The sequence below is a fragment of the Populus alba genome, chromosome 5, assembly GCF_005239225.2.
Source record: "Populus alba chromosome 5, ASM523922v2, whole genome shotgun sequence".
Lineage (NCBI taxonomy): Eukaryota > Viridiplantae > Streptophyta > Magnoliopsida > Malpighiales > Salicaceae > Populus > Populus alba.
The window spans coordinates 19,311,076-19,453,483 of NC_133288.1; the positions used below are offsets into that span (position 1 = coordinate 19,311,076).

Below are 142,408 nucleotides of genomic sequence, written 5' to 3' on the forward strand. Positions count from 1 at the left end.
ACTAATTTTCATTGTAGGTAAAATTTATAATTATAAAAATGAATGGCAATACCAAAATAATTCATTATAGTAACAAATATCAATTCAATAACATTTTAATTAAATTACATAGTTAAATAGCTAACAAATTAGCATGTTGATGGACTTGCACCCTCATAATCACGGGCATGTCATCATCGTGCATAATAAACACTATCATCCTTTTTTATTGTACTGTTCAAATACTAAGTCTCCTTAACCTCGTCAAGTGAAGAACAACTCAATGAGAATCAAGTATTGAAAGCATCGAACACAATATCATCAGTAGCATCATGAACTGTGGTAAATGAGGTTGCCTGAGTTGAGAGCGGCGAAGGAGGATGGAGAAGCAGTGGAAGATAGAAAGAAAGAACTAGGGAAAGAAGAAAAGAAAAGGAAAGGAACTGCAGAACTAATTAACCAAAAGATCACACTAATATTAAATGCGCCTTGCGCCACCAATAAATCATGCATATAGTATTAGCATGACCAGTGGTTGCGCATTTAGTATATGTGCAACCAAGTGCTTGCACATGTAATATTAGTGCGACTTATATATTATGCATATATTACATGTACAATCATTATTTATATATTAATGTGAGAATTATTTTTTTAATTGTATTAGTTTGAAAAATAAATTTTTCCACTAGGCTAATAAATTTTTAATGGTCACAGACGTGCACGGTAAAGGTTTGAACCCAAAATGTAAAAGAAAGGAACAAATTCCTTCAACCGCTAGGCCAAGACCTCAAGTCTCAGGATAGTATTTTGTTGGACCACAGGATACGTTTTTCTCTTTTGCATGTGACTTTTCACTGTCCTAAACGTTTATCAAAATTTATATTGGTCTTTCGTGTGTTTGTGTGTTTGCTGTTGGTCCAAAATTTATAGTGGTTTTTTTTACTGTTTTTAAAATGTGTTTGAAAATATAATTGTTATTGTTTTTAAAAAAAATTTAAAAATAATATATATCAAAATTATATATTTTTTTATTTTTAAAAATTATTTTTAACATCAAAGCATTAAAATAAATTTAAAAAATCAAAAAAATACTAATTTAAAATAAATAAAAAATAAAAAATATATTTAAAAAAAAAACACGTTTTAAAAGTTTATCAAAATATATGGTGGTCACACATGTGTGTGTGTGTTGGTCCCTGTTGTGATGTCGACGACTAACGTATTCTAATTACAAGAATCAAGAAACCAATCACAGTAAAAACCTAACATATCCATGTGTACATTGCTTTTATTATTATCCGTGGTCCTTCCCGTATAAGCCAAACATTTTTCCTTCCCTTTACCATCTTCATATGGGATTTTTTTTATTTTTTTTTGGTTGTTAGCAACTTTTTTTAAAACATAGATGAAATAATATAGTTTTAAAAAAACAAAATAGTATAATTTGTACATATCATAATTGTAAAATATGATATTTTTGCTTGTTATTATTTTAAAATCACAACATTTTTTAAAAATATAAAATGAGTTGCATATAAAAAACAAGAGAAAGAGAAAAATCAAAGACTCCTAAAGTATACTGAAAACTCGGATAACAATACTATTTATTCCATCAAAAAGTTTGTTGTAATCCATTTTAGAACCTCCACATAAATATACAAAAAATTCATAAAGGAGAAAAAAACAACCCAAAAAATCAAAAAAATAAAATACAAAAAAATTGAAAAAGATGGAAAAAAAATATATAAGTGGAGAGAACACGAAGAACGCTTAGAAAATTGTTAAAGACTGGTTGGGAATAATCAAAATATGCAAGGTTGGAAAAACTAACGGAATAAGAGAAAATTGAATTTCAAAAAGAAAATTCAAAACTTGATGTTTAAGCACTCAATTGAAATTTTTTTAGGGTTTAATTGAATTTATTGAGGGCTTAATTGCAAGAAAAAAATATTTTTGAGTTCAATTTAGGCTTTTACCAGAAGAAATTAAAGTCTGAGGGTTAAAATGAATTTTTAAAAAGTTAATTTGGTAAAATCAGCAGTTTAATTGCATAGAGATTGAAGTTTGATCAGCAATTAGAAACTTGATTGAAGAAATTCAAATCTAAAGACCAATTTGTAAGAGGCACGAGACATTAGGTATTGATATTGGTTTAATCAGGGGTCAAATTGAAAAAAAAATAAAGTTTATTAATCAATTAGGGGTCAAACTGCACAAATTAATAACCAATGATTGAATTGAAAAAGCCGATGTACTTTAGGGATGACAATTGGGTTTGACAAAGGCAAAATTGCATAAAATTAGAAGTTAAATGGTAATTATGGATATAATCAAGAAGATTTGATAGTTTAGGGACTAAATTGAATTTTGATCAAATCTCAAATTAAAAGCCCTAATTTCTCGGTGGCTAAGCTAGATGACATGGCGTCTATTTCATGTTCAAAATGCACCGTTTGGAATGGGGGGTAGACAACATGTCGTCTACTAACTTCATCTTTTTCTTTAAGCAATTTTGAATTGATTAAGTGGCATCTTTAAACAATTAAACGTGAAGCTATAAACCTCCAAATCAAGCAATGTTGGATCAAAACAAAAGGTGTGCACCTTTTCTACCATCTTTAAGTAGTCTCAATGATGTTTATGTCGAAGTTGCTTCGGCAAAGCCTCGAAAGTGGTCAACTTAGTCAATCACTTTTTTGATACCTATTTTATAAAACCACTTTTTTTTTTTCATATGTTCACACTTCAAGCAATCTCAATGAATTCTTATCAAGGGTTGAACATGTTTCTCTCAATATCAAAGGCTAAAAATAGTTCATTGATCTCCAAGTTTAGCAAAACCAACAAAATCTCATAAACCAAGTTTATTGCAAAACCTAAAATTATGTTCAAATAGAGCTTTCAACTGTTAAAATATACCAAAATCCTCTCATTTGGACCAAAGGGTGAAGCATTAATCAATCATGATCAAACCTTGATTAAAAAAACCCTAGTAAAATTCAATAAATACCCTTTGAAAAACCAAAGAAAGAAAAGGAAAAAAAAAAGAAGGAAAAAAACTTATTCTTTGAGTTCATTAGTAATTAAGTTTATTTCTTGGGATCTAAGAGCTAAAAGAATAAGTTAAGATTGAACAAAAGATTGAATTTTTAAAGGAAGAAGCGCAATAACTACTCTAAGCTTGGAAGGTATGAAACTTTCATTTAGTCTAGTAAATGATGTTCATAACACACACTTTCTTTAAGTTTGTTGTTGATATTCCTGAGTAGTTAGATGATGTTTGTTAGATTGATTTTGATGAAATAAAATGGTTTTGAAATCTGCCAAATTTGGCAGTAAAGTATGTGATGTTTTCCTATGTTGGCTATACATGTTCTTACCTTCTAGTTTGTTCGAGGCCTATTAGATGTTAAAATGTCAATTTTAAGCTCTAAATAATTGAATATTCTTGCTATTTTAATTTGGTAGTTTTAGAAAGTGGAATCTCATGCATGATTATGATGATTTGCTTTTTTTATTAGCTTTTTTAATTCAAATATTCTTGGTATTGATAATGTGATTTGTTAGGATTAAAAGAGATGGGTTTAAAGGTCAAAAGTGCATTTTATAGGGATAGGCAGTAGTTGAGTTTTTTGGGTTTGTGTTCTTCATTGTCTTGGCTTCATGACTTGGACTCGTTTTGGTCCCATTATTTACACCAATAACTTTGTGAAACTTGATTAATCAATAATTTAGGGTTAGTTTGAATAAATAACTATTTTTTAGTTTTAATCATATGATTTTTTTTTTATATTGAAACCTATTTTGATCAAATCGTGATTATTAGTTGATAATCGTTGATGTTTGTTTATTGTTTAATGATTGATTTCCAACATGCATGTGCTTTTGATTTCATTGTATCTGGTCCGATTTTAGAGTCATATGATTGGGTTTGCTATGAATGTTCTTTGTATTCTTGAGTTTTTTGCATTTGATCCGTTGTGGTAAAAACAATTGTGTTTTTATGTTTTTATTGCAAGTATGATTTGTTTTAAGTTATGATCTTGGTTTTAGTTTGTTTTTCGGGTCAAACCAGTGCCTTTTAGTTTGGTTAATGATCGGACCAAAGATTTTAGGTGAACTCAACTAGGGTGAAATTCAAGTCAATTGGGTAAGGCCTTGTTTGGTTTTCAATCTTTTTTTATAAATGACTTTTTGACTTAAGGGTGTGTTTAGTAAACATACTCTTAAGCCTATTTTGGTAATTTTATTTAAATAAAATGGTTTTTTGTCAATCAAAGCCTTAAAAAAAATATAAAGAAAAATATAAAAAATAATAATTTTTTTTTACATATGGCTGAAAATCCTAAAAAAATATTGGAGCATGCCTTAAAAATTAAGAAAAACATTTCAAAAAATATTATTGGATGTTTAAAAATACAAAAAATATTGCACGGATTTTACAACCAGTTTGTAAAATTCCAAAATATTTTGACCTATATTTGAAAAATATTAAAAACTTATTTTTGAAAAGAAATATGGTGTTCACTTTTAATATAAGGATAAAAGAATTTACAAAAGAATTAATATCCAAAATATTAGTAAGGATAATGATTTATTATTATTCATTTTTTAATATAAGGATAAAAAAACTATATAAGGGTTAATATCCAAAATATTATTAGAAGTAATACAACTCATTCACTTCTAATATAAGGATAAAAACTATTAGGAGTTTTATTTGAAATATTATTTGGAATGACGTATTAGCTAAAAATTCAAAATTTATCCTAAAAGAAGCCTCAACAATAATTAGACTTGTTTCCTTTAGACATCTTTTAAACCAAGTTTTTAACCTTAGAAGATCAAGGTTCATTCATTATGGCAATCTTATCATGGGTACACTAATAGAAGCTTAAATATCATCAGACCATAGCAATAAAAAAACAAAGAAAAACAATACAGGCTACTTTAGATAGGACATATTAAAGGTGCTAATACCTTTTTTTTATACAACCAGTCTTTTTTCTAGAATATCTAAAGACCAATTAGAGTTATTAGCAATTATAATACTAGGTGGAAACTTCTTATCCAACCAAATACCTCCTGCACTTGCCCGAGAAGAGTCATTGTGATGTCACGCTCTTAAGAAAGATACATCAAAGTTATCAACAAAACAAATCTAACGACTCTTAGTTAGAAATAGTGTGGTGTTTAGTTATGAATGAATGATTTGTGTTGTGTAATTAAGTTGGTTATTGAAAGACTTGTGTAAATGATGCTAAAATATGTATTGAATGAAAATGATTGTCTTGAATGGTGAAGAAATGCATGAAAAGTATTTAGTTATGAATCAAACATACAAACTAAAAATCTAGATAGTTTTATCACCCAACTCTTAGTTGAAATTAAAATTAATAAATGAAGGAATTTGAAATATGTTTTTTTTTCTATAAAAGTTGAAGCTAGGGATATTAATTGTTAAACAAAACTAACTTTGCTTAATTTAGAGTAATAATACTCTAGATATGGATAGAAAACAAAAGGAAGGTCAAACTGAATCTTGTTGAACAAATTGCATATGCTACAATAATAAGTTATTTTGAGTGTATGGATGGCAAAACTAGGTTTTTTTTCCTGCATTAAAGTTTTAGTTTTGTGTTTTAGCTTTCCATACAAATAAACTAAACTTAAAACCGAGTTCCATAACTCTATTTATGATTACAACACTAAAAAAATATATAGAGTCAGGTAAACAAAACAGGCTAGGACTAATCAATTTCAAATCGTTGCTTAGAATTGCTATTGATTGAAGGTCTAATATTTTAATTGATAAGAATATACATGAACATAAAAAAAAAATGTGTGCATGTGTGGGTCGTGATGACAATTATGAATATCTATGAATGTGAGTTGTTATGACTGAAAGAATGCAAGCATGTGTTTTAAATGTTAAATCAATTTTCAAAACATGATTGAATTAAGTTATAATATATAAATGTTTGCTAATGTGATTAAGGAGGATGAATATGTTAAATATTTATGAAATAGATAGATTGGATTGATGTTTATCATGTGTGAGAAAATGCTAGACACCGGAAATTGTTGACAAAAAGACTAGGATATTAAATTTGATTATAGAGTGAATATATATATATATATATATGATAAAATGAGTATTTGTATGAATTAACAAAACTAGTTGGTCGAAAATGACATAGTAAGTACCAGATATGAATGAGTGTGATTAAAGAACAAAATAGTTTATTTCAATCATAGACGATGATGTGAGTGACTATGTGTGTTTTATCATTAATATGAGATACCTCATTGAAATTCAGAGGGACTTTGAAATGGTCAAACTTGGTGTCAAAAGATTCCATTAAAAAAAAAAGAGTTTGATTATGGTGGTTTTCGACCTTCATCTCCTTTGAAAAAATTAGATTAGACTAGAGAGAGAGAAAAAAAAAATTCTATTTAATTTTGTATTCCTGTTTTTATCATTTTTGAGTTGAGAGATTAATTTATACATGTTTATTAGGTGTTTTATGGAATATTTTAAAAAATAAAATCTTGAACATAAAAACACACCAACTCGATTTTCCAATTACCTGGTTGAGATACAGGATAGCATACAATGTCTTGTCTATATATTTTCTAAAAAAATAATAATAATTGATGACATGTTGCTTGTTTTTTTTTTTTTTTTTTTTTAAGAAGGCTAGATGTTTAGGCCTAGCATCAAACACGTCTATCCCTTTTTTATTTGGGCTAATTGTTTGGCTTGACCCATTCTTGCTTCTTCTTTTTTTAATCTAAAAAAAGTTTTTTATAATGATAATTCATCTACCTTTTAATTTTGACATGATTCATAAATAATATTATAGGTTTTCATTGGAATGATTATAGTTCTTTTTCCAATTATTATTATGTATATAATATGCAAACAATTAATAGCAATAATAAATTTCTCAGAATATTTGTTTGAATTTATTTTTTATTTCTCAAAATTTTAATATATTCTTGACATGATTTAATTATATTTATTATTTTGTTTGTTTTCAATCACATATAAAATATGAACATGTTATTTTGATATTTTTTAACTTGCATTGACAGTAATAAGATATTTGTTTTTAATAATAATTCTAGTTAAAAAAATACTTTCACTAAAAAAATAATAATTTCTCCCGTGATACGTAGTGCAGGGATCAAACTAGTATCAACAAAGCTACATAGCTTGCCCACGATTCTCTCGCGTGTCGCGTAGCTGTGCTCTAAAGTAGTCTAAAACTAACTCCTTGGATATATTCCTTTCCGGTTGTTTTTTCAACAACTTCAAAAGCAAGTGTGCCCTTAGCTTAATTTTGTTGAAAGCTTCATCCATCTCATTCTGGGTAGCCGGTGAGCTGGCAGGGAAAAAAAAAAAAGAAAACTCCGCTACTTTAGTATCTCCACTTGTTAAAAGCCCAAACCACCTCGGCACCGACTCTTTATTCTTCTTTTTTTTAAAAAAATAAAAAATAAAAAAAAAAAATAAAAAATAAAAATAAAACTAGCTTTGTAATTGTACCAGCATCTATATTTTTCTTCTCTTCTTTTGAGCACTAGCCGTTGAAGGGCTTTGACCAAATGATGGAAACCAGTCCACAGCTTGAAAACGTCCAAACACCAACGGGCATGATTCAATTGAACTCTGAGGTACAACATGGAAATGTGAAACAACACGTATTTTTAAAAAAATTTAATTTTTTTTTATTAAAAATTAATATTTTTATATTTTTAAATTGTTTTAATGTGTTGATTTTAAAAAAATAAAAAATTCCTTTAAATTGCAACCGAAATTTAAAAGAGGCTTTTATTAGGTAGCTATACCGTTAGAGACTAATTGGAGTCCAGCATTTCCATGGATGTCAACGTCTGTCTCTTCCTCTTTATGACAAGCATGTTGAATTAAAATCCCAATAGCCACCAACTTTCGGTAAAAGAGAGATGAATATTACGATTTATTTTTTATAAAAAAAAGAGGTATCAAAGTTGAGGTCCTAACTAGAAGGAGGTGTGAATTCTATTATTTTTCCAGATACATTAAATCTTTTCGATTCCTTGTTAGACAAAACCGCGTATGAAGTATAGGATACTACTGTCTTTGGCTAGCTGGAAATACCAAAAACACCCTTTCCCACTAGAAGATTCTTCACCATAATCAGTTTATTCCCCAGACTACCCTCCTCGTTCTATCCTCGGCCAGCAGAATCCTGCCTTTTTCGTTGTGCTTTTCTTTTTCTTTTTCTTTTTTTTGCCTCTCGAACACAACAGACCAAAGCAACCACATTATATAAACACAACAGGAAAGAGACAAACATGTGGCGCATCAAAACCAAGAGAGAGAGAGAGAGAAGGGCAAGAGTATTGTATTTTCTATTCTCGTAATGGCGAAGAAGACATGGTCGTTGAAGAAGGTTATGATGAAGAAGGATCAGCTGTGGCCATGGAAAATCTCTGGCATCAAATGGAAACGTGGTCTTGATTTTCAGTTGAACATAATAGACAACTTGGTCTTCAAGGTTCTCTATGTAGCTGAAGCTGTTGTTCTTGTTTCCACTCTCTGCTTCTTCTACCTCTGCTGTGGCTGCCACATATGAATACTTAATTACCGGCTGCCTGGTTTTTCTACTCGTCTATTCTTTCTTTGATCTGGTTCTGTATTCAACTTTTTGAGTCTGGGGTTTCCAGATTTGAGGGTTTGTATTGGAATTTAGAGGAAAACTGATGTAATATCTAATTTGATTATTTGATTTTGTAGAGAAAATAAATGTGAACAGCTATCCCTTATTGATTTTCATGGTGAAGTCGTCAAAATCTCTGCTTCTAATAGAATCGCAGGGCGTTTGTTGTCTCGTGTTAGCCATGGTTTATTTCATCTGAGATGCCCTTCGACTTCCAATGTTACTGTGTAGCTCCTCGGAATGTTACGAGGGCATCTCCGCAGATGAACTGAGGAAGAAAAATGTATCAGATCAAAAAGGATGAAAACTGTATTTTAGTCCATAAGGTTTTCATGCCCGGTAAATTCAATGTTTCGTGTCTTTACAATCCGAAAATTTCATCTTTCGCATTTTTTGTGGAATTGAATTTCAGTGTTTCCTTTCTCAAAGCAACATTATGATATGCGGAAACAATCTTAAAGCTAATGGACAATATATAAAAGATGATTAAAAAAAATACAACTGACATTTATGTGGTTCAATAATTTAGATCTACTTTGAGGGTGATATCATATGAGAAATTAACGGTAAAAAAATAACAAAAATTATAAGGTGTCATGTCAAATTATTCTCTCATTCAAAATCTTAAAATAACCCAAAACTCTTTTTAGCTATTAAAGTGTAGAAAATAAAAATATTTATAAATAAATTTTATCCTAAAATTTAGCAACTTTAGGTTTTTATATGAACTAAGTAAATGAATTTTTTTTTTTTCCGGTTAGACTCACAAATTAAAACAAAATCAACAAATCTCCGCATTGACTTAAATAGAACCAACTAATGTTATCACACTAATAATGCTTTCAAGTACACTACTATATAAAAACACTTGGCATGTGCTCCTTCTCCTCCTCGATATCTAGTGACAAGCTAACGATAACCTAAAATGGGATGTAAGTGGAGCGCTCACTAGCTTGCATTCTTATATACCAAAACGTTTATGTACCTTCAAAATACTTTTTATGTAACAAGTATAACTTACCAATACTTTGATCTTTATGTATCTCTATACCCAAAATAAGTCATTTGAGAGCTTTCTTAAACATACATAATTGTCATAGTCAATCATAAAGTAACCATGTCCAAGGATAAAAAAAATTTATACCACTGCATTGATGACAGTTTTAAGCCATACAATGACTTCTTCTATAAATACATATGATATTCCTTACCTTAACTAATGACTTCTTATTTAATTCATTGTATAGGAAAACTATTTTGACATTCAACTACTCAAGCTTTAAGTCAACAAAGTAACAATAATAGGCATTATATGGGTGTAACTATACTTAACAATTAGAGAGAACACTTAATTGAACTCAACACATTCTTTTTATGTAAAGCCCTTAACAACCAAGTGTGCTTTACGCTTTGCATCCTCAACCCTTATGATTCCATCTTTTCTCCTGTAAACCCACACTTGTTACCAATAATCTTATAGTTTTATGGCGGTTTAACAAACTCTCATGCTTAGTTTTTATAAAGTAACTTGATCTTTTTATTTATAACAAATACCCACTAAGAAGACTCTTTGTAATGAATTACCTCTTTATAAGAATAAGATTCATGATAATCAAGATTCTTTGCAAAATTCAAAGCAAAATCAACCGAATCATCATAACCAAAATTTTGATTAGAGGGTTAAATTGAAAAGAAAAATAATTCAAACAAAAAGAAAAAAAAATAAAAAGAATAAGAACCAAATTGAAAATAATAACACGCTATAGACTTAGATTGAAGGATGAAATTGAAAACTAGTAAGACTTTTATTAAAAGAGACAAGAAAAAAAAAAACAAGAAATCAAAAGAAAAGGGCAAAATTTTAAAATATAATATATATAGATTGAAATTAAAGGACTAAATTAAAAATACATAAAATTTTTACAAAAAAATCCAAGAACAAAAACTAGAAAAAAAAAAAAAACACCAAAGTAGAAATATAAAAAACAAAGAAGACCAACATGCAATATATGGTAAATAAAAGAGTAGGTTCTACCATCATTTTTGCCCCACATGTTGATCGAATTGCGCAAACATCTCGCATGTGTTAATATCTTTTTGAAATATAGTATTATTTAATTTGAGTTAAAAAACTACAATGCCCTCAACAAAATAGTAAATAAAAAAAAAACTTAGGAAGCCCTTAACTGAAGGTTTTTTTTTTTTTTTAAAGGCATTTAAATAATCTATCTGTGCATTCAAAATTGAAAAATCAAAACCATCCCTAGACACCATGTCTTAAAGGCATTTTAGCATTTTTATTATTCATAAAAAAATTAGAAGACATTATTACCTTCATCAACTACCCCGAATGTTATTTGATTAAGAGGAAAAATAATCATTTTATTGGTGCAATTCATAGTAAATGAGTTTGGTATTGTAGTAAAAACACTGATTAAACCCCTTGCTCTTTCAATATATTTATTATAATTCCATCAAAAAATAAAAACTTTTTTTTTTGTTGCTGCTTTTGTTTTTCCTCTCATAATAGAAAATGAAAGTTTTCATTTACACACGAAGATCTCATCATCCAACTAGTGTATGCTCGGTTTTGTGATGAATTTTGTGATTGCAATGATTTTTTTTTAAATAGCTTATGAAACAAAATTGAATTAAAAATGGTATTTGATTACATGTATAATTAAATTAAGGTTGTCAATTTTATTTTATTTAACATCTTTTTTTATTTTTATAAAAACAATAAATTTTGATTTCAAATCATTTTATTCTTTCATTCTAAAAATCCTATATATACATATATAAAATTTTAAAATATTAATTTAACACGAGTACCTGCTATTTTATTCCATAAAATTTGTGGAGAACATGAAGCATTAATTGCCTGCACCAGCAAACAGCCCTAGGATCATCATAATCAATATATTGACTAAGCATATATAATTCTGTAACTGTTGCCAACTATTTTTTTTTTTTTTTTAATAATAATGAAGTTTTATTAAAAACATGTTGGTTTTTTATACTCTGTTTACTAACACGGATCACATCGTGTTGTTCTAAAATTTATTTATTTATATTTAAAATTATTATTTTTAATTTTCATCACTTTATATGTTAATATAAAAATATTTTTTAAAAAATAAAAAAAATATTATTTTCATATATTTTTAAGTATTAAACTATTTTATACTGCAACTATTATTATATTTTCAAACACTTATTCAGACCATGATCACCGTGAAAAGATAAAGTTTTTTTTTTTTAAAAAAAAAACCTTAAAATTAAAAAACAGAAAAGGAACTAGAAAAAAAAAAACTTTAAATTTGTTATTTAAAGATCATCAATTTGAGTTTTACAAATTTCAAGGTCTATAAAATTAATTGAGTTGCGCTTAAACTGGTAAAACATCTACATTAATAAAAAAAAAATTATTTCTTTTACTATTTTTCCAGCTTAAAAAAAAAAAAAAACATTACCCGTATAAGAAAAATTAACCTCACAATTCCCTAACTAAGCCAATAACGAACTGAGTGTTAGAGAAAAGCACGAGGCCAAATGCGGTTTGCCATCATTGAAAACCAACTATTTATCTTTTTCTTAAGTTACAACAGTAAAACTGCTGCAACTCGAATTCGGGACAAAAGTAAACTTGGCATGTAGTTCAAAAGGATTTCCTCCTCATTTTATTATGGACATTTAGGAATCTTCATTTCATTCATGTAAGCTCTCCAATAAACACTCTAGAATAGACTACGTACGGAAACTTATTCGCAAACACGAGTCTTGTAATACTATCCCATTTATTTTTATATTTTAAAAATATTTTTAAAAAAAATTAATTTTTTAAATATTTTTATTTCATTTTCATGTATTAATATTTGAAAATTTTAATATATTTCTTTTTTTTTTAAAAGTAATGGCTACTATATTTTTTTAAAGTGCTTTTTAATTGTTTATTCTTGATAAAATGAGGATGCTCCCCATTTAATCAATTATATTTTATTTTATTTTTAAAAAGGAATACGGGATGAGATATATTAGATATAACAAAATTGAAAACCTTGTATTAAATAAAAGAACTATTTGCATGATGTTAAGAAAATAATCTAAAGGACATATATTGAAAAAAGTTGAATTAAAAAGTCGTCTTCGAAGGTTATTTTTGTAACTTTCAACAAGACAATAAAAAACAATTTTCTCTCTCCCTCTCTCTTAAATGCAGTAAAAGCGTGCATTTGTTTCTTATACAAAACTTATAGTTTGACCATGAAGTCTAATAGATCCTACATATAAATTTATACGTCGCAAAAGCAAATGGGCTTGTAAGAGTACGTTTGTTTGCGTGGTTGCTTCTGCGTTTGAAGCAACCACAACAAACAATATGTTTGGTAATATTAAAAACGCAATAAAACTTTGGTGGGGCTCATGAAAATTCGCGTTTTACACGTGAATTTTGAGAAGCAGCTCCTGGCTGCTTCTCAAAATTAATTTACGTGCACAATGCAATTCACTTGCACTGTGCACGCCTCGGTGCAATTTATTTGCACTGTTCACGCGAACAGTGCAAATGAGTTGCACTGTTCACGTGAACTTCTTCTTCTTTTTTTTTTTATTTTTTTTAGTGTGTTTTGTTTTTTATATATATATTTTTAAAAAAATTAGTTTAAAGTGAATTAAATTCACTTGCACTGTAATATCAAATCAATTTTATTCCTAATAATATTTTATCTAATTTTATATAAAATAGTATTTATTTTATGAAGTAATAGCAATAGTTAAATCCATAACATTTAAATTAAAAACCATCAGTATTAATATATATTTTTAAAATTATTTGATAACCTTAATTTTAAAAACACTCTTAACCAAACATATTAAACTATTTTTTATTCAACCTCAATTTCAACCACAGTTTTAACCAAACACCTATTTTTTTCAAACCAACCTCAACTAAAAATACTTTTTATAAAACAACTTTTTTTAAACCACAACCACAACAGCTACAGCAATACCAAACACACTCTAAGTCATTAACACTATAATCTAAGATAATACCTCTTTTTTCATACACTTAAGATAATTTATTCATAAGTTAGTACAAAAATAAATAATTAAATCATTAACAATTATTTCGATTCAATCATACTTTTAAAAATTCTTGAATATTTTTAATTTTAAATTACTTATTTTCATATACTAATTTCAAAAATTAATTTTAAAAAATAAAAAGATATTTTTAAACGCATTTTCATGTACATTTTGCAGAGTTACCCTTACCACTTTATGTATTTTTGGTAGAAGTACGATAATCATACGACCAAACTTAAAACTTACATAGGACTCGATTAAGAAACGGGTAATAATTGAGGGACCAGATTGTACTCTTGTCTATTTTTCAGTTTTTTCGGATGAAGCGAGCTCAAGAGTCAAGTCTCCGACGGCAGCAACATCAAAATGTATAAACCCAGGAGAAATGCTCTCCATCCCCTAAATCGATTCTAAACCTTAAAACAATTTTTTTTTTTTTTTTAAAGAAAAATGGCAACAGCAGCAGCAGCAGTCCAGAGATCTCAACTCCCCTCGATAAGCACCAACGCCTCTCCCTCTCCCTCCTCCTCTTCTCCTCTCCAACGCCTCTCCACTTTCAAAACCCCTTCTGCTTCTTCTCCTCCACCATCTTCAACCACCGCAACCTCTTCTGCTTCACCTCTAGACTCTTTCTCCAAAGACCCATTCCTCTCCCCATTCCTCTCTCCCTCCTTCTCTTCCACTTCCTTCTCCTCCGCCGCCCTCTCCTCTGGTTCCCCTGCCTCCACCGCCGAACACCTCCACCATGCCATTCGCCTCCTCGAATCCCAACTCCGTTCCGAAGTCCTTTCCCGCCATCCCCACCTCTTCCACCAACTCTCCTCCATTAAAGACGCTGAACTCTCCCTCTCCACCCTCCGATCGGCCATCTCTTCTATGCAGTCCTCCATTCGCCGCGTCAGATCCGAGCTTTCTGATCCCCATAACGCTATTAAATCAAAAACTATCCAGCTCTCCAACTTGCATCGTACCAACCAAGCATTACAACACACTATTCGCGCTCTGAGGTTGTCGAAAAAGCTTCGAGATTTAATTTCTGCATCAGAATCAGAGCCTGAAAAATTGGATCTTGCCAAGGCAGCGCAATTACATTACGAGATCTTGACAATGTGTAATGAGTATGATTTGAGAGGAATTGATGTGGTTGACGAAGAGTTGAATTGGGTTAAAGAAATTGGGGAAAAACTGCGAAGCCAAGCCATGAAAGTGTTAGAGAGAGGAATGGAAGGATTGAATCAGGCAGAAGTAGGAACTGGGTTGCAAGTTTTCTATAATTTAGGAGAGCTGAAGGTGACTGTGGAGCAATTGGTGAATAAGTATAAGGGAATGGGAGTGAAGAGTGTGGGCTTGGCATTGGATATGAAGGCGATTTCTGCGAGTGGTGGTGGGTATGGGCCAGGAGGGATAAGAGGGAGTGGGACTCCACAGATTGGAGGAGGGGCAAAAGCAAGGGAGGCACTTTGGCAGAGAATGGGGAATTGTATGGATCGGTTGCATTCTATTGTTGTTGCTGTTTGGCATTTGCAGAGAGTGTTGTCCAAGAAGAGGGATCCATTTACGCATGTTTTGTTGCTTGATGAGGTTATTAAGGTGAGAGGGATTTATGATTTTGGTTTCAGAATGTTTCTGTTTGTTTGCTGGTTTTATATGAATGCTTCTATATTGGTTATGGATCGTGGTGCCTTTTGCCGTGTGAACTGCTAAGCAGGGTTTTAATTGGCTTGTAGTGTTATTCTTCTGTTTTGGGTTGATCCTGTACTAGAAGTTGATAGCGCTAGTTTGTAATGTAATAACCTCTGCATATCTCTGTACCACAAAACGAAGTTTTTGATCCCCTGTTGTTGAATATAGTTGAATCTATGTATCCTTAAATAGCAAATTCGACCACTCTGATGTCTAGATAGAAATATCATTAGGAGTAGGCAGCAGGCCTATTATGGACTCATGTAAAGCGATGCACTGTCCCACTTGATCCAGCAATCCAGTGGATTAGCGAAATATAGTCTAAACTCGTTTATTTCTTGGTGTTTTTCATTTCCAATAATCAGATATAGTAATTTTGTGTACCTTGTTCTCTAGATTATGCCATATAAAAGCTTCCTAAGTAGTTCAGGTTGTATTGAAGGTTTCCTGTTTTTTGATTGATTTTATGGGTCATAAACAAATCCAACAAAGAAAAACTCTGATGCTTGCGCATTTTTGTGGAGAGAGGGAGATTTCTTCTGGCCTTTACCTTGATTGCTGCTTGATTTTCTGCCACATTTCTGTCCATCTCTTTCATCCTTACAATAAGCTGGTATTCTTGTAGGATGGTGATCCCATGCTAACAGACCGGGTTTGGGAGGCACTTGTGAAGGCTTTTGCTAGCCAAATGAAATCTGCTTTCACTGCATCAAGTTTTGTTAAGGAGATATTTGCTATGGGCTATCCTAAACTCTTCTCCTTGACAGAGAATCTACTTGAAAGAATCTCACGTGACACAGATGTCAAAGGGGTTTTACCAGCTATTACTTTGGACGGAAAGGAACAGATGGTTACTGCCATTGAAATATTCCAGACAGCTTTCTTGGCTATGTGCTTAAGTCGCCTTTCAGATCTTGTGAACACTGTTTTCCCAGTGTCCAGCCGTGGGAGTGTTCCTTCCAAAGAACAAATCTCAAGAATTATCTCCCGTATCCAGGAAGAGGTAGAAGCAGTCCAATTGGATGGGCATTTGACTCTTCTTGTATTTCGTGAAATAGGCAAGGTTTTGCTCCTGCTTTCAGAACGAGTCGAATACCAGGTAATTTGGTAAAACAAATAGTATTTTTTTTATTAGTTCAGGTTTCTCCGTTATGAGTTCGTATTTTCTGGCATATCATGTGTTATATTTGTGGAGTTGTTATCTCTATGACACATAAAAATAATCCACTTGCATATCCTACTTGAGCGTCACCTTGATCCTGGGCTTGATGTGTTTTTTTTTTTCCCGTTATTTTTTTGCAAATAAATTTTTTTGGGTGATATGTCCATGTAAAATTAGCGCAATTCTAAACAACATAAACCAAACTACACTGAGCACAAGTAGAAGAAATGCAAACCATCATATCATGGTGTCCGCAGTGGGTTCCCATCATGCTCCCCGCAATCTAATGGTTGACAAATTTTTCATGTCTTGTTTGTGTAGTTTGGTTGTGTGATAAAGACTTCCTCGTAAAATTATTTTCCTGTTATTGGTTGTATTATATTGTTATTTGTAATTGCAATTCTTGTTTTATTCAAAGGGTCACACGTGGCTAATTTCTTGTACCATCATGTTAACTAGCTTTGCACGCTTAAAAATCTTGGTTCAGGCAAAGCAACTGTCATCATAGTTTTATTAAGTGTGCTATCTAAATCTGGTGATTTAATGCTAGTGGTGTCTTCATATCTCATGGTGTTTTCAGTTTGATTTCTGATAAATTCCCAAATGCTGGAACTTAAGGATAGAGTAGGTTTTATGCCGTAAACTTTTTTCGCCCTTGTTTTCATTTGATCTTCTTGCTGTACTGTGCTGTGTATTACTTATGTGGCTGTGCACTTTAAAATAATATAAAGCAATGAAGAATTTTCAAAGTGAATGTAATTGGATTCTTTAAGGGGCAGTTTTCTCATTATTTTTATGGTGGAGAAGTCCTTTCATATATATAAAAAATTGCTTTGGAATTTCAGATATCTGCAGGTCACGAGGCACGCCAAATTACAGGTCCTGCAACTGCAGCACAAATCAGGAACTTTGCTTTGTGCCAGCATTTACAAGAAATTCATACACGTATATCATCTATGATTGCTGGGCTGCCTGCTATCGCAGTGGATGTGTTGTCTCCTGCACTGGGTGCAATATATGGGGTAGCTCGTGACTCAGTGACTCCCCTGTTCAAAGCAATGAATGACCGTCTTGAGTCATGCATCCTGCAAATTCACGACCAGAACTTTGGTTCTCATGGTATGGATGCTGCAATGGACAACAATGCTTCACCTTACATGGAGGAGTTGCAGAAGTGCATTCTTCACTTTCGTACTGAGTTCTTGTCTAGGCTCTTACCTTCAGCAAGTGCTACGACAGCTGGGACAGAAACTATATGCACCCAGCTTGTGAGAAGTATGGCATCACGGGTTTTGATATTCTTTATCAGACATGCCTCTCTTGTACGACCTCTTTCAGAATCAGGGAAACTGAGGATGGCTAGAGACATGGCTGAGCTGGAGTTAACTGTAGGCCAGTATTTGTTTCCTGTACAGCAACTTGGACCACCATACCGGGCACTCCGAGCATTCCGGCCGCTTATTTTCCTGGAGACATCTCAGTTGGGAGCATCTCCTCTACTTCAAGATCTGCCACCAAGTGTCATACTCCACCACCTTTACACCCGAGGCCCTGATGAATTGGAATCACCACTGCAAAGGAACAGGCTTACACCTCTGCAGTATTCACTGTGGCTGGATTCTCAAGCGGAGGATCAGATTTGGAAAGGTATCAAAGCAACTTTAGATGATTATGCTGCAAAGGTTAGATCAAGAGGAGACAAGGAATTTAGCCCTGTATATCCTCTTATGCATCAATTAGGGTCATTGTTGACAGAGAATGCCCCCGTGTCCCAAAAGCATTAATAACAAGTAAACACCATGTAAATCAGCAAATTTTAGACCTCTAACTTCATGTGAAGGTTTTCCATAAATCTTTAATGTATGTGTTAGTCGAGGAAGCTTCCTACAGAGTGGTGCTAGTTTTGCGCCACTGGTACAGTTTTCTCGTCATATAATTTTCTTCGCTTGAAATATAGTCATTTTTGTTGAGTGCTAAGTGCATGTAACTACGGAATTCAATGAATAAATCAATTCTCCAGGAAAAATGTCAAAACTCCAAGCTACTTGTTCCTGAAAATGTCTAATTGTTTTTACTATCAGGGCAGAAATTTCACATTTGCTTCTTGAACAACTTGGTCATTTTTCACCTTTACCTTCTGATATAGGAATTTTGAAGTTATTTGATTCTTTTACAATTCTAACTCAACTCTCATCCCGAACAGCATACCAGCATCTAATCTCACAAGTTTTTTGAACACTTGCGTTCTTATTACACAGTCTGGGATTCTAGGAACAATGAAGCCAGTGGTTTATGTATTAATATCAGTCTTATATTCCATGGCTTGATGATTCTTTCAGAGCTTTTAGAATCTCCACGCTTATCAACTTGAATATTGAGTTCTCAAGGCCCAAGGGAACTGGATAGCTCACTTGCAGCCTGCTGTCTCTGTCCTGCTTTCATGTGCATTTACTCTCTAAAGCTATGTTAGGTTATTGCGATGAAACCGAGGATAGAAAGGGAGAAAGAGAAATCAAAAGAGGAGTCGGAATCAGGTTTGAATTCCCTTTTATCTTAGTGTTGGATAAGCAAAGGAGAGGAAAATATGGAATCCAAATCTGCCTCGTTTGGTTGGAAGGAGAAATGAGAGAAGAAACAAGAGAAAGGTAAAAACAAATACGAACAATACCTTCCCCTTTGCAAATCTCTCCATCTGGAAAGAAGAAAATGACAACCTAATCCTTGGGCTTCTCTTGTTTTCCGTCCCTTCTTGGTCCACCATCTCCTAGTTCAACAAGAACAAGCGTGGTGTAAACACACCACCACCCCTTGTTTTGCTGGAATCCACACCATCACGTACGCAAATTTTTGACCTTACCCACTACCACCTCGATGGTAAGTTGGAATATTAATCCGTCCAAGCACAGGCATACATACTTGTACCAAGCTCAGCGGTACAGTTCCTCTTGACGATGCTGGTAAAAGAAAGCCATTTTTCATTTTTTGCTAAAAATTTAACAACAAACGATTACTTGCCACCTTAGTCAGAAAATAGATAGGCAGGAAATGCAATGGCTGGAGGCTTTGAACACAGATGGAAATTCTGACTGGTTAAATTAACCATCTACAAATCTAGGTCAGTCGTGTTGCTGGGTTTTGGCAATAGGTTATCCAAATCCAAGATTTAACACAGACGGAACCTTTGCTTCACCAGATTTCAGTGCCGTGTGTTCAGTTCTCCTGCGTTGATCTAACATTGGTTAAAAGTCATCAAAATCAGCTTAACATGGTTAGCTTTTAGTTGTTTGGAATCTAATGCAAGCTTTTATTTGATCCAAGCCCAGAAAACACACGATGGTTTCTTTCCAGACTGCGAGTCTTGACCATTGACCAATTGATTATAATTTATGTACGAACTTAAAAGGGCATATCCGAAATCTAAAATTATTCAATTAATCGGCAGGGGATGTTTTGTCATACTGTGCTTCTACTTAGCAGGTTCATGCATGTGTGGTGCTGATCGGATTTGTTTTTTGTTCCCAAGGTGGATTTTACTTGAAGTAATCTGTAAAAACATCCCTTGTAATGTAGACTAGTAATGCTAATTTATCCAGGAATGGGTGGACTCCATAAATCAAATGATTGAAGTTTTCTGAGATCAGTAGCATGGAAACATCCTTCGATGCGTCAGTCGATTCATTTGAGTATTGCAATCAGTTAGTCGATCCCTTTTATTGAAGAACTGAATCAACCTTACAACCAGTTACATTTCGATGACGTTACATCAAATCATCTATCAATATACCAACAGATAGATATGTTAACAGGTCAAGATTTCGAGTCCTTGCTTCTGGATATCGAGCAGTATCCTTTCTCTAGCAGTTATTCTCAGGCTCAAATGCTGGAGGAGGTCAGCATGTAAGACTATGAATTATATGGCTTACGGTGAAGGGCCGCGTTGTTCTTTTCACCAGAACAACAGGAGGCAAAACCTGTGCATGGTTTTACCTTGTGATATGTCTTTTTGTTCATATTTCTTGGTGTATATATATATATATATATATATATAGAGAGAGAGAGAGAGAGAGAGAGAGAGGGAGGGAGGGAGGGAGGGAGGGAGATAATTAATACACAGGGAAACATTTGTGCACCATCAACTCCCTGTGTATTCTTTGTATATATAGAGAGCCAAATATTATGTTCTTAAATTTCTTTGCTTTGTATATCATATGGCCTTCATGCTGTTGTATCAATTATTCCGGTGGACAGAGTAATATATATCAATTTAATTTACTCATTGCTGTGTATATAAATTTAGGATTTAATTTGATTCCGTGAGTTGTTGAGATAATAAACCATTCCTTACCTCTTACAATTGCCCGTGCTATTTCAGACCAATTAATTTTCCTACCGACCCACAAAAAATAATTTATTTTCATTCTCAGATGCCTTATTCTAATGGGAAAGGGGTATTTATAGGCTAAGCATGAATAGGTTTAACTCACATACATGCATGAACTCCTTATAATTCATTATATAAATAATTGAGAATACTCTTCTGAAATAAATAAGATAAATGCATTACAGATTAAATCAATAATTCATGAATCTTTTTAAGATGCAAGTTTAGATTCGGCGTCAGGTTTTTGGATCATGCAACATGGCAGTTATCGAACCGGAAGAGGAATCAGCAGGGCTAAAGCCATTCTAAGAGGACTCCATGTTGTATGGTTATTGTTGCCAAGGAATTGGCTTGCTGCCAAGGTATTGGCTGCTCGCATGGCTGATTTTTTGGATTCGAGTAAAATTTACTTTTGAAAAGCATATTTTGTGAGCCAGGTAAGTAAGTAAAACCCTAATTGTCCTAGATTCTTATAAAAAATACATATCTTAACTTGAACTCGAAACCTACTATATAAATTTCAAGACTTTTACAATCACGCTACACCCCTTGGACCTAGCTATGATACGAGCTTACAACAACGACTGATCATTGCACAGCTAGGATCGGTGCTGTAAGCATGCCATGCATCCTTTTCTGACACTCTTCCTTGTTCAATATCGATCTCTACTGGGAAGCATAATAGCTGTTTCCTTCCACTGAGGGCTCCCTCATTATCATCAAAAGGCTAAGACTCCTAACCTTGAGAAGTTTGGATGGCTGCACTCTCAAGGAAAATTATATCAGCAGAATGATCTTTCTCATTTTCTTTTCAAGTAAATGTTTCAAGTAGCCTCGCCTCTCATGAATTTAATAACACCACCTCAAAAAATTGCACTATCTTTGAAGATCTACGTGCTAGAAAATAGACTCGATTTTCTCTCTTCGACATAAGAACCCAAAGTTAGAACAAGACTATAGATAGGGAAGAAAAGAAACTAGAAAACAGGAGACGAAGATAGAAGAAAAGAACAGGTAGAAGAAGACTTTTGCTCAGTTTTCATATACTGCACAATCCCCCATCCCCTATTTTTATAAGGGACTCATCAGCCCGTTTTAGGGAAGGGAGGTCCGACAATTCTTTTTTCTTTCCGGAAAAAAAAAAAAGCAAAAATGAGAAAACTCAACCTTGCTTCAAAAATTCCCGGGTTTTCGTTCAAACTAGCTGTGGTCCGGAAAATGGAGTCCCCGATAAATCGTGAAAAAATCCCGACCAAAAGAATTTTTCCCAAATAGATTCACAGTCAGGGACAAGAGGAAAGCATCTTCAGCACTATCAATCTCACCTTCCCCGGCATCTCCTTGTTCCAGCGGCAACGGCTGGATCGGAGCATGTGGCTACATAAATTAAATTTGTTAATTCTCTTCATTTTAATCCTCTACTACTCATCATTTATAAGATTTTAATTCCATATTTCTTTTCACGTTTAAATACAAAAAAAGTTATTTAAGTAGAATGATCTTTCTCATTTTCTTTTTAAGCAAAGTGTTGCTGTAAGAAATAAAATTGTAACGGTTAGAGTAAAATAAAAAATGCAAATAGTTTGCACAAAATACAATTACATGTATAACCTTTGATGGTACATTAAAAAAATCCAGATCGTTAATGCCAGACCTGAATAGCTTGCCACCTTCAGGCCATTTTGACTACGCCTGAATGACCTACCCTTTTATACCATTCAGGCCATGCTCGCACGCACATTAAGATTTTGTTTGGCAGTATAGTTATGGATATTTTTTAAATAATTTTTTGTATCAAAATACATGTTAATAATATTTTTTTATTTTTAAAAACTTATTTTTGACATCAAATATATCAAAATGATTTGAAAACACTAAAAACATATTAATTTAAAATTAATAAAAAAATAAAAAAATTTTTAAAACACAAAAACAAATAGGTTTTAAGATGTACTAGTACACCAGTGTATTTTTTTAAGTTCATCTTTCTTTTTATATTTTAAAAAAAAAATTAAAAAAATTTTAAAAAATTTAAATTTTATTTTTTTCTTTATTTTAAATTAATATTTTTTTAGTATTTTTAGATTGTTTTAATATATTTATATCAAAAATAATTTTTTAAAAAATAAAAACTTATTATTTTAATATATTTCTGATTAAAAAATATTTTAAAAAATAATTATAACAACACTTCCCAACAAATTTTCCAAATAGATTATTCATCTCCGCAACACTCTAAGCCTTTCGACCACCATTATTTAGACCTTGACCTAACACCTTATAGATTCATATGCACACACTTCAAGGAAAAATCTAAAGCTCTGAAAGAGTCTTTATGATGACACACTCACATCAACTTCCTCGTAAGCTATCAGTACATGCCCATCCTTTTTTACCAATAACAATCTCTTGCCTACACGTCATATTAGATGGCACCCATCAACCACCAACCACGTCACCAATATCATAATAAGGCACTATTCTCAAATCCGAGCACAACCTTTTCATCAATGATATAATGATTAACAACTCTTTTTTCTTCACTCACCCACGATATAATTTTCCATAATTTCTCCTCTCTTCGTAAGGTAAACTTATGTAACTGAGATATATAAATATTTTAATTCACCATGTAAATTAACAACACAACATAAAATAAAAAAACTCTATTGTGAGTGATAGAGCAGGCCACAAAATACCATAAAGCCACATTGCTCTTCCACTACTACTCTCCTACTCCTTTCTCCGTATATTTTTCTCTTACTTTCCATATTATTCTCCTAATCAGCATGCTTTTTTCCTCCTACATTTCTAACTTGAAAGTCCCTTGTACTGATAGAGGAATTGTTTTACAAGTAAGCGAGGAAATCACCTCGTCAACCCAGTAAACCAATGGTGAAGTGTAGTCACTCCAAGTAGTTTCCAATTCATTCATCCTATCAGATCATTAACTAGGTCAAGCTTAGTTATTAAACCAGTCCAAGATCGCAGTCGTGAAAAGCCCAATCTAGCATGAAGTCTTAATGACTTAATTAGTGGCATCATCCATAGAAACTAAATAAAAGAGTTCTTTCTTGTTTTACTCATCAACACTAACAGTTCTTCTATGAATGACAACTTGAGAACTCCAAGACATGTAAGAGGTAACTATACTCCTCATCGCAGGTGCTTAATGATGAGGCTTTAGCTATATAACATCGATTTTGCACTCTTCCACTCTCTTAACAAGAAATACAAAATACAACATATAACTACATTGCATTCACCACTGAATGCTCAAAGATGACTCTAATTCCCTGAAAGAACAAGGTAGAATGATGTGCAAGCAAGTTGGGGTGAAAAAACTCGTAATTTAACTCTTAAAGAAGCCATTCTTATAATAAAGAATGCTCCTCATCAAGTCCTAACCACAAAAGTGGTTACTGCCATCAATCTATCTGCCTCTAAACTTCACTCACACGTTTCTCATAAAAAAAAAAAGACTAAAATGTGAGACAATACTAGTAACTGCATGAGCTTTTGAGAATGAAGATCATCCCCATCAAATGGGATATTCTCTATTGTGTTATCGAGTGCCAAAGGACAAGCCAGATCCTCAATCATCATTAATTCTCGAACGCAAGGATCCTGGGGCAGATCCTCTTCAGTTAGAAATTGCCCCATTTACTGTGAACACGTCCTTTATGACCTTCATCCATTGCAATCAAAGAGCTCAAGTAGGGATTTTTGGCTATGATACTATATGTCACAGCCGAAAACTAATTAAATTGAGATTAGAAGGAAAATCAGAAAGGAGTTGTACAAAAAGGGCTTGAGATAAACCCTAGACATTTTAAATAATCTCTTACAAGAGAAAAGAGAACAATATATTTATTAAGATTATCAGAATACCAAAGTCTTGTTGAAAAAATACTAAACAATCCTATTTATAATTTTCCTAGGCCTAAACTCTCATTCTTAAAGAGGATAAAAAAATCCTAATAAATAATTATTGAGTTAATAAGGAATCCATTTAACATTAGAATTCCTTAACAACTCCTACATCAATTATTGAAGAAAAAAAAAAGCAGAATATATAATGAAATGCAGGTAGCATTTAACTTTCCATGTTTGGATTAGATGATATGCATTTCCAGAAACAAAGTATAACAGGCCATGACTAGCAAGAAGTGTTGAGCAATAAAGAAATGAAAAAAAGAAAAAAGATTAACAACAGATTGAAGAATGAATTAACAATCTGCCAGCAAGACAATCTGGGAATACAGCTTTGCCCTTTTTCTTTTTTCCTCAATCTGTTTACTATCAGATACAGAATACAAACACAGAATTGGTAGTTTGAAAGAAACAGGATCGAAAACGAGTTATTTAGCAAACAATGAAAAGCAACGACCTTATGTCATTGTGGGGTTCGCTGTGTTGGCTGTGAAGCTGGGAAAGTATACAGCGATTTCAGCTGCCTGCTCATGAGCTTGCTGTTATGCAGAGCCTGTTGAAGCTGCACATCATCAGACCACCATTGCTCCAATCCATGAGCCTCAAGAAACTTCTGTTTTCCTTTGGACATCACAAACAGTTTCGCTGCAACTTGCCCATTTCCAGGACCTGCATTCTCCTTGTCAGCTTGTTTGTTTTCAGTTACATCTGGGTCGGTGTAGGAGCAACAGATATAGTCACTATTGTTCACATACAAATTAGGCACCCAATTTTTTAATCCCATAGAAGTTTTATAACCTGAAAGAGGTATCCAGCTCCTCAATCCTACAGTATTAGCCGTCTCTCCCTCCTCACTGATGGCCTCAGTTTCACTACTAGAAGGAAGCATGGACTTAAATCTATTCCAAGCAAACCCTGCCCTTTCTCCTATGTTTCTTAAGCTCATTGGCATAGAAACAGAAGGCGGGTTAAATAAATGGGCCTCCACATACATACCTTCTTTAGCTAATGCTTTTCCCACCTGGAGAGCAAAACCAGCCCCCAAGGAATGACCAGTAACACATACGTTTCTGCTTCCATACATTTCAGCTACTGATCTTAATGCCTCCAGTGCTACTTTGAATCTGACAGAACCTTTCAAACTTTCCCAGGCTAGAAAACGGAGGTCATCTTCAATATCCCTCAGGATTGTGGGGCCTTTGAGTAATGTTCCTCGAAGTGCTAAAACAGCCTTTGGTGCTCCACTAGGTCTAATAAGAACCATGTCAGCTAATGCTGCAGCTCGATCCCATTCTAGTACTGCACCAAATATAGATCCATCTCTTTCATCAATTAAGGTTTGGGTCAATTTGTATTTGAAGCTTCGCCACCAATTTGGAGCAAGTGCATTTTCCTCAGTTCTGTTCTCTTGTCTGTCAGTTTCAAGCAAGTAAACTGCTTGAATGAAGCAGGAGAATACTGTTCGCTTGTGGTTCTCATTCTTCCTGTATACACAAATCATCTGTGAGAATCAATACACCAAGGATATTGCTGAAAATTCAGATATTCTAACATTATATTGCAGGCAAATTTCTGTAGTTAAGTATGTCCCCACTGATTGAAAACCACTAATATGTACCTAAATAAGTTGTATGTCAATGATGAGTTTTAACCATAAGTCAAGAAGAAAAATAAAATGAAAAGAGGCAAATGAGATGCAATAAAATGATGATCCGGTCATAACAAATAGGAAATTTAAACCATTTACCAATCTTCTTCGCAACAAAGAAAAATTTGGCACTTTTGGATAAGCAGATCAGTGCATAATACTGCCTCACAAAACCAGAAATCACTGATTGATCACAAAATCATCATTGATATGAAATACAATGATCACATGGTACAAATAGCTAGGGTCGTGCTCCTTTTCTAATGTACTCTATCACTCAAAAAGGGCTAGGAATCCAAGATTGAACAAGCTCTCAGAAATCCTAGTCTTTCACTTGCTCGCCGCTCTGCCTTATACTATTGTTCAAAGAAATTACAAAAAACAATTGTTTAGTTCACTGTTAAATAAACACCATAAGAACAAAGCTAAATATCTGCGAAGTTTAGTAGCCCATCAATGATCTCCGGAAGAAATTAATCAACCAATTAGTCTCTAGAAGTCCAAGATGCAATGACCTCTACTATTAGAAAACTTATTCTGTCCCAGACAACTACATTCTCAGGTAAAGGAAACTCTGAAAGCAATTAAAATAAAATACCCCAACTAAATAGCTACAATCTCCTCATTCAAAAACATAACCCAAATCCCAAATTCCAGCTAAAATTAAAGAATCCAGGTAATTAGGTCACAAATAAATGATTATCAATTTTTTGGGTATTGATGTAGAATCTCAGAGATGGTGAAGTCTCAACATTCATTATGTGATTGAAGAATTCACAATCTCCGATTAAAAAGAAAAGAATTCACAATCTATACCCCCAGTTAAATGAAACAAAAAAAATCAACAAAAAGATTCCAGGCCCTTAAATCCAGTAAATTAAATGCAACCAACGATCCACCTGGTTGACAAAACTTGCCAAAAATATCCAGAATGAATTATCATCCATGACAACTAGGACACAGACATCACGTCCAAACCTTGAACTTATAATCAGGCAGCATAAATAAGGAAGTTACCACTAAAAATAAGGAAGTCACCACATCAGTAACTTAAACCCAGTTGCCAATTTATGTCATGTTCTCTGTTTCTGACTATTCAAATCTAAAACTGATCAAGACCCACTTACTATTGATTGATACCCAAAAGAAAAAAGAAACCATTGATATAAAACAAATAAAGAAAAGATGAAATGGGAAGCGGTAGTGATAATAATAAATAATACTGACCAACTAGAATTGATAAGGTCTCTCCAATTAGGAGAGGCCACATTTCGAGGCCCGGAAACATGAAATGCATACGGGTGCGCTTCTTCTTCTTGAACCACCACTGTCTGCCCCTCTTGTACTTCACCACTACTGTTCGCCATTTTCGCTTTTTATCTTCTCTTCTTCTTTGTAATGTTTGGTTTCTCGAGTCACAGACAGAGTTTGAGAGAGAAGAGAACTGTTTGTGGTTGTTGCCGAGGTTGAAAAGGAGATGCTTGAGCTGCTGTGGCTTTCTTTCTCATCTTTTTAACTAGTTAGCTTTGCTTACATGGTATCTGATTCTCCCTCTCCATCCGTCCTCTCTTCGATTCAATTTCTATCGCTACTGATCCTATATAATTCAAATTCTTCTAATCGAAAGAATAACGCCTGTTTTTCTCCGGACTCGCCATCTCCAACGGTCACATCGCCCTTTGCTAAATGACTGCTTTGTCCCTGGAGAATGGAGAGAGAGAGCTCCTCTCACCCCTTGTCACATTTGGACATTTGGTACATTCCGTTTACACTATGGACTGTTTGGTATTGGTTTGTTTTTTTCTTTGAAATTTAATTTATATTTAAATTATATTTTTATTTTAGTATTTTTAATAGTTTTAATTTGTTAATGTTAAAAATAAATATTAAAAAATAAAATAAATATTATTTTGATATATTAAAAAAAATACTTTAAAAAATAATCTTTATTACACTCTCAAACATGTTATAAAATATATTTGTTTTTGCAATAAAAATCACATTTTATAAAATTTTAATTTTTTTATTTAAAATATATTTTTAATTTTTTAAAATTATTTTAATATGCAGATATTAAAAATAAATTTTAAAAAATAAAAAATATATATTATTTTTATATATTTCAAAATAAAAAATATTTTAAAAAGTTATTATTATTATAATATCAGATATCATCTCAATTTTATATTATATTTAAAAATATATTAAAATAGTTATTTTTTATTTTTTATATTAATATATTAAAATTATAAAAATATTTAAAATTTAATTTAATAATATTTGAAATAAAAATAATTTGAAAAATATTTAAAAAAAATAAGTTGATAGATGTTGCTCGGCTTTTTAGATCGAACGTCTCTGTGCTTTGACTAGACCTTGAGGCGTCACATGAACAGTTTGTTTGAGAGTGATTAAGGAGGAAAGAAAAGAAAGGGGAAAACAAAAGTCAAAACCAACCAATTATGTTTGTGTGAACTGAAAGTGGGAGGAATGATTATGAGAGAATACTTGCGACTGATTTTTAAAATATTTTTTTATTTAAAAATATATTAAAATAATATTTTTTATTTTTAAAATTTTATTTTTAATAATAATCTGAAAATATTAAAAAAATTAATTTAAAGTAAAAAAAATTAATTTTTTTTTAAATTTATTTTTAAACACATACTTATAAATATATCTTTTGACAAATTAAAAAGAAAAGGGAAAGAAAAAGCCATAATAAAATTATAAAGCTATGTCTTTTTCCATCAAGGTGTCGATTCCGTTGGACTTTTCACGTAAAAGACGAAAGTGTAATTAATTATATGTCAAATCATTTTTAGTATTATCCTTCATTTCAATATAAATAACTAAAGTGAATTATAATTAAGGGTATAATGAGAAATTAACAATAATCAATGATTTGATTCTTTAACAACAGACAATATTTTTGAGGCATTGATGAACAAGATTTTTACGACGGGAGAGTACTTTTTTAACATTTTTATTTTATTTTAGATGGGATTTATTATTATTGTATTATAATGATTGTTTTTTTAAATATTTTTTTTTTTAAAAAAATATTTCTTAATAAATAACCATTATCTTACTTATAACCATTATACGTAATGTTTTCTAATTTTTAATTTCCATGAGGTGTTTTTGTTTTTTATATTGAATGGCAAAAATTGAAAAATTAATTATAGAAATTAAAAGTGCAAGGATTATTTCAAAGTTATGCGGATTGCTTGTGCAATTTTCACTGATTTTAAAGACGAATATGAGAAAAAAGAATGTAATCTCGATAAGGAAGCCATTTTCTTATTTGAGAAAATGGGACAAATGTCTTTGTATAAATTAGTTAATTACCCATGCTACAACTGTTAGGATTCCAAGTTAATTTCTTAAGCCAAAGAAAATAAACAGACATTCTGAATGCGTTTTTTTTATCTATGAAAAAATTTAATTAAGAATTAAAAAATTAATAATTATGTTTTATTAAATTGAATTGAGAAATATATGAACTGATAAATTATAAAAATAGTTGTAAATATTATTAAAAAATGAAATAGGAAGCTAATCTCCCATGTAAACAACAAATAATAGATATACATACATATATATTTTTATCTTGTAACGTGACATGCTCTTTGAATTTTTTATTTAGTAATACATAATAAATAAATAAAAATTGTAATGAAAGTAATGATTTAAATTCTGTAAGGAGAACGTAATTACTTGCCTAAAATCTTATTTTCTTATTACTGTTTTTTTAATAAAAACATTTTTTTTAGGAATGTGGTTTACCGCATAAGAACTGAAAGCAATTAGAATAAATATCTAAAAATATTTAAGTGATTTTAAATAAAAAGAAAATAAATGTATCTTTTTAATCAAAACCTTTATCCTTTATGCAAAGAGGATCTTATAATAAAAAGCAAAAGCAAAAACGTGAAGGGTCATCATAAAAAGAAGGGTAAGGCGTGCATGGGTTGGAATAACGGGCATGTGCGTCTGGCCCATGGTAAAAAAACCCAAGTGCATCTAATTTTTTTCTTAAAAGGCCGTCCACCCCAATTTGTTTCCAAATTGAAAGGATAATGCGCCACCAGTCTGGGAATACAATGTGCCATCCGTTTATATTAGGAGCAAAAATAACAAAAAATCAATTAAATTAAAAAAACTAAAAAAACATAACCAAATAAACCAATTAAAAAGCCTAAAAAAAAATTGATTCGGTTTCAATATTTGAAATATTAAACCGATTGAATCAGACCAGACTCAACCGGTTTAACCAATATTTAAACCTACTATAAAAAAAAAACCCTAAAACTACACTTTACAATCCTTAAACTTTCAAGTGTCCCCTCTCCCAAATGTCTTTGAAGTTGTCCCTCTCTCACCACTCTTCTTTTCTAATTCTCTCATTATTCTTTGATTCTCTTATCAGGTTGTTATGTTCTTTAGCAATCAATCTCTATATATGTTCCCATTCCTTCTGGCTCGGGAACTTCTATTTTGAATTTGGGTTTCTACCTTTCCCTGTTTTTGTGTAAACTATTTCATGTGATGTTTTTCATAAAAATATAGGGATTTAATAATCGATAGAGTTGGTAAATTTTTTCATCCTCGTAGGAACTTAGTCTCTCTAATACATCAATCAATATAGTAAATAGATTAGGTAGAAGATCAGTTGCTACTTTCATTGTCTTTGATCGACTTCAAAGCTTCTACACTTTTTGTGCTTAGTACTTCAACCAGATAGTATCGTTTTTTCAATTTTTTTTCTCAACTAACCAAACCAAACTGAAAATGGTTGATTTGAATTGATTTCGATCTAGTTTCGGTTCTAAATTAAAAAAAAAATAAAGATTTGGTTTGGTTGGTTTTTTAAGTAAAAATCGAATCGAACTTTGCTCACCTATAGTTTGTAGCTTTTTCAACCATGAGAGGTGGCTTCAATTGAAAAATTAGATTCAAGATTTTGAATCTTAAAAACTTAGTTTCAATCATTTTTCATTTAATAACATGAAAAAATATCTTATGGATCCTTAAAATTTATATTTTAAACAACACAACACATATTTTAATCAGTTTAAAAATTTAAAATTAAATTAAAATTTTAAAAAACTTTGACTACAATCTATTTTTCTCAACATTATTAAATGTAAAAATCATCTCCTTGTAGTTCCTCTCTCAAAATCAAATGCACCAAAATCAAAATTATTGATAATTAAAATTTAATAACAAGAGAGTTTTCTCTTTTCTCAAAATTTTTAGGGATTTTCTCTTTTTTTTTTCAAAGTTGTAAGAAATATAATTTTCACATTACATAAAAAATATAATATAAATTCAGATTGTAAAAATAAATTATAAAATCATAAGTAAATATTTTTTCAACAAATTTCATAACTTAGTCACATGAAAAAAAAAAAAACTCTCTTACAACTTTGTATTAACAACTTGAATTGAACCCATAATCCCAGTTGAACAATGACCTAATATTATCAATTATGGTTTCCTCTGTATTTGAATTGAACTCGTAATCTCAATTGGACCAAACTGGAAAACCTTTCCAACTCAGTTGCACTTCAACACTCCACAAAAAACTTGATGCCTGGCGGGATTATGCAAACCAAACAACCTCGTAGCTACAAGTTGGGCTCCTTAGGTGCCTAAAACAACATCTCTTTATTCCAATGCTTCACCAAATCCGACAACCTTCCATAGGAGCTACAGTAGAAGTATTTCCTCTGATCAATCAACTAAAACCAAACCCAACCTAGCCTTGAACTCCACAGCTTTAAAGTTTAGTGCTCCATTTTAGTGTTTTTTTTTTTTTTATGGGAAATACAAGATTAGTTCTTGATTAAGAAGTTGATCTAAATAAAAGTAGATGTACTAATATAAAATGATTTTTTTTAACGTGATTTTCCGAGTTAGCTTGCGTGTATATCTACTAATTCTACGGGTTCTGAAATTAACGATCATATAAGTTTTTAGTGACCCTAAGATATGTGTGACCAGAACTTATGATCTATAAGGAACAAATTTAAAAACCTGACTAATTAAATTATATTTTTTTATAATTATATAACATGATTTTTATAATTTGAAGTCATGCGCCCTCTATATATGCTTTACAGAAACCACTTTCAATGGGCAGGAATTTTTCTCCTTTCTAGCCCCACTCCCTCCATTTCCATCTCTTAGTCCTGATCAAGGGAGTCACATCCTTCCAGACATATCCCCAATCTATTATGGAATTTTTAAGTGTCTGTGAATTATCTAAACTATCGATTTGTTATATATGACAACAATGTTGTGCAGTTTATAATGTCTTTACTAAAAATATTTGAATATACATAATTTTATTTCAAAGCAATACTTTAAATATAAATGGTGGTTTGTTCAACTTGTTCGGTGCTTGTTTTTCTTCACCATTTTGAGTTCGAGTCTTATGAGTGAAATATATTATTATTAAAAGAGTTTTATCTTTAATGGGGGCTCAACCAAATTAGTCGGTCCAATGACCTTCCAAATATTAGAATTTAAAAAGAAAAAAAACTATTTTAAAGTATATTTTTTTACTTAATTTACTAACATTACATAAAGACAAACTACAGATCTTGATAATTACTGTGAAGACCTAGTTTTCCTTTCTTTTCCCGTGGCCTTTATGGAAACAGAACAGCAACGGCTTTCATCTGAAACAAATTACCATTTACCAGATCAGATTCGTCCTCTGGACAAACACAGAGTTACAATTTCTGTTCCACAGTCAAATATCAGAAATCTTTATTCATAATCCATGAAAGAGCCCGAGTTCACTTGACCATGTATGCAACACTAAAATCACAAAATGGTCAAGAAATTTATGTTCAAAATTACAACTCTTTGAACACCAGTAATTCATCAAAAATTAAAAAAACAAAAACAAAAATAGAAGGAAGTCCATAAAAAAATGCACAATCCATTTTATAATACTTGCTAGCAGTCTCTGATCCAATGTTAAATGCTTCCAGATACCAGTCCTTGGTAGTGTAGAATATCCAATGATGGGGGAAGTTAGGGTGAAAATGAGTCTCTGATAGTAATATCTCCAAGTTCTCCCTACCAAAACTCTATTATAGTCGGACCATAATTGTTTTCAACGGCATTTTATCCATATTTTCAACAAGACTCGGTTGCTGATTCCTTTTTCTTTTCACATGGAGAAATTACTTGATGAGTGGGCCTCACTGGTTCATCACCCAAAATGACTCCTTGCTTTTGTATATAAACCCACTTGTCCTGGAACAGGTAAAAGAAGATAATGAACGAGACCTCAGTGGTGAAAACTATAGTCCAGAGATGTATACTTCTTGATGTCTTCTGATGGTAAGCTTGTAATCCTGTGTATATGCTGATGATTCCCAGCAGAGATACTGCAGTTCCAGTTATCCAGTGCACAAAAAACCACAAACTTCTTCCTTTAGATCCTCTGTAGATAAAGACATTACATATAAACTCAGATTCTTAGCTAATCGAGGTTGGTAGATTCTATTTAACTTCCCATTACTACTCTTCAATATGTTCTTTCGGCACTTTCTATCACTAAGAATCAATATGAGATACTTAATAGTAAATATAGCGTGCCCTTTATACTATATGGGAAACTGATAGGTCTAGCCTCAGGTGATTTCAACTAGAAAGCCTGGAAATGGCCGAGAGTGGTTGAATATCAGTTGGAATACCCTCAAATCTCAATATCAAAATACAATGAATTTTGACAGCTTACCGCCGCGGTCGTAGAAGCCCGGTGAGGGCTTGTAGCCATACTATACCATATAGGCCTACGCCTATTCGTTGATGGTGATTGTCGAATGAGTTGTTGAAGTTTTTTATAGACATTACTGCTCCTGCTGTGGAGAGAAGTACAGAAAGCATCTGCAGAAAACAAAATACTCGTTCAATCCAGAAATTCAACAGAATTGCCATGTGGTAAAAAGAATTAAAGCTGTTATCCTCTCACTTGCATGTAAAGATGGGTTTACCTATTCATTTTTTATTGGCCTAGTGACACCTAATGTCATAATTCTGTACCTTTACTATGCTAAATTAAGACCGTAAAGCTATGAACTGCTAATCAAGCTAGTAATTTCTTATTGATGTCTTTACTTCCCTCTCAAGTAATAATGAGATTAACAACAAACTATGGGCTATGGATAATACTTGCAAATCAGGAAACTGTTCTGCTTTATTTCTCTTTCACCATCATTAAAAGCTAAAAAGTGGGGTATCTACCTTAAATAAACAAAGCTCAAAGCTTTATTAATGATATCTTTTTGTAACTCTGTAGAGATATTGTTAGGCATATGAAATTAACGTAAAGGAGACTAAAAGGAAAAAATTAACCTTAATTGTGGGAAAATTATTGGAATGTGTGACCATAGTTGCAAAAAAGAAAAAGAAAAGGAACCTGCCTGTGAAATAGAATGAACATAGAAAAGAATCTTAAGCCTTCTTCCGCATGCCTCTCTGTGTGACATTCTGATAGCGAGAATCCCAACAGGCATTAGGAATCCCATTGAGGCCCACAGGAGAAATCCATGGAGTGTAATCTCAAACAGTAGTTTAGGACTTAACTGTTATTGTTACAGGATATCAGTCAGTTCATTGGAATCACAAGACGAAAACTGGTTAACTTGTAAGAACTGAATTGAACATGGCAGAAAATGATACACTTCAATCCTCAAACTTGAGCAGTTAGATAAGAACTTTACGTAAAAACAACTAAAAGAAAAAATCGAATACCTTGTCCATGATTTTCTCGTTGTTAGCACGAGTGCCTGTGGTTTTCAACTGTTCTTGAGTTGAGTTGACAAATGGTAGAAGAATAAGAATAACAAGATACGCACAGGTGGTGAAAGAAACCAGTTTCTGCAGAAGTTGCATTGTTCTTCAGAAGCACCGCCAAGATTTTTCTGCTATTCCTTTTCTTCTATCGACACCTTGAACTTCAGTTGGAGACTGAGAGGTCTAGCTAGTGCATTAAAACAATGTAAAGACACAGAAAAAACAGTGCAGTGGCGCGCGTTCTTGATTTAACTATTACAAGAAAGCCAAGCTGATCAGCCTCATGACTTCTCTCCAAAAACAGCAGTACTCGTTTGCCTCGGAGAATTATCAGTAACTTCACCTTTCTCTGCCTGCCGCATACCCACCAGACCAGCTTCTAGAATGTTATTTCAAGAAATAACAATGCTCATATGTTGAGTTTAAGCATTCCAGATGAAAGTTAGCTTTAAACAAGACAAAGGAGGATGTTTTAAATAAAGTATTGCATGGAGGTTGATGCTTTTAGGTGGGTGGATTCGAGTAAGAAAAGGGTGAGTGGGGAATGGGCATGGATTGCAATTTCAACCAGGTGGGGTTCACTTTGACAGACCTTTTGATTTAATGGAAGGTAATGTAGAAATACGGGAGCAAAAGGAAGGTCAGATTTCCATGGAGGACAAAAGTTTGAATCTGTAAAGTGAGTGTTGGCAGGTTACAGTACTGGCTAGCAGACACTATCTTCTGCTTCCCACTACATACATAGCATAGCATAATGGCATGCTTGAAATAACCAGGACACCAACCCACAAAAAGGAAAATAATTTGATTAAAGATAAGATGATTTTGGATTGCATTTTCTGTAAACTTTAGTGCTAGATAATGGGTTTTAGGCATTTAAATAAACAACCTAGCTGGCTTTTACTGAAACAGATGATATCATAGATCACCATCATTTCTTCCCCTAGCTATTTTGGTAGCCTTTTTCTCTTAATTATCATCCCACAGGCCAACCCAACCTGTTATCTAGATACAGTTTAATAAATCCTGATGAGTTTCTGTGGGTATTTTACGAACACGAACACTCGACTAAACAAAGGTATCAGCTCTCAAATCAAGAAAAGATTGACCAAGGCAAGTTAGCCTATCTATACGACTTTTTAGCTGTGACATATCTAGCAGTGATTGCACGTTGCTGAAGGTGGACCTTCCCTTATCACTGCAACTCATTTTCTCCATGTTCATAATGAAGCTTTGGATTTTACATGGTTGATTCCGAGAAAGAGAAACAGACGGTAGCCTCTACCCTGTTTTGCATGTGATCCATTCCACCCACCCCTCGCCACCGTTTCTGGGTGTATGCACCCTCTCTCGCTAGCTAAGATCCGAACCATCGCCATTCAAGTGGTTACTTTATAGATTAGCTTGTATTACACCATCAAACTCGGATCAAGATACGACAGACAAGACTTGTGAAACATACATATTTTAAGGAGTGTTTTTAACATTAACCTATCATAAACTAAAAATATAAAATAAATTAAATTTTAAATAAAAAATCAAAATTTTAAAAAAACATGATTTTAATAAGATTTTCAACCCTGCTTACACCCTAAACATTACACAACTGGAAGTACAATAATCATGTGGATCACATACCTATATAAAGTAATAATATTATGAGCTTGCTGCGATAATAAGGATACAATCAAAATCTCCAGCTACAATAATCATCATTATAAATATAATAGGCTAATATTTATTAGCATTGAAACTGGTTTTGGTTCATGGAATCGCTAGTTAGAATAATTAGTGTCGTTAATTAAATAGTTAGCGTTACGATTTTGCTGTTGCTGTTAATCTTTGCTAATTATATGGAAGCATGAGAGTCCCAAAAGTTCCATTTTATTACAGGATATCAAGTGGGTCCATGAGATTTAAACTCAACACATGAGTCAATCATACCATTTTGGGGCACAGTTTGGCATGTCACATGCGATCCAACAGCAATGTCCACCCGAATAATCATGGAGTTGAAAGGAATCATAAAGTCTTTTTTTTTTTTTTTCAACTTAATTGTATGAGCTCATTCTAGTTGAAAATGGTGAAAGCCATTCACTTGCTTTAATTCTATATATTCGGATTTTGAAATGTAGAGACTAGAGGATATCTGAAACCCTAGGTCTTGTGAGTGGAATATTTCTTTGACAAAGTAGCTTCGAAGAATAACCAAGTGATTTTCTCAAGAAAAAGTTTATGAGCCCGTTTGATTTTCCATCTTGAGAGTATATATTTAAAAAAATTGAATTTTTTTTAAATTAATTTTTTTGATATTTTTATATTATTTTAATGTAATGATATCAAAAATAAATTTTAAAAAATAAAAATATATATTATTTTAATATATTATTAAATATAAAAAATACTTTTAAAAATCCTAATGTGAACATCTAGCTTTAGCGTTTCATGTAACGAGACTGCAAAGATGCTATAACGGCTAGAACTTCATGGGCTTTGAACAGAATTGGGTAGCTAATAATGACAATGGCAAGGGTGACAAGGCCATGTAACCAGTGAGAATAATTTCATTTTGTTCTCTCATAACTAATGATTTTGATTCGAATGTTTATTAGAAAAACAAACAATCAAATACTGATTTACTAGTATTTAGTTCGATTTTGATTTACTAATGATAATAGTTTTGCCTGATCAAACCCATTTTAGGATTTCCAAAACCGACCAAAAGTCACTAAACCACCAACATTATCAAATAACTAGTTTGTTAATCAAACTATATTTCTCCCAATCAAGTTATTATAGACATGTATTGACAAAAATAAATTGCTAGTCCAAGTTCTAGTTAGAAGTCTCATGTTTGAGGGCTAGGAATTAAGAATTTTCACTCTTTTTTGCATAGATGATATGGCTGGTTTAACCAATCTGGTTTAATATAGTTGGTTTAATAACTATAAGACCAACTCAAGGTCATCCTGCTCAAGGTTAGGGTTATGATATGGCTAGTTTAACCAATTCGGTTTAATATAGTTGGTTTAATAACTATAAGACCAACTCAAGGTTATCCTACTCAAGGTTATGATTCAGTGGTTAAATCGGGTTAACTCAACCTTTGATTTTTAATATATATATAATCAACGTTGTTTTGGTAAAACAAAAAAAAAAAGAAAATTTTCACCAATCTAGACCTGATTAAACCTCATATTAGCATGTTACTAAATTGATATGTTAGATTGCTTTAGGTCTTTTAACTATAGTTGGTTATCGTTATTTTGGATAATTTTTCTTTATTTTGAGTGGTTTACTCCTATCCCACACTAATCTAATACCTTGTTTTATTGATTCTTAATGACAAAAGGAATAAATTAAGCTCATATTTCTTTAATGTATATATATAAAAAATATGATCCAGTTATAAGTTGGAATCAACTAAAGATTTGAACATGACATAATTAAAGCATTTCTTTTGTTATTTTTAAAGATTAGGGAATTTAGGGTTTTTTAATGAAGGAGATAAAATTATTAAAAATACTAAAGGGACTTGGTAAAATACTTTGGACCAAGACTTATTATACTATAAATTGTTGTAATGTAATGATGTTTTTATCCTCCACAGTACAAGCTATAGAAATGGGCAAAATAGTTTTTCATGAGGTTCATTTGATATTATTAAATTGATTGAGGTTAAATTGATCTTTTTATTTTTTCAGCACAATAAGAATTATTAATTACCCTTAAAAAGAAAAAAAAAACTAGCATGTAGGGGCCTCTTGGTCTTTTTCCTTATCAAAAATAGTTAAAAAAATAAATTAATATTAAAAGACAAAAAACAAAATTTATTGTCAGGGACATTTTGGTTTTTTCATTATTATCAAGTAGGCTAGAGACAATATGATCACTTAATAAATGAGAAAGAGAAAAGTTATTGGTATGTGCAAAGTATATACCAAGAAGTTGGAAAAGCCCACGCCCTCTAGATAGCGCATCTAGGCTCCTCCGCAACCAAACAACCATTTTCGTGATGGCATTGGAAGTGTCTCACTGAGACCTTTATAATAGCGAGGGGTTTGTTGACATTTGACTAGTGATGTGGCTCTGGTGAACTTTTTTATTCTCTTTACCCTTTTCTCTCTCTTCTCATTGGAAAAACAAAAGTGTATTCTCATTTGTTTTATACATTAAAATTGGTCCTCATTCTTTTTATTGCTCTTTATTTGATTCATTTTTTTCTTTTATTTAGTCCTCAATCATTTAAATGCTATTTATTTTTTTTATTTTCCTTTTCTAATTGAATTTTGTTTTCAATATCACCTCTTAGCATTTGATTTCAATTTATTTTTATGTCAAATTTGGCCTCTATTCTTTTTATTGTTATTTGTTTTGTTTTAAATTTTTTATATTACCTTTTTTTTTGCAATTTCATCCTTGAGCATTTTGTGGTCGAGAATTTAACTTAATTATTTTTTGAGGGTTTGGCTTCTAGGACATTAGTCTTGGACTCATGACAAATTCAAATATTAACATGAGTTGACTTAGGTCTTTTTGTTAGGTTATTTAAAAAAAAAATATTCTAATATCACCCTTCAATGTTTTATTTAGAGGGAATTGGTCTTTGCGTTTTTTTTTTTTTTGCTTTTTTGTCTACAAGGTTATCCTAATCTTATACTTATGATCACAGGATTAACTTTGGTTAACTCATGTCTTTTTTTTCTATTGCTTTTTTTTTAATTAATTTTTATCAATTACACTTTTCAACATTTAATTGTTTATTAATTGAATTTCATCGTTTTACTCAATTTACTTTCGATAAGGTTACCCCAATATCATAATTGGATCGTGGATTTGGCATGCTAACCCATATTAGATTGAGTTAAGTTTTTTATTTTTATTTCATTGTCAATTTTTTTGCTGTTTTTTTTTTAATTTCTTAGAATTTTTTTTTTTGTATTATTTAAAGTACATGGGTTTATTAAACTTAGTAAAGTTAATGACCCGAATTTCAATTACTACTTTTTAAAAAATACTTGCATTGTCTTAACATCTTTATTTATAATAGATAAAATTTAAGTTAACCTATGGGATAACTCGAGACACTTATCTAAATCTAGTTATAACCACAATTTATGATCATTCTTGAGATTTGTGAGAAGACCGTGGTATCATTTTTTTAAAGTTTTACTGTAATGATTTCTTATGATTAAATTTCCCACCCAATTGAATATTAATAATTTAATAATATATTATCAACAAATTTTGTGTAATTAATTCCCCAATCTTATATTTTTGTTATTTTGTTTTTAAAATCTCACTTGATTTAACAAGTCAACTCATTAGCTACCAAGTTAATGGAAAAATTCAGATTTTTTGTATTTCTCATTTCAGTTTTGTTTTTTAAAAAAGCTTGGATTGAAATTAGTTGGTTTGAAGTTGGGCTGATTATAGGAAATCTAATAACTATGTTTAAGCGGGGTTAATTCCTCAATAACTATGGTATCAATCTCATGATCGAGCATGGGCATGTTCGAATACCCGAACTCGACTAAATGTCAAGGAGCCCGATACCCAAGCATGAGCCCATTAAAATCTTTGAAGTGTGAACCTCGTAAACAAGTAAAATTAAAATATCTGAAAGAAAATAAATCCGGGTTGGGTTTGTTCTCGCAGAGCGAAACGTAACCCATTTCCATCCGAAGCTACAAATTATTGGGAGAGAATAGTTGTAGCAGATCATGATCAGCACTACATGCTTTTGAAAAAAAGAAAGAAATGATCAGATCATCCTAGCAGCACAAAACAGCATCGAGACCTCTCTAAAAAGCCCTAATTTTCCCAAACTCTCCTTCTGCAATGGCAAACGTCTCCGTCGCGGCGGAATGGCAACTACTAATTAACCGATACTACCGAAAACCTGAACTCTACCCGATGCGATGGAAACACATAGACTTAAGCCGCAACAAGGTAGCCTGCGCTCCCTTCGGCGGTCCAATCGCTATAATACGCGACGATTCCAAAATCGTCCAGCTCTATGCCGAATCCGCCCTTCGAAAACTCCGAATTTATAACTCCGCCGGTATCCTCCTCTCCGAAACCGTCTGGAAACACCCCGGAGGTCGATTGATCGGCATGTCATGGACCGAAGACCAAACCCTAATTTGCATAGTTCAGGACGGCACGATCTACCGTTACAACGTCCACTGCGAGGTTCTGGAACCTAATTTCTCTATGGGGAAGGAATGCTTTGAACAGAATGTCGTGGATTGCGTGTTTTGGGGGAACGGTGTCGTGTGCTTGACGGAAGCTGGGAAGTTGTTCTGTATTCCTGATTTTAAGCAGATTAAGCCCTGTAAGCTTGCAGAAGTAGGGATTGGAGCTGAGGAATTGCCACATTGTATGGCGGTTATTGAACCGCAGTATACTGTTTCGGGTAATGTGGAGGTCTTGTTAGGAGTAGGAAGTGGAATTGTGATTGTTGATGAGGATGAGGTGAAGTTTATTGACGAGGAAAAAATTGGTGGTGTTGTGCTGAAAATTGCTGTTTCCCACAACGGGAGATTTTTAGCTTGTTTTATGCATGATGGAAGACTTGTTGTTATGAATACAGAGTTTAGGGATTTTTTTCAGTATCAATGTGAGGTAATTTATGTTGTATTTGGTTTAATTGTAAGGAGTAATTTATGTTGTGTTTGGTTTTTATTATTTTGTTTTGATATGTGCAGTCTGCTCTTCCACCAGAGCAGATGGCTTGGTGTGGATTAGATAGCGTGTTGCTTTACTGGGATGATGTGCTTTTGATGGTGGGACCTTCTGAGGATTCTGTATCATATATTTACGATGAACCTGTGATTTTTATCCCTGAGTGTGATGGAGTGAGGATATTGTCAAATACGAGTATGGAGTTTGTACAAAGGGTGCCTGATTCTACTGTGTCTATATTTAAGATAGGAAGCACGTCACCTGCATCATTGTTGTTTGATGCCTTGGATCATTTTGACAGGCGAAGCGCGAAGGTACTTATCTCATTGCCTTGCAAACATAGATACTTTACTGTCTTATTTAAACTTGCAAATTGGTGGATCACTTGCTTGTAATGTTTGCATATATATATATTTTAGAGTTCCCGCGTACATTTTTGGTCTAGGTAGCCCACACAAACCATATGGGTTATGAGTTTCATTAATTTCTTATGTGAAACTTCCATCTTCTGTTGTTTTCACCAGGCTGATGAGAATTTGAGATTGATACGTGCATCCTTGCCTGAGGCTGTTGAAGCATGTATTGATGCTGCAGGTCATGAATTTGATGTTTCCCGGCAGCGGATGCTGCTAAGAGCTGCAAGTTATGGACAAGCCTTTTGCAGGTGATTTTGATTAAAAAAAAAAAGATTATGAGCTTATCATATACTCAATACTTCTTTATAGCTGTCGTGATGACGTGGAATTATATTGTTTGTGTAATTCTTGCAATTTGCAAAATTTAGCAAATTCTCACCAAGTCATGCAAACAAATTATGGTTTCCTTTCTGTCTTGCCCAGATTGATTTCGAATCCAAATTGCATTTTTGTTTACCTATACTCGGCTAATGACAAAATATGGAAAGAGATGGTTTTGGGAGCCTGGCTAACCAAATTGCTGCCTATGGCTATTGTGTTAGAAATTTCCATTTGGAAGAGTTGCCTCTTGATGTGAGCCATAGTGGACTTGACTTTTAGCATGACTATCTTGTATTTTTGAAATGGCAACCTACACCATTACTTTGTGGTCATTTACTTGATTATAATTTGTAGCATATATAAGCTTAAAATAGCTTATTTTTTTTTTCCTCTAATTTATGTTATCGGCATTGATGTCCAGTTGGCTTTGGCAGCAATTTTCAACGTGACCACATTCAAGAGATGTGCAAAACTTTGCGGGTCTTAAACGCTGTTCGCGATCCTGAGATTGGCATCCCTCTAAGTATTGAGCAGTATAAGGTTTCTAATGCTTCATGACTTAAATTTCCAATTGCAAATCCGAACTTGCTCATAGCTTGTCAATCTGATACTTAATAAACTTTTTTGTGGTCAGTTGCTTTCGGCACCCATTCTGATTGGTCGTTTGATTAATGCTCACCAACATCTTCTTGCACTGCGGATATCAGAATATGTTGGAATGAATCAAGTAAGTTTGAATCATAAATTATCACTTCATTGTTGTATTCTCTAGGATTCTCGCAACTATGTTCCTCTTCCACAAATGAAACCTTAAGACTGAACCTTAACCTAATTTCTTTGACGAAAAGATGTTAAGTGTTTTAATTATCAGTAACATTCTATCGTGTAAATTTTGATATATCATGGATGCTTCAACCCTTGTTCAACTGATGTAGGAAAGCTTAGGTTTGGTGATCTACATAAGAGTCATGGTGACCCAAACTTGGAGAATTAGGGATTTTAGGTAGGAATTAGGGTTAGGGTTTGATGTATGTGGAATTAGGAGGATTTGGGATTGTTACTGTAGCAGTAGAAACTAGAAAGTAATTTCGAGATTCCTGTACTAATAAGAAATAGTAGAGAAGATACTTAGAGAAGAGGAGGAAAGAACACAAGGCCACAACCCTCAAACTAATTCAAATTATACTCATCATTCCATTGTTGAAGTCCTACATCACATAGAACAGGTCCTCTTTTATAGGCACCAAAATCCTAGTAGCCCTATACTAGGAAACGCCCATTTAATAATCCAGTTCCTAATAAGCAAGGTTTCCATAGTAGTATTAATATTCATAAATAAATAAAATCCTAAATAGATTGAGTTTACAAGAAATCTGAAAATAAAAATTAAATTAAAATATTTCATTAATTTCTCTTTCCTTGGTTGCATCATCAGGAAACGTTAGAGGCATTTATTGGTGATTGTTTATATGACTGAGTGCTCGTTGCCCCTAGTGTTTGCATGCATTTAATGACTACCGCCAATGCTTATACTTCCACAATGCTATTAAATATATGCATTCTATTCTCTAACATATTATCAACTTGGTTATTGTATGCAGGAACTAAAACTGCACTGTCCTTCATATAATTGGGATTTTTCTTTTAATAGCTTATTTACATATTATTTATTGTGGTAATTTGGACAGCTAAGATTTAGTTATTTTTAAGGCTAAGATTTCTTTTACTTATGATTTTGCTAGTATTTAAGGGCTGTACTTTTATAATATGCAAGAAGTTTGATATTTTGATAATTATATCAGAGATTTGCTATCTTTTTGTGGCTGTTCAGCCAGCCTTTGGTTGTGTTAGCTATCTTTTGTCTTTTCTCTGTACATCATTATCTTATGATCTTTGTGCGCCTTGCAGATACTAGAAAGCAAATCATTTATATGTGCATTCACCTTTTCTTGATTGGTTTTATATAGGAAGTAGTTATAATGCATTGGTCGTGCACAAAGATAACAGCTTCATTAGCAATTCCCGATGCAGCCCTCCTTGAAATCTTACTTGATAAGGTTTGTGCTTCTTTTGATCGTTGTTAGGTTAACCTCAAAGGCTCAGGAAGTCAACTGTTTGTTCCTTTTCTCTTGTAACGTCAACGCAACATCTGAAATGATTGTTTTCAAGTTACAGCTGAAATTATGCAAGGGAATATCCTATGCAGCTGTTGCTGCTCATGCAGATAGGAGTGGCCGCCGGAAGTTGGCTGCTATGCTTGTTGATCATGAACCACGCTCCTCAAAACAGGTTTTTTTTTTTAATATTATGGTAGTTTTTATTATTGTTCTTTTGAAGAGAAATGACTATTTTTTCTGAGGTTTTACTCATTTTTTTTCCGCTTTAGGTTCCTTTATTGTTAAGTATAGCAGAGGAAGATACAGCTCTAATGAAGGCAACTGAAAGTGGTGATGCTGACCTTGTTTACCTTGTCCTTTTTCATATCTGGCAAAAGGTAATTGCTTCCTTTAAATTTTATAAACTAGCTTCTAAATTTGGGGTTATATAAATGAAGCTTGAGCAGAAGTACTTGTTGATTCATCAATAACTTGAACCATCTTGGATTATTTTTCTTGTTTATGCAGAGGCCAGCCTTGGAGTTTTTTGGAACAATACAGGCCAGACCTCTGGCTCGTGATTTATTTATAGCTTATGCGCGGTAGGTATAAAATTGTCTAATACAGTTGCTTTCTGAAACTAATTTTAAATTTTTTGCATGTTTTATAATCTATTCTAAGAACTCCAATTTGCAAAGCTTTTCTCATCCAATAATTCATGTCTTCTATCCATTCAGTGCATGCTGACATGTGACTTTTTTTCCAGTTTCTTGTGTGATATATATGCATTGAAAGACTTTTTTTCGATCTCTCTTTTTACTGCATGATAACATTTGGGTTTCTTTTCCAGGTGTTATAAACATGAATTCTTGAAAGACTTCTTCTTATCAACAGGACAACTTCAAGTAGGTTCAAGTTCTTCATGATTGGTTAAGAACCTGTGGATTTTTTCTTTTTTTGTACTTTGAATTGATTGTCATGGAACAGAGTAGCAAGTAATAGGTCAGTTTTCATATGTTGCTTTATGTGAATGTGTGATAGCCAGAAAAAGGAGGGATTCTTTGGTGATGAATTGCCATACTGCAGAGTTAAATATAGTGCAAGTTATAATGGTTCAACTCATTTAGCGTGGTAAATTATTTTTGAAATGTCAAAAAAATCCCACATACTTTGATGCCCGATCCTTATACTAAATTATTTGTATCAATGTGATTTTTTAATACTTGTCGGTACTATGTCATGTCCTAGAAATCATGCCATCATGACACTGTTCCATAGTTTAAGGATTGGAGTTTGTGAAAACCTCAACCAGCTTTAGTGGGTGCAAGTATGATCCTCTAATTTGCAATATATTGCAAGTGAATTGGCTCTATGTGCATTTATGCATGTGCGGTTTTTGTGAGGAGCAGGATGTTTATGGATGACAGACCATCTTGGGTTTAGCAAATGGTAGTTTAGATTCAAATTCTTAATGTAAATTGACTAAATGAGGTGATCCAATTCCTTCAGGTATTAATGACTAATTAATTGTAATGATAAATGTGAATTTGTAAGAAGGATGGGCCTCTCTCTCACCATGCATGCACACATTTGCAACATAACAAAATGGGGCTGGCTCTATGTGCTCTCATCAATGATGCCTATTAATTTTGTTTTGTTTGTCAAAGCTTATATTTTTTTGCATACCAATTACCCATTGACATTGTCAGCATTTGAGTTGGTCTAAAGTTGTGCTGCGTATCTGATTAATTTAATATTAGTCACTCCATTTCTCCGTCTTAATATGAAAGTTAATTTGGTTTTACAGGAAGTGGCTTTTCTCCTATGGAAAGATTCATGGGAACTAGGGAAAAATCCAATGGGCAGTAAAGGATCTCCACTTCACGGTCCACGCATAAAACTCATTGAAAAGGCCCATAATCTTTTTTCAGAGACCAAGGAACATACCTTTGAGTCGAAAGCTGCAGAAGAGCATGCAAAGCTACTGAGGTAAGATGCTAGCTAGTTCACTGAATATGTTATTGGCCATCTGTCTATTCCATCCATCTCCAACATAATGTTTGTCACAATAGTTTATGTAGTTCTATTATAGCAGTTACATGCAAAGATGATGTAATGTGTTCATTCTCTGGAAACTAATATAAAATAGATGCATAATCCAATTAATTAGCAGTGAGCCTTTTCTATTAACAAGTAAAGGTGGTTCTTACTTGTGGGCAATTTTCCAGTCTTGTAGAAAACTAGAAGCACTTGGAAAATGTGTTTTATTAAATGCTGTTTTCTTGGAAACTTGTCTTTTTTATTTTTCAAGTACTACAAGTTTTATGCATTTACCACTTTGAAAATCAATGGCTCTGTGTGTTTACCCGGCACTTTATCTATTTGTTATTCATTGTTAAATGCAATACAAACAAGACCTTTGTTTTCTATTTCGGAAAAGTATTAGATAGTAAACATGTTTTCTTTAGATATTCATGGAGATCTGATTTTAGAACAGAGCTGATAAACTGAGATAAAAATTTAAAAAAAAATGTTTTCTGAAAGTAAACACAACCAAAATATTACTTTCCTGCTCGATTAATGTCCCCCTTCAATTGAAAATCTCAATTTGATTCTTACTATCTCAGTGAATATTTGAGCAAGGGTTGGTGGCTTTAATTTCAATCATACACTTATCCTTTTATTAGGATGTTAAAAACTACCTTGTAAAGAAACACATAATTATAAACAATGTAACATTGCAAATATCAGATATGCACATACTGGAGTTATTTCTCTTTTTCTCTCTGTCAAGTGCTTTCAGCGCACAATTCATTATGCTTAATTTCATGAGTCAAGGGTATCTTCACATGCACTAAGTCATGTAAAATATCAAGACTAATATTTTCCCCCTCCAAATTGAAGTTTGGAGTGATTTGGACTGAAAGGGTGTTTAGTGAATAGTAGAAATTTCAAGGTAAATGAGTCTCTCATAATTACTCAAATGACAATATCATCAATGGTAAAATGTTTTTTCTAGATTTATGATATTGCTTTGCCTGTCAGTGCAGTTTTTGTATTTCCCTATACCCCTCTTCCTTGGTCCATATTTTTCCCTTTTGCTGGTGAAGGATGTGCTAAATTTTGCTGAGTTATAAACTTGTATGAACTCCTTCTCCCTTCTGATTATATCAATTTTTGCAGAATTCAACATGAGTTAGAAGTCTCTACAAAGCAGCCCATCTTTGTAGATTCAAGCATCAGTGATACAATTCGAACATGTATTGCATTGGGAAATCATAGAGCTGCAATGAGAGTTAAAACAGAGTTTAAGGTGTGTTAACCTTATTATGTTTGCTCACTGTTTGAAGAGTGAAATCAGGGTTTTACTGGTGCTTCTTGCCATGAGTATAATTTACAGACATGCAATTTGTTTGTCTGTCTGTAACTGAATTCTATACACTTAGCTGATGCAATAAAAATATTGTTTGTCCATATGTTCGAAGTTTTTTCTTTCAGGCTACAAGATTCATCTTCCCTTTTGTGACATTAACTTTTCTCAGGTTTCTGAGAAGAGATGGTATTGGCTTAAAGTTTTTGCTTTGGTAAACATTAGAGACTGGGAAGCCCTGGAAAAGTTTTCGAAGGAGAAGAGACCACCAATGGGTAAGATCTCTTGGTTGTTTGATCATGGAGGACAACAAAAGGAAGTAAAATAATTAGTTGTATCTTCCTTGCTTGGAAATTTATTTCTTCCACCTTTGTTTTCCTTAGAATCAGAATGCACGGGATTTAAATTAGAAATCTCAATTATTGGGATGAGTTTGTAATTGGTAAACTGTTACGATGGACATTTTATAGGTCCTGTTATATGACAGCCATATGATATCTTAGATTTTTTTTTGGGTTTGGGGGGGCATCTAATAGGTTTCAGGCCATTTGTGGAAGCATGCATTGATGTGGATGAGAAAGCTGAAGCACTGAAATATATTCCAAAACTTGTAGATCCCAGAGAAAGAGCTGAGGTAGTCAGACCATGTTTCTTTTTTTCTCCTCCCTTTTAATCTGCTTTTCTAGTCACCTTTGCTCAATGTCCCATCTTTGATTTTTGCAGGCATATGCTCGGATTGGCATGGCAAAGGAAGCTGCTGATGCTGCTTCTCAGGCAAAAGATGGTGAATTGCTTGGTCGATTGAAATTGAGTTTTGCACAAAATACAGCAGCTTCATCAATTTTTGACACCCTACGTGATCGTTTGTCCTTCCAAGGCGTCTAATAGGGACCTTCAGCTTCATTTTCTTTTGCTTTTTTTCCGAGTTTCGAGCTTGATGTGTGTGTGTCGTGTGCATGTTCTCTTTTCAGTGTAAATTTAGATGAACTACCCTACAATTTGCTCTTTTTTATGTGTGTCCATATGCCAAACAATTTCTGCCGTACAACTTTCGCAATATTGGGAAATTTATAACTTCTGGGCTTATTCCTGTTATCTTCTCAGATTGATTTGCCCTGCAATTTGTTCCGGACGACATCTCCGGTACAAGGAAATCTCTTGAGCTCAAAGGACAAATACTAATCATAAATTTCATGAGATGGTGACGATAACCTGTACTTTTTTCCCATCCGAGTCATTTTTATAATATATAAACAGCTGGCTGAGATGCGTATTGGTGGCCTCCAGACTCGCTTCTGAGCACGGAAAAGAGATCTATTTTGCCTTTTCCATCCCATTTATAGCTGCATAGGCTGAGTGTTCATATTTTCCATTCCACCTGACGATTACAATTTGAAGAAGAAAACATTAGAATTCCACAAGCAACCTATGGCCTAGTGATTGAAAATCTGAGAAGGCAGTTTTGAACTAAAACCCCGAAATCATGCTGACCCGTGTTCTTCGTTTTCAGGAATCTGGAGCTCCATATCATCTTTGAAAGGCTGAAATACCAGGTCCACTTTAGAATCATCCACTTTGACACTAGTTGGTGGATCCCATTGTATAAGTTGATTGCTAGCAAAAATTAAGGGATATACAAAAAAAAAAGAAGTGATATCCCACAGACATCTTCACAGGATTCCATCCAGATAACGGAATAGGAATCTCCTCATATTTGGGAGGGTAATCCTGTTTCAAAACCCGGGATCTCTTTCCACGTATCCCAGATTAAAATATACATATCTGTTAGTTCAAACGTCTAAAAAGGGCTATATATTTCAAAGATTGATGATAAGATAATTGCATGCTTTGTATTCCAGAATACATTTGGGCATATAGTGTTAGAGGAACATGCCCAACGCACTTGAGCATTTGCTACTACGACTCTGTGAGACCAGAAATCAGAAAGACAAGCAGTTTGCCAAAGAGAGTGAGCGAGTAGTTGCTTAAATATGGCTAAGAGGTAAAAGGAGAGAGAGAAAAATGTGAGTCGTTGTTTTCACCTTCCACACGGGCGGGGTTTTTACATTTCTCTTCCTCCTACATACTACTCTTATCCCACTAACGTACTTCTATCTTAATTTTTGATTCTTTGTTCTTACCAACCTTCTCTATTTATTTATTTGTTATTTTCATTTCCAATTTATACCATCTCTTCTTTTTTTTTATCTAAAATACTCTTAAAATCTAAGAGTCGATCCCTCTTGATCAGATATACACTGTCTAATAGATTGGGTGTACATCTATTAGTATATTTGCTGAATCCTTATTGCCAAGTGCCAAATGTGTATACCTGTAAATTTATTAATGGTGGGATGGGGGGGACTCGAGTGCCACATGCATAAGCTTAGCCAATAAACCGTAAAGAGGAAGTCACCGCCCAAATTTTGAAGGTCTGGGAAGAAAATGGGTTAGGAGCAACCGACCCGCCTGCCAATTACCTTGCAGGAAAAATGGGTTTGTGTCGGTTTGGATCCTTGCCGGAGAACGTATGCATGTTTGATAAGTTGCCAAACTGTCTTGCTTTCAGACAAAAAAACTTGTTGACCGTTAGCAAACACCAACAACTCAACTGAACTACCGGCATCATCAAGTTCAATGCCTCCAGTGAAAAACATTTCCACTGGTCCAAGTCCCTTTGCTGCCACCAAAATATTAGATGGAACACGTTGCAATCTCGAATAAGCACATGATCTTCAAAATTGGTTAGAGCATCAGCTTCAAAAGCGTAAGAAGTTCCATAATCATTTGACAATGCCAATATAAGGCACCAAAAAGTTTCCATTATAACATCGAATAAGCACAAAATTCAAAAATAAAACAGCCAACTTAGCAAAACACATGATCTTCAAAACTTGAAAGGGTAACAACAGTAAATGCAGAATGAGCTCCCGGGGCAAAAGATCCATAAAAGTGATCTAGCTCTAATAAACTCTACTTTAACAATTCTATTCAGCAAACTGACCAACCAAATTACATAAACAGGTTGGGCCTGGATGCCTTGTATGTTGTCTTGAGCTTCCTCGTTGGGGGTCTAACCTTCTTGAAGACCAATGGAAACTTGATTTTGGAATTGTGGAACTGCTTGGTGCTCTCTCTCTTGCAGAGCTTAGCAGGGATGGTAGCAGTCTTAATGATCTGGATGCAAGGAAACCTAACCCTGTGGCGAGATGCCATCTCAGTGTACATCTGCTCAACAGCACCATTCAGAGTAGTGTCCCTGTATTCCTTATACATGTTGTGATAACCTGTTCTGCTCTGGTATCGCAGCCATATTCCAAAGTTCTTGATCTTGGTAGGATTCTTCTCAAAAATCTACAATCAGAAATTCATAATATAAAAATGCTTGGAACAAAAATGCACAACCCAAAAGCAGAAAAGCCTGTGATTCTTGTTCTTCCATGGGAAAACTCAATTAGAAGCAACACAAATGTTGCTAACATTTCCTTTCAAGGATCGGTCTAAATATAGCACTAGAATTTTAATAAGAAAAAAGTAATGAAAAGGATTGTCAACAGAACCTTAATTCCTGTGAGTGGAATTAACCAGCTAATTGTGATTTTCCCTCAATTAAAGAGCAGAAGGATAGAGAGCGAGAAGATGGAGAGATGGCGAGCGAGAAGAGAACATACAGTAGGATAGAGAGAAAACAAAGAGCAAGAAGCCCTCAAATACCATTAGTCATAACTAATAAATTGAACTAATACCAAATATTAGATATACAACTGCATTAAGACAGTAGCACCAAGACCAAGACAACCTCCCAGATTATATAATTGATTCAGTTGCAAGACAATATCAACAGATGCTCTACAAATGAAGCATGCCAGATCACACATACCTCATTGATGGCAAGAATTTGTCCATTGCTTTTCTTGACCTTCTTAAGCTTCCTCAAGAAGTACCTAAAACATGAGAATCATCATATCATAAGAGAATGAGCGCGCGCGCGCGCACACACACACACACACATATATATATATAAGACTCGAAGACCAGCAAAAGATAGATTATTGAGTAAGTGAAGTGACGATACATACCAGAACTTTGATTTTGAACGGACCTCGTTAGTGGCCCAAAGTTTCATGCGGTAGATCTTGGGATGCTCATCGTTCTCGGTTGGGAGTGCTCTCCCGACCACTTGGTACTGGTGAAACTGTTTCCAACACAATCACGAAAAGAATTAAAATCATGTCATTTAGATCCATGAAAAGTAGCAGATTGAGCAAGTCTGAGGAACATACCCTGAAGACAACCATTTTGTGATGTGCTTGAAAGAGAAGCGGCCGGGTTCCTCAAACGTTCCCTCGTTTCTCCCTGTGTCTAGGTTTTGGAGAAGTATTATAAGTGAGGGTTTAAAACCCTAGTTTCCTTGCCGCGGTTTGGGTGAGCTCTGAGCCCTGAACTGTTCTCTACTTGGCCCAGCCCTATATTTCCTCATCAAGTCTTGTCGCTTGCATTTCAAGAGACCCAGCTCCAGGTCTCGTTAGGCCAGCAGGAGCCCAACTCAATGCAAGTGGAGAATATCAAACAGCCAGCCCATCTAACATAAGCCAATCTTATATTTGGTATCCGTTCACTTTGAAATTTTCTAAATTAAAAATACTAAGAATATGTTTGGAAATGTGTTTGAAATAGTATTTTTTAAAAAAATTAAATATTTTTTTTTGTTTTAAAAAAATAATAATAATTTTTTTGATGGGCTAATGTAAAAAATAATTTAAAAGAAAAAAAAATTAATATATTTCCAAACAAGTAAATATTATCATAATCTTAAACCCCTTCTAAATTTTGTAAGGATGATATTGTTGATCAAGACACAAAATACTATATATTGTAATGGTATAATTACAAATTTGCCCTTGGAAGACATTGCACTAGGCGTTTGAGGTAAAATTTGTGTCAGTTAGGATCCTTGCCGGAGATCGTATGCATGTTTGACAGGTTGCCAAGCCGTTGACCATTATCAAAGTACCACCTCTAACCAACTAAACTTTTAGCATCATCCAGTGTCTTAGGGTAGCAGCTGTGCTGTTCCAGTTTAGAGGTTTACGTCCCATTGCTTCGAAATGCTAAAATGAGAATCATGTCCAGTGCTCTGCCCCCCATTGCTAACAACAAAATATTAGATGGAAGACGTTGCTATCTCTCATTGCAAAGGTTAGGTGTTGACGGATCACAAAACAGTTGAATGCGACAGGATAATGTCACGAGGCTGAAAACAAGCGCCGGTCAAAAGAAAACTAGAGCCTGAAAGTGCTCCACCATAATCGAGATCACTACGAGAAGCATTTTTTCCAAGCACATGATCTTCGAAAGTTTGATAGAGCATCAATTTCAAAAGCGCAAGTTCCATAATCATTTGACAATGCCAAAATAAGGCCCCAAAAAGTCTCCATTATAAGATCGAATAAGCACAAAATTCAAAAAGAAAACAGACAGCAGAATACATAATCTTCAAAACTTGAAAGGTTAACAACCGTAAATGCAGAATCAGCTGCCGGAGGAATAGATTCATGAAAGAGATCTACCTCTAATAAACTCTACTTTAACAAATTCTATTCAGCAAACTGACCAACCAAATTACATAAACAGGTTGGGCCTGGATGCCTTGTATGTTGTCTTGAGCTTCCTCGTTGGGGGTCTAACCTTCTTGAACACCAATGGGAACTTGATTTTGGAATTATGGAACTGTTTGGTACTTTCTCTCTTGCAAAGCTTCGCGGGGATGGTAGCAGTCTTAATAATCTGGATGCATGGAAACCTAACCCTGTGGCGAGACGCCATCTCAGTGTACATCTGCTCAACAGCACCATTCAGAGTAGTGTCCCTGTATTCCTTGTACATGTTGTGATAACCTGTTCTGCTCTGGTACCGCAACCATATTCCAAAATTCTTGATCTTGGTAGGATTCTTCTCAAAAATCTACAACAGAAAATTAATTATATAAAAATTCTTGGAACAAAAATCCACACCCAAAAGGCAGAAATGCCTGCGATTCCCGTTCCTCCACAGAACAACTCATTTTAGAAGTACAACAAATGTTGCTAGCATTTCCCTTTAAGATGGGTCTAAATCTAGAACAAGATTTCTAATACCAAAAAACTACCACGATAGATTGTCAAAAGAAACTCATTTCTTATGAGATGTCTTAACCAGCTAATTGTGTGAACTTCCCTTGATTAAAGGGAAACTTTGCTCAAAGTGCATCGACAAAAAAATCTATAGAATGTTCTCCATGCTAGCATTCAAAATCTAAATTACCCAGAGAAGTTTACACAAAAAGCCATTACTAACATCGGTCATAATGAATTTTCTGAGCTATCCTTTCAAAAGTTTAACTCTCAAGAGACTAAAATTTAGTTCCAACATTTAGGTTCTAACACCTTAATATTCGAGCTGAGGAAACAAAATAGAAATTGCAGCCCTATTCCATGCACCAGGCCTGAATCCACACATAATGGAGTTGGTGGGATCAATCAACACATTTTTGCAAGTTGGTGGGACATGCACCAACACATAAAAAGGTAGGTGTAAGCTAAGGAGCACGTGGATAGATTTGGCCACTAAATTTTATTCTATGGGAAGTAATTTTGTAATTTAAAGATTTGATAACTTAATTTTTTTAATTAACAGAAGCTCAATTATGAGCTTAAGCAATCTATAGTTACTAAAATTACTTTAATCTTTTTTAAAACTAAATATATTTCTTCATAAGTTAAACACTTCCACTGGTGTGACCTGGTCAAGGAGTTGAACCTCAAATTTCATCACATTAGCCTAAATCGCCCAGGATGTAGCATTTCACCCCTCCTTTTACCTCCAATTCAGTTTCAGATTAAAACCCTCGTCTCAGAGGGCTGAGGGCATAGCATTTCATCTCCTTTTGGAATTTTCTCTCTTGTCTTGCTTTTAAGGCTAATTCCCCGCTTATCTTTTCAATACAAGGAACATTTTCTGAACAAATAGAATGATTTTCCCAAGAAACAACAGTGTAATGTGGAGAGCAAGAAGAGAACATACAGTAGGATAGAGAGAGCAAGGAGCCAAAAGACCTCAAATACCATTAGTCATAACTAATAAATTGAACTATGCAAGATGCCCATATGACAGTCATACATAATAATTTCACAAAATATAAGATAAACAGCTGCATTAAGACAGTAGCAGAAAGAGTGCAAGACCGAGACAACATTCCAAATTATATCACTAAAAGAGTCAGATAAAAAATAAACTTATAACATGGAAAATGGGATACCATCCAAAAGCACATATAGTGGAGCAGAACTACTGTGCTATAAAATCCAAAAAAGGTCAATGTTTCATTCTATTCATAAGCATATACTGAGTGTAATTCTCTTCAACTGACAATGAACGAGAACAAACATCAGTTTTCACCAAAATCCCTCAACGTTTCCAGCAAGAAATTGATGGCAACTTAAACCACAAATCCACATACTTCATAACTCTGTGTTTTACAACCACGACAATTAGGACACAAAACAGGCAACACCACTATATTTCATTTGCCAAAACTTCACCAAAACCATGCAATAAAACAATAAAAAATCCTCAATGCCCAAATTAACTCTCTCTTAATAAAAAGGCAACATAAAAAGACACGCATGTGAGATCACACATACCTCATTGATTGCAAGAATTTGTCCATTGCTTTTCTTGACCTTCTTAAGCTTCCTCAAGAAGTACCTAAAACATATCAACCATCATAGCATGAGAGAATCGCCCATCATACAAAAAAAATACACGCGCGCGCGCGCGCATATATAAGATTCAAAAACCAGCAGTAGATAGATTAATGAGGAGGTTAAGTGACACCACTGACCAGAACTTTGATTTTGAACGGACCTCGTTAGTGGCCCAAAGTTTCATACGGTAGATCTTGGGATGCTCGTCGTTCGCAGTTGGAAGTGCTCTCCCGACCACTTGGTACTGATGAAACTGTTTACAACAAAAACACGAAAAAAATTAACATCTTTTTATTTAGATCCGTGAAAATTAGCAGCTTGAGGAAGTCTGAGGTGTTGCTGTAACATACCCTGAAGCCAGCCATTCTGTGATGTGCTATGAAGACAAGCGGCCGGGTTCCTCAAACGTTCCCTCTTCTCTCCGTGTCTAGGTTATGGAGAAGTATTATAAGATCCTAGTTTCCTTGCCGCGGTTTGGGTGGGCTCTGAGCCCTGAAATGCTCTTAGGATGGCCCAGCTCTATATTTCCTCATGAAGTCTTGTCTGCATATTTAACTCGGCCTAGTAACACTTATTGGTCCATTTGCATTTCAACAGGCCCAACACGAGGTCTCGTTTAGCCAAAGGGGCCCAATTCAATGCAAAACGGAGAATATCATACAGCCGGCCCATCTAGTATGAGCCAGTCGTATATTTGGTATCCGTTCTCTTGAAATTTTATGAATATCATCCCTCTTCGTTTTCTTTTAGCCATCCCTCTTGTATTTTTCCTTTTTAATCAATTCATGTATTTGTGAATCGTTAAAAATGTGGTCTTCCATCCATCTCTTACGATCTTCACGGTCAGTTATTGAAATGTTCATAAATGCCGAGCATCAACGAGCATCCAAATTTTAAAAATAAAAATAAAAAAATTATTTTGTAATCAAAAAATAAAAAATAGAATGAATATAAAAATGTCATGCCAATTTTCATTTGAATCGGTTTTGATGTTGATGTGACTAAACCAAGTGACTAGACATGTTAACTTGCAATTTAATTGACCTTATCAAAGCTGACCAAGTCTAAACCAAGCATTTAAAAAAAAACCAAAACAATATTATTTTAAATAAATAAAAAAATAATAAATTTAAATTGAACCAGTGACTTAATAATTTGCAGCTCTTTTAGTTTCATACTAAATTTGACAACTATTATAAAAAAGGATCTAACTTACACGCGATGCCTATTGAAAGAGGCATGGTCCATGTGACATTTTTTTTTTTTTCAATATTATAGAGTCGATAATGTATTGTCAACCTTTATTTATTTTTAATAAAATAGATGACTTGTTATTTACAGTAAAAAATCAACAATAAAGAGAATCACCAGAAAGTTATGTTTAACCCTAAAAAACTTATTTTCAATCATTTTAACTCGAAAAACAATTAAACAAACAATCCAAAAACCTAAATGATCCATTTTAGGCTTGGTTTCAGTTGATGATTTTCTCTCTCAACCATCAAAATTTAGTGAATCACTCTCCATTCTCTCAAATTAAAGATTGAAATACAATTAAAAAAAAAAAGTTTTAGAGCAAAAAAGATTATTTGAAATCTAAATGGACCATGATTATAACTTTGAAAGCGGGGGGACCAAGGTGAACTTTTCACTATGATTTTGTAATTGTCACCAAATTCTTTACCCTTTCACTTTAATTCTCTATCTTTCAATCATGTCATTTCTTAATAAATTTACACAAATTGGTCTTTAATTTTGTCATTAAAAGGCAAATTTTTTAAAAAATTATAGGGATGAAAAAAAGAATGATATGTTAATGGTGCCCAGGTCAGGCTTTCATCTGTTTAAATAGAAAACACTCAATATTTGATACTTCTATTTTACTACAATATTAATGTTTTTTTTTAATAAATTAGCATATTTAACATTAAAAACTATTATATTTTCTCAACACAGTGAATGATTGGTGCACTAGTACCATACCTTGCTATTGTTAGAGCCTCTATAACCATTAATTTCATTGTAGAGAATACCATATTGTTTTATCATTTTTTATTAATAATGTAAGTGTTAGTAAAAACCAAAACTCCCTTCAGAATTTATTTTTATTTTTAAAAAAATTACCAACAGCTTGTTTGGAACCAAATCACATATAAAAATAAATTCAATTTCACATGTAATTTGAATTTAACTAATAATTTATTACAGTTTTTATGTTTGGAATAAAATACCAAATTATATAATTGAATTGAATCAACAGTCTTTAATATTTTGTTATTATGTCATAATTACATGCACATCTTCTCATTACATAACTTGTTTACAAGCAAAATATTATATCGAGCTCCCTCATGCTGTGGCCTTCAACATGGAGTTTTTTTCAAGCCATGCCCCTAGCTTATATTCAACATAACTAAAAGGTTATTTGTTTATATTTTGTATTAAGGAGGATGTGTTTAACCATCTACTTTCTTTCTCTTTGTTCATGATTTTTTCTTCCTCTAGCATAGAAAAAGAGACACCATGAAATAAATATATAAAATATTGAAAAATAAAAGAAAAGGACTCACCTTGCAATTATCCGATTTAATTATCAAACAAAGTAAAAAGTAGTACTTTTAGACCACATCGCATTCTCCAAATTTTTTTTTTTTTTAGTGTTTTGGATTGTTTTGATATGCAGATTTAAATTTTTTTTTTTTAAATAAAAAAATATTATTTTAATATATTTTAATACAAAAAATATTTTGAAAAACAATTACAGCCACTCCAAACATACTTTTTTAAAACACATCAAACCATGATCCAGCACATTTCTATGCTCTCGGCAACAAGAAGCACCCACTATTCTCCATTTGTCCACATAAAAAATTACTTTCATAAAATAAAAGAGTAGTTACCTATTAAATATAATGCAAATAGGTATTTGTAAAATCACATTATTATACAGGAAAAGATAGCATAGATACACAATTTTTAAGAGAAGTTTTTGTTGAAGAAAATAAAGATAATATTTTTAGAATAGTATTTTCAATATTAATTTTAAAAGGATTTTATTTGCAAATAAGAGGTCTTTTTTTTTTTTTTTTATGATTTAAATTCTATTTAAAATTTAAAACAATACCTTCAAAGGATTTCAAACACAAAAATTAATTTAACCATTAAAATTCAAGTCAAACTGCACTATCAATTTTATGCGTTGTTTAGAAACGTGAATTAAATAGCATTTCATAAATAATAAAACATCTTAATTCAAATTATTTATTTATTATTTTTTAATTATTTTTATGTGTTAATATAAAAATATATTTTTAATATATTTTTAAATAAAAACATTTTAAAAAATTATATTCCCAAACAACCCTTATTATAACGCAAAAGGCCCGAAACAAGACAGCGCTACACACACTGGACGAGACAGCCCATTTGAAGTATCCAACTAATCTATCCATCCCTCGGTCGGACGATGCCAATTTATCCATCCCACGGTCCGACGACACAATCCGACTGCCTATAAAACACACACCCACACACCCAATCTCTCTCCTACACGCAGGCAGCTTTGTGCTTTCCCTTGAAAACCCACAGCTCATATCTTTTTCCCTCCGTCCCTTCCTCTCCATCTTTAATTTGTCTGCCAACTAAACATTCGAAAATATAGTTATTTATTTATTTTTGAGATACCATGAAGATCAATAGAAGAGATCTTGTACCAGACGGACCTGGTAGTGTCAAGGTACATACAATTTCAATTTCTCTCAATTTACTTTTTCTAGGGTTTGACATGCAACCTTTTTTCTAAAAAAATATATTTATGTGAATGGAATGTGTAGATGACGCCGGTTGATGCAGATGATCTTTGGTTTGTCTACAATTTGATAGCTCATGGAGATTCTGTTATGGCTGTTACTGTCAGGTATTCCTTTAAAAAAAATTGTCTTCTTTCAAATTTTCTTTTAAAAGTTTTTTAATCAGTCACAAGGTTAAACATAACTGCTATAAATAGGAAAGTTTTGAGAGAGACGTCTACTGGAAGAGACGCGGAGCGTGTTAAGCTCAAGTTAGAAATCAAAGTTGAGGTATTATTATTATTATTATTATTATTATATAAAATATTGGTATTTTTGCTATTCTTTTCTTATTTTCTTCATACTGTATGTTGTTTGTTGTTATCAGCATAACTAACAGAGTTCTGTATTTATTTTTATACTGTTTAAGGCTATAGAATATGATAAAGTAGGGTCTGTTTTGCGAATTCGTGGAAAGAATGTATTGGAGAACGAGTATGTGAAGGTATGCGAAGCATTATTTTAGCCTGGGTTCATAAAAGGAAAAAAAAAACGAATTATCTTGTTTATGTGGGGAGCTCATTGATGTTTTCATTGCAGATTGGAGCATTTCATACACTAGAAATTGAGCAGCATCGACCTTTTGTTTTGAGAAAGGTATGCTTGCTTATGCTCGGTTGAGCTGCTTTGACTTTTTTTAAAATTTATGGATGCTTTGGAATTTTTCAGCTTATTTTTTTTGCACTATTCATGTAGGAAAAACATATATTTCTTTTTTAGTCTTGCATGTAATTTGCTTGCTTACAAGCAATATCTCAGTTTTTTCAAGCTTTTCTAGCCTGCACTCCTACTGAATGAGTGATGTCCAAATGAGCTATGACCATATAAAATTCTGTAATATAGGTTTTTCAAGCTTCATGTTACCTTATATGCTGTTTGCAGTGTAAATATTTGATGTTGAGCTTTCAAAACTTGGGAACATAAAATCATATTTACGATTTGATATTCTTCCAAAATATGTGAACCATGTTTCATGGTTAATACAGATAATAATTATCCCAAATGAAGGTTACAATAACTTGTTTTCAAGAGATACAGTTTGGTAACTTTCTATGCATGTATCCTTGTTTTCTATGTCACTGGCTTATTGACTTGTAGCTTGTGAACTGCAATATATTCTAGGAACTTTGGGACTCGCTGGCATTGCATGTACTCAATCAGGCTTCTGGTATGTAGTTTTAATTCACCAATTACTCACTTTCCTTGTTAGTTCTTTACTTAGTAAAAGGTGTATAATTTGAACTTGTTTGCATGCCAACCACCCTGTTATAAGTTTGTCATTGATCTTATTTGGACTTCATGGCTAAACTGCTTGGGATACGTTGGCAATTATTAAGATTTTCCCAACTAGGGGAAAGGTGGTAGTGGAACTACTAACTTACAAATTCCTGCCAGAGCAATCTGTTGTTTATCACAATTGGGTGATTGATTTTTTTTTGGTCATGTAGAGAACTTTCACTCAACTTTGTTTGCATTCTTGGCCATATCGATGTGAATTTCAGAACTCTTGACGTGTCAAAAATTTGCAGTTGAAATTAGCAGTTTTAAACTTACATTATTAAGGCTGGGTGCTCATACAGCATCCTCTGTTTGGAGATCCCTGCCTTTATGTGTGTAGATGCAATTTTTCATTTTTTGAATTCCTTTTTAGTTGTTAATATTTCACAAGATTCCATCAAACCTTTCCCATTATTTTTCAACTGGCCAAGAATATATCTGCAGATAAACTAGTAGATGTTACTGGTAGAGAATATATGATTGCTTTCTAACTATTGTTAGTATTCATTAATGTTTACAAGATTCCATCAAACCTTTCCATTATTTTTCAACTGGTTGAGAATATACCGGCAGATAAATTAGTACATGTTAGTGTTTCTTGTACAGCCAATGGTTCCTATCTGTCATATTCATTGGAATGAGTGGTATTGAAGTTCTTTTTTGGAACTTTAACTGCTAGTCACATATGTAAATACCAGGAAGATATCATTCCAGACTTTTTGAAAAAGTCAATTTGGAGCTCCAGTGCAATATGAAATCTTTGTGTTCTGATTATAGTTTGTTACTCAAGAAAATTATTACAGAATAGACAAATATGGTTAATCACTTTCTAACTAATGGTCTCTGTCTACAATTTCAGATCCTGCTGCAAGTGCTGATCTTGCTGTGGTTTTAATGCAAGAAGGATTAGCACATATCCTGCTTGTTGGTAGAAGGTAAAATAACTTGTTGAGAATATGAGTAATATGCGTCTTAAAGTTTCCGTGATTCATCTTTTGTTGGAAGATATCTATATGGAGCTGAATGCATGAACACTCCCTGTGGTTAGCAAGCCAACACCTTGAAACCATCCTGTGGGGAACAAGGCTGGGGTGTGCATTCCCATTGGCTAGTCTGTAGAGGTAGGAGAGTCTAGGTGGTTATTTGAGTTAGGGCAGATGCCTCCTGTATACCTCACCAAAACCAACAGTGATTGAGTTGGACTAATCCAGCTAAACTCCTCAAATGTTCTTGCATGTCAATTGCTGCTTCAGCATGACAAATTCTTGGCCAACAATGATTACATGGTGCCTCAAACCTTTGATAAGTGTGTCATGGATGTATCTTGGCATGAACTGTCTAATTGTGAATGTGCATAGTCCTTGGCTAGAAAGTGACATCCTCATCTGCTGAAATGTGGCATGTATGTACATTGGCACCCTTAGCATACCTTTATGTGTTCATTTTTTGGTTTCTCATTCAACATCAATATTTAGAAAATCTGAGTCCCTACTTTGGGGCTGGAAAATGGGGAAGTGACTTGAGCAGCTGGCATCCTTTGTTTTTAGGGAGCATGCTTAGCAAGGGAATGGTCGAGTTTTGGTTCTCAAGGTCATGATTTATTTGGAGATACATTTTTGAAGCTTGGAAGGGGGTGAGTTTTGGTTCCCAGGATGATGTTTTGTCTAGAAGAATTGTGTGACGGATTTGGATTATAAAGAGATGTATGCTGTAAAAAATCAAGAATTGAATTGTCCCTACCTTTTCTCTTAGAGATTGCCATTGCATCATAATGTGTTTGAATGGTATTTGAATGTGCCATTGTGGGTTAAACGTATTTGCTAATGTTGCTGTGGCCAATTTGTAACAGTTTAACTACTACTCGTGCGAAGATAGAAACTTCAATTCCTCGAAAACATGGCCCTGCAATAGCTGGTTATCAGACGGTATGCTGCTTTACTTGTATTATGAATTACAGATCAACTTACTTGAATTTTGAATTTTGGATCTGGTTCTTCCCTCTCCTTTTGGTTTTTCCTTGGACTTATTAACTAGAACTTAACAATTCATTTTTTTACTCATTGTCTTTCTATGTCTCACAGGCATTAAATAAGTTCTTTGAGCATTTATTACAGGTCAGTTCTATCCCACTTGTATTGCCATTACCTTATTCCATTCCAAAAAATTAACTGTGTGTTTCAGTTGTCTTAACTACGGAAGTGCTTGTTTATACAACCACTGATGGGGCTCTATGCATATGTTGTAGGCTTTTCTGAAACATGTTGATTTTAATGTGGTTCGGTGTGCGGTGATTGCAAGTCCTGGTTTCACAAAGGTCTGGATTCTCCATCATTTTTTCCTGCACTTCTAGAATGAAAGATTTCATCTAATACTTATTTTGTTTTTCCATTTAAAGGACTGCTGCTACTTTATAGTTGTGATGTCTTTTGTGGAGTTTCCTTCACATTTTTTATAATGTATTGTGTACTATACCTGAAATTTTTCTTCTTATGTGTTTCAGGACCAGTTTCATCGTCACTTGTTGTTGGAGGCAGAGAGGAGACAGCTGAGGCCTATCATTGAGAACAAGTCACGCATAGTTCTTGTGCATACAAGCTCAGGATACAAGTATGGTCCTTTTAATCTTTGCTTCTAGGCTCACTGTGCTCGGAACAGTGGATAATACTTTGCATAGTGATTAGTGATAAGTTTCTAGAAATCTACCTGACACACTTGTTTTAGGATCCATGTCAATATAATTGGTGGAAATAAGTGCATTTCAGCCCCCTTTACTTCGTATGTCCATGCATTACATCATCTATATATAAGATTGTTCCACTCACTGGTGCTGTATTGTGATTGCTTGAGTCCAGTAAGACATCTCTATTATAGTGTGTGATTGGCCTGGTCCTTGACTGCCATTCAACCAGTGGACTTCATCGTTTTTACTGCATTCTAGATGTCTTTCTGCCATTCCAGTTTCATTGCTTTTCACCTGGATCAGACAACATATTCTGTTTCATTGTGCATCATTTTATGTAACAAATATGTGCCTTTTCTTTTACTGTAGTTTATTGTTTTTTTGGTAGTGCACAAACTTTCTCTTGATCTTTGCCCATATTTTTCATTTGGTGCATGAAGTGATAATTATTCATGAAAAATTGGGAACAAATATGACACTAGTAACATTTATGGACACAGCTAGTTCAGAGCTACACTTTTGGGAGGCACCCAAATTTTCTCTTATTGGCACTGTTTTGCACAAAGGGGTTTTCAAAGTTTAGGTGGTTACGAGCTATCTTTTGGACACACTGCCTATCATGATGTTTGTTTCTTACATGCAGCTTCTTCTAACTATATAACATTAAATTTTGGCAGGCATAGTTTGAAAGAGGTTCTTGATGCTCCAAATGTTATGAATATGATAAAAGACACTAAAGCAGCACAAGAGGTAATTTACATTGCCCAAGTTGACCAACATTTCAGCTTGTCTTGCTCTTACCTTCAACAAATATGCTTATCCCAATGCTAGTGCAATGCATAGTTGTGTTTGCAGAAGCATTCTCTGTCCAGTATTTGCTTCAATTGCTTTGCAATAATAATTTCCCTTTTGTTATCCCCACTTTGTTTCAGGTCCGAGTTCTGAAGGATTTCTTTGACATGCTTTCAAATGTGAGGCTCTTTCCTTGAAATGCATGATTTTTAGTTTTTGTTGTTTCCAATTATTTTCCTAACCATTCTCAGCACGGCTTTTCTTGTTATATTTGCACTCATGTTGTATTTCTGAGATTCTAAATTTGATTGAAATTGTGGTTTTCTGATAGGATCCAGATCGAGCGTGCTATGGACCAAAGCACGTGGAGGTTGCCCATGAACGCTTGGCCGTGCAAACTCTACTCATCACAGATGAGTTATTCAGGTTAGCCTAATAAGAGATGCTAAAACTTTTCTTAACTCTTCTCTGCTAACTGACGTGGTAACTTACGATAGTTTTTATATTAATGTCAAGCACCGTATTAATGCTAAGATCCTTGTCACCATGATTTAATGTATACATCACACCAGTCAATAAAAAAAAGTGAGGGAGTGTTAGCATCCCAGGATTAATCTTTGAACAGTAGTGTGTTGGTTAATTCAGAAATATCACATTGCATGCAATTAATTGATTCCATATGGATGTTCCATAATATTTATGAATCTACATTGAGGAAACAATGTCATGTTTTTCTAGAAGTTTTTATAACTTGTGGTGATGAGACAGCTTGTGGTCGATGCATGAAAGATTAATCGTACTAGAGGCAGACTCAAGTGATATCATCATTTATTCTCTTATTTCAAGAATCTCGCCTCACATTCGACATGGCATAAACCTATGACCCATGGTTTCGGGAGTGTTTTCATTGAGATGATGAATGGAAATTAATCTTATTATAAACTGGTTTCAGGAATGCTGATATACCAATGAGAAAAAAGTACGTCAACCTAGTCAACTCAGTGAAGGGTTCAGGTGGCACTGTTCATATATTTTCGTCAATGCATGCATCAGGAGAGCGTGAGTATCATTTTTATTTACTTAAGGGGATAGCGTGAGTATCATATTCATTATCCTGAATCCATCTTTTCCCCCCCTCTTTTCAATCAAAAACAGAAGTTGCTCAGTTGACTGGCATTGCTGCAATTCTGCGATTTCCTCTACCGGAGCTGGAGGACATTGAAATGTGATGGTAAATTGTGGGTTGGAAAGCATTTGTCCGTAATCTCTCGTCCCTTGCAATCAGCATGCTGTATTATGTTTTTCCTTCAATTTTACAGGTAAAATCTTTGGTAGATTGATTGAGTAATAAACATTGGCGTTTGAATAACGGCCTGCATTCTTTTCTCTCCTCCCCTTCTTTAAGCGAGTAGCCTCAGAATTGTACATATATATATATATATATATATATATATATATCTGTAGCAATAAAGCAGATTGCAATGAATCGATTCTATTATTGGAATTTTGATTTAACTGGCCCGTGTGCGTTCCTGTATCCTTTCCCCTGGTAATGCAACGGAATCCTTTACTCTGTTCCATGGTCATGGTCTTTGAAATCGCTAACAAAGATGCCAAATGGCTATGCATTGCGATCTTTCAGCCTATATATATTCACTTCATGAACAGCCGCAATATAAATAGCCTGTCCTTACCTTATTTTTGCTGCTGCTGCTGCTGCAAATCTATCATATAGCATAGTCAAGTGGCTCTGAGTCGCATACGCACTGGAACAGCAGTTTTAATTTTTCCCTCTCCTCTCTGAATTTGAAAGAACATTGAGATGCCAGTAACGTTGTAGAAGCTGAAGAATCTTTGTTGTAATCTTTTAAGGATTCAAAAGATTATTATAGGCCCAACATTAGAACAAACAAAAAGAATGACGAGTTCAGATCAAATTTCAGATCTGCGAATTCTTCAAAGATTAGGCTTCATTTGCTACAACTCTGATGAATGTTTATCAAACTTTCCTAGTCATCCTTAGTGAGTGAAAGTACATAGTTTATTTTTTCTTCCAGTTCTTTATGTTATTTTTATGGATTTGGTGGGTTTGCTAGGGTATTTTTGGGTTGGTTGGTTTGGTGAGCTGGATTGGGGCTGTTTTTGGCAAGTGGCAGAATGGCAGTCACGGATGTTGTATTTTTGTGATGGTTTTTATATGGGAGTAAATCTGGTTTGGCTGGCTGAGTTCATGATTTGGGAGGAGTGTTCATAGTAACCCTGGTGATAATGTCTATAAGAGAGTATTATTCTCTTGTAAACTGGCTACGTTATAGGCTTGATTTAAAGCTTTGGGCTAAAATATTTTCATTGTTTTTAATCTCCACCTCCAAACCCCTCCTAAAAAACACTAAAGCTTATCTCGGATAACGAAATCCTCTATATAGGTTTGTTTGAGATCCTTAAGCTTATTGAATGGATCTTTTTGACCTTCAAACCTACAACACAAAGCATCTACTTACTCATTCCATCTTACTCCTTGATTACCAAGACTCCTTACCATTTGTAGAGGCATTTGTGCACATAATTCCCATCAAGATTAGGAGAATCTCGTTTAGGTTTATGTTTTTGCAGCATACTCTCCCCCATGATTAACCTGCTGATTACTTGCATTACTGGTTTTTCCCATAGATAATTGTAGTTTCTGCAGGATAAAACTTTGTTGATAAGCTAGCTAACCCACTGATAAGATCTTTCAACTCTCCAAACTTGGCTTCGTGATTGGATGTTGTATTTTCTAGTTTTTGGCCATACCCTTTTAACATCTTCATCACTTGGTTTGTGGCTCTTATACCACTTGATGAGAGTTCGAGTTCCAACCAACAAATTCTCCATTAGAATGAGTAGGAGAAATATCAGTAATTGGACCAATATCCTCAATAAGGAGGTAACAATGGAGGAATAGAAATTATGTTAAAGAAGAGAACTGATTCACCCGAGTCTTCCGCTTCATTCATTCATTCATTATAATTTTTCTCGTATCCTTCTGTGTCCATTCTATTACAAGATATACCTGTAGTGACAGTGACATGCTTCCAACATTTAAGGAATTCTAAACACTTACATAACCACACGTGGCCATCTCCTCACTGAAAGTAAATGAAACATAAATGAAAAACGATGTGTATAGCTAAGGATAAAACGCTGCGTATGACTGAAGATGAAACGTTGCGTATAGCCCTTCAAGAGCCACAGTGGCCAGCTCCTGCCCTGTCGATTCTTTACCTCCCTTCTTCATAATTCAAGCCTATTTCCCTCTTCTGGATTAACTCGCAAGTCGCAACGACAGCGTAGTCAAGGGGCTTCGAGTCGCGTACGCGCTGGAAGAGCAATTTTAATCCCCCCCCCCCCCCCCGCGTCTCTGAATTTAAAAGATTATTATAGGCCCAACATTAGAACAAACAGAAAAAATGACGAGTGCAGATCAAATTTCAGATCTGCGAATTCTTCAATGATTAGGCTTCTTGTTTTCTTGCAAGATCATAATAATATTTACAAAAGGTGGGGCTACAGGCACAGGTTTGCGTTAACTGAGCCCCAAAAGTTCCAGATCAGGCTTGCATGGGCTAGGAGACGATTTGATTCCAAGAGTCCTATTTGCTCGTATGCTTTCCGATAACGACTACGAAAATAGCACACAAAGAGAAGAGATTGTTTAATGGGGCATGAGTTGCAACTAGGAAGTAAAAGACGGTGGAAAATATAGAAAACAAATAGCCACCCCCTAAAGATTGACTCTTTCTTTCTTTGTATACAGTGGTTTGCGCACCTAACCCTAACAGTTGACCCCCCCTCCATTACAGCGACAGGAAAAAGCTAGGAAAACAACCAAGATATGCCATTCTACTCTACGTCAAAATAATGCCCACTTCAGATGCGCATTATTATTTATATCAGTGATGAGCCACGTTGCAAAACAAGCGATGAGGGCTAGAATATAAGAAACCTTGGTATCTTGCCGAAGAATGATGCAAGAACTAGCGCCTTTCACGAGGGCAAAGCTCCTGCATTTAAGCTTTTTTTTAGCAGTTATCTTTTAATAATCAATTCTTTTTGTTGAAGTTCATGTTCATGTCATTAAAAAGGACAATCAGTTTTCAAACAAGATGTTCAAGTCAAAAGAGACAGCAAGCTTGAACATAGTTTTGTCAGCATATTATTTTCTTCTTTATGAGGAGAATACACACTGGCTTCAATTGTAAGATTAGAATTCTTTTGGTTTAGTATTAGACGAATGTTGTTCACTCTCTCATGGGGGGAGAGGTCTTGGGTTTGAACCTGGACTTTGGTGAGCCAAGGAGACATGTTCGAGGAAAAACTGAAAAGCAATGAATTGCAACGCGAGGTTAAACCTAAAGTTTGTACCTAAAAACATGGCTATTTCCTTCCAGGAACCTGTTTATTCAACAAAAGCTACCATCAAGCATTTGGAGACAGGATTAGTGCGCCATTATGAAATAAGGAGACACAGCAAAACATTGACCCTTTCCTCGCATATAGTATTCACTGTCCAAATGACATGCCTAAAAAGGTTGGCGACTTTCTGTTCTTCTTTTATGGCAGAACATTATTAGGAAACAGCCATTGTACCATTCTTCCTTATTTGAATAATAAATCTTATACAGGGGTTGGTGGGGAAGAGGGCATTAGTCTTTGAGCAACCAGTGAGTAATGAAGTACCAACACAGAATGCCCGATTACAGGGGCAGAATTGCGGGACCGGTGGACATCAAGGCCTCGTTTGAACAAGAATGAGCCACTGATGGTCTTCAGGTGTAAATCACACAAGTCATTTGTCAAGGAAACTTTCTCTTATACAACCAGGCAAAAAGAAACACTAAATTAACTTCTAAAAGAGATTCGTTAAATAGCAATAATACATTTTTGTAAGGCAGCTTGAGGTAGTGTTCATGATCATAGCGAGTGTAATTATCTGAAACTCAAAAGAAAGAAAGAAAAAATGAATCTATACTCTACTTTTAAAGGAAATAAAACAAAAAAAATCTCCCTCCCGAGCACCATGTGTACAGTTTGTTTCCTACCATCAGGAGATTCTATTAGGATGTCAGACATCTGCACAGTTCATTGGTGCATACCCCAGCCTAGACTTCTTGGTGTCATACAAAACGTGGAAATTTTGCTGCTGATAGTTGCCAATTATTGAAAGAGCGGATCGAGGAGTGCCCAAAATTGCCAGGCAAACAACTTCCTCCGGATCTAGCCGGATGAAGTAGTTCTCGACGGGGAAATTCCAGACTGCTCCATCAGCAAACAGAATGCCGAAATCGGGCAACTCTATCTTCTCAACACCAGAGACATTGTAGCAAGGATCCAAAATTGGAAAATCTTGTACAATTGCATAGCCCTTCACCTTCTTAACAAATGCATCCTTTATAATCTGATAGGCTGGTTCTGCGAAATAACTAAGTGTGGTGCCGGAATCCACAATTGTACCCCGAACACCATCCGAGGTCATATTCCAAGTGCCCTCTGGGATGTTCAGCACTTCTCCTCCGACCACGATCGATTTTATTTGAACGTAATAAAATGTGTCTACTGGATTTTCTTTGCCCCCAACCAATGTAGTAAAATTCAATTCTGGGTGATTCAAGAGCTCCTTATCCTCGCCAAAAATCAACTTGCTGCTAACATTAGTGTCACTATTTCTGTCAACCAAGCAATACGAAAACGAGTGACCATACAGAGACTGAAGCTGGGAGGAAAATGAAAGAGGCCCTCTCCCAAGACCTAACAATCCTGAGGCCCCATGGAACAAGCCTCTATTCCAATGACCACAACCAAACATAACATTCTCCACTCTCTTAAATTCTGACTTCCCGGTAGGCGATGTGAGATTAACCGTGAATGTTTCAAGTGCAAAATCACCGGTTGTATTAGAGCTATCACCGTACCAATAGAAATAAGGGCATGTCTGATTTTCAGCCTTGCAAGGCTGAGGAGGATCGGGAGAAGAAACCAAATGACACCGAGGATCATGGCAACCTATATTCCTAAAGGAACTAGACTCCTTAGGATCATAATAAGGTCCATTTTGCTCAAAACAATCATGACAAGGAACGCATTGAATCCAATTAAGGTCACTACCAGTATCAAGAATCAAAGAGTAGTGTTTAGGAGGGGTACCGATAAACACATCCATGAAATACTCTCCAGAGCCAAGACTCACCCCTGACTCCAAAGTCGCCATGAGCTGCCCGGAAAGCCCAGTTCCATGAGATTCAGGCGATGCTGCCGGGGCAACCACCGTCTTGATTTGCTTTTCCGGCCGCTCCTTATCTTTCTTGAGCCTGGAAATGTCATTTTGATTCTTCTTCTCAATGATCCTTGTGTGGAGAGTCTGAATTCTAGCCAAGTCCCGGTTTGTGGATTCCACGAAAGATTCTTTGCCCTCAGATTTTCTATCCTTTGACCTGTGCTTCAAGTGGAGTTTGACCGTCTGTTTAGCCTCCTTTTCCTCTTCCCCTCCTTCATCGTCGTCGTCGTCATCTTCAAGAAGATCAAAATCTTCTTGCGAGACTATTGTCTGTGATTGTTTGCCTTTCTTTGAAGTATCCAGGTCACAACCTGTGTTTGTTGTTGAAGAAGAAACTGCATTGAAGCTCATATGATCAGGCAATTCGATGCCGGCAAGAGTAGAGATGTTGGATTTAACATTCTTTCTATGGTCATGGATTCCGGCGATAGCTTCAAAAGCACCAGAGAGGAGTAAAAAAAGAAAAAGAACAATAAAAGACCTGGACAACATAGCAACAATCCCTTCTTCTTTGGTCCCAGAGGAAATCGTACATCAATCAAACAAGAAGGCAAGAATGCCAAGAAAGCTCAAACAAGAAGAGATATATATAGCAAAAATCAACTGAAAGCTTGAAAGGTCGTTGGCTTAGAGAAGTGAAAGAAAAAAAAGACAACAAATAAATCTACGTCTGGTAATGAAAATGTTGTTTAATGCAAGTATTTATGATACAAAAGAAAGGAAAAGAAAAGGGCTAAGGATTAACGTTTGAGGAGAAGAGAAGTCTTGCTTTGTTGTGGTGGTCTTTGTGAGTTCTAAGTTAGACCGAAAGATTAGACTTTGAATATTACGCAGAGCCTCTGCCTACACGCGGTTTGAATAAGGAAAATTAAAAAGGAAAAGAGAAGGATAGTATGCATTTAATATTATTATTATCATTATTATTATTATTATTATTTTACCAGGTCTTCCTTTTCTTGTCGGGTTTTTTCCTCTCTGCTTCTTGTTTCATTTGCCTTTCACTGTACTTGTAGATTTGTAGTGGTCCTATAACATTAGTCCATTACAGCTACGCAAGCCGGCAAAGACACTGGTAATATTCTTTGTTTTTAAAATGTTTTTTTAAAAATATATATTTTTTATATTTTCAAATACTTTTAACAAGCTAATATTAAAAATAATTTTTTAAAAATTTAAAAAATATTACTTTAATATGTTAATACCTTAAAAAACAACTACCATTTTAATCTTCTTCCTCTGGCGGTGAGTTTTGACTTCTTGAAAGTGAAACCTATAAGTTTGACTGAAGGTGAAAGGAGACAGACGCAAAAAAATTTGCGTATTCACACCTTCGTTGTACCAAAGAAAAGGTGAAAAACAGCTTCCATGGGACAAACCATAATTAAAAAGAGAAAAGCATTATATTTTAAGATATTTAATTAACCGACCACAGTATAACATTTATGGTTCAAAAATAATTTTAAATTTAAGCTATTTATTTATTTTTTATACGTTGCTAGATAAAAAACAGAAGACATGTCTGCTGGGATTTTTGTTTTTTTTTATTTATTTAGGTATTCTCACATTCTTTTAAAGAATAAGGTTAGTCTTATTCGATATTTATATTTATCTTTTTTAATAAGTGTATTTTTTAAAAATTAAATTTTTATTTTTATATTTATATTTATATTTATAAAAATATAACATTATTTTAATGGTTAAACCAACACTTCATTACGAGTCTGAGCTTGCATACCTAATTTGTCAAATAGAAAATTTAGAAATTTGCAACAAAAAAAACCGAGCAAGATTGTGTATAAAAATGGTTAACAAAGACAGGCACATAAAAATAAAATAAATAAATAAATAAAGTAGTTGAAGTCATTAAACGCTAACAACTCAGAAAAGGAGTGGTCAGTTAACACGCACAGAGAGAGAGAGAGAGAGAGAGAGAGAGGAGTGGTCAGTTAACACGCACAGAAGGGTTGCCAAAATCTAACTTGTCTTTTGACAGGACGGATGACTCCGTCACCGCGTGTAATCGCCACTGCGCGTGCGCATACATGTGCCTCAGAAATAAAAAAAATAAAAAATAGTGCTATCAGAGGATACCGTCACTGGTCTTGAACTCCGTAGTAAACAGAGTTCTAACAACGTTAGTAATCTGGCACTCGAACCCAGAGTCAAGCTAGAGTTCGTAAAAAATAATTTTTTGATACATAAATCTTTTTGCTAGCCTATGATTATTTATCTGTCCAAATTCATTAAACTAGTCAGGATTAGTGTTGTCTGTTTTTTTTTTTTTTTCAATTTTAAATTTGAATTTTGACAATGAGAATTAATATAGGGACAATTTTGTTTTTCAATTTCTATCTTTATTTTTGAAACTAGAAATTAATCCAAGAATTAATGTCAGGAATTAATTATGACTAATTCAAATTAATTCTAACATTTTTTTTTATCCCTAATCTCATGTGCATAAATAGGGGTGGGTGGGAGGATTCAGTTTTATATGGAGAAAAAAATTATGTTCTCTCTTCCTTCTAACTTCTTTATTGTTTTGCTCTGTTTTACTTTAGTAAATAATTGCAAAGTATTATTATATTTATTTAAAAAAATAAAATTAACGCTCTTAAAATTTTTAAGGATTATAAAAATAAAGTTTAAAACCAACAAAATGCAATAAAGTTGGACAATATGAGGTATATTTTATTAAATTTTGTTCTTAAAATGATATTATCCATTAGATTAGTGATTCTTATTCATATAAGTAAAATGATATTATTGAATGTAAAAATCAAACTAAAAAATATGATGAGTTGTTGATAAGTTTGGGAGCTTTCTATAACTTATGAGGAAAGAAATTTGTTACTGTCAATTATATACTTCACGAATTACACCATAAAAAAACTAGAAAATACATCTTATGAGTTGCAAGAAATGTCATAATCCATTTTTAACCCCTAATTTTCTCATATATTTTTTAAAAATATAATTTCCTTTTCAAAATATACGGCTCCATGAAGTTCAAACCAATTTTCATAATTTTTTGTATTTTGTTTCGTTTTAGTTTGTATGATAAAATAGATAAATAAAAAAAAATTAGGGATTGAATTGAGAAGAGAGAAAGAAAAAGGGACCAATATGGCTAAGGACTAAAATATAATGGAATATCATGCAAATAAGAGAAAAGAAGAAGAATAATCAAACAAAATTACAAAATTACAGGAAGAGATCCTACACAATTAAGAAAATAAACTTTTGATTAATTTGGACCATGGGATTTTCCAATTAGAAATCCACAATCAAGAAGGAAATAATATAAAACATGAAATAATATAAAATACTATAACAATATTTTTTCAGTATTGAATTTTTTTGTTTAATGAGTCCTAGACAATATAAATAGAAGGGACAGACACACATAAACACTATTACGGGAAAAAAAAAAAAAACTAGTCAACTAAAGCCAAAAAAAAAAAAACAAAAAAAAACCCAGAAAAATATTAGAAATAAAAACAAATTTCCCCTTTTCTTTTCAAAAAAAAAAAAAAGAAGAAACCATGACAACCAAATTGTTGATTAACAACAACAATTTAAACCTAAAACAATTAACAACCTCCTTATTAGTAGCAATGACTACCACTTAGTCCACCTATCTATCCATACTTTTAAAACCTCACTTAGTTCTCCTATTTCTCAACTATTTCGTAGCCTTAAAACCTTTCCTCACCAATCTTTTATTCTTGATCGAGCTTGAACACCATTAAAACAATGCCCTACCATTGATGTCCTGAATAGCAATGTAACCTTCTTTTTTTTCCCAGTTGATTAAACCTTTTATATAAGCCACCACTAACGGTGTTGAACCAACATTTATAAAGAACCCAAAATAACCCAAGATTTGCCATATTTCCAACATGAAACCTGACAAAAATCTACATAAAACAACCCAATAATGATTATAATAGTTTTCTGTTAAAAAACCACATTATTTGTTGTTAATTCTGCAGGTTTCAACATTGAAATGTAGAACACATATGTCACACAGCACATCATATTTTTTATGAGTCAATCGAGACTTGCGCGTGACCATCACGTGCCACACGAATAGATCCAATTCCATCAACTTTCAATTGACTTTAGAAACTCACAAAGGTTTATTTTGAACCTTAACATTTTGATTTCTTTATTTTTCGAATGATTTGTAACTTGTTTGTTGGTTTTTTAATCCGTGAATATGCATTTGCTTGTATACCATTGACTTAATCATTTTGATTAATTTACTATACATATATGACTTCAATGTTAGATCATATTTATCAATATTAATTAGGGTTTGTTGGATGATTTGTAATATGTGGCCATCTTTCCCTTATGTATGGATATATTTTTTGGATTATTATGAGACTTAAGTTTAAATGGTGTATTATATGGGTTTCTTTGTGTAATGTTGGTCGGTCATTGTACACTTTAGGATGCTATAATCCTTAAAAAGGTCATGTCCCTGAGAAATTGAATTTTATCATCTAAAGAATATAATTTTTGTTTTCACTAAAAAGATATGTAAATAAAATTTTCTTTTTCCTGGAGAATCAACCAAGGAACAATATAATCCTTAAAATGGTTTTGTTCCCAGGAAGTTGATTGTTGTCATCTAAAAAGTGTAATCTTGTTTTCTTTGAAAAATTGAGTACATAAAAATTTAGTTTTATTAAAGAGTCAACTCGTGGGTGGTATAATGTTTAAAAAGGTTATGTTCCTAAAAAGTTAAAACTTTATGGTTTTCAAAAAATATAATATTTTGTTTTTATCAAAGAATCGACCTGTGTATGGTAAAATTTTTAAAAGGATTTTGTCATAGTAAAGTCAAAACTTAACTTTTTAAAATAAGAATATAAATTGTGTAACCAAAGAAAATGGGCTAGAGCTTAATTCATCACTAAATATTTTTTCGAGTTTCACACATATAGCTAAAAATAAGGATTGAGGGCATCATTGCTATACTTGAGTCCCAAATCATTATCTTCAGTCATATAAACCTTTTACCTCTATAAAATCTCTAGATTGATATTGCAAGTATTAGTAGTTATTAATAAATCCTAGACTTTGCGCTTCGCTGTCAGAAACACAACATTAAGTTAAGGCAAAAGTATTTTTATGCGCACATAGTAGATACCTTTTTTCTTTAAAAACAAATATAAAGTAGTCTACTATGGTATGATGTTTAAGTGTGAATTTTTTTTTTTTTAACATATTTAACTCTTTACTCAAAAATCTTTAACAAACCAATTACAATTTCTAGTTATTATAAAACTAGGTGTTAGTTCATTTTCTTTTATCTTGCCAAGATATCTCTATGATAAAAAGAGAATAAAAAACATCTTCCTATGAATACCTTAACGTATAGGGTGTGTCTTCTAAAAAAAACCTTTGAAGAATCTAAAGCAAAGATTTCATCCTCGATTCAACTAAGTTCAAGAAGACAAAGGACTGCATCAGACATAATGTTATTAAATGTGCTGGAATTTGGATTAACTGGTCGTTTTAATAATATGTGTGTTTGGCATAGCGACTTTTCTTAACACTATTATTTAGGTCCATGCGAGGAATTCTCCCTGATTTTTTTATCCCGAAACACAGAAACACAAGTGGCTTAATGCTAGTACATGGCGTGCCGCACACGAGGGAGGGCATTTCTTTTAAATGGTTGCGTCGATGAGAGGACAACACGGATCGATCGAGCTAAGTTGATTCTTAGCAAGACTTTGAAGAAGAAGAAGAAGAGGATCCTAAAAGATAAAAATACGTCGAATTACACTTGTCTATTCTCTTGAATTGATGTTCCAAGAAACCAAGAGGAAATAGAATTATTCCAAGGAGATTAAAGTGACTGTTTATTCGTTATAAATCGGTCAGTCACTTCACGATTTGACACGCTTCATTTTCTATTTGAGGAAAGTAGACTAAGGACTTGCCCTCCCTCAGCACCCAACTTAAGGTTAGAATTTTTCCTGGCCAAATACACGACTTGCATCGCCACACGGCACCCGACTAGATTACGGCTAACCTGTGTGAATGCCTGGGCGATAATTGGCCTCCGAATGCGGGGATTGAAACCTGTGACCTTGAACCTTCAAACACTGCATGTGTCGTGGAACCTGTTCTTGGGTTGTACGAGCTTTTAATTTACCTAAAATTATCATTACAAAGCATGAGGAGTTCGGGCTTCCATTTGAGCGTGCTGGAACAGATGTAGTAGATTTAGTTTGGAACGCGTTGAGACTATATTTTAAAAATTTGATTCTAAGGTGCTGTTGTCAAGAACATTTTAAAAAATAATTATTATTGTATTCTCAGGCACACTTTGTTGGAAAAATAGTTACGAGAGCAACGGAGAGGGGGGAAAACAGAGGAGAAAAGGCAGCAATAATGATGCCGTAGGTTTATGACTTATCAGGCAAATTCAATGAAAATACAAAACAAATGCCAACGCATCAGGCATGACGATATCGAAGTGGAAGTAATTTTCTTATTTGCCGTCCATTGCAAGCTCGTGAAAGGAACCTTCGGTGCTGCCCTGCTCGTCGCTGATATAGCTCCGCATTGGTGAATACGGAAGGACTTGCTTTTCTTCTTTAGACTCCATTTTGTTTTTACTCTCTTATTCTATAAAAATATATCATACAAGTTCCTATTTTATTTTAAGAATTTCTTTAACGATTTTTCTTATTTTAAGTTGAATTATTCATGGTTATTTACGATGCTTGAGTGGTGTGTGTCTATATGTATATATATATCGGTATCATATGATTTTTCCTCCTTGGAGATTATATTTTTTCTCGATTGTTTCTAATTAATTTCTTAATTTTTATCTCTTATTAAATAGAAAATAATCTAAAATAAAGGGAATGTTCGCATTAAATTTTCTTTGGAATGTCCAGAGACTCGAAGGCCAATGGCATTGAAATACGGATTGAGAGGAAGAAAAGGACTCCAAGGGAGGTTGGGAGGGGGAGTGGTCTGCGGCAAACATAAATGCCGTAGCAGCCATGAAATTTAGTTTATGCGTATAAAATAATTAAATGGGTGTGAATTTTCAACTATCAAATCTGGTTGCTTGGACCAATGAATTTGCATAATTGTGGACTCCGAAGAATAATAACCACATGGTGTGTTGTGTGTGCATCGAAAGGGGAAATAGATGGCACCGAAGTGCCCCTAGGTCGTGTGGCATTGGTACATGGGTTTTGTCTCCGTCACCCCTTGTTTTTTTCATTCTTATATTAAAAAAAAAGGAATTATTTGATATCATATTAGTTTTGTGCTGGGAAATTCTATGACGCTCAGGAAATAATCTAGAAATGAAAATTGCAAATGATATTGAACGTCCCGAATCTTATCTCTCCATGTAAACAGTGAAGTAGTTGAGAAAAAATCCTGATTTTTTTAGTATATTATATAATATCGATACATGACTCCTGAAATATACACGTCGTATTCTGTTTGTTCTGCCGTTAGTGTGGAATATTATTTAAGAATTTGAAGATTAAGTTATTTGATTCTTATACACCGTGATGGACTTTGTATTTCAACATGAGCTGGAAACCCACTTGCGTTGATAATGAATGTAGACTAGACTGCGCCTAGCTGGGCGTGTTACTTGTTCTTGCTCCCTTCCAAGAGCCCGTTTGGGGCTGAGGTCGAACCTGCTTTTGAGCAAATTTTGAAATTTTTTTTTTTTTTTTTTGCTAAAATTAAGTACGGTTTGTACTTTTTGGATCGTTTTGATGTGCTGATATCAAAAATAATTTTTAAAAAATGAAAAAACATTATTGGCATGCTTTTTGGCACGAAAAGCTATTTGAAAAGCAACAGCTACCACACTCCCAAACACCCTACAAGAGTAAACATCAGGGGAGTCTATGAATTGTCAAAGTGAAATAAATACGCACGCTAATGACCATCGTTTTCATGAGTCGTGAAGTTTGCTGTGAAAATCTTAAATCAATTTCTTGGGATTTTAGCCAGGTTCAGGACTCCCCACTACTAGTTGCGTGGATAATTAGTGCAAGGCTACAGTTTTATTCCCGGCTTGTGATCAAGAATAAGATGTCGGATTCTTACCGCCGGGTGAGAAAGTGGACGGAAAAAGAAAAGAACTCCGGCATGCCATTCCGAGGGAGTGGAAGTTTTTGCAGGGTTTTGTCTTCCATTGTATACGTGGAATTAGTTTTTTTTTTACGGAATCCCTTGGTTATTCCTGACACAGCACGAAGAAAAACCTGCGGTCTATCCCGTAAATAATCATTTAACAATTCAAGAGGGCTGCGATTTTGAGAACACGGCCATCATTACAGAGAAAGAGTGTTTAAAATTAGTAGAATTGACGACTAATTTTAACCTGAAGATGATCCGCGACCCAGTCATGCAATTGAAAATACAGTGTATATACCATATTGTATTATTCCATGAATGATACTGATGCCTTACGAACGACTGGCGAGCAAGAAAAGGACGGAAAGGTTGTGGACTTCTGGATTCACACACAAAAGTTGGTGGTGTTGTGGGATTCCCAACACGCAATCACGTTTAAGTTTGGCTCAAAGAGCCATCGAAAGATCAAGTAATAAAATATTGTTCAATCCATGCAAGTAAAGATCGAGGAAGTGCTTGTTTCGAGGTGGAAGCAAAAGATTTTGAAAATTGGAGAATCTGGTGTGGAATTCAATCACACACAGAGACTTGATGCTTTGTCTGGAAAGATTAAACTCTAATATTTGATTTCAAATCTCATCGTCTTTCCATCCCATCAACATTTCTACTGGTTCGTCGGTTTTTCTCAATACGTTTCGGCCGGAAGTGGTAGTCAAACAAAAAAAACTGCTCCAAAGTCGTTGCCCTTGAAAGAGAGATGCTCTCTAGGGTCTGCTCCATGTTCTTGGCGTTTTTACCAGAAATTATATGAAAAATAAAAGATAAAAAATGCCAGTTGTTTGGTTAACCCTTACACGTAGCTGTCAAGTGGTCAAAAGGCAAGCATACCTTGTGGATCAAGCGATGGGGGAAATCATCATCACTACCGTTGAAAAATTATCTTGCATTTTTTACATTTACGTGCATATCGCATGGTTTTTTTCCTTGTTCTAATAATAACTTCATTTTTCAGCTTATGGACGGAAGACAATTCCCGTCACACGAGGGTGCGCTCTTAATTTCCTCCCAGATTCTTTAAACAAAAAGAAGTAACGAAAACGAAAATCCCCACAAAGTCGTCATCAAAATAATTTCTTTTATTTTTTTTTATATAAATACATCTAAATAATAATAAAGTACTCAAATAAAATATAAATCTAATGTTTTTTTCAAGAAAAACACTCTTTTAAAACATATGTGAAAAACACAATACGAAACAAAGAATAAAAAAAAAACTAAAAAAACAAGGAAATTAAAAAAAAGAAAAAAAGAAAAGTTGTGCCGAGAGTTATATAATCTCATAGATGGTTCCTTGAAAGGAAGATAGAAAGAAAACTACGCTTATAGTAGAGATACCATCTTATTCAGAAAGTATTTGAAATTATGGTATAAAGTATTTTTTAAAATATTTTTTATTTGAAAATATGTTAAAATAAGTATTTTTAGATTTTTTTATATTTAAAATTATTACATTAATATTATCCTAAAACAATAAAAAAATATCAATTTAATATATTTTCAAACTAAAAATACAATTAAAAAAACAATTAAAAATAGAAGGGGAAGTTGTGACTTATACGATAGGCTACTTAAAAAAACAAAGAAAGAAAGAAAGAAAGAAGCTCGTACTTGAGTGATTTGATAGTGGGGACTTCGCCATGTTTTTTTCAACTCGTTGACTAATTGGCTGGCTTCTTCTTCTTCTTCTTTTTAGTGGTTATCCATTCGAATATATAAATTCAAAACCTTAAATTCTTGTTCGCTTACGATAAACACAAATTAATTTGAAGAGAAACAAGTATTACTTAGGATAAAAACAATTTAATTCTGCAAATTTAAGGGATTTATATAGCTTTAATATTACTACTATGTACAGATTAATTAATATTCTAGAAACAAGTACTAATTGCTTTTGTTCTTGCAGCTGCGTGGCTGTGTTTTTTTTAAAATATATTTATTTATTTGTTTTAAATTATTTATTTTTATTTTTAGATGATTTTGATAAACTAATATAAAAAATAAAAAATATATATTATTTTAATATTTTTTTAAATAAAAAATACTTTAAAAACAATCATTAATAATCACTGTTTAGTATTAACAAATTTAAGGGGTAGAACTAAAATGAGTGTTTGGTTAATATGATAATGAAAATAATTAAAAGATTAATTTTAATTAAGTTTTAAAAAATGACTATAAAAGTAAAGAATCGAATTGTGTTTTTTCCTTCTTAACATAATTTCCCCCTCGATTTCATACATTTTAATAATTCGATCTTACAGGCAGATTCTACGGCGTACATGGTAAGTGCATGTCCCCACTCCTTCGTTAGTAGCTGCTGCATCTGGGACGGCGATGGAGTTGCTTCATGATCAGAGGTCAGGCTATGTTTAATATGTTAGTGCATGTTTATTTTTATGGTATAAATCGAGTTTTTATATAAAAAATTTAGATTGAAATTAATTTTTTAAATTTTGAATCATTTCAATATATTAATATAAAAAAAATTAAAAATAAATTTATTTAGCTAATAAAGTTCAGATTATTTCCCGCTTTTCAAGAAAATTTAATTTTTTTATTTAAAATTATTTTTTTAGATTTTTAGATTATTTTAATATGTTGATATTAAAAAATATTTTTTTAAAATATAAAATTTATTTTAATGTATTTTCAAATAAAAAATATTTTGAAAAACAATGATTATCACATTTTCAAGCACATCTTTAATTATTTGTATGAATATATTAATTAACTGGTAATTAGTAATAATTGTATTAATTAGCACATAATAGCAACGATTGCAGCTATAATTCAAAAATGAAGTAGCGAATTAAACCTAAAATCGTTGAGACCAGGTTTTCCTTAAGGTTTTTTTTTTTTTTCCTTTAAGAATAAGTCCTTGTTCAAAAAACCTACAGCCAACATCAATCCTCTTTCATTTCAGACCAATACCCCGCAGAGTACAAAACACACACCAACTCAGTGAGTTGGAGTTTGATCTTCTCTTCAAAACATCCATCCTAGCTAGAGAATAATAACATTGAACTTCATCACTACGAGGGGCAGTGTGAAACTTTGACGAATCTCTTAACTCAGCCACGCTTACTTAAATGACACCACGTGGCAGCTAGCCTGTAAAGTCACTTGACATGGTTTCAAGTGACTTGTGATGGGACTTCATACCCGAAATATAGTTTACACCCCACTGTATGATTATGATGACAGAGAATAATTTAATTTTTGTTTTATTCAATTTTATTTAGGTTTGGTTGTTTAATTTAATTTAATTATTTTTAAGTATTTTCTTTAATTAACTAAAAGTTTAATTATTTGTTCTAGTTAATATTTTAGTATTTATATGTTAATTTTATAAATATTAGATAATATTTTTTATGAATGGAATAAAATTTATAAAATTATAGGCTTTTTCAACACTCAATCTTTCTTTTCCATTTTTTCTTTCATTTAGTTTTTTTTATTAGGTTTCAATTTTTTTTTTATATCTCACTTCAACTTAGATACTCAAGCATAAACAATACATAGACTAATTCAAATTCTTAAAAATTCAAAATAAATCATAAATTGATATATTTTTACTTGTTTAAGATTATAGTAACGGTTGCAGTTCAAAATATTTTTTATTTAGATATATATTAAAATAATATTTTTTTATTTTAAAAAATTATTTTTAAAATTAGAACATTAAAACAATCTGAAAATATAAAAAAATAATAATAAAAATTAAAATTTAAAGAAATACTATTTGTATCACATTCACAATTGACCCTCTTCGACACATGATCTGAAAAAGAGCAGAAGAAAAAGCAGTGCATCAAGATCAACAATAATGTGATCTGAGAAAAGAAAGAAAGGCCACACCCATCAGCCCCCACGTCAAAGATTCAACACCACTTCAGCCACCCACAACCACGGCCAGCACAACAGTGCATTAACAGCCCGCATCAACAAGTCAGAGCTTGCACCGGCCTGTTTTGACGATTTCAACATTTGCATTTATGAAACTGTTTATTGCCCGTGGAATGTATCACGGCCGGGAGTCCAGAATTGCTTGTTTGGTGGTGGATGTGACTTGACAGAAGATGACCTGTGTTGACGCCTGTTTCTTGGTTTGATGTGAGCGCTTGCCATGAACACCAATCTTTCTTCATTGCCGGTGATCGAAGAGACCCAGCACAATGAGGAGGAGTCATCTTTAGGTAGGAAGTTATACACGAGTGATTGTACAGTAATTTTTCTTTTTCAGTCTCCATTATTGACAGTTATAGAAGATTCAAATTCTTCAAAAATTAATCAATTGGGCGTTTCAAATGAAAGCCAGAAAGTTGTGACAAAAAGAAGGCCAACACCACAGTCCCTCACTACCTCGCTTCTCCGCAAAATTCATTTTTATTTATTTATTTATGTATTTGTTTTTAGTTGTAATTTCTTTTCTTTATTATTGAAAAAAGTTGAAAAAAAGTCAAAAAAAAACAAAAAGAAAGTGAAAAGTGACTATGGAAAAAAATTTGAGAGAAAAGTGGAAAAAAAATGCAAGTATCAAAAGTTAGTTCTACCTGCACCAACAACATCGATCCAAGTAGTTTATCGTTATTATCAAGCAATTTGTGATCTCAATTTCATCCCTAAGTTAGTATTATATAAATTTGTGTAATGATCATCTAGTATCTAACATTAAATATACATTTACCATAGACCCGACCATTAGTGATTAGTTATACCATTAGAGTCATTCGAGGGGAATTAAAGCTTACGCAAACCAACGACCAACATGTCTAAAAGAGTTAAATCCATAGAGAGTTTTTGAATAAAGTACTCAAAAACCAATAAAAATTACAGCAATAACCACTATAAGCAAGTTCACATTGAGCGTCACTAGTATGAATATTATCCAGGTTACTCTAGAGACGATGACCTTAATGAACAAGTCATGAGCCCTTATAAAATAGAGGCCTCCACTTTTGATAGTCGTCATTAGCCTTCAATTTTTAATAGGTGGATTAGTGATATGGATAACGTTTTTTTATTGTTACAACTTAAGAATTAAGTTTGCTAAGATAAAGCTCATTGAAAGAGCTTAACTTTATTCGGAATATGTTGAAGATTATTCATAGAGAAGAGGTAAACCTCTTATCACTTATTGGAATAATATGAAACAAAAATTATAGGAAAAACACCTACATCAATTTTATAAAGAAAAGCTTTTAGACCAATGAAATAATCTTGGCAATGGAAAAGGGTTTGTCAATGAGTATATAGCACAAGTTAATGATTACATGAAGAGATGTGCCATAAAAAAGAATGAAGTCATGGTTTTATATAGGTTTTGTAAAAGTTTGAATGGTGATTTTAGGAAAAAGATCGTGCTTGTAGGTGTTTTCAATCTTGGCTAAGCTTATACTGTAGTGCAAGATTATGAGTTGTTTATAAAGAATCAATGGACAAAACATCAGGATCCTTGTATTACCTCTTATAAGTCTCGGTTCAAAAATAATGGGTCTTTATTAAGTGATTCACCCCATAGATCTAATCATAATAGTGCCTAAATTTATAAAGAAGATAAAGGCAAACAAGTCATCAATGAAATGTCTAAGATGAGTTCAAAGATTTAGTGCGCTAAATGTTAAGATTTCTATCATATCTTTGTCAATTGTTCCTCTAAACCCTTAGTCACCCAATAACATAAGGATGTAGATAAGTAAAAAGAAAAACTATCATGTGCAAGTGTATAAACTTAATCTTGAGGACTTTAGTGATATAAATGAAGAGGATATACAAGAAAAGAAACTTAACACAACTAGTTCTAATGAGTCTGAAAAATAAGGTTAATGAAGAATATATTAAGTTTGCTTTAGTGGCAAAGGAAATTTTAGGAGACTCACTAGTGAAATTGTCTTAAGAGGTAAACGTAGTGTTAGAAGATATTCTAGATACATGTCCACTTGAGCTCCCTAATATCTTATGCCATATGCTTGACAATCAAAATTTAATAGATTTTGAGTGATATGTTGAGCTCTTTAATCCCTTACCTTATACACGTGATGAGGAAGATAAAAATAATTCTAAGTTATTAGGTTGTGTCCAAATCATATTTACTCGAATTTTGAATAATATTTGTCTCATTCCACCCCTTTAGTTATTTAGTGTTTATAGTTATAAGCCTAAAAAACTCATAAATCTTTTTCTCATGTCTCCTCGTGCTAGGATGTTTGATTAAGCTGAGTCTTTTGTATGTAGAGTTTATAATTTACATATTGAGATCAATGAACAAATTCAAGTAATGAACAATATAAATTTCAAGATAATTTACACAAGTATCATTATGTACTTAATGTTGGAGATTATTTCATAATACAAATTAGACATGAACGGTGTCCTCGAAAACTAGTTATAAATTGCAAGTGAGTAGTGTTGGCCATTCAAAATGTTGCAAATGATTGAATCAAATAGTTATACCATTAAACTTTAATATTAGTTGTACTTTTAACATAAAGAACCTTATTATATATAAAACACAATCTATCATTAACTCCTTTTGATATCTCAACCTCACTCTCCTTTTCATTGACATAAAAAAAACATATTAATGCTACTTTGCCAATGAGCATATAGCTCAACTGGCAGCAACCCCCCCTCCGAAGAGTTCTTGTGTTCGAGCCTCTTTTTGTAATCCAAAAAAACATTCTATTTTGGATGCATAAGTTATTTTTGTCAGGAATGGTAAAGTTCAATGAATCTCAGTATATGAGTTAGGTGACCAGATTCATACTATACTAGAAATACTGGAGAGATATCATAATAATTTGATCTTTTATCTTTGAGAGTGTTATCAAAGTCACCTTAAACTATACTTGATGGGTCAAGTTCTTCTAATCCTAGGAGAGTTAATGAGGATATTAGACTTGAAACATAGTTCACATGTCCATATGATTCATAATGACGAATAATACATCAACCCTTGTGTTATTGAATTTTATTTAGAATTTTTTATTAGACTTTATTTAGATCCAAATCCAATTTTTTGTTTCGACTAGGATTTTAGTATTTATATAATATTTTTCTAGATGTTAAGACAATTTTTTTTGATAAATTGAATAAAATTTATAAATTTACATATTTTTCCAGCCCCGCTCTTCTTTTCTTGCCTTTTTTTCTTCTTCTTCTTCTACTTCTTTTTAACTTCTTTTCTTTTCGATTAGGCTTCAAAAAAAAAAAAAAAAAACCAGCATGCTGCTCGCATTAAGGAAGGGTAGTGCTACCCCTATTTTGTAGCCCAACATTAATAGACCTCCTTGTGAACGGGAAACAAAAAAGTAAATAACAAAGGGGAATTAGTAACAAATAGAACACGACAGGCATGCGTCCAATTTCAAAAACATTAACGCAAATGTCGATGAACCCATACGCTCCTTGAACAAAAGGGACCACAATCAGGTTGAACAAACACGTTCTTTTATTTTTCAAGATGCTTTTAGAAGTTTTCTAATGTAATCCATGTCCGTTTTCTAACAACATCAATACCAGATGGTGATGCTGCATTCATTGTAACAGAACAGCCAGCTTATGTTTTCTTAATTGGTGGTCAAGGACAAAGCTACAAGGAGAAAAAAGGGTAATGAGGGGCCCCAAGTTTATCTCTAATAAAATCTCAGGGTGTTCTCCATTCTTTTATATATATGATGTTGTGGACGAGTAAAATACACCAGAGCAATCAGTGCAGATAACTTCTTCTTCCTTTTCTATGAATAACTTATTTATAATCTACATAAAGTTAACCCCTTCATCCAACAATATTATAAGAAAACCGCACCTGCTTATATCTAGTGCTTATATCTAGTTCGACGAGGCATCAACATGCTTCACAGACAGATCTTGCAGCCCACCGACCATATTTGAAAGAACAGCTATGTCAATCATCTTTGGATATGGAAGATTCAGATCTGTAAAAAAATGAATTGTCTTTAAACTCAATCTTCAAAAGATATAAAAAAACTAGCAGTGTTATTCAAATAGAATATCAAAATAGATGAAGTTACTTCCTTTCCATGATGCTCTTGAACATTTCTGGCAGAAAGAAGAAAAAGGTTATTGCAAGAATTGAATATTAAAATTATGCAAGTTTACTTTTCGACTAGATAACTTTGGAGTCATAGAAGCATAGAATACATTTAAATCATATCTCTTCCGAATTTAGCTTTAATTGTTTGTATCAATATACTAAATCTTAGTAATTGGTAATACTTCTATTAATTGCACATAATAGTAATGATCACAGCTATCATTCAAAAATGTAGTAGCTATTACACCTAAAATTGCCGAGAGCAGTTTTTTTCTTAAGGCCTTTTTCCTTTAAGTTTATATACGAGAATAAGTAATCACTAGAAGAGGAGTAACCAGTTATACAAGTCAACAACTGAGTAGGGACCAAGTCCTTGTTCAAAATCCCACCAGAAAACCACCAACCAACATCAATTCTCTTTCATTTCAGACTAGGTAGCCCAATCGAGTCCCCAGTTCATTTCAATTAGATAAAGATCATCAATCTCATTCTACAAAGTACAAAAACAAGCATCCATCTCCAAAATCCATTGAGCTTCATCACTATGAGGGCCACAATATGAAATTTTGAGGAATGTTAAAACAGCCACACTTATATAAATGACAACAGGTGTCAGCTACCCAGCTTCGCCAGTAAAGTCAATTGACATGGTATAAAGTGACTTGGGTTCAAATCCTGCTCGCATTGGGGAAGGCGAGGGCTTAACCTCCTTATGAATGGGGAAAAAAAGTAATAACAATGAGGAGTTACTAGCGAATACAACAGGACTGGCATTTATCCAATTTCAATGACTTAACGCAAATGTCAAGGAACCCATATGCCACTTGAACGAAAGGGACCATGATCAGGTTGAATACCCAGTTCTAGTATTTGGGTGCACTGGAGCAATCACAGTGAGCATTGCGAATGAAGCACATATTTCTCTCATCCTAAATTGTCGTCTGGGATTGAATCACAATTCTACTATAAAATTTATCAATGGAATTATGACTATGGATAATATACGTCATTTATTAGTTTTTTAATGCCTCTTCTTTTTAAGGACAACCTATTCTTTTAATTTGAACAAACACATTCTTTTATTTTTTTAAGATGCTTATATAAGTTTTGTAATGTAATCCATGTCCATTTTCTAATAACATCAATACCAGATGGTGATGTTGCAGTCATTGCAACAGCCAACTTATGTGTTCTTAATTGGTGGTCAAGGATTCGGAAGGTTGCAAAGCTACAAGGAAAAGTTTATCCCTAATAAAATCTCAGGGTGTTTTCTGTCCTTTTATATATATGATATTGTGCAGGAGTAAAATACACCAGAGCAATCAGTGCAGATAACTTATTTATAATCTAGACAAAGTTAACTCCTTTATCCAACAATACTGTAAGAAAACTGCACCTGATTATATCTAGTTTGACGAGGCATCAACAGGCTTCACAGACAGATCTTGCAGCCCGCAGACCATATTTGAAGGAACAGCTATGTCAATCATCTTTGGATATGGAAGATTCAGATCTGTAAACAATGAATTATCTTTAAATTCAATGTTCAAAAGATGTAGAAAAACTAGCAGTATTGAATAGAATATTAAATAGATGAAGTTACTTACTTTCCATGATACTCTTGAACATTTCCTGCAGAAAGAAGAAAAAGGTTATTGCAAGAATTGCATTACTTAGAGAATGACATGAGGTCTGCATGCAAAGGAAAAATAAATAAATATGGAAATTTCAAATTTTGGCAGGCTCTTGTAATATTCAAGTAAACTAAGAATCAGCCTCTTCTCATAGGAAATCAGTATATTAAATGATGATCTGAATTTTGTTTGATATGTTAAAGACTAAATATTACTATGAAATACTAGTAAGTTGCAACCTACTAACTAATAATTGGATAAGAACAATGACTTCCACAAGGAAAATACAATCTAAAAAGACCGGGCCATGACACAAAGGAACAAAAGAATTACCTCGTCTTTGGTCAGTCTGGGATTATATTGCGTTTCCTCCCCAACAGTGCTGACCTGGACGTCACACAAAGGTTAAGCATAAGCATCTGCATGACAGCTCTAGTAATCTAAAAAAAGTAAGAGATGGCTCCATACAGTGAATCCCCGGTAATCATGAGCAGGATATATCAAGGTTTCCTTGGGCAATGAAAATATCTGGTTCCATTAAAATGAGGCAAATGTTAAATAAATATTACTGATTGTCTCTCTTTTTTTAAATAGAAAATCATATGTTATTCCTCATCTAATGTCCTTGCCTGTGAATGTACTGACTGGTAGAGTTGATGTGCACTTCCGCCCTGTAAGTAAAATTAATGGGATTGAAAATGCTGCTTAATAATTTCCATAAAATGCCCTCAAATTCCCAGCAAGTTACATTCAAAAAGATAAAACAGGCCAGACCTGAAAATCAGTTCTTCCACATCCACGAATTAGCAATGCATCTCCGGTGAAAGCCATCCTTGGTTGAGGCTGATCTGACCCATCTCCAGTAACATATGTGACACAACCCAGTGTATGACCCGGAGTAGCTCGAACCTGCCAAAACAGAAATATAGAAGAATAGATATGCATGATGATAAAGACAAACAAATAGATGGATGAGGTGTGAAAAAATAATAAACAATGCATTTTTATTTTCCATCCCAATAATTTAATTGGAAAAAAAGTATATGATGATTCTACTACTAGCAGCAAAATCAGATGGTTATTTATTTTTTTCTTTCAATCTGAGGGCACTTCTCTCCCTCATAAATCACACTCTTCATGCGTCAATTCATTCAAATTTTATGTTTGATTGAAGTTTGATATGTCTAGTGTCTGAAGTGTTAGGAAACTGTCATGCAAACCTAACAAGATAAAAGGCAAGGGATGGGATAAAATGAGAAATGAGACACACAAGAATTTACATGGTTCATCCAAATTTAGCTACGTCCACCTGCAAGTATAGAAGGATTTTACTAAGTAATGTGAGAATTACAACCTCTCTTCTAATAGAAGAACAACTGAAATCTCTCTATTACTAAGAGAAAACACATCACTTATTCTCTCACAAATATCTCACAACTTTGTAGGATTACTCTCTCTTCACCTTCTCTCTATCTTTGTGTGCTTAAGGCTTAGATGCATTACTTACTTATATGCAAGCATCTAGCCTTTGTCTTGCAAAAGACAAGAAGCAAGTGGCACCAATTGGTGCTGCAAGTGGCACCGAATTGGTGCCCACATTTATTGACTTAGACAATAATACCTAGCTGTTGGATTAATATTCAAGTCGTGCCATCGGGAAAAATATTTCATTGAAGTCTATTCATTCTTTCTAAGTATATCATTTCACCACCAATATTGCACAATACCGCTGAAAGGATATATTCAAAAAAAAAGAAATAGTCTTCAATGAAATATTTTTCCCAGTGGTACGACTTGAATGTGAAGTCAGCTAGGCATTATTACCTAAGTCAATAAATGTGGGCACCAATTCGGTGCCACTTGCAGCACTAATTGGTGTCACTTGCTTCTTGTCTTTTGCAAGACAAAGGCTGGATGCTTGCCTATAAATAGGCAATGCATCCAAGCCTTAAGCACACCAAGATAGAAAGCAAGAAGAGAGAAGGTGAAGAGAGAGTAATCCAATAAAGTTGTGAGGTATTTGTGAGAGAGTAAGTGAGGTGTATTCTCCTAATAATAGAGATATTTCAGTTGTTCTCCTATTAGAAGAGAAAAATTGTAATTCTTATTAGTTACCAACGGCCTTTCTTCCTTGTGGTAGCGGAACAAGATCCCAAGTGTTATTCTTTTGTGGAGCTTCAATCTCCTCTTGTATTGCTGTCATCCACATGGATATATCTGTGCTTTTATAGCCTCGCGGAAAGTTGATGGCTCTCCATTCTTTGTTAGAAGACGGTATGCAATATTGACTTAGGCAATAATGCCTAGCTGGATTCACATGAAGAAAATAGCTTCTCTCCACATCCAATCAAATTTCAATAAGAAAAAAAACTGAAAGTACGGGCACTATCCATGGAGTCCCTTTGTTGCGGTTAAGATAACAACTAAACTTGGTAACTCTAGCCAGTAATTCATTGTTAGTTGTAACCAGATTACAAATTGTTGGGTACATTTCATTGCTGTTATTCTAATAATTAATTAATTAAAAAAAATACCCTAGCTCTAAACGCCTGGGACGGACACCAAAATCAAAAGCAATAAAATCATTATTACCTCAAGAAAAAGATCCCCAAAATGAATTTTATCGCCAGCTTCAATGAGAAGATCAGCTTTCGATTTGCTTGCTTTCGAAATAATAGATTTCACAGAAGGAACCTTAGTCTGCAAAGTAAGGAAATAGCAGTCAATGACATGAAATGAAATCATATATGCAGAGTAGAAGGAGTGTTGTGACCTTAATCAAGCCAGTTCCAGTCACATGATCAGCATGAACATGGGTGTTTATAGCATAAATTAACTTCAACCCCAGCTCTTTTACAAGGGAAAGGTCCCTGTCTACTGTCTTATCAACTGGGTCAATTAACTGCAGAGGGAGGAGAACCACGTTATATAAATTAATAAATTTTAATTCTAGTTCGAGTTCAATACCAAAAAAAAAAAAAAACAATTTGAATATTTTAATTTAAATAATTAGAAAGGAGAGAGAGAGGGTAAATGGTCGATCTACTTAACCAGAGCAGGTTTATCAGGATGAGCGACATCAGCCAACAAATAGGTGTAAGTAGAGGAATCCTTCTCGAAAAGCTGGCGAAACAAGAGCTTCTTGTTCTTGAAGGCCTGAGACGATGCTGCCTTTGTGTAATTCATCATTGTGCGATAGTTGTTGTTGAGTCTGGGTTTTTGGGATTGTGAAGAGAATAATGAGAGATTGGAGAGAGGGAGTCGAAGTGTATGTATTCGAGGCATTGTTGATTTTGCTGTTGTTATTGATTAGCTTGACGATCAGATCAATGGTGGTTTGCGAGGTCAGCAGGCGATAGGGACGTCAATAATTGGTGAATAATATTACCTAATCAACTAAAACAGTTTTCCGCGCCCACTGTTTAATCTCTTGCAGTCTTCTGCTCCCATTACCTATCTTCTCACAGTTTTCTGTTGGCTCCCCTGTTCATAGCCCCTTTTTTCCTCTTTTTTATTTTTGTCTCTTCAATTTTTGCTGTTGTCACTTTGCCCACTGAATTTGTTTTTGTTTTTCAATTCAGACCTTTCAGGAAGTGTTCATTGATAGAAAATGTTTTCCATTTGATCAGGCGCTTAAGCTTTTTTATCCTAGGCCAGGCTGCAGCTGGCTTTTTTTTTTTTTTTTAACATTTGATTAATTTTTCGATTTAATATATACTTACTGGGTAACACACGTACACACCCTTTCCTTTTATCCTCGTCGGAATCCGACCACCCAGATTCCTTTTTCAGCGTAACTCCAAAAAATAGCAACCAGTGAGAGGGTTTTTTTAGAAGTTCTTTTTAAAAGTATTTATGAAAAAAATTTAAAAAAAAATTTTTTTAATTTTTTTTGTTTTGAATTAATATGTTTTTGATATTTTCAAATCATTTTGATGTGTGATCTCAAAAATAATTTTTAAAAAATAAAAAAAATTATCAACATACTTTTTTAAATAAAAAACACTTTTAAAAGCAACAGGAACCACATTCTCAAATATACTCTAAAGCAGTTCTGATAATTCAGTACTCCCAGGGTATATATCAACAAAGTTCCTTGCTCTGGTAGGCGAAGACAGACCAAGGACATGAATTCTTCACACAATCCAGGCAACCTAATGAAAAAGCATTTCGCCCTCAACTTCTATTACACTGCCGTCTTCCGAACAAAATTGTGGAACACTTCAAGATGATCCTCGTGGATCCAATGGTCATCCCCCGCCACTGGTGGCGGACAAGGCCTAATTGCTTTCCTAGACGCCCTCTCCACAACTGTCCCTTTTGCTTAATACCTCCACTTTCATACATGCCTTAAATCTCATGATGGCTAAATTAAAATACCAAAAAAAATCTACCAACCTGCCATATCAAAAATGTCAATTCAAGAGGTGGCTGCGGGCCTGCGATTAGAAGATATGTGAAAGGATATTGGTTGGATGTGTTGGTGGGAACTCAGATGGTTGGGTGGGCGGGGAATGGCGAGGATCTAGGTAGTTTCTGTTTGTGATGTTTTATTATAATATTGTATTTTGTTGGAGTTGAAAGAGAAAATTTGAGAATATAAGCTTAGGGTTAGGATTTAAAAAAATTTGAGAATTTGAAGAATTATATACGAAAATTTAAAAATTTTATTGACTGATGATGTAAGTTATAATTTCAAAATAATGGATACAGTGAAAAAAATCTAACTACAAGATAATCAAGGTAAATTTTCCTAAATAAAAACATATATAAAAAAGTTATTTGGGGTTAAATATTTGCATGTACTAGGAAAATTAGCTTTATGTTTTAATGTTTAATTAGAGTTACAACTATTTTTTTTATTTATTGGTTTATATATATTTTTATTTGTTTTATTTAGAATAAATAACATATTCTTGTTTTTCACTTAAAAAAATCATAATTTTAAAAATGTATACATGATGTTGATATAGTTTAAAAACTAGATGTGGATATCCGTTACACTATGGGACCTTTAAAATATCGAAAAAAAATAAATCACTACTATAACCGAAAAGAAAATTTTCAAAAAAAAAAAAAATGTACCTTAATTCCTAGTTAATTAAATACATGATGCTAAAATTAGGCAACAAAGGACAAAAACAACCCGAGTTAATATAACAAACTTGTAATCCATGTAATAAAAGCCAAGCCAACCCATGTTAACCTACGATCCAGGTCATGAGATCAAAATAATTCGGTAAAAAAAACAAAAAAAATATGACAAATCTTATTTTTTTAAAAAATGAATGATGAAATCTTAAAAGAAAATAGGTGTATATATATATATAAAATGTCAACTTAACTTTTCAAACTCATGATTTAAGTCATTGGATTGAAAACATTATATCTAAAAACATCATAAAGCCCGATTCTCAACCAATTAAATGTTAAATAATAAAATTGAAAAGAAAAATAACAAAAAAATTTAAAACAAAAAATACAATTAAAAAATTAGGATGAAAATTGAAATAAAAAAATAATTAGAGGACAGGTAAAGATTTTTGTTTGAAGGGTAAGATTGGAAAGAAAAATCAATTTAACAAAAAGATTCAGAAAAAAAAATGAGGATCAAACTGAAGAAAAATAACACATCACAAATTGTGATTGAAGTATGAAATTTAAAATAAATCAAAATTTTATAAAAAAGACCAAGAAGAAAAATTATTAAAAATCAAAAGAATAAGGATCAAAATAAAAAAAATAATAATAAATAAAAGAACAACTCTTAAAATTTAAATGTCCATTGTTAATTATGAATGGATAACAGAGAAAAGAGGGTGAAGAAATCATCGCCGTGTAATAAGCTAGCTCATCACTAGAGTTAGCATGATAAATATGTAACTTGTACAATAAAGATCAAGCCATCATGAATTAACTAACCAAATTCGTGTTCCAGATCATGAGATTGAGATAAATAATTTGTATAAGCTACAATGTAGCATGTAAAGTATAACTTAGGGAAAACTTAAAGAAAATTAAATTTCTCTCCTCGACAATAAATGATTTGTTTGGTGATACGATTTAACCTCAAAATGTTTTTTGACTAAAAAAAAAATGAAAATAATGTTTTTTAAGTATTTTTATATAAAAATATAAAAATTTAATTAAAATAATATTATTTTAATATATTTTAATTAAAAAAATACTTTTATAAAAACATATTTCATGTCATTATTAAATCTGGATAGACTGCATCCACATAGTCAGACTCACGAGCTTCCAAAGCACTTTAAGAATTTTTTTTTTATATATAACTTAAAAGGTACAAATGTGATCTTACTAATCATATGAATGTTTTACTTAGTTTTTGTAAAATTCTATCTTTCTTATTTTTAATTTGCATTAAAAATACTCTTTGTAGTGAGATTATGGAATGCCATACATGATGAAAATGAATTGTTGCAACACGTCCATTTGTATCATTAATGCAATCTGGTTTTAAACTTGTTAAAATCTCATGACTAATTTTTTTTTTTTTTTAGTACTGATAAACTCAATATTCTAAGGCATTCTAAATCGAAAATAAGAGGGGTACTTCTGCATAGATATAGAAAATGTAAGCTAAATCGAAAATAAGGATCAAATCGAGGGACTAAAGCATTCTAAATCAGCACCATTATAAATAAACAACTCAAATATTCGCATTTTGCCCTAATCAACGGCTTTGAATGAAAAAAGCGAGGGATTTGCATTTGCTGCTGAAAACTATCCGCAGAAGCTCTACCACTACCACTCCCAAGGCACTATACTCTCTCTCTCTCTCTCTCTCTCTGCATATTTCATGTATATACTAGTTGGTAGTAAGTATGTAGGAGTAATTGCTACTTGTCGTGCTCATTTTAACAGATGGATCCATCGGACCGTTACAGTTTCAGTCCGATTTTACGATGGGACCCTGAGGTCGAGAACTACTTTATTAAAGCCTACGGCGCCGATCATTTCTCTATCATTTCTAAAGCCTTAACGTAAACTCTCTATTTCCCTCCTACCTTTTTTATTTTTATCTCTCTATTTACCAAGTAAGTAGGCTGCCAAAGAGAATACAAGAGTCACTGATGTGATATAGTTAAATCTGATTGTGTTTTCATGTTATATTATTTCAATTAGGCGTCCGTCGAGTTATTCTTGTGTTCGTGTAAACACACTAAAGTCAACAAGTGATGCTGTTATTGAGAAGTTGTTGGAAATTATAAAAGAAAAGGGGTTTGATGGTGATTGTCACGGTAAGGAAGGATCGGGACCAAATGAAAATGTAGGCAGTCCACTGGAGGAAAGCTTGAAAAATGGCCCCATTGTTAAGTGTCAGATACCAGGTTTAGAGTATGTTTTGTTTGTTAAGGGCACCGGACCGCACATGATTGATTATGGTTATGTACCTGGTGCACCCCCAAAGGAGGTAATTGTCGGTAGAAAATGTGCCGAAGCTGTTCTCCGAGGTGCTCAGGTAAAGGGTGTTCTGTAATGTTTGTTTTAGATATTCTGTTTGTGAATGCTTTTTAAAAATAATATTTTGGAAGTTAATAAAATTTGCAGTAGACTGGGGACTTAGTGATTCCCAGAACCGTTTTCTTTTGTTTTCTGCTGATGATTTACTTGTAGGTATTTGTTCCTGGTGTAATGGCTTGTAGCGCTCATGTTGAAAAAGGTGATACAGTTGCAGTTTCAGCTGCTATAGAGCAACGCAATCCTAATGGTGGATGGGCTTTTGGTATAACACGCGGGACTGTTCTACAAGGATTACAAACAGGCAAGACATTTTTTCTTTCATATTCACTTAAAAAATTTTGTTTCAGTGTTAGTTTTTCTGTTTTATTGCTAGGAAATAAGTATTCTTTGAAATGTACATGCTGTCTTTTGTTGTCACCAATCATCTTTGCTAAATCTTTCTTCTTACACTAGGAAGACTAATCTTTGCTAAGATTTTAAACATTAGTGCTCTCTGGTGGTACTTCTATATTTCTTCAAAGAGCAAATTAAAGTAGGAAATTTAATGTTTAAGGAGATGTAGTTGAAAACAAGTCTGGCGTCTTTCGGGAAAAATCTCTGTTTTGGGTGAAATTTTATATTGGAGGCATTAAAAGAACATAAGCTATTGAATGAAGAGCCAACTTGTTTGGTGTCATTTATGGAAATACACACTCATGTTGATGATGAGCAAATGGCTAGCTCCATGCTTATGTCATACCTTCCTCTGTTTTAGTCTGTTTGAATCTCGATTTAAACCTGTAATGAAAGATATATGATCATGACCAAATTGATCATAATGAGCTTTCCTGGACATGCATGGGAAAAATTCTTGTGTAGCTCAAAATAACACTATAGAAGTACCTGGGGGGGGGTGTAATTTCATGGTAGCTTCTTTCTTTATCTTGACTTTTGAGAATTTGATGGAAATGAGTCTGCCTCTCTCACCATGTAAAATTGTTTTAGCCATATAATGTTATAAAACAACAGTTTAGAATTTGTATTCTAAATAATTGTGAATTTTTTCCCGTGATCTTATAAATTGCCTACCTGGAAGCCATTATTATTCAGTTTTCATGTGGATAATGTTTTGATGCTCATGCCCTGAAATTTAAAATTTATTATTTCAGTTTAGATATGATTCATCCATGGAACATCAAAAGAATGCACAGGTTGTTGAAGACATAGTTGATAGCATTTGCATCCACTGCTGCACCGTTGTTTACTTGATCAAATTGAATCACTTCTTGCCTTAGAATATATGTGTCATGGGAAAAAAAATCAAGAACTCAAAAAAAATGTGTTTTACATGATTGGATGCAGATAGACTTGGCTTACAGCTACACTCATGCATCCTTTAATTCAATTAATGAACAAAGATGCCCTGTCATGTATAACCTTGTTGGCTTGAGTTCAATGGCTAGACTTGACATGTTTCCTTGAGTGTACATCTTTTATTCATAAATTATTTCACTATTAAAACTCTGTACAATTATCCCTCTACCAACTCCTTGATAGGAGGTTGACACATATTGTTATGTCACTGTAGATCCATATTATTTTGAAAGAAATGGCTTATATATTGGCCAAGGAACAGCAACGATGTCAAGAGCTGGCTTATTCCGTGCTTCAGAAGGAATTGCTGTGGATATGAATAATCGAGTATTTAGACTGCCTTCTTTTTATGGTACAATTCACTCCTTACACAGACTTTATTTTCAAGCCTTTTAAGACAATTTAGTGTAAGTGTAACTGCTGCACTACAAGATGATTTTCCATGGAAAATGATATCTGTTACTTTTATGGGAGCGAATGAAATTTTCCTTCTTTTCTCTCTTTTCTTGGTTACAGATGTGCTTGAGGGAGAAATATTTCTTCAGAACTTGCCAAGCATTGTCACTGCTCATGCCTTAGGTATTTCCCACATATTATCACACTTCTGAAGTACAATTCCTGTTTTTCTCTTATCTAAATGTCTGTACAAACATGATTGTTTAATAAATAATTTGCATCTAAATGTTTGTGCAAACATGTTTGATTTAGCATTTTATTAAGAATTTTAATGATACTCTACTGTTTTTCATGCTTAGATCCTCAAAAAGGTGAAAGGATATTGGACATGTGTGCAGCACCAGGAGGGAAGACAACTGCAATTGCAATCCTTATGAAGGATGAAGGAGAGTTGGTTGCACTTGATAGGTCTCATAATAAGGTGGGACTTTAATAGATGTCATGATAGAATGCCATTCCCATTCCATTCCCATTGCATGGCTCTAGCATCACGGACCCTTGCCCTGTTGCACGACTATAACTAGGTCTTGATGCTTTATTGAATTTAGTATATAATTTAGCAACTTTTTACTTCTGTAGAATGTGCACCACATTCTCTTTTTTGTAATCCCCCCCCCCTTTTCTTTCTAACAAAACTCTTCCTGATCCCAGGAAAAAAAATATGGCAACATTATTTCTCGTTCCTCCTTTTAAATGCATTGCCATGATAATCTCAGATTCTCATTACATTTGATGCCATAAAAGTTTTCCTTTGAAGATTTAATATTCGATTTTCCTTCTCATCTTTGTGTTCAGGATTTTAGGTTCTTGCTTTTTTATAGGTACAGGATATTCAGAAATTGGCTGCTGAAATGAGCTTGACTTGTATTACAACTTATAAACTGGATGTTCTCAAAGCTATTCGTCAAAGAAATGAAGCAGATGATATAAACATAAATCAAAGTTCTAACTCACTGAGGTTTCACGAGGAGAAAGCATCATCTTCAACTGCTGAAGGGTTTAATCTGGATAAAACATGCGAGGATAATGGTGTGCAAATCCTGCTCTTTTTCATTGATGTAATACACCTTTTTATCGAAACAAGCAGTAAATTTATTAAAAATAAAAGCAAAGAGAGATATTTAAGTTAGGTATTTCTAGTGTCTTGAAATTATCTTATAAATATACAGTAGTTATGCCAAAATTGCCCCAGGTAAACTTTACTCCATATTTCTCAACTTTATATCGACCCCTGCTGATTATTTAAGAAACACAAGAACTTCTTTATTTGAAATTACAGCAGTTTTTTTCATGGAGCTTGCTAACCGGACAGTTTGAGGTACAATTTATTGCAAATAGTCACAGTCGCATGTATTAAATGCTTTTGGTCATTTTAAGAATTCTTCTCAATGTAAGACCTTGAAATTCCATCCATGATCAGAACTTTTGAGGAACTTTAGGCCATTTTAAAAACTTCCATTGGCAAAAATGTCTTTCCCTCTATTTACAAGCTCCTCTTTAATCTTTAATATTTTAGTTAGCAATGCAATAGAGAATGGGGGAGCTTATGTTAGCAAAGCTGACATCAGGAAGGCTAAGCGAAGAATGCGGAATGGATCAGGAAGGAATCAGTGCGTTGGTGGCAGAGTTGAAAATTCAAAAGGCTTTTACCCTGATAGTTTTGATAGAGTTCTCCTTGATGCTCCCTGCTCTGCTCTTGGTTTGAGACCTAGGCTTTTTACTGGCGAGGTAGGAGAATCTAAACTACAACTCATTTGCCCTTTTGTTTTCTATAATATTTTCTTGTTTTGATATTTTGAGACTACTGGTAAAAAAAGAACACCTGAAATAGATTTTTATTAATCTCTCATGAGGGGATTTCCCCCTTGGTTTACTACATGTCTAATTGTTGTTTCTTCCATCAACTTATTGAGGTTTACTATTATGTAGAAATTGATTTTGGTGTGTCACTTTTTCCAGGTAACAATAGACTCTCTAAAAAAACACGCAACGTATCAAAGGAGAATGTTTGACCAGGCTGTTAAACTAGTTCGCCCTGGTGGTGTGATTGTGTATTCAACGTTAGTATGCATTAATTGCCTCTTTTTTTTTATTTTGTTGTGCATTTGTTGTTATAATTTAAAAGGAATGAAAAAGAAGTTTGCCTACAGGATGATAAGGTGCATGCTTGATGCCCACATAAATTATGGATCCACTCAGTTAAAGGATTAGTTGTTTCAATGTTGCCCAATTAGTTGATACAATCGAGTGGGGAGAGCACTAGCAGTGTGTTTGTTTTCTTTTTTTTCTAAATTCTCCACATCCACCTTGTGGAAATGCATGTATCACTAAACATGCTTTTGATGACGTGCTAAAAGTTTGTGGTGTAATGGAAAATAAAAAGAACAATCAGTATAAACAATATAAAGTATGTATTTATGTTTGGGAATTCTGGCATCACGTGCTTAACTCACTCTCAATAACTGTTTTGATATATTATTTCTTACAGTACCTGTTGAGGTATACTCTTCACACATTTTTCCCCTTGTTTTGCTAGATGTACGATAAACCCTGGTGAGAATGAAGCTTTGGTTCGATATGCTTTGGATACATATAAATTCCTCTCCTTAGCATCACAGGTTTCTTCTTCATTCTTACCATTAACAACAAATTTCACATCTCAAGCTTGAAATTGTGGTTATAAATTGACCACTAATTTTCTGGCCTGTGTTCTATGATACTTGAGGTCTTTCATTAACATGCTTGTTTGAAAACCTGTAATTCTTGCTGAGATAACCTTTCAAAGTTCACAGTTCAGATCTTCTTGTTTTTGTATCCTTTGGATTTCCCTAAATTGTAGCTGGTCTATTTCGTGTTGCTTGAATGTGTTTGTGAGGAGGTATAGTTTGTAATTCATTTACGCAATTGTGTGAGCATGGAGTTATTTTTGCATGCAAGATGACATATTAAAGTATGGTTCTTAATGGTTGCTGTCATAGCATACTTTATGGTAAATACTAACAAATCCTGTGGTGCTTTCCTAGATTAATAAGATTAAAGTATGACCCCATATTATGCAAACCCAACACCCACATGCGCACACATACTCATGCAGCTGTTTGACTGGACATGCACTTGAATATACTCTCATGATCTATTTCAGAATCCGAGAATTGGAGGACCTGGCCTTGTTGGCTCTTTTGAATCTGCTAATGGACGCACAGAGTAAGTACTGCTATCCTGCATGTGACTTTTCCGTTGACAAATGATTCCTTTAGATTTTCCTACGAAGACAGCAAATATCGACCACAAATTTTCTTTGATATACCACATGAGCCATTTTATTTGTTGGAGAATTGGGTGAAAATAGCACTGTTTTTCCTCGGCTGTGAATGCTGCTGTTATTGCACATATTTGCTCTCTCAATTTATTTGTTTATTAATCAATATTGAGTTGCAATAAGCTTTCTGTTTGACCATTGACATTGTTGAACTTAGAAGTAACAACCGCTGCAGACTTTAAAGGTGTTTTAAGATGTTATAACTTTAGTGTGCACTCCAAATCTGTCTCTGCATTGTCAATGTGATATTATACCTTTAGATTCTGTTATTAAAGTCTTCCTTTGTCCGTGTGGAACTCGATTGTTATATCAACCTTTTCTCCTTGTTTGTGTGCCATGCTGGTTCTTATTTTGACTACCAAAACTTCAAAAGAATATTCTATCCCGTTTCTTTTAATCTTTCCTTTAGAATTATAATCTTTTCTGAAGCATCGATCCTTTTCTTCTTTGCGGCGCATCTACACAAATCACTATTGGTAAGGAAATGTTCATGCTGAGTAGCCTTCTATGCCTATGCAAGTCTCTGTACAAAGCCACATATGTAATTCCTATGTTATTTTGTTTCCCATGAATAAACTGTCTGTGGTGCCTGTAACATCAGGGAGTGGTTAAGACCCGGCGAGGAGGAATTTGTTCAGAGGTTCGATCCATCGTCTTCCCTGGATACAATTGGCTTTTTCATAGCCAAGTTTTCTGTTGGCTCCAAAGGCGTTTGACTCTGTGAAAAGCGCAACATCAGCGAGATGAAAACAGACCAGACCGGGCAGTCTAGTTTAAAAGAAAACACTGCAGCTATCAAAGATGTCACCATTTTATTACTGGTTGGTGGTAAATGAAGCCCAGATACATGTCCTTCGTGTAAAACGTGATGCACGGTAAATAATTCTCGAGGCAATCATTTTTCTCTCGCAAGGATTAGTTGGTCATGAAGAGTGTCGGGAACGGATGTTATTTCATGCATTGCTTTTTATGTGTAGGACAATTTTGGATTAGAAATACACGAGACCGTATAATTCTGGAAGAAAAATGAAGAGCAGGCAAGTTGAACGTATTTACTAGCTTACTTTTTTTAAAACACTCCACAATTAGACCTTGCTTTTATCTTTTTTATTCTTCAGAAGAGGTGGTTATTAATAATAATACAAAGGCAACTGTGAAGGATGTAGAAAACCAGCGACTACCCTCCCACCTCCCTATTGCATATATATGCGTGCCGTCTACTGGTTAAACTTGGAATTCTCAGTCGTAGGAGCGTTCAGTTTCGAATTTAATTTTATAGCGAAGTGCAAATATGCTACAAGTACAATGTCTTGCATTTAGCTAATCCTGCCACAAGCTCCCATAAAAGAACTCTTCATCGGAGAGCTGTAAAGCGTCTCCAATATCGCCGAATTCAACCATCCCAGCAATGTCATCTACGTACCATGGAGTGATTTCTTCATATGGGAATGCTGGATCCACCTCCATCATAGCCTCGACTTCCTGGAGGAGAGTAGAGTTTTGCTCGAAGAAGGCCTGCATATCTACTCTCACCTCGGAATCATTCTTCACCTCCAAGGATTCTTTAATGTCTGCTCCATCACCACCAACCTCAATTTTCGTCTCTTGGAGCAAGTCCCTTAGGAGGGCACCATCATGCTCTGTAATTTCCAATTCTTCGAATTCAAAATCACCTCTAATATTGCTTAAACTGTCTGGAGAATCCATGGACGTTTTTTTAGGCGCAAAAATGAAAGAAAGAAAGAAGAAGCTCAGATGGCTCGATAAAGGATAGAAGGCTATATATATACACCTCTTTACGTCCTGGAGTCAAGGCCGGTAAGTGGGAAAGCTAAATCAGTGTCCAAGCCATGTGATTGTGGATAGCTTATGGATATCTCGATACTCTTCGACAATTTGATAGATGTACTTGGCGTGCTGAATATAGTACAAACTACAACACACGTGTATACGGGGACCATGAAAGACATTAACCTTTGAAAGCTAAGCTTAGAAAGGTGAGTTTGTTTGTTTTTGTTTTTTTGTTTGTTTGTAATTTAGCACTTAAAAAAAAGAAGATAAAATAACACAATACAAAAAATATTTAGAAAAAATAATATGTTTAGGGAGTTGTAGATCATATCTATGATTCTCTTGTAGATGATATCTGCAACTTTCTTGCATATGACATTGCAAATGTCATGTGATTCTCTTCAATTCTAAAAATAAGCTGACATAGTTTTTATAAATAAAGAGGAGAGAAGAGAGAGGAGATAAAAAAAACAAAAAAACAAAAAATAAAAAAGATTTTGGAGACTCATTGAAACTCCAATGACAACACCACCGATACTATTGAAAAAATCTTGACAAGATAAGTCCAATAACACCAGGAAAGGTCACAAACAGTGACTAGAGTGGGCTACACAAGTCATTCAAATATGCCAGGGTTCATTTGCCTTTAAACGGCTTATGTGACACACTCTAGTCACCGTTTGACCTTTCTTGATGTTGTTGAATTCGTCTCGTTGAGATTTTTTCAACGATACTAATTGTGTTATTATCAGAGTTTCAATGTGTATGTAAAGTCTTTTTTTGTTTCTTTATTTTTCTCTCTCCTCTCTCCTCTCTCCTTCTTGTAATTTGTGAAGAGAGAAGAGAGAGAGAAAAGTAAAAAAATAAATAAAAAAATCATGAAGGCACACTAAAGCTCCGGCGATGATACCACTAGTACTGTTGAAAATATCTCGATGAGACAAATCCAACGACATAAAAAAAAATCATGAATGATGACTGGAGTGGGCCGCATGAGCCATTCAAAGACAAATGAGCCCTAACATATTTAGACGACTCGTGTGACTCATTTCAGTCATTGTTCATGACCTACCTTAGCATCATTGAATTCATACTAGTTGTGTTGTCATCTAAGTCTTGGTGTGTCTCTATGATTTTTTTTTTTTGTTTTTCTTTTTATCCTTTTTTTTTTATTGTAAATTATGTAAGTTTATTATAAAAAAAAAAGAAAAGAAAAAGGGCACAAGACATTTTTCTTCTGTCAAAATAGACACACATTATATAGTATTGATCATTTAAGCTTATAAAATGTATATGCATTTTAATAAAACCAAAGGATGTTGGCAAAAAAAAAAAAAAAAATAAACCATCACTAATATTGAAATAAATGAAAGCTTATTTTCAATTTTAAAAGCTGGATATATTTATGGTGTGTTTAAGATTGTGATAGTGGTAATTGTTTAAAATATTTTTTTATTTAAAAATGCATTAAAATAATTTTTTTATTTTTAAAAAAATATTTTTAATACCAGTACATTAAAACAATTTAAAATTATAAAAACATTTTATTTTAAATAAATAAAATTTAAAATTAAAATAACGATATTTGCAGCCCACAATTTCAATTTAAATTGTACTTGCTGGCTAGCTATCGCACAGAAAGCTTTGTACTGTTCTATCCCATCAAGCAGCCAGCCAGTTGCACTTTGTCTGGAATAGCTAGCCTAGGACCACAGAGCATGACACGGCTTTCAGCAGTATCCGAGTACGAGAAGCAGCAATCTGTGTTAACCATTGCTACAGGACATTACAGAGATGAGCGAGAGTAGTCCAAGGATGGGCAATATTTTGGATCGCATATCACTTTGGAGTGCTGCAACTTTTGTTGCCTTCTTACTTCTTATCCACAGCATGTTACAGGTGGCTAAATCACTGGTGACTTGTCGAAAATTCTCAATACGTGGATGCAACTGTGCCGTTTGCATGCCAAGTTGCCTCAACAGAAAGTCCGGTGACAAGTAAGGCTATTGATGGACCCCCTCTCGCTCTATATTTAGCAATTTAAAATAAAATTAATAATTATATTCTGGTTCAGGTAAAATATTTAGGGAATAATAATATTTTTTTCTTTTATATAACCAGTCCTAAATTATAAAATCTCTATTGACTAGTTAGAATTTCTAGTAATTATAATATTAGATGACGATTATTTAAACAAAACAGTTTTCCATCAAAGAATAGGATACTAAAAATCCATTCTTTTTCAAATATTAATTTTTTAAGATCGTCGAGATGTCGGGTGCGATAAATATCTCTCAAAATCCAAGTTGTTTTGTTTAGAATTAAGATTCTTGTAGTTGTAGTTGTATAATAAGTTGATAATATAGTTATTTTTATGTTAAAGTGTCTAGTAATTTGAAAAACTCATACAATTAATAGTTGATGTATAGTAAGTAGAGATAAATGTGGAGGCTTTCATATGTTATTGCAACTAAAATTTAGGGGAAAATGTTAGATTTTGTTTGTTTTTATGTTTAAAAAGTAATTTTAAGGATTTTTTTTTAACTTTTTTATGCTTTAAATTAAATTTTTATATATAATTCTGTATCGTTTTAATATATTAATATTAAAAATATTTTTTGTAAAATGAATATTATTTCGATGAATAATTCATGCAATAACTGTACCGCTAATTAAGACCACTGGTACCGGTTTGGAAAAGAAAAGGAAAACACAGGGAAAAGAAGGAAACGACAACACCATCTTATGGAGATCCAAATTAAGGAAGTATGCTATTTCTTGGATATGAGCTGGAGCATCTTTTTAAAGCAATTGGCATCACATGGAATTAATCTTCAGTAATCCATCTTGCCTGTGTTCTTTAGCTGATATTTCGAGCAAAAGTTTCTCCATCACCCCCTCTTTTCCTCCTACAACTGGAAAATACCCTTTGTCGGTTGAGCTTCTTCTTCTTCTTCTTCCTGCATCTTGTCCTCGGCTAATCTCACGCAGGAAGCCGATGAGATGGAAGCTTTCATTTTTGCCATGCTCTACCTCCTGGCTCTCCTTGACTTTCTATATGGCCAGCTGTAGATGGAGTGCTTCCTCTCCCTGGAGGCCATTCAAATTATATATGGATGAGAGATGAAATTTGAGGTTTTTTTAAAGTCTATTCAATTAGATAATGGAATGCGAAAGTAAATGGAAAAAAATAATAAATACAAGAATATATAATTCTATCTAATAGTATTACTACACAAAGATTCTTATTCGATTTTTTATTATAAATTCTTCTCCTGCTTCTCTAAAATATTTATCATTTCTTAAATAATCTTAAAAATACTCATGAACAAATCTAAATTTGTGATGATAGTTAGCTTGTAATCAAAATAATTAATATAGTTTAAATCAATAGTTTTATTTTTGCTAAATATTTTTCATGTTCTCTTCACACCCGATCTCTAACTTATCAATGAGGACGTCATCATTGTTGTCATTATAATTATTTATGTTATCCTTATCAACATAATCATTATCACAATAAACATTATAAATTGATGAAAAATATAAATTCATATCTATTAAATCATAAATAAAATCACTAAACCTCGATCCCAGGTGTGGTGGGCTTGGGCGTTAGCTCGAGTGCAACCTTAAAAGAGAGATCTTGGTCTCATTTTTAAGTCTAAAGAGATACCCTAGGTATTTTTTTCTTTCTTTCCTTTTTAATGTTTGTGTACAAGATACTCCCTATTAATGCTTGTGTAGGAGATATTATTTCCCATCAATGCTTTTTAATGCTTGTGTAAGAGATATTACTCTTCATCAATACTCGTTAATGCTTGTATAAGGGATATTTACCCCTTATAAATATTATCATGGTGAAACTATTTTCCAACCCCTCTATCTCTGAAAAAGACATGGATTAAGAGCTATAAATACTCTTTGAATTACAGGTAAGAGGTTAAGGTGTTTTTACATTAAAAAGATATCATTTCAATATAAAAATATTCTAAATTTCATAATGTAAAAGCTCTTTAAGCATATTTTTTTTTTTCTCTATAAATTTATTGACTTTACCGTTAAAGTGTCCTCAAACACCCTAAACAAAAAAAAAAATTCATAATGTAAAAGCTCCTTTTCTTTTCTTTTTATAACTGGCGGTGGTATTTATATTACATGCAAATTAGTAGGAAGCGAGCGCCCACATGTGGAGGTGACGTCTTTATAACTCTGCATGAAATAGTAATGTCTCAACGAGACCAGTGAAGTCAAGGGTTGTTTCACCAGGTCAAACACTATTGGTTTAAAATTTGAGTTTTTTTTTTAATTAATAGTTTTTATATTTTAAGATATTTTAATATATTGATGTTAAAAATAAAATTTTAAAAATAAAAAATATTATTTTAATATATTTCCGAACAAAAACATATTTTAAAATGTAAATCCTATTACACATGCTGTAAATAATAAAGATTATTTTAAAAGATTTTAAATTTTATATTAAAAAACATAACTTCTTATGAATATAAAATATATATAGGGCTTTTTATTTCACATTATAAAAAAAATAAGATCTTTATCTAATGTTTATATATTAAACTTTGATATTAATAACTAAAAAGAAAAGGATAGTTGGGTCACACAGGTTAGGTTGAGCTGAATACAAGGAAAACCTCTTATTGCTCCTTGGATGGGAGGTAATGTATATACTTTTTAAATTTTTTGTCTTTAACAATAATTTGTTTTTGGCTCTTAAAAATGGAACCATAATTTTTTAAACACTTGGAATTATAATTTTTTTATATTTTAAATTGTTGTAAGAACTTTTTAATTTTCTGATTTATTTCTTGTCTAGCTGTTACATGTTAACCATCTATATATACTATATATTTTTACAATCAAGGTGAGATGAGAATATAGTATTTATTTGTATTTATAAAACTTTGTATTTTCATGTGTTTGCAAAGCTTGGTGATATTTCTTTTTAATTATGGCCTATCTGTGTTTTTATGTCTTGTTTTAGAAAAAGAAAACTTGTTTAATTCTGAAGAATAACCTTGTATTAAAAAAATATCTTTAAAAATAATATCTGTACATAACTTAAGTTTATCTTATCCATCGTATTTTATTACAACACTCCTAAACAGCCCGAAGCCCTATTTATTTGGAGATCTAAGATCGATCATGGAGTGTATGTCCTTAGCTTTGCTGTGGCAACTGGCAACTGTATAATTGCTTTGCTTTGCTTTGTATTTCCTTACTCGAAATGGGAGGGGTACAGTTACATTTAATCTCCTTTTCTCCAACCATCTACAGGAGGAAATAAGGTACATCCGAGCTCTCCCTACTCATTTCTTCTTCTCTCTCTCTCCCGCTAGCAACACAGGAGGAAATAAGTAGTGCTGTTGCCAGTAGCCACTGGAGTAGCTAACCATTAATCTCCCACCAAACTTCGATTCCCACATTAAGTTCTCCTCTCTCGAGCAAATACAGCAAGCCAATTTCCCTCTACTGTATTGGTTCGTTTCAAGCTGCTAACACGTTCTGTCATGGCATACATGTGGATCACAGGGCTAATTCTCTTCTTAATACAAATCCTAACACTACTAGTTCCTGAATGTAGCGCAAAAGTTCCAGCCATCATAGTGTTCGGGGACTCATCTGTGGATTCAGGGAACAACAATTTTATTTCCACAATTGCGAAGAGCAATTTTGCACCTTACGGCCGTGATTTTCCAGGGGGTAGTGCCACCGGACGATTCTGCAATGGCCGCCTTCCTCCTGACTTCCTCTCTCAGGCTTTTGGCCTCAAGCCAGCTATACCTGCCTATTTGGATCCAATGTATAACATACAAGATTTTGCTACTGGTGTTTGCTTTGCTTCTGCTGGAAGTGGCTATGACAGTGCCACTGCTGATGTGCTAGTAAGTCTTCCGGTTCCATGACATTCTTGCTTCTATGACGTGCTAATTTCCATAAGCTCATATACCCTTCTTCCTGGCATTACAAAATGTCGATTTTCTAGAGAAACATGTAGTTTGTATAATTAATTAAATTTTTCTTTGGTCATGCCTCATTCATTTATAGCTAATGTTCCTTTTAAGTGGTGCCCTATTGTTGCTGCCAATGTTGACATTGCAGGGAGTGATCCCTTTGTGGCAAGAGCTGGAGAACTACGAGGACTATCAAAGGAGAATGAAAGCCTATATTGGTGCCAAGAAAGCGGAGGAAATAATAACAGAGGCTTTATATATAATGAGCTTAGGAACAAATGACTTCTTGGAAAACTACTACACCATCCCTGGCCGAAGATCACAATTCACGATCCAGCAATACCAGGATTTCCTCATCGGACTTGCTGAGGACTTTGTAAAGAAACTTTATGCTCTTGGAGCTCGGAAATTATCCCTTACAGGGCTTTCTCCAATGGGGTGTTTGCCACTGGAGAGAGCTACGAATTTTATGCATCCTAACAGCTGTGTGAAGGAATACAACGATCTTGCTTCACAATTTAATGGAAAATTGAACCAATTGGTGGCAAAACTGAACGGTGAACTTCCCGGAATGAAAGTGTTGTTTTCAAATCCATACGACTTACTGTTGCAAATCATCACAGCACCCTCACTGTATGGTAAGTTTGATTTGCTATTGATGACATTAAACTAACCAAAAAGAGCCGATCCCTCAACTGATTTAAGGAGTAGATCAGTTAACTACTAACTGTTACATCAGACAAAAACAAAACAATGTGATTTGTAATTGAGATTTCGGTGATTTCTTCCCTTCCTCCTCCTCCTCATCCGGTGGAACACTAATCTGTTCAAAGTCAAATAACGCTGTGTTTTCATTGCAGGATTTGAGAACGCAGAAGTAGGATGTTGTGGCTCAGGAACATTTGAGATGGGAATCATGTGCACTCGAGACCATCCACTTACATGCACAGATGCCGACAAATATGTATTTTGGGACGCCTTTCATCTCACTGACAGAACAAATCAAATAATTTCGGCATATTTATTCAAGGATCTTAAGTCAAAATTTCTTTGAGTTGCAGTGTGATTATTGGTGGTTGTCTGGTTGAATTTCGGAGAAAAAGGAAGGAAGCTATATTCATGGTTGTTGAATGAATACGACGGTGGCATATGTATGGACTATGTTGTTTAGAGAGAACAATGAAAATGAATGTGGGTCTTGATTTACAAAATTAGATATTCATAGCGTAGATGGTATGCATATATATATATATATATATATATATATATATATAGCAAAATCGATACACTATCCATTACTCTTAGATATAATAACTATTTAAAAAAACTCTACCCATTTGAGTAGATACATATCAAATTTGGAACAAATATTCATCCTTAACATAATTTATTCAGAAAAAATAATAATATTAGAGAATAATATAAATTAGATATTAGAACTTCACCTAACCGTTTAAATTATTGGGTTGAAATAGTTATTTAACTAAGCGGTCACGAATTTGATTTTCATAATTCTATTTATTTGATAAAAATTAAGTATAAAATAATATAAGTTTATACAAATTTCAAGCTCAAATGATTTTTTTTTTTAGCAGGTGTATTAAAAAATAATATAAATTATATTTTAAAATCTAACCTAATGATTTAAGTTATTAAAGTTGAGATTATTCTTTTGACAAATAACACTTGTAGGATATCCAAAAATTTCAAATTCAAGGAATGGCTTCACAGAAAACATAGTCTATAAATAAATAGAGTGGTTGTGGTTAAAGACCACTTCTGGCTTGAAAATAAAAACTGCAGGATAAAATTTGTAGTTCGAAATACGGCGCCTGACTCTGAGTTGAAAGCACCGCTACTGATATCTTTCAACAATTTACGTTGTAATAACATAATTCAATAGCTTACAGAACATTAACAAGTTCATTTTCCATAAGCAACATCTGCAAAGATTGTCATGCGTGATTTGTCTCACTTTCATGGTTAAAGGAGAACCTAACCAATCTGGCTTCAGTTGTCAATTTTATAACACAAGATCACTGAAAAATGGCAGAAGTGAGAGCATAATTATAACACAAGATCGTTGAGAATTTTCCCAAACAGAGCCTCGATCTTTAGGAATTCGTCCAATCTAAAAGACAGAAAACCAATCCTTATGAATTCATCGGAATAATGATCTTAGAGCGCTCCCATAACTATGAAAAACACCAAATTCTGTTGCAGCCTAAAGAGGAAGAAGTTTTCCATGGAGTTCATCTCCGTCATAATTTCATTCCAAAACGAAGCAAAGCTGGTGAATGTTTTGCTTTTAAATTTGTTTTCTTACTTAGGATTAAAGATAATGTGACTCAACAGAGCTTATCAAGGGAATGAGTACTTCGGAGAAAAACTAGACAGAGGTTGTCTGATATTTATGCAATCCACGACCACATTTAGCCTCAGATATTCCAATTTCCAACTATAAGGCTAATTGCTCCACATGCTTCAGCGATAAATAAATAAACAACAACTGCGATGCAAAATTTGAAGTTCAGAATTCTTTTTAGCATACAGTAACTTACAGTATGGATCCTGAGTTATTACCACAGTTCACCGACATGTCAACAATTTACGTTGTGATTGGATGGTTCAACAAACTTACTGAGCATTAAAAGGCAAGTTTTCCAGAAAGACCAGCCAAGAGATGAAGCTTCTCAAGTTCTCAAGCTGAAGTTGTTTCTGAAATTCTTTTGGCTTCAAGTGTCTTCTCATATTCCTCAATCGACTTAAAGAGCTCTGAAAAATTTCCTTTCCCGAATCCTCCACATGCACCCTTCTGGTATTCCCTGCCCTTCTCATCCTTGAGCATGCACCCCACCCTCTGAATTATCTCTATAAAGATTGTTGGCCTGCCAAAACCACAACTAAATAAATCCCCTCGGATCTTCCTAGCCAGAGGCCTAACTAAACCCATGATCCAAAACTTATTTTAAAGATGCCCCGTTAACATTAAGTTTCCAGCACTTTTAAAAAAAAGAGGAAACAATTAGCGATCCCATAAGATCAGAGAAAACTTAATAAGATAAAATAAATGAAGTCAAATCTATCCATCCTATAAAGCAATAATAAATTCACTCTATCAAAGAAGTTTTGGAAATACCTATCACCAACAGGCTTGGTGAAAATCTGAAGCAAAGTCCCTTGATCATCTCGATCAACCAAAATCCCCAACTCCTCACACTCCTTAATCTGCTCATCGCTCAATACGTCCCCAGCTCTACTCTTCAAGTTCTTATAATAAGTGGGCGGTGGCGAAGGCATAAACTCAAATCCCCCAACTGCACTGCACTTCGTCATCTACCTCGAAGCCCTGAAAATATCCTCACTCACAAGCGCCAAATGTTGCACTCCAGCCCCTTCATTGTGCTCCAAATAAGCTGTATCTGACTCTTCCTTTTAGTCCCCAAAACCGGCTCGTTTATTGGCAACAGCACTGTCTCTTCGTTATTAGCCAACACAACCGCATTCAACCCACTCTCGCTCGTCCCAACATCCTCCGCCGTGAACTCCGCAAACTCATGAAAACCAGTGAACTCCTTAACGTAATTCAGCGCCGGAGCCAATTCCGGCACGTTTCCAACCGCATGGTCTAATCTCCTGATCCCGTAATCCAAAGGAAACGATGACACTGCCTCGAATTTAGGCAAAAACCAATTGTCAGGGCTAGAATCGTCGTTTTCAGAATTGCTGTAGCTTACGTATCTTAAAACGACGTCCCCGTAGAGGTGAACCTCGGTGATAACGGCACCATTATCAAGGAGGATTGGAGAGGCTGACGGCTTGGCGCCGTGTGCCACGCTGGTGGTGAAGGCTAGCTCGGCGTCGTCAACTTCGATGGCGATGGCGCGGACTGCGAGGCCGTGTTTGGCGGAGAAGTTGCGGCAGGTTTCGTGGTTGAACGTGGGGATGGAGGCGGTAGCGGTGTGGGAGAGGTTGTCCATGGAAGCTATAGAGGGAGAATACGGGGCAGTGAAGAGAAAGTTTAGGTCGCCGGAGCGAAGGAGATAAGAGGCGTGTGTGGCGTTACAGTAGAGAGGTCGGATTTGGAGACGATTGGCATGCCGAGTCCCCAAGAGAAACGGCTTGCCGTGTTTATTGCGTCCGAGCACCAGAATTCTACGTGGTGGAAACGGTTCACTTTGAAAAGGTCGGAACGTGAGTTGGTTCTAACAAAGTTGGAGAAATCGACTAGCTTGAACTCACCTGGTGTCTCTGATGTCTCATTTTCTTTGCTCATTGTGTTCGGCTCTCAATTTTTCTGGTTTACCACTCTAAACTGGAAAGGAGCTTGGAATGGTATTTGCAGATGATCATGTCCTTTATATCTAGTCAGAGAATTCTGAAACAAGAGGACTGTGGATTCTATATGACGTGTCAAGTCAATCGTTCTCGAACTTATCGGCTAGAGCTGGAGTTCAGAAATGCACGACAGGGTGCAAGCGGATTTCGAGGCCATCACGTTATCATTACAGAGCCCGTATCTTGAAAGAAAAATGAAGTGATACAACATGTTTTTTTTTTTTTTTATCATCATATTATATCCGCATTATCTTGCGTGTAAGATTTTAAATTTGATTTTTAATGTAAGAGAAGAAAGAGTTAGTGTTATGAATGTGTTTTTTGTTATCTTAAAATATATTAATTAATGAATAAAAAATAATATATATAATGAATTAAAAAATATATGAATCGATAAATAAAAAAAATAATTATATTTTGATCTAAAACTATTTTTTATTATGTTTACTTGAAAACTGATAAAAAGAAGAGAAAGTTGGGGAAAATAGACAGAAAGGGAAAAGGTTTGACTGATCACCTTCTTGTCATAAAAAAAATTTTATCTTGTGTTAATAAATTTATCTTAAAAAAGATGTTTAATGAAGATAATTTTATCTTTAACTATGATAAAAAAAAAAAGTAAATAGGGGCTAGTAAATTTTTTTCATTAGTTTATTTTTTTATTTTTAGATTAATTAGAAAGTGTTTTGAAGCTAAAAATATATTTATTTAGATTTTTAAAATGTGTTTTTATTATAAAAACAAATTAAAATTTAAGTTTTTGAGTACAAAAACTCGTACCCCATCTACTAGAAAATGTTCTAGAGGACCAGATGTCACCTTTGTTATATTTTTAAAAAAAAACTTGAGTAGATGACTTACTATTTGCCTTTAAAAAAAAAAAAACATATGACCCTCAGCATGCCTGGGCTTTTGCTCAGCAATTCGTAGCTTTTTAAATAATTTTTTATATTAAAATATATATTAATAATTTTTTTTTTATTTTTTAAAAATTATTTTTAACATTAACACATTAAAATGATCCAAAATATACAAATCATATTAAATTTTAATAAAATATTTTTTTGAATTTTATGGGAACACGGTTTCAACCGCATTTCCAAACACTTCCTAAGCTAAACAACACTGATTTTTTGTATTTAATTAATTTTTAACTAATATCCTCTCTTTTATTTTTTAAGTGTTTACTTTAACTATTTTTAAGATTGCAATTAATATTTTGGATGGTTTTTTATAATTTCATAATACTTTTAAAAAATTACTGTCACTTATTTTTATTTTTATTTTGACAAGGTATTTTTTATACATTAGTTGTATTTGTATGATATATTTATAAAAATAAAAATCATATGTAATTATCAATGAGAATGAAGCTCTTAAATAAATAGATTGAAATGTATAAATTAAAAAGGATAGCTAAGGTTACATGTACATTTATCTTTTGTTTCTTGCTAAAAAGATCAACTTTTCACTTTAAGGTGTGTTTATTTTTTGAAAAGTGGTTTTTAAAAAATTATTTTCTAAACTCTCCTGTGTTTGTTTGCCATTAGAAAAGTTTTCAACGAAAAACACTTTACAGTCAAAAGAAAATTTAGCTTGGTTTTCAGGAAAGTGTTTTCCTTTTATTTTAGGCGGAAAAAACTATTCGGAAGTTGTGAAAAAATTAAAAATGTTATATTATTTGCTAATTATATCAAATTTGGTTCTCAAACTTTTGATTGCTATATATATATATATATATATATATATATATATATATATATATATAGTTTTGAATATTTGTTAGAATTTAATTTTTATATTAACTTTGGTCCTTATTTTTATAATTGTTATTTTCTTTTTCCTTATCATTTTTTAATTGAAATTTTTTATCTATCAAATTTGGTCCTCATTTTTTTTATTATTACTTATTTTATTTGAAATACTTTATGAAATGTTAATTATTATTCTTTTAATTTCTTCATCTTTCAATTTTTTTTTTAAATTTGATCTTTATTATTTATTTTATTTGAGATCATTTATGAATTATATATTTTTTTCAATTTCATTCTCATTCAATTTTTTAATTTGTAAGATTTGTTCATCATTATTTTAATAAACCTAAAAAAAATAAAACATTAATAAGTTATTTTCCAACTCATTTTTTATAACATAACTAAACACTAGAAAATATTTTAATTTATTTTTCATTACACTACCAAACATCGAAAAATAATTCACTTTCCTGAAATTCACTTTCTAAAAAAAAACTATTTTTCGGAAAATAAATGAGGTCTTAGACTGTAATTAACATTCAATTTTTTTATGTGTGATTTATTAATTCATATATTTTTAATTTATTATGTTAAGAATAATCATAATCTTTACATTACTTGTTAACAAATTTAATGATACCATAAAACACATCCATAATGTTAACAGCTTCTTCTTTTATGTTAGATTTTAACTTGGACATGTATATTTGACAGAGATGAAAATTTAATCTGAACTTAATAAATATTAACTCACATGAATGAGTGAATTTTTTTATAACAATTATCTTATATAATAAGTAATAAATAAGATATGAATATTGTCAAAATCAACCCAAAACTCAAGATATATATTTGTATTATATAAATATTTATGTAGAATATTTAATAGATACTTTTGTAATTCAATATAATATATAAATATCTCAATACTGACCCGATACACACAAATTATACACACAAAAGATGAAGAGGACCGATTAATTGAACCAACATGATCGAGAAAATGCTCCCTCTAGGAGATCTTAAAATGACTGCAACAGACCGCAGCAGTAATTGCAGAGAAGAACATAAAAAAGGTGCTACAGCAGAGGTGTAGATGTGTTTTTTTTTTTTTTTTTTTTTGCCTTGACATTTTTTATTATTAACTTCTACTCTCTCTTTTAGGAGGAACTCATACCCCCTTCTGGGATATGCTGTTTTGATTAAATTTAATTTTAATTCAAAAAAGAAAAAAAGAAAAAAAAGGTAAACTATAGACAGGAACACAACTGGTTGGGTATCACTTCCAGTTATAATTGAATCTATTGATCTGTTTGATAGTCTACAAAAAGAGTGAAAGGGAGTTTTTTTCTTGTAGATATGGTCGAGAGAGCTTAAACCCAGATATAATATAGTAATTTAATTCATATCCTCTAATTAAATAGAAAGCAAATAAAAAACAAATAATAGAGTGGAATCTCTAATTAAATAAGTATATATATATATAAAATTGGACAAATCGTCTTATTCTCCTCATGGACGTGCTAATGCTATCTGGACAATGTGATCCTCCTAGTTAGAAATTAATTGATTTCATATTTTTAGTTTGTTAGGAAAAACCTTGCATATGTTCATGGGCGTGCTATCAAAAGATACAGGTTTACCTAACTATCCGTTGACTTAAAATTTCAAATTGCCTAGTAATTGATTTGATTTCTGGGTTCGTTGGAAAAATATTGCCAAAAAAAACCCCAGGTCACAAACAGGTTTCGCCTGCGTTGATTTAACGTTGTCAACAGCCTATTAATTAATTTTTCAGTTTTTTTGGGAAAATGCTGCGATGAAAAAAAAAAAAAAAATAATCTCTAACAAGTCTTCTTAAATCACCCGGGTCACTAATTAACCTAGCAAGTTAGGTGATTTACACCAAATCAATTGCAGGTTTGGTTTTTAACAGCTGCAAACATGGACGTGGCCCGTCACTTAAATTCCGGGTTAACGTGCTAGATCAAACTGGATTTAAAAAATGTTTAATAAAATAATATTTGTTATTTTTTAAAGTATTTTTTATTTAAAAATATATTAAAAAATAATTTTTGATATTAAAATATTAAAATAATTTAAAAATATAAAAAAATATTAATTTGATGTAATCAAAATATTTTTTAAAATAGAAAAATAATTCCTAAATAACTCTGAACACTTGTGATGTTTGTTGAAAGTTAAGGATACTTGTACCAGAAGTCTTGAACAATTCGCACGAGATAAGAAAACTAAGTAATAAAAAGGCCAAAAACAAAAACAAAAGCGCCACCTGAGAGTCAAGTTAAACCTAACAGCCCTCCCTCTACGTAAAACATTTGTTATTATGCTTGTATTCCGAGGTGTCTTCTATCCTAAAACATCGCAAAAACCCATTTCTCCGATTTCTTTTTCAATTTCACATATCTTACTGCCAATCGTCGATCTATAATTCCACCCACCATGGCCTCCAACAGAGCTACTACGGTCAGTCCAGTCCCTCTCTCTTTTTAATAATAAATTAATGAAATTCACGGCAATTGTTTTACTGTGTTTTCATCAATGATTACGGTGATAAGTAATCTTTAATTATGATTAATTGCAGCAGCAACAGAGACCTGCAGTGGGCACAGAGAATAGTTTGGAGAAGATCAAGCGGCAATTAGCGTCCGGCTCTGGCAAGAACTTGTTGCAGGGCCCACTTCTTAAGCGATCTGAAACTGTACGGCAATTCCCACTTCTTGAATCGTTTTAATTTCGGAATTTTTCTTTTCAAGTTTATACCCAAGAATTGCAGTCTGCTTTTAACAGTACCTTATTATAGCTATGACTGAATTCTTTGGCTGTTGAATTATAAATAAACTATGACATTTTTGTGTCTTTAGGAGTTGCCAAGTTATTGATTAGTTTGCTTCAATTTTGCCTTATTAGCTGAGGAAATGGAATGAGCGATGGGTGATCTTAGACCCAACTACTGGGAAAATGGAATACAAGTGAGTAAATGTTGCGCTTTTTTTCACTTTTCGCCTGTAATGTTTCAATCCTTCAACTTGTGCTGGTTTTCTTGTGCTTTAGAACTAGGAGAAGTGAGCCAGCTGTGAAAGGGACGATTCTCTTCGATGCAAATAGCACCATCGCAGTCTCTCCAGTAAACTTCAAGTAAGATTGGTGTTTTTTTTAATCTATTAAGGTTCCTTTGCGTATTTTCAGAAATTAGTTTCATAATTAATTAATTTGAATGATTATTAACACTGTTGTTTCTTTTGGTGTGATTTAGTGGGCTCCCAAAGTACGATGGATGCTGTTTTTGTATCCTTAGTTCGCCAACCTATTTGATTTTTCTTCAGTTGAAAGCATTGTAGTGTAGGTGAATTTGAATTTGGCGAAGTTGCATGCTTAACTATAATTTAGACATTGGTACTCCCCAGAAAAAAGATTACTTCCTCTGTGCAGAGACTCCTGGTGCAGCTAGAGCTTGGGTAGCAACTTTACAGTAAGTTTTGTCTTTGGAATATGGACTTTCCAATGAGCTGAAGGATATTTTTCTGTTCCCGTACTTTCCTATGATTATAGATGGTATTCTTTTATGTAGATTTGTTGATTATTTATGTAAAGTTTGAAATATTGTTCTAGAAAACTAGAAAGCAATAACATCCTGTTGGTCCATGTCCTAGTTTACATGAATGCAGCATTCTAGGAGTCTCTGCCTTTTCCATGAAGATGATCTACATTGTGAACTAAATTTTCACAAGCCTTATGTTGGTTAGAGATTTTGGAATTAAGTATACACTTTTTAAAGCATTTTTTCCCCTCCCAACAGCATACCATTTATTTGAATAGCACCTTGGAGATGACCAATTATTGTATTTGTTGGAGCTTCTAAGAAAAGATATATATAATAAATGAGCAAGTTCAATAGAAAGTAAAGGTGACACCAGTCAAATATATGTTCATGAAGAAATCATTTAAGATAGTTTCATAATGTGAATCTGTCTGAGGTTTCCATGTAGATCTATTGAATAAAAAGTGCAAGGTTGAACAGGCAAAAAATGGCAAACATATGGTGTGTCTTCAAGCAGCGAGGGAAAGAAAATAATATTTTAGAATCGTATGGCTCATATGGTCTTGGATAGGGTAGAAACAAGGATAATTCTTGTAGCCTACTCCTGCTAGCATTGATAATCTTGTGGATGATTTGTTTGGTTCTCTGTGACATTGGAGTAACTTTCAAATTTGTGTTTCTCCTTTAAAGTACTTCACATAGGCTGTATATTGAAGTCATTCCCTGTTCAAGTGCTGCCCTAAAAGTTAAACAATCAACTCAAAACTTTTCCTGCCAACACTGGCAACATAGTTGAAAGATTTAGAATCTAAGAGGCAAGTTTCTCTAAAGCATGGGAATATAACAGTACCTCTTTTTCTTCATTTAGGTTCCTTTCTCTACCTGTAATAATTTCTTTTAGTTGGTCCATGTTTTTGTTAATGATGTTCAGTAACTAATTTACTTTGGCCAATCTTACAAGGATCAGATGAGATCATTTTTTTTAAACTTTATTTGGATTGATGTTGAAAATTGCATTACTAGTAGTTTTTTCCTTTTTTTTTTAATTATTTTTTTGGCTTGCTTATAACCAGTGCTACTCAGTTGGTTCTAAAGGCTCATAAAGAGGCTGTGGACTCCTTAAGTGGAAATGGTTCTGCAAAATTAGGAACAGTTGCCACTGTAGTTGCTGCAGCCAATTCAACAGCGCTGGAATGCTCTAAAGAAATTGAAGCAGCAATGCAGATTTCTTTGAGAAATGCTTTAGGAATGATGAATAATAGGACAACTGATGGTCCAATGGATGACAAGACAATCCTGAAGGTATATAATTTCCAAAATTTCTCTTTTTTCTTCTTTTGTTGCTATATCACAATTTTTGTCCAGATTAAGGGAAACATACCCAGTATGCTTTATAGATATTCAAAATTGGTTGCCTTTTGTTATTTTTTGAAACTTAAGCTATAGTGCCCCATTGCATTGTTTACCACTTGATGTTTACTCTTAGAAGACGTGTCAAATTTCATGCCCTTTACCCTCTATTGACTGAAATTTCTGAGCTATGTGCTCTGAGCCTGTGTAAATGCATGAAGAAGTACTTCTCAGTGCCGAGCATGTGTGCACAAGCTTGCTTCTGAGAATTATGCACTCGATTTTTTTTCTTTGACAGTGAAATTGAAATAGCAATTTGATGCGGGACAAAAGAGATTTGAAGATGAAGTAATAAGTTAAGAAGAAGAAGCCTAAGAAATAGAAAGAAAAGCTGAAGAAGAAAAAGAATAGGGGTTGGAAAGTTGCAACTCTACAAATTTTTATTCAATTCATCAAATCTGTTTAACATTTAGAAAAATAAGATATAAATACTACAACCCTAATTAGAACAAATAATTGGGTTTATAGCCCATTAAATAAAATATCCAACAATAACTAAATTAAGCCCAATAAATAAACCTAAATAAAATTCAATAACACAAGAGTTGGCCTATCCTCCATCATCATAGATCATATAAATGTGTGAACCATGTCTCGGGTATGATGTCCCCATCAATTTTTCCAGGGTTGGAAGAACTTGACCTCGTCGAGTATAGTTCATGGCGGCTCCAACAACACTTTCGAAGATAAGGATTAAATTGCTGTGATGTCTCTTTGATAATCCAAGTATAGTCTGAATCTAGTCGTCTATCTCATATACTAGGATTCACTGAAGTTCATCATCCATAGTAAAAACAATTTGTCCATCCAAGGTAACATTAATATGTTCATTTTGTGCCAAAGATAATGATAATAAGGCAAGAGTCTCAAAAGGATGATTAGAGATAGACTGTTGTGTTTTATATATATCGAGGTTCTTTATGTAAAAAGTAGAGTTAATATCAAAGTTTAGTCTCACTACTCACTTGTAATTTATGACTAGTTTTCAAAGGACATCTTTCATTGACAGACTTGTTCCCCTGCTTTATATTGTTCCATTGGTTTAAGAGTTTATTTCTATAAGACTGCGGTAGGTTTTTCTCCTGTAATTCTTGTTTCATTTTGGTCCAATCAGTTATGAGAGGTTTATCTCTCATCTCTAAACAATCAACATCTCCCCAGTAAAGTTGGGCTATCAATGAACATCATCTTAGCAAATTTAACTCTCTTATTATCGGACAAGTTATGCCACGCAAAGATTGATTCATGTTATGAATCCACATATCAATGACCCAAGGATCATGACGATCGTCAAAAGTGGAAGCTTATATTTTGTTAGGGCTTGTGACTTGCTCATCAAGGTCATCATATGTAGAGTAACCTAAATGATAGTTATATTAGTGATGCTCATGGTGAACTTCCTTATTAGTGATTATTGTTGTAATTTTTACTTGTCTTTGGGTGCCTTATTCGATAACTTTCTAGGGGTTCAACTCGTTTAGACATATTGGTCATCTGAGTTTAGAGTTCCCCTCAAATGACCTTGAGAGTTTCACTAAGGGTTGGGTCCACAGTAAATGTAAGGCTTAAGGTTTGACACTAGATGATCATGACACTAATGCATGCAACATTAACTTAGAAATGAAATTGAGATCATATATGATTTCTACAAGTGAAATCACAATACAAAAATAAAGCTAATTTCATTTTTATTTTTAATATGGAGATTATCAAGAATAGAAAACACCAGAGAAATTTTAAGCATGCACTGTTAGACATTTAAGTGTAAATGATTAATCAAATAAAAGTCACAACTGTTCACTAATTTCGATAAGCTCCACAATTAATTAAAAAGTTCAATGACAAAATTTGAATGACAATATATAAAATGGGCAAATATATAAGGGTGTAATGCAAGGAGAGTTTTTTTTTTTTGGGCACAGAAGGTCACTGGTAATTTGAATAACAAGTGTAATACCAATACAATAAAATTCAACGTATTAAAAGGTAAACTTATTTCCTGACTAGATTGCTTGGTGGGAAGATGTTGGAAGGTGCTATTGCTGACATGGCAAAAAATGATGACGTGGCAATGATGGCTAGCATGGCAATGCAATGTGATGTTGTTGACGTGCACTAATGTGGTAGTGCGTTGACATGTCACTGATGTGGTGGTGTGATGGCGTGGCACAGACGTGGCACAGACGTGGCAGTTTGATGACATAGCTGAGCGAGGGTAACTTTTTTATTCTTTAGATTTGGGTTGTAAATAGACAACTTAGTTTTTTTCTTAAAATGTTTGATGATTCTACACAATTTCTAGGGCTTAGGAACTATGTTGAATTTTAAGGATTTTCAGAAGCTCTAAAAGATCGATTAATTGTAATAACAATTAAAAGCCTGTGCTTTGATACCAAGATTGATACGGGGCAAAAATTTTTGAAGATGTAGTAATAAGCTAAGAAAAAACAGCCAAAGAAAAAAGCTAAAGAAGAGAAAGAGCAGGGGTTGAGAGGTTGCAACTCTACAAATTTTTATTCAATTAATCAAAACTGTCTAACATTTAGAAAAATAAGATATAAATACTGAAACCTTAACTAGAACAAATAATTGGGTTTATATCCCACCAAATAAAATATCCAATAATAAGTAAATTAAGTCCAATAAATAAGCCTAAATAAAACAATAACTAAATTAAGCCAATAAATAAACCTAAATAAAATCCAATAATACAAGAGTTGAGCTATCTTCCATCATCATAGATCATACGAATATGTGAATCATGTCTTGGATTTGATGTCCTCATCATACTTGCTAAACAACTTACTGTTTTAACACTTGCTTACTCCTACAAACAAGAAGTTGTTGTCAAAGTCTTGAACATTTTTACCCTAATATTATTGAGTGTTTCACAAATTTCATGTTAGGAATAATAATAGATAGTAATTTTTCTTTAAAAGTCAAAGTGGCTGGCTTTGTTATGCTCTTACATGAAATTTGTGCCTAGAACCCAACTACGCGTCCTTTTCTTTTGAGAATCAACTAACTATCCTTGTACTATATATATACTACATGCTGTGGAACACCTGCCTAGGCTAGGTTGGCATGTTTCCAACCTGTGGCTTCCTGATGCCAACATTAAGTTTATTTGACTATTCATTCCACATGGACTTGGTTTCTAAAGCGAGAATATTTTACAGGAGACTCTGAGAGTCAAGGATGAGGAATTACAGAATCTGGCTCGAGATATTCGTGCTCGTGACTCAATAATAAAAGACATAGCAGATAAACTATCTGAGACAGCTGAAGCTGCTGAGGCTGCAGCATCTGCTGCTCATACTATGGATGAACAGAGAAGAATTGTTTGTGCTGAAATTGAGCGGTTATCAAAAGCTTCAGAAAAGCAGCTGGAGTCATCCATGTTGAAGGTACTAGTAATCTCGCCTTTTTCAATGGTTCATTCTATAGTCCAAAGGCTATATATATATGTAAACCATATGGGATGTGTTAGCAAAAGCAAATCCCTCTTCAAGACCATATTCTCTCTTTTGAGATGCAGTTTGATTAATGTGTGTATCATTGCCAAATGAGAGCTAATGCCTATGTACAATTTAGGATGTCAGTTTCAGTTTGTTTATGTGGGCTTTCATTTATGGATGTGTGTAGTTAAAAGAGTATGAAGAAAAGGTTGTTACTCTGAGTAAGGAAAGAGATCAACTGATCAGACAGAGAGACTCTGCCATCCAGGAGGCAAATTTATGGCGTTCTGAGATTGCAAAAGCCAGAGAGCGTGCTCTGATATTGGAAGGAGCTGTTGTTAGAGCAGAGGAGAAGGCAAGAGTTGCAGAAGCAGATGCTGAGGCTAGAATAAAGGAGGTTGCACAGAGAGAGGCAGCTGCTGTGAAGGAGAAGGAAGAGCTTCTAGCATACGTGAATATGTTACAGGCACAACTTCAAAGGTTTGACATCTGATCCCTTCTAACCCAATAGAAAGATTGCTGCCCCTTTTTTCATTTTTTGATGTTTTGAAATCATCTTATATTAGCCTTTAGGAGACATAAATCTGTATATTTCACTCTTTGGATTTTGTCATTGTACTGCTTCTGCTAATGTACCTCGATCGTTTCTTTTCTGCATATTGTCATCAGCATTTTCAGCCCATGAAAGTAGAAATTAAAAAAAATATTGTACTTGAAACTTGCTAAGATAGACAAAATTGATATACCATTCCCTCAACAGGCAGCACAAAGATACAAAGCAAGTTTTCAAGGAGAAAATGGAGACTCCAAATGTTGTTGACAGCACTCTTCCCCTGACTAAGCATGTAGACTTGTCAGATGAGAATGTTGATAAAGCTTGTCTTAGTGTTTCTAGAGCTGTCCCAGCTGCTGGGGAGAATGTTGTGCACATGGCAGTGGATCAAAGGAACCCCCGGCCAGTTGAAGATGCTGAATGGAGCGATATTCAGGCAACAGAGTCAACAATAGCTGATGTCAGAGAAGTTGCACCGGAGATAGATGGAAGCAGCCTGGATATTCCTGTTGTTAGGGCACCTGTAAATAATCATCATGAGCAAGGAGCCAACACCTATAATCAGCCTTGATGTTTAATCTTGCATGTTCTACAGCGGACAGCAATCTTTAAAGGTAGGGAATGGCATGCTATTTGAAGTCAATTAACAGTAAAATCCTAACACTTGTCGAGGTATGTCTTTCATCCGCTGGCTGGTTGGACGCCATTGCTTGTTATATCACCCTGTATCTTCAATGAAGGATACATCCAGAGCTTTCCCGGAATGTATTTGAGAGCTTCAAAATAGTCCATCTATGATACGCGTGTACAGAGTGTAGTTCTGAAATGTGAACCTTCTTGTCCCAACCATATATTTTCCAGTCGTCATTGTTGTGATTGACATTGTATCTTTGTTAAAGAATACCGCTGGCCATTCTTCAATGTATTTGAGGGCCTAACAATAATCCCTTTTTTATGTTTGTGTAAAGAGCTTTTTAGTTCCGAGTGTTAAATGCATTTTTTTCTTAAAGATGTTGACCTCTTTTGTTGCTTGATTGGGTTTTTGTTGCTTTTACATGCGTTGTTACCCAAAGATTTCCCTCATTAAATGAAATCATTTAACGAAGCACATCCAGTTGCACCAGGTGCGGTTTCATTGCTAGTTTAGCTAAGAAAATGTGGATTTAGTTGAACTATGCACTAAAAGCCTTAGAGTTGGCGCTGCAATTTGTTACAAACTGGATAGGGTCGTAAATGAGAAGGCAAGTAATAACAATAATTTTTTTTTTCCGGTAAATTGCAAGAACAATCTCCCTCCCTCCTTTCTCTCTAACTCTCAATCTCGATTTCTCGACCACCAACTATTTCTGCTGAGGTCAAACCTTAGTAAATTGATATCAGAGCCATGAATTCAAGGCTAATGTTGCAGGAGGAAACAAAAATAATAGTGGAAAACAACAAAGTCAGCTTTGGAAGTGCTCGGTAGACAATTGGATGAGAGAATACAAGTTCTTCATCAAGAATTGTAGGATTCATGGAATTAAAATAAGAGGCAATGGCAGGAGCAGGCTAAATGGAATGAGCAACTCAATGCACAAATGGAAACTTTGATGGCTACGTACCATTCAAACATTCATGGATGGAAGGGAATCAGAGAAGGAAAGAAGGAACCATGCTAATACAAGGGTCGTGGTTTGTCTACAGATGAATCATAATCAAGATGAATATGTGAGAATCAATGAAGGCCATAATGGTATATACAATGTGGCTTTACCTAAAATACAGCTAACTAAATTTCATGGAGATAATCCACGGCATGGATTATGAAATGTAGAAAATATTTCAAGTTATGTTTCACCGCAGTTCACCACTGGGTTGAAATATCTTCACTTTACTTGGAATGCAAGGTAGAAGTTTGGTTTGAAGGCTTTTTGATAGGAGATCATGACCTCACTAATTGGGTGGAGTTTGTTCGATCCATTTGTACAAGACTTGGCAGCAAGGACGATGTAATGGAAGAACTCAACAAGTTGGTGCAAGAGAAAGGGGTATAAAAGTATGTTGAAAGGTTTGAGGAGCTCAAATCTTTAATGGGCATCTTGAATCCTTCACTACTATAATTATACTTTATATCAAGCTCTATCAATGGTCTTGAAGAATATAATGTTACCCAAAATATCTCCTCCTTTTAATATTGGAAAACACCAAGGAACTCATCTTTCAAAACTCCTTATAATGCAAGAACTAATTTTACAGTAGAAGGAAAACGATTGCATGGAACCTTACATGAACAAAAGAGAAAATTAGGACAGTATTGTAAAATATTGGGAGAAATTTGTATTAGGCCATCAATGTAATTTGAAGAACTTGAATATGATGAATGGTGTAGAAAAAGGTGAGGATTTTCTAGAAGTAAATGAGGGAAATAAAGACAGGCAACTGTGGGTTTTAAAAGGAATATAAAGCCGAGCCCGCAGTATTTTGGTCCCTATAAAGTCATTCAAAAGATTAGGGTTGTGGCATATAAACTTTTGTAACCAGAAATATATAGCTAACATCCACCCAATGTTTCATGTTTCCTTGTTAAAGAAGAAGATTGGAAGCAATGGCATGGTATCTTTATCTTCTCTAGCAACAGATGAATCAAGAAAAATCAAGGTGAATCCTATGGCTATTTTAGAAATTAAGTAAGATTATTTAAAAAAAGAAAGAAAAAAAAAAGAATAGGGTTGTTGCAATATGGTTGATATATCAAGTGGTCGAACTTGTTTAATGAAGATTCAACTTGGGAGGACCTTAAGAGTTTTCAGATTTCAATATCAATTCTTGAGGACGGTAATTTCCGAGTGAAGATTTGTTACCAAAATGATAGTATGGCAGTTGACACAAGCAAAAAGGAAAAAAAAATGAAGTAAAAGAAGAAGGAAAGTGACGGGAAATGCAGTCAGCAGAGATAGTTAGGAAGTAGCCACATGATACATAAGTAGAAGGCAGTAATTTGATAGTAAATAAGAATTACTTTTTTTTTTAATTAACATAGATATCTAGGCTAGCTTGCGTGTACTTCGACTAATCCCACAGTTTCTGAAATTAACGATCACGTAAATCTTCATTGATCATTATATTAGCAACCATATAGCTCGAATCTGAAATCACAAAGAGAATAAATCTTTTGGTCCCAAACTCTTACCACTAGATTATTTACTATGTGTTAAGTAAGTATAAATAAGGAGTGTGTTGTGAATAAAAAAGGCAAGTGCTATCAAGATATATTTTTTTATTTTATTTTATTAACATGGGTGTTTGGATTAGTTTGCACGTATCTCGATTAATCTCACGAGTCCTGAAATTAACGATCATGTAAATCTTCAGTGGCAATTATATTAGCAATTACATGGCTTGAACCTGAAACCATAAGAGGAATAAATTTTTTAGTTTTAAACTGGTACCACTAGATTATTAACTAGATGATAAATAAGTAAAAATTACTTGTATAAATAAGGAGTATGTTGTGAATAAAAACTATCAAGATTTATTTATTTATTTATTGGTAAATTGCAGAAACAATCTCTCTCTCTCTCTCTCAACCTCTTCGAACTCTCAATCTCAATTCTAAAATCGGTGAATGGATAGCTCCTTGTCTTGATCGTTTGCCACAAATACTTTCTGTGTATTCCTTTCCCTTTCATTAGGATTAGGGTTAACCCCACCTTGTATCAAAGTATAATTAATAAAGGGCCTATATTTATACCAATCCGTTTAGCTCCTGCCTCCTTGGACCCTAGCCAATCTATAAGGCCTGCATGCCATGATCAAAGGCGTAATTCTCTCTCTTCTTCCTTTTCTCTACTAGTTTCTTGACATGCTGCTCGTGTACTATTTAACTAATGTATAGTACCCTTTTCTAACTACTAATAGTACTAATACATTGTGTAGAGTTATTTATAAATTAATAAATTTGAGTTTTTCTAACTTCTAATAATCTTACACAAGTTTTTTATAATTATAACTAAATTAATTTGTTTATTCTTTGAATTATATAAAATTATTTTTAATTGGAATTAAGTAAACATTAGAGAAATGAATTGAATTATCTTTAAGATTTTGATGTATAATTATTAAAAATAATAATTACTAAAATTTTTTCACTTAGGAACTCTTTTTTTTTTTTAGATAGTTTTTTTCACTTATAGATAAGATAACATGAATCTAAAGTAAAAATTCATGTACGAAAAAAAAAAATTATGAACTATTTTTTAATGATTTTTTTATATTATTATTGTTTGTCCTTAATATAAAATAACATAAGATAATAAAAACAACAACGTATAAGAAATGGACTAAGGATTCAATTTAACAATTTGATAATATTTGAATTTAATTTAATTATTCTAATATTTTAATATTTTATACCAACTTCTTAAGTATTTTTGTAAAATATTAATAATAAAAATAAAGTACCAGTATATTACTATTAGAGTGATTTAAGCAGCTTATTTTATCTTATCCAGGATTTCAAGTGATGTATAAATAAGAAAAATTGATAAACAATATTTGCCTATATTTTAAACTTTGTTCTAAAAATAGTCTACTTTTTTAAAAAACTAACAATTTTGTTAATATTGGTATCTTGTTTAATTAGAGTTGACGTGAATTTACTTATTAGTATTGGTAGTATATTATAATGTTAGTTTTATATTAAATATATAGTAATCAATATATAACTACGGAGTTCATAATTTAATGTTTAGTAATGGATATAATTTTTCCTTTCAAAATAAAAAAAAAATCAATTCATGAACTATTAAATTTGATATTTATGATAGGGAAAAGCTTGAGTCTTCCAAATTAAGTTTTATTGTTAAAGAATAATATCAATCATATTCTGGAAGTCCACCTAATAGCTTAAATTATTAGATTAAGATGATTCTTTGATATGATATTCGAGCCTTGATGACCAAGCGGTCACGAATTCGAATCTCACCATTTTTATTTATTTGATAATAATTAAGCATAAGGTAATGTGGACTAGTGTAATTTTCAAGTCTAAAAAACTTTTATTAGAGAAGGTGTTTTAAAAAATAATATAAATCAAATTTTAATATCTTATGTAGGAGCTTAAATTATTGAATTTAAAATCTATATGATTTCCATTGCCTCCGTGTCATTATTCTTCCACGCCTGCCAGCCTAGCCTCTTTGTTAGATGTAGATATATTAATTCCTGTCCAAGAGAGCTAACAAAACAACTCTACTTGCTCATGTAAAAATAAATTAGCTATTTCAAATGGTTGTTTAATGGAGAATGGCTTTGTGTAATTTGCGCAGGAGAAAGGAAAGAAGGCATGAGAAAATTGAGTTCGAAACACACGTGGTTTTAAACCTTGTCGGAATGGAGATAGAATTTAAGTCGTGAAAATTTTAAATTGATTGGGTTTTTCATGGCCAGTAATTGGGCTTAACTATTTATTAGTAAAGTGAAAGGATGATTTTCATGAGCTCTATTGTAAAAACAAGTCAGAATCTTCTCAAGTAACACTTAAGTTAATAAATGTAGTAGAACATGAGTATGTTAAACAAAAGAAAGATGTAAGGAGTAGAAGAAAAATATGTGAAGAAAATAATTTTAATTCAGTTGAGTTATTCCATACTTGGTCAATGCAATTGAAAAATTCACCAAATCATGGGAATGCATGAAAATGAAATTCTAATTTAAAAAAAAAATATATATATATATATATAAGAAAATGAAAACTGTATTCGTCAAAGTCCGACGGATTGACCTTACATATTAATTCTCAAAATGAGACAGGTGAGAAAAATTAATGCATGGATTTGGACCATACGTTCCGTTTATCTCACTTTATCAAAACTCAAAGCAACAATAAATAATAATAATAATTAATAATAGTGTGATTCCTTGCATCAGCCATCAAGACATCCACAGATCAATCCACATCAACTCGGTCTGTCTAGTGATTTTACCACCCAATTGCACGTAGTTTTTTAGGATAGCCATGAAAGCTTTTAAATTGATACCCAACCAAAAAAATAAAATAAAAGGAAAGGAAAGGGAAATCTGAATAAAAGAAAATGTCAAAAATTTAATACTAAGCCATCGTATGCTTATTAGAGTTTCTAAATCCCTAATCATAGAAAAGAAAAGTACGTATATCTACCATCTACAATATTCGTCATAAACTTGAGCTGGATCGATGGCTAGCTCAACCACTGTTCTTAGGTCATCCCAGTTTCCATTAACGAAGAAATCATCTCCAATAACTGGGTTCCGAAAGCCCTGGCAAGCTGCTGTAAATGGAGCTTCAGTTACTGAATCATACTGACCACCCATAAAAAGGTGATTCCTTTCATGGTCAACTTGGTCTATGGTGACGACAGGCTTCCTTTCATTTCTTCGAACAAACGAGTCTCCAAAACTTACATCCTGCTCAGTACTGGTTTCAGATTCAAAGCTGCATGTTTTTGAATTTGAATCACAGTTAATGGGTTTTTGCTCAGTTGCTGGTGCTGCAGATAGGTGCTTTTTGTTGGATGGGATTCGTTTCAGAATTCGACAGAGTGTCCAAACCTCCTGCATGGCCACGAAAAGAGTCAGCTGAAGAAATTTGAATTTTCCTTCTCTGGCAACTGAAATAAATACTCCATGCATTTCGAACTATTGAAGACATGTGTTCCCTATTGACTGCAGGTTCCCTTTAAAGGTCTCTTCCACGGTTTGACTTTCAAAAATAGAAGACCACGAAATTCGAAAAAAAAAACAAAAAAAAAACCCTTAAATTTTGCCCATACGCTGCTATTATCATTTATCATCATGAATGCACTAGCCATCACCGCATTAACTAGTTTCATTGATTTATATATTTCAGCAATGGGAACGAGTGAGTCTCACACGTGAAATTATATTTAACTTATGTATTCAACAATCTTATTTCAGGTAATAAGTATTTTTATGCATAAAAAAAATTATAATTTAAATATTAAAAGCAATAAAAAATATAAAATGAAGTAGAAAATAATATATTCATCTGTCAAAGATCTCAAACTAAAAACTTAAGTTAATAAATAAAATTTTAGTAATAGTTTTTATATTACTCTACAATGTTAAAATGCATCACATTAACTACAGATAACGAGGTTAATAATTAATTAGAACTCCCTTAATCTTTAGGGGGAATTTCCTATGGCAGCATAAAAAAATGGTGAGAATACTAATGAAAAACTGTATTGATGAGGAAGGATGTGGATTAATTTTAGAAAACTTACAGCTTCTTGCTCAATGTTCCTAGCGTTGAGGGGATTTGTAGTCTTCCCGTTTGGTGGAAGGCGAAATTCATGCATCATCCAATCAGTTTTTGTGCCTTTTCCAGCACTTCCCCGGTAGTAGACCAAGCATTTCTTGAGACCGATGCACTCATGTGTTTCTTTGTCTGAATATATGGGCTTGTCAATACCAGTGGCCTTCCAAAATCCAGATCGTGTCACCCTGTTAGGTCTTATGCTGTTCCTGTACTTTCTCCCTCTTAAGCAGAAGAAATACCACTCTTTGTCCTCTGCAGTGCTAACTTAACAAGAACAAGAAAACAGAAAGTTAGAGGCCAAGCCAATGATATTATCAGAATGTAGGGGAGTTAAAATATGCATTTATCTGCTAATTTAAATCATAGCTTTACACTAAAATCTGAAAGCAGACTCTGATCATGGAGGGAAACAGTGCAAGATTTAGATACTTTTACTTTTTAATTACATTTTTATACACCAGCTAATACAGGAGGAAATTAGTCTTAGAATTATGAGCTAACAACAAGGCAATATCGCGATTTTAGCACCTTCTCTTCTAGTGTCCTTTTTCGCAAAATTTTCACCTCGTCCCTCAATTATTTTTTGCAATTACAAATGAGTGTCTTGCTTAACTAAAAGTAAATGATTCATATCCGGCCACATGGCTGGATATAGACTGATATCCGGTAGAGCGGCAGGAGCGAGTTGCTGCCATATACCCGATATCAACAAATCCACCATGGGAACCTTCTATGCTGCAGTTTCTTATTCTTGTTGCTTCTTCTTGTCAAGCTGGACAAGCTTATGTTTTAAACATCAGAAAAAAGGAAGATATAATGGATCAGTTTGAGATAACTGCAGTGACTCCAAGGTTTTTATGATCCCTCGATAAGATATCCTTCTTCTATACCATACATCATAGTAAGGTTAAAAAGACAGCGAATAGAAAACTTTCGAAATAGGGTTGGATTGCCTTGCAAAAAGCAGACCTTACACCCTTTCTCTCTATGTACTAACCACAGATAAATATCTCAATAAACAAACAAAATGATTTCAAAATATCTAATTGCTTGACCAGATATCGTTCCTTTCAGTCGGAGATCCGTTGAGATCATGCTGAAGTTTCGCAGCTTGACACACCTGAAGTACTATATTTTAGGTATGTGCTGTTTTCTTACACAGTAACCCTGCTTATATACATATATGTCATCTAAAGATAACATAATATGCCTCCAAGCAGAAGATTGATTTTGGATACCCAAAGAAAAGCTCTAGTTTTGTGCATAAAACACAGATGTGATTGCTCACAAGTGAAAAATGAAAGAAGAGTACTTCTGTGGTTTCTCTGTAGCTAATTAAAACGAGAAAGTCATAAAAGGTGATGACCTACGTATATAGCTGTGCTTTTATAGGTGATGGATGAACATATCTAGATAAACAGTATAAAAGAGCACATCTTACTTGGAAGATCCCATGGATCGTATTTGTAGATATCAATCTGTTTGATGAGTTCAATACCAATTCGTTTCCTTTCCACCTTCCGCCGCAGATAGAACCCAACAAGCTCTTCATCTGTGGGGTGAAATCGGAAACCCGGAAGGATCACTTCCTCATCCTTATCATAATTATCAGAACTAATACAGCCACTCATCTTTGCCACGGCCTCCATCTCTCTCTCTCTCTCTCTCTCTCTCTCTCTCTATCTATCTATCTATCTATTTCTTCTCTCTTACACCATATATAATGATATTTAGCGCGGTGATCTCCAAGTATATATATATACATATACTGTGTTTGATGGATGCTTGCGTTGGGTGCTTAGTTTGGTCAAGGCCATGACTTTGACTATAAATTAAGGGTACATAGCTCATAAGGGAAAATGATCAGTCTTGGAAGAAGTCTGCTAATAAATCGTCAGCTAATAATGATGACCCATAGAAACATGTTACTGGTAAATGTTGTAGAGAATCTGGGGTGTAAAAATTAGCAAGTGACATGGGACATTTTTGGAAAGTTTGAAGTCTCAGCAGATGAACCAATAAAAGTCTAACAGAAAGAGCATACCCTTTGACTATGGAAAATTGGGTTCCTAATTTACCCTTTGTATTTAGGAAAATTTCAACCAAGCCATCTCATTGATTTGGAAAGTATATATTTAATTTCATTATATATATATATATATATATAAGCCACCTAGGTACACACAGACAATAATGTCTAGAAGTAAGATTGGCAAATTTCTGCGTCTTTTTTTTTTTTTTTTTTCCTTTCTTGAAATCTAATAATGCATCGTGATATAAATTTGTAGCCACCTTTGTAGACCAGGTAATTTCTCATTTCACGACACTAAATTCCTCTTGTTCTTTTATTTTTGTTTTTATTTTTATATTTATGGTTTGACTAATTATATACTTGAAGATTCTTTTCATTCTTGCTTCCATTGTTCTATATATGTACTCCCCCATGTATTTCCTGAAGACAACATAGAATAGTTAATTACTAAATGCCATGACTATGTGATGTTGTGGGTTTATAGCATGCTTGTGTATTGTTGTAAGTTTGTGGGAAAAAAAAATTTATGAAAAAAAAATTATTGTAATTCACAATGTTTTTGAGAAAAAAAATTACAAAGCTAAATTCTTAACCAACTGAATATTTAAACAATAAAATGAACAAAGAAAATTTTTAAAAAAATCATAACAAAAAAAAACGAAAGAAAAAAAAACATGCAGAGAAACACTATAGCAATCTATAATGTTTCATGAGAAAATCTACAGTTGTAATTTTTAATTAGCTCAATATTAAAAATAATAAAATCGATAAAGATAATTTTAAAAAAATAGATAACAAAAAAAAAATCATATGGGGAACATTGTAGCAATCTACAATGTTTTTAAGAAAAAAACAATAAAACTAAATTCTCAACTAGCTCAATATGAAAAAAAAAAATTGACAAAGATAATTATGGAAAAAAATCATAAAAAAAATCATGTGGAGAAACATTGTAACAATTCTATAGTGTTTCAAAGAAAAAAAAACTATAAAGCTAAATTATCAACCAACTCCATATTAAAAAAAAAAAAAATCAATAAAAAAAATTCTGAAAAAAAAAACACAAAAAAAAAAAAGAAGAAGAAGAAGAAGAAGACAATTTTGGAAAAAGAAAAGCGAAAAAACATATAAAACCTAGAAAAAAAACAAAAAAAAATATGGGGAAAGAAAAAAAAAAAAGAAGAAAAAAAAGACAAAACACAAAAAACCAAAAACAAATGAAAAAAAAAAATATATATATATATGGAGAAAGCTACGATATTTTTCCTGCACGTTTTAGAGTATTTGTTAATTTTGTTAAAGATCATGGCTTTAGACTTCAGTGGTTTGGTTACACAATCATAACATAGTATTTTAATAACATTTGTTCCATAGCTATACTAACATTTAAGTAAAAACAATTGCAAGAGAATATATTGACTATCTACCCGTAATTATGATAACGCAATTCACTGGATTATTAATCAAATTTCATGCACGTTTTAATTAATTCTTTTATAATCAGCAGCTTATTCCATCAATCAAAAACTATCGAAGGCGTTGCTTAATTAAACTTTAAGATCATGGAAAGGGACTTGGATTTATATTGAAGAGTGGCAGCTGTCTTTTCTTGTCAGTTCAATGCTCGGTTCCCTTTCGATAATAAAAAAAAAAAATATTAGAATTAAAATTCAAGTTTTATGATTGTTAATATAATGATTATTAAATATTTATATAATTATTAATTTCAGGATTTATAAGATTAGTTAAAATATACATAAACTAACTTGAATATTCATATTAATAATAATAAAAATACACCAGAGATTGTTTTATAATTAAAATAGAGGTTCTAAGAAAAATTTAGAGTATATATTAAGAAGAAAGGATGAGATACAAAAATTCTAATCACAATTTTGATGTCCAAATCAAGTATTTAATGGCGCTTATTGTAACTCTTAAAGACTTAAATTGGGTGATGTAGATAGTTATTAATTAGACGTTCATTTATAATTAGACTAATTTATAAATTAGAAATTTTTTCTCATCACTTTCATTTGGATTTGGATATTAAGATATATGTTTTCAATTAAATTTAAAAATTTAAATTATTAGATGAGATTTTAATATATAATTTATATTATTATTGAAAATATTTTTTCAAGTAAAAATTAATTTATTAAAATTAAAACTTATATAAATTTAAATTACCTTATATAATTAAATAGTTTAATTTAAAAACTTATATACTATATATAATTTTAAAATATAATTTATATTATTTATTACTACAATTCCATGATGGATCGAGCTGCACTAGAATTGCGAACTCCAGGAACTAAAAAGTGCTTATGTGAGCATGACTTTAGACAAAAAACTATATTTTTTTAATTATTTTGCGGCTTCATTGCTCTTGTATTAAAAAAATTCATATATATTAGAGAAGTCTTATTTATAGATTCATTCTTTTATCCATTAAACATTTTTCAATATTTCTTCTAAAAAAAAAATCAAAGATATTAATATTAAATATATTAAAATATAATTGGGTAGTTAAAAGAACTTTTTTTTTCATGGAAGTGCACATAAAAAAAGAAGAAGAAGAAGAAGAAGCACAATTTAGCTATCCTAAACGTTTTTTTGTCATTATATATGTTTTTAGGGCATCTCAATAGAAGAACCAAAAGAGATAGGGAAAAAAAAAAACAACTATTTTTTTAGCTATGGTAGGTCCCTTGATTTTGTAGCTCAAATGAGAAAATCAAACAATCTTTTTTTGACAAAGAAAAGTCCTCTCTCTCTCTCTCTCTCTCTCTCTCTCTCTCTATCTATCTATCTATTCAATAGATTATTTAAATATTCTTTCTTTCATTTTTTTTTTTCTCATTGGCTTTTATAAAAAAGCTAAAATTATTAATATTAAATATATTAAAATACAAATAAGTTATTAATTTTTTTTTCCATTGAAGTGCATATAAGAAAAAATCATATTTATACCATTCAAAAAACTATATTAATAATTTGGTTTTTTTCAACAATCACAAAGATGATTTAAATCATTGAAGATTAAATTAGATGATTTTTTCAACAACCACAAAATAATGATGTGGTGTGTGTGTGCTATATATATATATATATATATATATATATATATATATATATATTCATTGATCTTTATGCTTATAAGTTTCAATAAAAATCATATTTTGAGAATTCTTGATTGTATAGGAAAGATTGGAAGATAATTTTCAATATACATAAATAAACTGATAGTCCAAGAAAAATATCTCTCACCTATACTAGATTGTCATGTTTAATTTAATTTTAAATATTAAGTTGTAATTTTTGAAAAAACACACTATGCTCTGAAAATTCCATGTATTTTGAATTATTTTATATTAAAATTGTTACATTTTTTTGATAGAAGGAGAATATTTTCTTAATTATCAAATATATCCCTCTATCCAAACTTATCAATATAAAATTGATACTTCATTGCAGATTGAGATACTCTCAACATCAGTACCGTTGCATTAATTTGCTTATAAGTGGCTATTTGGTAATTTGGCTGCAGTGAGGTTTCACCTGCAGCCACATTAATTAACGTTTGGTAACTCAAAAAAAATTATTTTTGATGGGTAGGACCCACATGAAACCGGAGTTTCATGAGAAGTTGCTTCTCGTCTAACAGTGGAGCATGGCTCCACTATAGCTGTTCACTAAAGTGAACATAATTTTTTTTTTAATTTCAAACTACACTGTTCACATGAAAAGTTTAAGTTTTATTTTTTAAAAAAAAACTAGTGCAATTAATTAATTTCACTCGCACTATTCACGTGAACATAAACAATATATTTTTTTTTTGTTAAAAAAATAGTTTAAGATGAATTAAATTTACTCGTACTGTAATCTCAATTTTATTCCTGATAATATTTTACCTAATTTTATCGCATGCTCAAAAAATCATGAAAACTAGAGTTCTTGTCGAATGAATTTTGTAATGAAATTGTAAAAAAAAAAAATTAAAATTGAGTTTCACTCGAAAAACTAGTATTTAATATTATTTAATAACACTATATAAATTAGAAGGATATCGCATTGATGAAATAACATTTGTGGAATTTGATCGCAATTCTAATTATGTTCTTGCCTGGGTCCAACCCAGTTAAAAAAAAAATTAGTTTTTATTTTTATTTTAATTGTATTTTATTCCAAAAATTAGAAGGATATCGCTTGATGACATAATAAAAAAAATCAGTTTTTATTGTTGCGTACTTAAGAAACCATGAAAAATATAGTCATTGTTGAGTACATTTCGTATGTGATGACATTGCATATAGTTTAATTGAATAATAAAAAATATTCTGATATCAATATTATTTATTTCACGATGTAATAATAGTAGTTAAATCTATAATATTTAAATTAAAAATATTTTTAAATTATTTTATAACCTTCAATTTAAAAAGCATTTTTTTAACCAAACACATTAAACTATTTTTTATTCAACCTCAATTACAACCACATTTTGAACCGAACATATATTTCCCAAACCAACCTTTTTTTTTTTTAAAATTACAATCACAACAACAGCAACTGCACTCAAGTAATCAACAGTAGTACTCATAAATGTCATTTATCATTAGCAGCCTTTTCCTTTTCTTGCCTCCGAATTGTTAATAGTATTTAACACATTCACTTCACGTGAAAAGCAAATGTATACGGCGTTTTTCATGTTTTGAATCCGTGAATGGACGTTACTGTAGTAATGATTATGTTTTTAAATATTTTTTTATTTAAAATATATTAAAATAATATATTTTTAATTTTTTAAATTTATTTTTTACAACAGCATATCAGAATATTAAAAATTATAAATTTTAAAAAAATAAAAAAAAATTTAATTTCTTTTAAAAACTGCTTTAAATCGAAAAAAACAAACAAACTTTATATTTTAATATTAAAAAAATAATAAACAAAAACTATATGGTTTTGTTTAAAAAATTAAAAAGCTATATTATGTTTTGTTTGGTTCTCCTAAAATCAATTAGATTTAATTAAATTATTTTTTTTATCTAGTTTAATTTAAAATTCAATTTAAATCAAATACTAAGGATAAAAATTGTTTTTAAAAATATTTTTGTTTGGAACTGCATTAAATTAAAATGATATATATTTTATTTTTAAAATTTATTTTAAATATAATTAAAACATTAAAATAATTTAAAATTAAAAAAAATCAAAAACATAATTGGACTACCTTAATGAACTGATAACTATATTAACAAGAAGACGAACAAGTATAATAAGTTAACAACACTCCACCAAACATTGTTTCAAAAAGCCAAAATTATTGACTTCTCTTTCTTTTCAAAATTAATAGGGTTGGGAAAAGTGACAGGACGAGAAAATGATAGCTTGCTGACTTTCAGACGTTAAACATGACATTATAATTGATTCAATCAAAGAATGATGATAGCTTCATGTGGTGGGATTAATAGATTAGCATTATAAATTGTTTTTAAAAATATTTTTATTTGAAAATTTATTAAAATAATATTTTTTATTTTTAATATTAGCATATTAAAATAATTTAAAAATATAAAAAAATAATTTAAAACTAAAATAATATATCTTTCGAAAATATCTTCTAATGTAATCCCAAACACGGCCCTTGAATTGTACATCTGTATGGGGACCAATTCGGATTTCATAAGAGATTTGAATAGAAAGAACTTTGAAATCTTCAATAAATAAGACGAATTGTACACTTCGAAACATATATATTATGATAAATATATATATATATATATATATATATAAATCCCATGTTATATCGAGAGCATATTTTATAGCGTGATAAATATTATTTTTTAATTTTTTTTTAAATATATGAATATAATATTTTTTATAATTTTTATTTTTATTTTAACATATTAAAATGATAAAAAAATATTAATAAAAAAAACTAAAAAATCAAAATTTTAAAAAATACTGCTCAACTACAATCCAAATAATACCTAACGTACAAAATTGGCAGAATGCTAACTTTTCCTGGGCCCGCCAAAGAAAATACTCATCTTCTTTGTTAATATTTTGAATTTTATTTTCCCTGTACATGCTTATTAGGATATAAAAATAATATCCTCTAAAGAATTATTATATTTACATTGATATTAATATTGCATAAGAGATAATGTATAATTTTTTTTTAATGACCCTTTATATTTTCATCAATATTAATATTATGTAAAAAATATCATTTAAAAGTTTTTTAAGAGCCTACTATATAAAAAAAAGTAACCAATTGAATTTTTTTTTTTTAAAAAAAGCAAAACCTGGTTTAGACCGACCAATTTCAATTTGGTTTTAGGACAAAAACCAATTCAAACCGGTTTGCTTGGTTTTTCCGGTTTGACTCGGTTTTTTTTATTTTGGTTTGGTTTTTTTCGATTTCAAGTTTATAAAACGAAATCAAATCAAATCTGTCGGTTTTTTAAAAATTTAATCAGTTTAATTGTTTTTTTTTACGGTTCGGTTTTTTCGGTTATTTATTTTTTAGTTTTCTCAGTTTAATCGGTTTTGCAGTTTTTTTACTCACGCCTATGATAAGGTATATATGCTATGAAAACAAAAACTTCAAAAAGCTACATACTACATTTTAATTGGTGATCAATTGAAGATATTACAAATAATCTATATCTATAAAAAATGATACATGAAAAAATGAGAATATGTTAAATATATTAGTACAAAATAAATAAATCATCCCTTGAATTACTTCAATAAATCTTATAATTTATCTTCATATTTTCCTCCATTGATTTTTATAATTTTAAAAAGTTAATATATAAATTATGTATTTCATAGTTTCAGTACTGTCTTTTATAGCAGCGCTAAAAGATGGCTAGACATTTACGCATTTTGATCTTTTAAAAAGGAATTATTCATTGTATTTAAAGTTATACTTCTTTTACTAAAAATAAAACCAATGGATAATCTTTTTAAAAATATGCACCAACTAATTCTTCATACTAAATTATCATAAAAACTGATGTGTCAATTTGTAAGTTGTAAAATGTGAATTTAATAAATTTAAATAGTTGATTTTTTATGATAAAAGTTGCCACAGACGCTTTCATGAAAATTTTACATAAAAAAACTATTTTTAAAAAATAATTAGTTACTCTAATTTTTATGATAGATATTATATTTATTTATTTATGTAAAAAGAAATTAAGAACAGTACTTTCCGTCAGTGGGTTAGAGTATTTTGGCATTGCACAGTAAACAAGAATAAAAAAAATTCAAGAAAGCTTTGGCACGAATATTGAACTCAGTCATGAAAAGCATCAACTCATTAATTATGACAACTGAATTTGTTGACCTGGTAGGTAAGGTAGTTAGAGTTTCAAGAAAAGCTAGCAAGCCAAGTATCTCTGAAATAGGAGTGAGTCAACTATGACGAGCGTACTAAAATTGATCAATAAAAAAATATGAGAACGGACCGAGTCACTCAGTGAGTGACCATTATCCTTAATTTCAAGAAAATCGAGTGCAAAGAATTAATTAAGTTATTTATTTATTTGATGGCAAGAATATCCTCACGCTAGTTTGGATGTCTATCAACCTTTTTTTTATTTAAACATTTAAAGATGTAACTATCACATTGATGTTGTGGTGTACTTAAAATAATTTAATAATTTTTTTTAAAGATATAAAAAGTTTAAAAAAGAGAATGAACCTTTTTAACCACTAAACTAATCCTATAAAATTAACTAATAAATTTCTCAATTTTAATAACACGGTCTAGCATAGATTTTTTTTTAAAAAGTAAAAATTAATATGGTTTAGAAATAGTAATGTATGCTAAGCAAGAAAGTAACAAAGATAATGATTTATATGCATCAAATTTATGTTATTAAATTTGATTCATAATTTGATGATATAATGATATAAATTTAAATTAAATATGGTTTTAAATTAAATTAACTGTGAGTTGACTTGATTAAACTTAAATAATTCAGTGAGTTAATTTGGACCAATAAATCAGTTAAAATTCAATTTAAAATTTTTAAAATAAAATAAAATGATATTATTTTAAACTAATTAAAAATAATCCATTCAATTAATGATGAATTTTAATTCAATCATGTTTAATAACTTTTCAACAAACTTGGCTCTCAAAGACTCAAACTACCCACTTGGATGCCACCAAACTTTGAATGCTAGTCAACTAAATAAGGAAAAGAATTTTCTTTATTTATATACGTGGACATTAAAAAAACTTAAATTGAGGCAAAAGTCAAACACATGATTTGAATTCGAGAGAGGAAAAAATCAAAAGAGTTTAGTCTTCCTCCATCACTACAGACATTAGCTGACATGTTTGGGCTTCTATTATTGTTTGCCCAATTCTTCCAAATTCTTATAAATAAAATACCAAACTTATTTTGCCCCCCTTTCTGTTAAGCTCACTGTGACCATGTGAGTTAATTGATATCCCTAAGGCATCATACAAATCGAAACTAAATTTACTTTTAAAATGGGTTAAAAACAATTTATTTATATTTATCAAGAATTAAATTCTCTTAGCATTATTTGAGATTATCAAAATTTCTCAATGCTACCAAGTTTACAATAGCTATATCAATTTTAAATTTATAATTGATGAGTTAAAATATTTGGTTAAGATTTTACAAATAGAAAAATCTAATCAAACAAAATGGGTCTAGCAAATACATTAAACTCAAAAAATTTAGGCTTGGTTAGCCTAAGTCTGGTATACAAGAAAGATCCAAAGAGCTTG

The 142,408-nt window shown here is 32.8% G+C and overlaps 14 protein-coding genes and 1 pseudogene across 21 annotated transcripts; 6 read left to right on the top strand and 9 right to left on the bottom strand.

Moving 5' to 3' along the window:
* The first annotated feature begins 14,123 nt into the window (after positions 1-14,123).
* On the top strand, positions 14,124-18,597 carry LOC118061748 (conserved oligomeric Golgi complex subunit 5). The gene is made up of 3 exons (XM_035075299.2): positions 14,124-15,365; positions 16,084-16,557; positions 17,466-18,597. Exons 1-3 carry the CDS (start codon positions 14,226-14,228, stop codon positions 18,402-18,404), a joined length of 2,553 nt encoding a protein of 850 aa, XP_034931190.1. The 5' UTR covers positions 14,124-14,225; the 3' UTR covers positions 18,405-18,597.
* A 6,478-nt stretch (positions 18,598-25,075) lies between these two features.
* Positions 25,076-28,263, bottom strand: LOC118061747 (GDSL esterase/lipase At4g10955). Its single transcript, XM_035075297.2, has 2 exons — positions 27,810-28,263; positions 25,076-26,418 (listed from the first exon to the last, which is right to left on the bottom strand). The coding sequence occupies exons 1-2, from the start codon at positions 27,947-27,949 to the stop codon at positions 25,398-25,400; spliced, it is 1,161 nt and encodes a 386-aa protein (XP_034931188.1). The 5' UTR covers positions 27,950-28,263; the 3' UTR covers positions 25,076-25,397.
* Positions 28,264-33,345: 5,082 nt separating this feature from the next.
* LOC118061746 (cytochrome b561 domain-containing protein At2g30890) lies at positions 33,346-35,873 on the bottom strand. Its single transcript, XM_035075296.2, has 4 exons — positions 35,361-35,873; positions 35,030-35,191; positions 34,345-34,493; positions 33,346-34,047 (listed from the first exon to the last, which is right to left on the bottom strand). Exons 1-4 carry the CDS (start codon positions 35,499-35,501, stop codon positions 33,738-33,740), a joined length of 762 nt encoding a protein of 253 aa, XP_034931187.1. The 5' UTR covers positions 35,502-35,873; the 3' UTR covers positions 33,346-33,737.
* A 5,138-nt stretch (positions 35,874-41,011) lies between these two features.
* Positions 41,012-49,395, top strand: LOC118061745 (protein VACUOLELESS1). Its single transcript, XM_035075295.2, has 15 exons — positions 41,012-42,029; positions 42,113-42,403; positions 42,614-42,753; positions 43,261-43,366; positions 43,461-43,553; positions 44,794-44,883; positions 45,002-45,115; positions 45,213-45,320; positions 45,451-45,524; positions 45,773-45,827; positions 46,730-46,911; positions 48,106-48,235; positions 48,465-48,567; positions 48,829-48,926; positions 49,016-49,395. The coding sequence occupies exons 1-15, from the start codon at positions 41,244-41,246 to the stop codon at positions 49,175-49,177; spliced, it is 2,532 nt and encodes an 843-aa protein (XP_034931186.1). The 5' UTR covers positions 41,012-41,243; the 3' UTR covers positions 49,178-49,395.
* Positions 49,396-51,078: 1,683 nt separating this feature from the next.
* On the bottom strand, positions 51,079-52,734 carry LOC118061742 (large ribosomal subunit protein eL20). The gene is made up of 4 exons (XM_035075293.2): positions 52,576-52,734; positions 52,372-52,487; positions 52,173-52,236; positions 51,079-51,646 (listed from the first exon to the last, which is right to left on the bottom strand). Exons 1-4 carry the CDS (start codon positions 52,588-52,590, stop codon positions 51,305-51,307), a joined length of 537 nt encoding a protein of 178 aa, XP_034931184.1. The 5' UTR covers positions 52,591-52,734; the 3' UTR covers positions 51,079-51,304.
* Positions 52,735-53,692: 958 nt separating this feature from the next.
* Positions 53,693-56,514, bottom strand: LOC118061743 (large ribosomal subunit protein eL20y). The gene is made up of 4 exons (XM_035075294.2): positions 56,388-56,514; positions 56,175-56,290; positions 55,975-56,038; positions 53,693-54,256 (listed from the first exon to the last, which is right to left on the bottom strand). Exons 1-4 carry the CDS (start codon positions 56,400-56,402, stop codon positions 53,915-53,917), a joined length of 537 nt encoding a protein of 178 aa, XP_034931185.1. The 5' UTR covers positions 56,403-56,514; the 3' UTR covers positions 53,693-53,914.
* A 2,916-nt stretch (positions 56,515-59,430) lies between these two features.
* On the top strand, positions 59,431-66,150 carry LOC118061741 (protein PELOTA 1). Its single transcript, XM_035075292.2, has 16 exons — positions 59,431-59,773; positions 59,871-59,953; positions 60,044-60,116; positions 60,256-60,330; positions 60,426-60,482; positions 61,008-61,053; positions 62,023-62,098; positions 63,013-63,088; positions 63,245-63,277; positions 63,409-63,477; positions 63,664-63,770; positions 64,521-64,593; positions 64,776-64,814; positions 64,967-65,061; positions 65,588-65,694; positions 65,791-66,150. The coding sequence occupies exons 1-16, from the start codon at positions 59,723-59,725 to the stop codon at positions 65,862-65,864; spliced, it is 1,134 nt and encodes a 377-aa protein (XP_034931183.1). The 5' UTR covers positions 59,431-59,722; the 3' UTR covers positions 65,865-66,150.
* A 3,366-nt stretch (positions 66,151-69,516) lies between these two features.
* On the bottom strand, positions 69,517-71,803 carry LOC118061740 (aspartyl protease family protein 2). The gene has a single exon (XM_035075291.2). It carries the CDS (start codon positions 71,438-71,440, stop codon positions 69,740-69,742), a length of 1,701 nt encoding a protein of 566 aa, XP_034931182.1. The 5' UTR covers positions 71,441-71,803; the 3' UTR covers positions 69,517-69,739.
* Positions 71,804-86,771: 14,968 nt separating this feature from the next.
* LOC118061739 (persulfide dioxygenase ETHE1 homolog, mitochondrial) lies at positions 86,772-92,389 on the bottom strand. Of its 3 annotated transcripts, XM_073409387.1 has the most exons (11): positions 91,886-92,389; positions 91,608-91,736; positions 91,427-91,534; positions 89,609-89,743; positions 89,464-89,505; positions 89,303-89,362; positions 89,168-89,221; positions 88,808-88,832; positions 88,597-88,713; positions 87,178-87,205; positions 86,772-87,081 (listed from the first exon to the last, which is right to left on the bottom strand). In XM_073409387.1, the coding sequence occupies exons 1-9, from the start codon at positions 92,117-92,119 to the stop codon at positions 88,607-88,609; spliced, it is 894 nt and encodes a 297-aa protein (XP_073265488.1). In that variant the 5' UTR covers positions 92,120-92,389; the 3' UTR covers positions 86,772-87,081; positions 87,178-87,205; positions 88,597-88,606. The 3 variants fall into 3 exon arrangements, with proteins under 3 accessions (XP_073265488.1, XP_034931178.1, XP_034931180.1); XM_035075287.2 differs by lacking the exon at positions 87,178-87,205 and having other exon boundaries at positions 91,886-92,388; XM_035075289.2 differs by having other exon boundaries at positions 86,772-87,205; positions 91,886-92,388.
* Positions 92,390-95,506: 3,117 nt separating this feature from the next.
* On the top strand, positions 95,507-102,508 carry LOC118061737 (rRNA (cytosine-C(5))-methyltransferase NOP2C). 4 transcript variants are annotated; one of them, XR_004689625.2, is made up of 14 exons: positions 95,507-95,616; positions 95,723-95,841; positions 95,984-96,320; positions 96,476-96,623; positions 97,890-98,027; positions 98,192-98,254; positions 98,431-98,552; positions 98,953-99,160; positions 99,648-99,859; positions 100,091-100,191; positions 100,668-100,749; positions 101,274-101,335; positions 102,052-102,325; positions 102,428-102,508. XR_004689625.2 is itself a non-coding variant. In XM_073409571.1 (14 exons), exons 1-13 carry the CDS (start codon positions 95,545-95,547, stop codon positions 102,164-102,166), a joined length of 1,779 nt encoding a protein of 592 aa, XP_073265672.1. In that variant the 5' UTR covers positions 95,507-95,544; the 3' UTR covers positions 102,167-102,195; positions 102,230-102,508. The 4 variants fall into 4 exon arrangements, 2 of the variants coding, with proteins under 2 accessions (XP_073265672.1, XP_034931175.1); XM_073409571.1 differs by having other exon boundaries at positions 102,052-102,195; positions 102,230-102,508; XM_035075284.2 differs by having other exon boundaries at positions 102,052-102,508.
* On the bottom strand, positions 102,429-103,173 carry LOC118061738 (uncharacterized). Its single transcript, XM_035075285.2, has one exon. The coding sequence runs from the start codon at positions 103,155-103,157 to the stop codon at positions 102,771-102,773; it is 387 nt and encodes a 128-aa protein (XP_034931176.1). The 5' UTR covers positions 103,158-103,173; the 3' UTR covers positions 102,429-102,770.
* A 5,177-nt stretch (positions 103,174-108,350) lies between these two features.
* On the top strand, positions 108,351-110,408 carry LOC118061734 (GDSL esterase/lipase At2g42990). Its single transcript, XM_035075283.2, has 3 exons — positions 108,351-109,147; positions 109,365-109,854; positions 110,077-110,408. Exons 1-3 carry the CDS (start codon positions 108,773-108,775, stop codon positions 110,268-110,270), a joined length of 1,059 nt encoding a protein of 352 aa, XP_034931174.1. The 5' UTR covers positions 108,351-108,772; the 3' UTR covers positions 110,271-110,408.
* Positions 110,409-111,735: 1,327 nt separating this feature from the next.
* LOC118061733 (4-hydroxyphenylpyruvate dioxygenase-like) lies at positions 111,736-113,517 on the bottom strand (annotated as a pseudogene).
* Positions 113,518-117,571: 4,054 nt separating this feature from the next.
* On the top strand, positions 117,572-125,300 carry LOC118061732 (uncharacterized). Of its 2 annotated transcripts, none has more exons than XM_035075282.2 (10): positions 117,572-117,795; positions 117,917-118,030; positions 118,240-118,301; positions 118,384-118,467; positions 118,586-118,617; positions 118,720-118,801; positions 119,944-120,172; positions 123,460-123,687; positions 123,926-124,218; positions 124,499-125,300. In XM_035075282.2, the coding sequence occupies exons 1-10, from the start codon at positions 117,772-117,774 to the stop codon at positions 124,860-124,862; spliced, it is 1,512 nt and encodes a 503-aa protein (XP_034931173.1). In that variant the 5' UTR covers positions 117,572-117,771; the 3' UTR covers positions 124,863-125,300. The 2 variants fall into 2 exon arrangements, with proteins under 2 accessions (XP_034931173.1, XP_034931172.1); XM_035075281.2 differs by having other exon boundaries at positions 117,573-117,795; positions 117,914-118,030.
* A 5,024-nt stretch (positions 125,301-130,324) lies between these two features.
* On the bottom strand, positions 130,325-133,382 carry LOC118061731 (transcription factor JUNGBRUNNEN 1-like). 2 transcript variants are annotated; one of them, XM_035075280.2, is made up of 3 exons: positions 133,030-133,382; positions 131,554-131,852; positions 130,325-130,861 (listed from the first exon to the last, which is right to left on the bottom strand). In XM_035075280.2, exons 1-3 carry the CDS (start codon positions 133,235-133,237, stop codon positions 130,445-130,447), a joined length of 924 nt encoding a protein of 307 aa, XP_034931171.1. In that variant the 5' UTR covers positions 133,238-133,382; the 3' UTR covers positions 130,325-130,444. The 2 variants fall into 2 exon arrangements, with proteins under 2 accessions (XP_034931171.1, XP_073265389.1); XM_073409288.1 differs by having other exon boundaries at positions 131,554-131,848; positions 133,030-133,194.
* Between the last annotated feature and the right edge of the window lie 9,026 nt (positions 133,383-142,408).

Bases quoted from the DNA above. Each gene is read 5' to 3' on its own strand.
- LOC118061748 (XM_035075299.2), top strand. From the start codon at position 14,226: ATGGCAACAGCAGCAGCAGCAGTCCAGAGATCTCAACTCCCCTCGATA. The intron at 15,366-16,083 runs GTGAGAGGGATT...GTATTCTTGTAG, and splicing joins TGCTTGATGAGGTTATTAAG to GATGGTGATCCCATGCTAAC. The intron at 16,558-17,465 runs GTAATTTGGTAA...TTGGAATTTCAG, and splicing joins CAGAACGAGTCGAATACCAG to ATATCTGCAGGTCACGAGGC.
- LOC118061747 (XM_035075297.2), bottom strand. From the start codon at position 27,949: ATGGCGAACAGTAGTGGTGAAGTACAAGAGGGGCAGACAGTGGTGGTT. The intron at 26,419-27,809 runs GTCAGTATTATT...TTGTGTATACAG, and splicing joins GACCTTATCAATTCTAGTTG to GAAGAATGAGAACCACAAGC.
- LOC118061746 (XM_035075296.2), bottom strand. From the start codon at position 35,501: ATGCAACTTCTGCAGAAACTGGTTTCTTTCACCACCTGTGCGTATCTT. The intron at 35,192-35,360 runs GTATTCGATTTT...TAACAATAACAG, and splicing joins ACGAGAAAATCATGGACAAG to TTAAGTCCTAAACTACTGTT. The intron at 34,048-34,344 runs GTAAGCTGTCAA...CTTTATCTACAG, and splicing joins GGGCTTCTACGACCGCGGCG to AGGATCTAAAGGAAGAAGTT.
- LOC118061745 (XM_035075295.2), top strand. From the start codon at position 41,244: ATGGCAAACGTCTCCGTCGCGGCGGAATGGCAACTACTAATTAACCGA. The intron at 42,030-42,112 runs GTAATTTATGTT...TGATATGTGCAG, and splicing joins TTTTTCAGTATCAATGTGAG to TCTGCTCTTCCACCAGAGCA. The intron at 48,927-49,015 runs GTAGTCAGACCA...TGATTTTTGCAG, and splicing joins ATCCCAGAGAAAGAGCTGAG to GCATATGCTCGGATTGGCAT.
- LOC118061742 (XM_035075293.2), bottom strand. The intron at 52,237-52,371 runs GTATGTATCGTC...CTCATGTTTTAG, and splicing joins CGTTCAAAATCAAAGTTCTG to GTACTTCTTGAGGAAGCTTA. The intron at 51,647-52,172 runs GTATGTGTGATC...TTCTGATTGTAG, and splicing joins AAATTCTTGCCATCAATGAG to ATTTTTGAGAAGAATCCTAC.
- LOC118061743 (XM_035075294.2), bottom strand. The intron at 56,039-56,174 runs GTCAGTGGTGTC...GATATGTTTTAG, and splicing joins CGTTCAAAATCAAAGTTCTG to GTACTTCTTGAGGAAGCTTA. The intron at 54,257-55,974 runs GTATGTGTGATC...TTTCTGTTGTAG, and splicing joins AAATTCTTGCAATCAATGAG to ATTTTTGAGAAGAATCCTAC.
- LOC118061741 (XM_035075292.2), top strand. From the start codon at position 59,723: ATGAAGATCAATAGAAGAGATCTTGTACCAGACGGACCTGGTAGTGTC. The intron at 60,331-60,425 runs GTATGCGAAGCA...TTTTCATTGCAG, and splicing joins TGGAGAACGAGTATGTGAAG to ATTGGAGCATTTCATACACT. The intron at 64,594-64,775 runs GTAATTTACATT...ACTTTGTTTCAG, and splicing joins ACACTAAAGCAGCACAAGAG to GTCCGAGTTCTGAAGGATTT.
- LOC118061740 (XM_035075291.2), bottom strand. From the start codon at position 71,440: ATGTTGTCCAGGTCTTTTATTGTTCTTTTTCTTTTTTTACTCCTCTCT.
- LOC118061739 (XM_073409387.1), bottom strand. From the start codon at position 92,119: ATGCCTCGAATACATACACTTCGACTCCCTCTCTCCAATCTCTCATTA. The intron at 91,535-91,607 runs GTCACAACACTC...CTTACTTTGCAG, and splicing joins CTGGAACTGGCTTGATTAAG to ACTAAGGTTCCTTCTGTGAA. The intron at 88,714-88,807 runs GTAAGTAACTTC...CATTGTTTACAG, and splicing joins GTTCAAGAGTATCATGGAAA to ATCTGAATCTTCCATATCCA.
- LOC118061737 (XM_035075284.2), top strand. From the start codon at position 95,545: ATGAAAAAAGCGAGGGATTTGCATTTGCTGCTGAAAACTATCCGCAGA. The intron at 96,321-96,475 runs GTAAAGGGTGTT...ATTTACTTGTAG, and splicing joins CTGTTCTCCGAGGTGCTCAG to GTATTTGTTCCTGGTGTAAT. The intron at 100,192-100,667 runs GTTAGTATGCAT...TTGTTTTGCTAG, and splicing joins GGTGTGATTGTGTATTCAAC to ATGTACGATAAACCCTGGTG.
- LOC118061738 (XM_035075285.2), bottom strand. From the start codon at position 103,157: ATGGATTCTCCAGACAGTTTAAGCAATATTAGAGGTGATTTTGAATTC.
- LOC118061734 (XM_035075283.2), top strand. From the start codon at position 108,773: ATGGCATACATGTGGATCACAGGGCTAATTCTCTTCTTAATACAAATC. The intron at 109,148-109,364 runs GTAAGTCTTCCG...TTGACATTGCAG, and splicing joins GTGCCACTGCTGATGTGCTA to GGAGTGATCCCTTTGTGGCA. The intron at 109,855-110,076 runs GTAAGTTTGATT...TTTTCATTGCAG, and splicing joins CACAGCACCCTCACTGTATG to GATTTGAGAACGCAGAAGTA.
- LOC118061732 (XM_035075281.2), top strand. From the start codon at position 117,772: ATGGCCTCCAACAGAGCTACTACG. The intron at 118,031-118,239 runs GTACGGCAATTC...TTGCCTTATTAG, and splicing joins TTCTTAAGCGATCTGAAACT to CTGAGGAAATGGAATGAGCG. The intron at 118,802-119,943 runs GTAAGTTTTGTC...GCTTATAACCAG, and splicing joins GCTTGGGTAGCAACTTTACA to TGCTACTCAGTTGGTTCTAA.
- LOC118061731 (XM_035075280.2), bottom strand. From the start codon at position 133,237: ATGGAGGCCGTGGCAAAGATGAGTGGCTGTATTAGTTCTGATAATTAT. The intron at 131,853-133,029 runs GTAAGATGTGCT...GTTCTTGTTAAG, and splicing joins CGATCCATGGGATCTTCCAA to TTAGCACTGCAGAGGACAAA. The intron at 130,862-131,553 runs GTAAGTTTTCTA...GTGGCCATGCAG, and splicing joins GGAACATTGAGCAAGAAGCT to GAGGTTTGGACACTCTGTCG.